At 42.4% G+C, this 144,179-nt stretch overlaps 1 protein-coding gene across 2 annotated transcripts; it reads left to right on the top strand.

Annotated features, from left to right (window-relative positions):
- The first annotated feature begins 86,034 nt into the window (after positions 1-86,034).
- On the top strand, positions 86,035-88,172 carry LOC148019129 (UDP-glycosyltransferase 85A7-like). 2 transcript variants are annotated; one of them, XM_087660650.1, is made up of 3 exons: positions 86,035-86,689; positions 86,803-86,896; positions 87,072-87,340. In XM_087660650.1, exons 1-3 carry the CDS (start codon positions 86,170-86,172, stop codon positions 87,187-87,189), a joined length of 732 nt encoding a protein of 243 aa, XP_087516776.1. In that variant the 5' UTR covers positions 86,035-86,169; the 3' UTR covers positions 87,190-87,340. The 2 variants fall into 2 exon arrangements, with proteins under 2 accessions (XP_087516776.1, XP_087516775.1); XM_087660649.1 differs by lacking the exon at positions 86,803-86,896 and having other exon boundaries at positions 86,043-86,689; positions 87,072-88,172.
- The last annotated feature ends 56,007 nt before the right edge of the window (positions 88,173-144,179 follow it).

Below are 144,179 nucleotides of genomic sequence, written 5' to 3'. Positions count from 1 at the left end.
AACCTAGCCACCATGCAGGCCGTAAACCCTCCTACGAACGGAAATCATTATTAACTCTAGCCGCAGACCTAACCAAAGACACATGGGATGACGTTATTGCTTGTCTTAGATGCTTAGATGCCATGTTCATGTCGTTGGCTCTAAGTTATGACCGCTTGGACTTAGGCCTATTGCAAGAGCCTTTAGCAACTGAAGTTCGCATGATGCCTTGTTCCTGGGAAACATTCGAATTTGCATTTGTCAAAACACCCCACTCAGCTTCTGGGCCGAGTTGCTATGCACTGAGATATCAAGAGAACAAGCCATCAAACAGTGCCTCATGACGTCCTACGATAAGCATATGACTTCTTCCATCTCATGACAAAGAAGCTGAGGAGTTGAAAGCATTAGCTGACACCGATTCTCCATTTTTACGAAAGTAGTACACTCTGCGATTGCAGTGGGAACTTGAAGGGTGTCAAATCATGACTAATATTGAGCAATGCCACGAAATCAAGACAACGGAGTATGACCCAACCTATGTTGCACCCACCTCATATAGAGTCTTAACCACTCTTTGTGGCCGACCCATGGAAGAGCACATCAAAGGACACCCATATCTTGATCATCTCCTGACCGAAGAGGAGCTGCACATCGCTAGCCATGTTGATTCCGGTGATTTCCTAACGGATGTCCCCACTTACATCACACATGTAAGTACTCGACCCTTCGATCTAGATGGCAAGGCTCAGCTGGAGTATAACCCATAATTCTATACTTGGCTCATGCGCAAGTAACCCTTATATCTGAATGTTGAATGCCCTTGACCTCCTAACCTTCAATCCTAGGAAGGATTCTTCTCAATCTAGAAGGGGAGGGGGTAAGGTGAATCAAATTAAAACCAATCAAGATAAAGCAAACGCATAAACACATAAGAAACTGGTGATGTAGGAGGAATGTCACAAAAGCTTTGAAATAAAAGGTAAAAAGTTTGAAGGGAAGAATCTATGTTGGATCTTAATGCTTTCATTCAACAAACATAAAGTATTTATTTTTAAAAAATTATTATTTTGAAAAGCACTAATGGGAATTACGGTTGATGACAAGAATGAAAAATGTCGCAACAAGACCATGCCCATTGATTCCCCTTCAGAAAAGAGGAGAGGACCCAGTATGACATCTCCTTGGAAAGCCATGCCTACAACCAACTAAAATTTCAAACCATCCATAACATCGAGGAAGTAGTGGTCAAGGAGGAAGCAGCCAAGAGGGTTGTAGAGTAGTGCAACCTTGCTAAGTACCTCGAGAAGTTTGCACAAAAGCCTGACCACACAAAGTGTGTGGAATTCCTCAGAACTTACAATCCAGATCAGGAATGTGGAACTGTAATAGTGGGAAGGGGGGGGAGGCCAAACAAGTATGAGTACCCTTGAACCTAGCCTTGGTGGAGAAGGCACTGGGTTTAGAGCCTAACGTGGAGAAGAAGCAGAAAAGAAACGTCTATGCCATGCTTAAGATGAAGAAGGAAGAGGTGCTGACCAACGATGGCATCAGCATCTAGGATATCCTTGATGCTGAAGCCGGCATGCAGGCAAAATTGGTGCACTCACTGTTCTCCATCCAATGCTACAATTCCCTCATGCACCGGATCAGCGTGCCTATGTTAGAGAACGTGGCAGATCGCACCCTGGATGAGGTTGACTGGAATGGCAATGTGTGCAAGACCATAGACCATGCAACAAAAGAACTAGCCTTGGGGAGCAAGCTAGCAGGTGGGGAGTCCCAGCCTCCAAAAGCACTGAGAGGAAGAAAGCCTCATCTAAAGCCTCTTTCATCTGCTATGGAAGTGTTTTGACTGTCGTAATCCCCATGAGGCGGTAAAAGAAGCACATGATGCAAAGGAAGGAGAAGGAGAAACACCCAACAGATTGCTCCCTCACTAGGATCAAGAGTTGTCTAGCGACAAGACCGAAAGTGATGAAGAAGGGGGAGGATAGAAGGAACAATCAACAAGCAAAGAAACCTAAGAAGAGGATGGCGCAAAAGAAGAAGGATGACAAAGGCCGCAAAAAGGAGGAGGACTTAGAGAGAGCAAAAAGGGAATCCCTCAAAGAAAGAGAGGGAGAAGAAGAAGAAACATGAAGTAGAAAAGTTGAAGGAAGAAACCAAGAAAGCCAAGAAGGTGTCAAAACAGGAGGCCGAAGAGAGGAAGAATAAAGAAAAAGAAGAAGCAGATAAATTGGAGGAAGAATATAGGAAAGCAGAAGAAGAGAGGGAGAGAAGGGATGCTGAGGAAGAGGAGCTGAGAAGAAAGGAGGAGGAAGACATGGCCAAAGCCACACGTCAGTCTATAGAGAAACAAAGTAGGGCAGATGATCTAGGAGCTCTGAGCCCACCTCAGGTGTCGGAGATCATACCACCAGCCAACCATCACTGAAGGCAAGGGTAAAGCCCCCATCCATCCTATCTCGACCCTCCTGGTGCCTACCACCGAAACAACCACCCTCACCCCAAGCATCCCCACTATTATCGACGTCTCAAAATTTGTGGCCTGGATGCAATATTTCATCAATAAAGAATTAGCCCAAGGGAAGAGTATGGAAACCATGGCCATGGGGGGGCAGAAGAGGCTGGCCGCCGCAGACGTCGAATCTAGACAAGATCCAAAACTCCAAAAAGTGGAGGCCTCAACCACTCCAATCCACATGACAATGACGTCATTAGCTAACTATGACGAATACATTGCTAAATTGCTCTCTCAACTAGAGAAAGTTAAAGAGGAGAGGAAGATAGTTGTGGCCGAGTTAGCTGTGAAAAAAGAGTCGATAGCTTCTTTTCAGCTTGAAAAGACCCAACAAATAGCCATGCAACAAAAGGAGATCTTTGATCTCAAATAGGAACTAAAGGCTAAGGACGACAGGGAGGAAAGTTGGAGGCAGCAGGAAGATGAGAATCAGAAGTTGGTAAAAATGCAAAGGGAGTATAAACTTTTGATCATGCAATATGAAGAGCTAACCACAAAGATTGATCAGATTGAACGAGGCATGGAGGATTTTTCTGCCAAAGGAGAGAAAAGGAAGCAAGGAGAAGAACAACATCACAAGGAGATGGAGACCATGATTGAGAAGCTGAACTTAGAAAGAAAAGAGCAGGAGAGAATGAGCAGAGAATTGAAAGACCAGGAGTAAATACTCATAGCTCTGGTGCAAAGATAGGGGAAGGCATGGAGGAAATGAAGAAGAGAGCCAAAGAATGGGCAGGATAGAATGAATGGAGGATGAAGACTTTGGCACGTCGCATAGCTCTCATGGAAAAAGAGAAAATCTTGGCAGAGAGCAGAGCAGAGGCCGCCCAAGTAGCCTTCAATACTCAACAAAAAGCCTTATTGAATACACTAATGGATACCACCCACTCTGAGGAATGGGAGTCCCTCAAGGTGGCAAAGAAGAAACTAAGCATAGCCTGCAGGGCCCTGCAAGAAGGACTACACATGCCACCTCAACCCAATGTTGTGGGGCTAAGCCTTGATGATCAACGGAAGTACTTATTGATGGCCAGCCTTACCCCCAGGAGGTCGATGCACTAGGCTTTGAAGAGGAACCACAGCAAGAAGACCGACAGAGGGATGAATCTGAACTCCAATTTGATATGGGAAGATTTAAAGAAGAGGTGATCCCACAACCCCCCTTGCCACTTTCCCAAGAGCAGCCATCAATTGACACATCTACGGAAAGACAAGCCACCCTCAAGGAAAGGAGGAAGAAACTAGTGAAAGAAACCAATAAACAAATGAGAGCCAAGCCAGTTGTGCAACCATCCGCACTCCTACCACCATGCCCAAATGACCTCCCAGCAGGTTTCCATGCTGAATGAATAGTTTGGGAGCGATAGGAAAGGGAAAAAAAGCCCTTCTCCTTTAGCTTCTTTCTATCCAACTACCTGAGGAGAGTCATGCCACTTAAAGTAGTGGAGGAAGTGATTGTGATTGGAAGCCGACTAGGCTAGCAATGGTGGCTGGAAGAGAGAGAAAATAATCCCACTCTCTAGGGGACTGAAGAGGTAGACTTTTGGCAGAATAAGATCTTTGAAGTGCCACATTCTGTATAGGGCTATAACTGCCAGCCTATGTGGAGGAGATAGGTGTGTGATATTGGGATGCTTTCCTGGATGGCCTTTTGCAACACCTTATCCTACGAGAGGAACAACCCTACACATAACTGTGCATCTTTTGAACAAGCTCTCACCTTCACCTTTGAAAGCCTAGATGTTTCCATGACCCGCTTCCTAGCCGACTTTTCCTCTTGCCCCAATCTATCCTTCATAACCACATGTAACTACCTTAGGCTTCTTAAACTCTTACTTAAGCAAGATGCTACCCCACAAAAACGTGGCCTCCCACCCCTCTTTTTTTATCCTAACGCCATTGATAACTGCACCATGACGACGTGCTTGATGATGAGAGTTAGCCTTCTTGAAGATATGAATGATAGCCACTTCATTCGATGTAATCACCCCTTCATCGCCATCACTTCACTCCATGTTTGCATGAATCTAAAGGGATACATGTAGAGCTGGCAGTTTTTGAGCAAATCTATCCAGCCCCCTTCTCCACCTCACTCTGATGATGAAAGTTAGAAACTGGCTATCATCCTGGCTTGATAAAAAAAATAATAAAAGAAAAATAAAAGAAATAAAGGAAGGCAAGAAAACACATCACAAAAAGAAAAAGACATGGAAAGAAAGACTCACATGAAGACATAACCATGACCACACAAGACACGATCACTACACCTAGGGGTCCTCAAGTTAGGCGTGTCTAGTGGCTTCGGTCGGCCTGCTCCACTCCTAACCCCCTAGCCCCTTTTCGACCCCCCACTTCATGCTCGGGCACATCAAGGGTAGCACATACCTAGGAAGGTAACACTCACCTATGGTTAGACTTGTCACCCTACGCTACGCACACCGCACCTCCCTACCGCACGAACGGGGGTCCTCAAGTGTGGGACATCACCCAAGCCTTCATGTTGTTAGACCCAACTCCCCGTTCCACCAGCATGAGCACAATGCACCACACAGTAAGGTAGACACTCCCCTTAGGTAGAGCACCACACCTTCTCCTTTTAGGTACTACAAAATGTGGCAAACCACCAACTTCGGAGGCCCCATCATCCACTTGACATCTGATTGGCTTCTCCGTCAATCAACCATCATTGCCAAAGCTTCCAAAGCATTTGAGTCCATATGTGGCCCTACCATCACCTGACCAACAACTTGCCAACCGCCTATCCTTTTCCAAAAAACAGCTAGAAGTGCCATGGGACTGGCACCCGTCTTAGAGGGGGGTAATGTTAACCCCAATTTGAGACGGGAAAAAATGAAGAAAAAAATAGAAAAATGATGGAAAAAGAGAAAAGGCGTAGAGAAACCCTCTAAAGCTAAGCTAAGGCAAAAAGCACAATTGTAAATGAAAGGTGCCTCAGAAAAACTCTAAAAACTCTTGTAAAAGAGCGCCAGGCTCCCCCCTGTGCCATTTGTAAAAGAATAGACGGGTATAGGCTTAGGGCATAAAGCAAGAAGAGGGAATTAGAAAAAGGGACCTTGCCACAATGGCCAGTCATGTAAAAAGTGATGGGTGCTCATAGGATTTTAGGGTTTTGTATATAAAGTTGAAAAGTGAATGAGAAGCTCATTCTTTGGTGTGTGGCTAACAAGTGTCCTCTCTTCTTCTCCTCTTCTCTTCACCTTGCTTGTGTGTGTGCTCTTGAGAGAGGGAGTGGGCATGTGCGAGAGAGGAGGCAACTCATTTCAGCATCAAGATAAGCTCACTACACCCCGAGAGGATCGACGGCGTGTCGGCTAGGTGAGAGATAGCCATGAGAGCTCGCTTGAAACGCTTGAAGCAATAAGTGGTCCGTGGGTCTTGGCAGTTGAGCGTGAGTTCCCACTACAATAATAGAGTTCTCATAGATTGTTATCTTGTTAAACTAATTTTTCTACCCTTGAAACTTAGAAACGTATCTAATCTTATGAATGTGGTAACTATCCACTCATAGGATGCCTTTTACATTGCAAGATAATTTTCCAAAATACATACAATGCTATTTGCGAAAGCTCAATGGTTTAGAGCAAAACATTTGGCCCAATAAAAATTCTAAATGCCTTAGTGCATCTCATAAAAATTTATAACTACCATCATGAACATGCTTTTCCAACAAAGATTTGCAAATTGGAAAGTTTGTTTTATTTTTTATGAGATTAAAGTACCTTAAATTACCTACTTTCTTCAAGCTATATGACCTACTTGTCTAAAAATAGGGTTTTTTAATGTTATTTTGAAAAACACATGACTTAAAAGAGTATGATTTTCAAACTAGATGGTGATTTTGGGCTAATTTTGAGATAATCTTTAAGATGATTGCAAATCTTTCCCCTAAGATGCAATATTACCCAAAAGGTTTGCAATTATGTTATGGGCTCTCATGAGCCAACACTTTGCATTTAGCATTAGAATCCTTGACTTGCAATCCATACAAGTGACAGATCGATTTGTGAAACCTGGTATGTGATCCATCTTATCACCATCCATGATTTAGGTCGGAGCTCCTGCCTTCATGCCTAGATGGAACCCACCTTAGTAGATGATAGAATTCAAGAATCCTCGAGGTCAGCTTTACCATCCTAGGGGGAGAGATAGCTACTTTTCCTATATTCCAATGAATCTCCACTAGGGAGTTGCACTAGCACGGCCTCCCTGGCCTCATTTTGATGCAGGGAATGTGTTGATGAATGCACTAATAATCAAGCAAGTGCTACTCAAGTTTTGTGAGAGAGATCATTGTTATATTTGGAGCTTGATTTGTGTCATCATTTGAGTTCTTTTATTGACAACTGTCAAGTTTGTGGGAGAGAAGGAAGGAGTCTCACTTGTAGCTTTCTTGCTTGCACAATGGGGGAATACACACAAAGGTGGAGGCTGAAAATAGTTTTTTTCTTCTTAGTTTGTGTAAGCCAAAAGAACTCAAGTACAAAGAAATAGAAGAACCCTATATATAGGTCTCAAACCAAACTCAACTAACTAAGGTGGCATACTAACTAAGCCACGAACTAGAGTAGATAAGGATAGCTGTCATGTAGCTATTATTCATGGGCGGTGTACCAATCACATCTGCAACTGACAAGTCGGTGACATAAATGCACAACGGTCACCCTGGCATATCACGAGTGGAGCTCGATATCTCAATACTCCCCCTCGAGCTCAATCCCAATTCCTGCACACCAAGCAGGTCTCTGAACTTGCGCAGCTTCTATGCGCCCAATGCCTTTGTGAATATGTCAGCTACCTGATCCTCTGTGCTGACATAAACTAGATCAATAAGACCTAGTAAAACCCTCTCCCGCACATAGTGATAATGACCTCAATGTGCTTTGTTCTAGCATGATAGACTAGGTTATTTGCCAAGTGTATACTACTCATGTTGTCACAATAAATGACAACTGGCCCATCTGTAGGCTGATGCATATCATAAAGTAGCTTATGCAACCAAGCTACCTCACATGCAGCCATGGCTGCGCCCCTATACTCAGCCTCTGTGCTGGATAAGGCAACTGTAGGCTGTTTCTTGCTGCTCCAAGTGACTGCATCACTCCCAAAAGAGAACACATATCCAGTGGTAGATCATCTATCAGAAATGCTACCAGCCCAATCAGCATCAGTGTATCCATGCAACTGTATCTGAACCCTAGTCTCATAAAATAGTCCATACTGCAATGTGGACTTCACATACCTGAGTATGCGTCTAGCCGCATCCAAATGCGGTTTCCTTGGAGCCTGCATAAACTGACTTACCAATCCAACAGTATAGCTCAAATCTGGCCTGGTAATAGTCATATAAATCAAGCTTCCTACTATGCGTCTGTACATAATAGGGTCTTCCAGAAGCTCACCTGCATCTGCGCTCAGCTTCACATTCTGCTCCAAAAGGAACTGAAATAGGCTTACAGCCTATCATCCCATATTTGGATAGCATGTCCAATCCATACTGCCTCTGCAAGAGCTGTATCCCACTTGGTGATCTAATCACCTCAATGCCCAAGAAATAATGCAGCTCTCCCAAATCCTTCATCTCAAACTTCTGCTTCAATAGCATTTTCACATGAAGGATATCTTCATCACTGTCACCTGTCATAATCAAATCATCAACATAAATGACAAGTAGCATAATACCTTTCTCTGTTTTTCTCACATAAAGTGAGAAATCTTCCTTGGAAATCTGAAAGCCAATAGTGACAAGATACTGTCCTATCTTGTCAGACCATGCTCTAGGTGCTTGCTTCAAGCCATACAAGGCTTTCTTCAACCTACAAACAAACTTAGGATGAACAGCATGCACATAACCTGGTGGCTGCTCCATATAGACCTCTTCTTGCAAATCACCATGCAAGAAGGCATTCTTTACATCCATCTGATGTAAAGACCATCCCTTTGATGCAGCCATAGCAATGACTACTCTTACAGTTGCCATCCTTGCAACCAGATTGAATGTTTCTTCATAGTCAATGCCATATGTTTGTGCATACCCCTTGACTACTAATCTTGCCTTGTATTTGTTCATATGTAATATCCCAAAGGGCCGCATGTACTGCCTCAATAAAAACGAAATTGGATAAATGGATTTTTTTTAAAAAAAATTCCCCTTATTCCCCCCAGTCGACTAACGAGCTGGAGGGGGAGGGGAATAGAAGTAGTGATTAAGCTCCTTGGTGGAGCTTGGAGTGAGGGAGAGGCATGCGTGATGCCACGCAGGGGAGGGAGGATCCCCCTCCCCTCCCCTATTTAAATCGAGGGGGACGAAGCTGAGGGAAGGACGGTCCACACGATGTGAAGGAGACGAACGGAGAGAGAAGAAGGACTCTGGTGCTGCCATTGCCGTGCTGAGGAGAGAGTGGAGATTCTGTGTATGGCCGTGTAGGAGGGTGGGAAAATAACTGTCGTGAGAAAGAAAGAGGAGGCTGACGGCATTGCAGAGATCGTCGTGAGGAGGAGAGGACCACCACTATGCCGCCTCACTGGCCAAAAGGGAGGGAAAAGTCGCCGTTGCCATTCGTCACGCCATCATTACTGCCAGCTCGCCGCCAGAAGTCTCCTCTTTTTCCTTCCACGTGGCTCCATAGTACCCCCCAGAAGCTTTGGAAGCTTCTTGGGGAAGCTTCTAAAGCCCTTAATAAGCCCCTTTTCACCTTTTCTTTTTCCTCCCGAGCTTAAAAATTTCCCCACAAAACCCCCTAAGCCCTCTTTCACCCCCCCATGTCAAAAACCCCCTTTCCATGGGTATTAGAACCCCCCTGCCGGGTTTTAAAAACCCCTTAAGTCCCCTTTCACCCTCATGCTAAAACCCATTTCCTTTCACTTTGGAGTCACTCCCCCCTAGAGCACGAAGGCCTTGAGGGTCTTATTACTTTTTCCCCCCCCGTGTATAATCCCTAAAAGCCCCTTTCCCCTAGTTCAAACCCACCTTACCCCCCCCCCCCCCGTGTCTTAAACAAAAAAACCCCCTAGGGCCCGTTCCTGTGGGATTGGAGATTTTCCCCCATAAAAGTATTTTTTAACCGTAAAGGTCTTATCTTCCCAGTTTTTATTTTCCCCTTAGGGCCCTTGCTCATTATAACCCTCGGACTACCCCCTTATATCTTCTCCTAAGGCCTCCTTAGGCCCCCTTTTCCAATAACCTTTAAAGCTACTTCCCCCCCCCCCCCCCCCCCCTTGGAGTTCCTCCCTTAGAATTTTATAAGGCCCTTTCCCCCCCAAGAGAATTTGTCCTTAGCCTTTCCTTCAAAATCGCAAAATACATTGGAGTTTTGTTCTTCTTCCCCCACTTGTAAAAGGGAAGAGAGTGCTGAGTGTTTTTTTTAAACACCTTCCTTTCCCGCTCTAAAGCCTCGAGGGAGCCTTCTAAAAACTACTTTCGACGAAAACGGTGCAAGGGAGCGACGGTGGAATTCTGAAAGAAGTGTAAAGCTGCTTCCACGTTCGACGGACTACAATTGCGATGCCTCCTAAGAAAGTCCAAGGTGTAGCCGCGGGAGGGTCATCTCCCGGTATCCATGTGGATATCTCACCCCAAAACCAGGTTTTTCTTATTGGCTTTAATTCGGTTTTAAGTCGATCATGCAAAGAGAAATTGTTAGGGATAGGATATATTTGTTCGAGTTATTTGTAATGAAGGAGTTTAGCTTATTTGAATGAATGATAATGTATAGAACTTAGTTTCCTTCGAATTGCATCAAGCATTATAAATTACGAGCAAGATTATCCATTTACTACAGTAGTATATTTTAGTTAAATCCTAAAGATATAGAAATTATATCTTGCACCATTAGTCTTATTCCTTTCGCAACGAATCATTGTAAATGATTAAATTCATGAAAGGTTTCTTCCGTTGCTCAAATTACTAGGAAGTTATCATTGCTAATTGCACATCGTAGCAAGGGAAATGTTTGTTATTTGGCATGATGGAGCCCCAAGAGGAACACCAAGGAAAAGGGAATTCTCTTGCAAGAAAATCTATCTTGTAACATCAACAAGCTTGTTTATCATGTTTCATATGATCACAATGAAGAAAAGAACACCAGGCACAACAAATCTTCATGCAGCATCATATAGACCTCCCACGGTTTTTAATAGAATCAACCATATTCTTCAATATCTTCACAAAATCCATCAATAGAACAAAGAAAGCAAAGAAGTACACCATCTTTGAATGGAAATACATCACATAGTATTCATCTTCAATATCTTCATAGTCTTCTCTCTCAATCTCTCATATACAATCACTCTGTTTGAGTAGAATTGGCTATCTCTGACTCTCTCTCTCTCTCCATCAATAATACATCATATCCTCACTAAAATCTCTCAAAATCACTCTCAATCATCACTCTTAGGTCGTGGATACCCCTCCCAAGAGGTATGTCTGATATGAAGGGTCACCAGAGCCACTACAGTGTCTTTTCATAGCTCACTACTGTCACTTCACTCTAGTCTTCACTTGAGTCTTTGGCAGCTACTTCTTCCACTTCTTTCAGCTCTTTCGCACTTGTATTAACCTCTTTCCAAGGCTAGAAAACTTTCTCAAGCTACACTCTCATCCACCAGAACACATACAGAAGCATACAGAACAGTACCAGAACAGCTACAGTACAGAACAGAACAAAAGCAGAAGCTCTACAGAAGACCTACAGAAAGTTACAGAAGGTCATCAAAACCACATAACTCATTCTCAAACCATTCCAAATTCTCACAAACTATTCAATAAACTTTCACAAAATCTCAATCTTCATCAATCAATACTCCATCCCTCTTTACAGAAGACAATCAGAACAAAACAGACCAAAACAGAACAAAACAGAAGGTATACAGAACCAATCAGAACCTATCACAGAACCACCAACAAACATCATAATCTTCCAAAACACAATCATTACCATCCAAAATACTCTCAAACCACTTCCAAATCAATCAATCATCTCATAAAATCAACCATTCAGCTCTCAAAAACAACAAAAATTAGTCAAAAAACAAGTCATTTCAACACTCAACATATCCCCACACTTAATAAGGAAGCGTCCTCGCGACCCAGGAAAAAGGGAATACAAGTGCATTTAAAATCTCAACTTTGATCTTCAATATCTTCATAAAAAGAATCCATCCACCACGACCCCAACTTATAACTTGTTTCTGATATAAAAATACAAAGAAAGGAAAACCCTTTATACATTAACACCTCTTATCAAACTAAAAATCACAACAAATTTATAAAGGATATAAAAGTTTTCTTCTTCTTCATCAGCATCAGCTTCAATTCTCCAACCACGAACCCATCACCACAAATCTCCAAAACGTAGCTCGTACACGAAATCCAATAGGAAACCACCACGTTCGTTTGACATAAATGAACTCACAACACAAACACTAATACACAACACAACCATCTGAATGACTCCATCAAAAAAGAGAGTTTTTCATTAAAAAGCTTTCACCATACATTGGAAAGGTATCAATGAAGATGATCCCTCTTAAAAGATTGATGTTGTCGGAAATGATCCATAGATAAGGATTCATCTACAAAGTTTTTGGGAGGATTTTGAAAAAATTGGAGACAGCACATCCTTTCCAACAGGACCAGGTATCTACTAGGCAAACAGAGGGCATGAAAATACAATATCTCCAACTGTTGGGAATCAATGCTAACATTGACATTCATGCACAACTTTGGAATAGGCTTGGAATCATTATGAGAGTGCCTATGCATATACGCCAGGTACCAAGCAAAGTGAGCAGTTAATCTCACTGAGGGATCGGCAGACTGTGAATACTGCTGGGCAAAATGAACATAGTTCTGATAAGCTTGACTGGAAGCTGTCCACTCTCCTCGAAATTACTGGCCAATTAATCTGCGGTCCTGTAAGGCAATCATCCGAACTCCATCCCCTTCTTCTGGAAATCTGATTATCAAACCCGTCACAGTCACTAACAACCTGAGGTGGTTGAGATATGGAAGTGTTAGGAGAGGGTAGTGGAATAAGGGAAAGTGGATGTATGGAGGGATAGGAAAAATCATAAAAGGAAGAAAAGGTTAAAGAAGGAGTGGCAGAAATTTGTAGGGAATCACTAAGGAACGGTGTTAACTGATAAATAGGAAATGTAGAGGGTACATTAATGGAGGGAGAAGGACAGGGCGGAGAAGGGGAAAATACCCTATCCTCAATAAAGGAACAATAAGTGAAAATAGGAATTTGAGGGAAAGATGAAGGTTGGAAAAGAAGGGGTAAAATAATGGTGGAATTAGACTGACAAAGGGAAAGATATATATCATAGCGGTGAGCCATTTGTTGGTAATAGAGGAGGGTAGGAACAGAAGGTCCCAGAAGAGATCGTCTATGATAGGCATCAAAGAAGGTAGCATCAAACGGATTATGTTTGGAAAGATAGGTTAAGAGATCCATCCTCAGTTGATTAGTACTCTGGGAAAAGGTAGGAGCTGTGTTTTGTCTTTGATTTAGGACCACCGAATCAATCATGGGATGCCACGAATTATCATGACAATCAGCCACTTTGGAGGAATAACTCTGGAACATGTCAGCTATGCGCAACTCCAAATGATTGACATACAAAATAGCCTGTAAGACCACAACATACCATGCCATATCTACCTCATCTGGAATTAACAAATCTCCTCGGAGATACATGTATGACATCAACATGGTATCTGGTGTGACAGAATCTTCAAACACCATTCTGACTACCTCTGTCAACAACTCAGCAGACCAAGCCCCACTCCAGCCATCCTCTGGAAAAGTAAATCCATCGTGGAAAGCTTCATGTAGAAGACCAACTTCTGTAAGTGGTAGTGGACAAAGAAAGAATGGTCTGGTAGAACATATTCCTGAAACTGCTCAAAGGTAGACCATAACAAGTCCATTCTGGACTGTAATCTTTCCACTTTATCTTGGAATAGAGGGCACAAAGTAGCCTGTCTCTGAAGAGCAGCCAAGTCCTGCTGTGAAAGAGAAGGAATCAATGGAACATGAGGGCTTGGAGTAGCAGAGCGGGACTTTGCAAGCTGATCTTGCAACTGCTGGATTTGGGAGGCTTGGTTGGCCACTGTGTCATTAGCAGTCTGTAAAGCTGAAAGTTTGTCATCTAAGATAGCTTGGAACTCCTTCGCTTCGCTGGACATCCTCTCCTTCTCCTCTGAAAGGCTAGTAACCTGGGATTGAACCTCTAGTAACTGGGTTTTCAATGAAGAAATCTCATCGCTTTGGGTGGCAACCAGTTGGGTTTGTTGTTCCATTTGCTTAAATAAATCTGCTAGGGTATCCTTAGCAGAAGCTAACTCAGATGTTGCCTTATGCAACTGGTCCTTAGACTGCATGAGCTCTTCATAAAAGGACGCGTACAGCTGTTGAACACAGGCTGTCACTGACAATTCAATGGAACTTTGAATATCCTTGCAGAGGAAAGGAATGGCATCTCCTAAGACGAGACTGTTCAGGGAAGGAACTGAGATCTCCAATGATCCTTCTCGATGTGCGTTGAACAGGTTAGTACAAGTGAGATACCCAGGGAGTTCACTGCCAGAAGTAGCAGGAATGGGCACTGAAGGAAGTACAGAAGGAGCTTTATCCGCTACCCTCTTCAAGCGTTTGCGCTGTATGACCAGGGGAGGCGGAGAATCATCATCCTCTATGTCAATGGGTTCTGACTCTTCTGAAGGTGGAGAAGGAGGTACTGGATCTGATGGAGGAGGTGGAGGCACAGTCTTCTGTAAACCTGAATAGGTCAAGAAGGCAGACAAATATGATCCGTATGTAACATTGGTAACATTACCCCTGGTGACTTTAACAAAATGCTGATCCATTTTAGTGAGGAGGTAAGTGCTCCAATCAATAGCAACTCCTTTGAGCACCATCCGGGAAGCTGTGAAAAGCTCTTTGGACAAATAGTGGAATGGCGTTTTGGCAGGCATAAACCTGTCCTGAAGGAACTGACAGATCGTCTTCCATACGGGATCAGTGATCATAGAAAAGGAAACTCCGGAAGAGTTTATCACCTTCTTAACGTCGAGGATTTCCCTTGTCTGCTTTTGCAACAGCTTGAGAATCTCTTCATTAGAGAAGAGCTGACGAGTGGTCACAAAAGGTTCTCCTTTGAAGGGTAGAGATAGAGCCTTCCCTAAGCCTCGAGGCGTCAAAGTCATAGAAATTCCTTGGACTAGTCCTGTCTTCTTACTGTAAGAGGCCAGGAACTCATCACATAACGACGGATCCTCTGGAAGCAATGGAAAAGGAGTGGCCACAAAAGCAGCAAGTCCCGCCTTCGTGAGAGGCTCAAAAGTAAGTAGGGAAGAGTAATCCCTACTAACTAATGGGACGTACTGGATAGGGGGAGGAGCATGAGAAGGCGCCATTCAGATGGTTACACACACACCACAAACACAGACAATCAAGGAGAATGCCTGCAAAGCAACAGACAAAATCCAAGGATAAGAGAATAACCAATAAAACGTGACACGACCAACTAACCCCAAGCAAACCACATCCTAGAAAAAATTGGACATGACCTGGAGACAAATGCGACCGAAAGCTTCATGTGATGCATCAGACAAATACCCAGAACCCCGTATCAAGCAATAAAAGAAAAAAAAACTGCATACCGTACCCGTAACCGTAACAAAAACAGGAAACCAAAACAATACCGTATTCGACACATATCAATACTACATCGGTGATATAACTCTAAGAACTGCGCATACCCATCCCACGAAACGGTTCATTAAAAAGGGGAATTAAGTGCAGTGAGGGGGGAATTAATTTAATGAAGGGTTGATTTTAATAAATTATTAAAAATGGGTGAATTTTTATTAGGTGATAAACCTTAGCAAGAAAACGGCGGTTCCTTATTATAAATTTAATTACCAATTATTAGGTTAAAACGGTGCTTTAATTCGAATCCCGGACTTCGATTCCCGACTGGGTCTCTAAATGCAAGTTCATTGATTACAAATTAAGGTGATGTGGAGCGCTTTTTTGCCAGCGCGTGCTCATGTGACGGCTAGTTTATTTTAATTTAAAAATTAAAGTGCCTCTGTAGCGCACGTAGTGCGTGCTAAGTGAACGGCAGGTTTATTTTAATTAAAAAGTATGTGTGTTTTGAGCGCGAATGCGCGTGGAAACGGTGGGTGAATTAAAGAGTTCATTTTAACAATTAATTGGTGATTTCAGGGGGACATGAAAATAAATAAAGCACATAAAATAAATACCTGGAAGGGGTGTGTATGTAATGCAAAAATGCGCACGGAAGAGTCTCCCAAAAGAAGTGAATCCAGTAAAGGAAAAGTAAAGAGTACTGATAAAACAACAACAACAACACCTTAGCGGATGGGTTAATTTGGTTTGGGTTGGTTTTTTATTTTTATTTTTATTTTTTGTTTATTATTATTTTTTATTTATTTTTTGTTGTGTTAAGTTGTGATTAGTTATGGTTGAATAACTGAAAAATGATCAAGGGAGGTGAGGGGAATTTTTTAGAATTTTTTAGAATTTTTTTTAAGAATTTGTTATTATTTTTAAATGAAATTTCTACATTTATGGGCAATTTGGGGGATTAATTAGGAAATATTGAATTTTCAGAAATTGTAGGGTGGGTAAATTCCAGCGGACAAACTTCCAAAAATTGGCAAAAAGCAAAGGGAATTTTTAGAAATTTTTTTGAATTTTTTTAATGGAAAAATTAATTTAGAAATTAATTAAATCATATAAATCATGTTAATCAGATAAGTCAGTTAGAAATAAGTCGGTTAAGTCTGGTTAGTGTGGGTAAGTCATGTTAGTCACAGGAAGTCAAGTCAGGTTAGGTTAGTCAGGTTGGATAAGTTAGATAAGTCCAGTTAGTAGAAACTAACCTAAAGAGGGTTAGGAAACCTAATGTGGGTTAGGGTTAGGGTTAGGGATCCTAGTTAGGGCTAGGGTTAGGGTTAGGGTTAGGGTTAGTGGGATGGTAACTAGGGTCAGTAACAAACTAACTAGGGTTAGTAACCAACTAACTAGGGTTAGTAACCAACTAACTAGGGTTAGTTAGTTAACTGGAGTTAAGTTAGAGGTTAACTAATGTTAAGTCAATTGGGATTAACTAAGGTTAGTGATTAACTAAGCTTAGGTTAGTGACTAACCTGAGTATGGTTAGTGGAGGAGGAGGTAGTTAGAGGAGGAGGAGGTGGAGAGGTGGTGGAGGAGGAGGAAAGAGGAAGAGGGTGGCGGCGTCCGGCGGCAGGGCGGCGGCGACACTCAAACGGCAGTAGGCACTCCACACGGCGGCGACGATCCTGGGAGCGTGGCGGCGGTCCACACGGCGACAAAGGCAGGTCGGCGGCACTAGAGGGCAGGTCGGCGGCCACGAGGAGGTAGGTCGGCGGCGCAGTCCACGCAGGTCGGTAGGCTGCAGCGGCGGCCAGGGCAGGGGACGGGGGAGGGAGACAGGGCGCCCGAATCCGGCGCAGACGCAGGCGTACAACGGGCCAGCGAGGCGGGCACAAGGAACCAGCACTAGCGGCAGATTTCTGGGCCGGGCAAGCGATAGGGAGACCAACGGCGGTTGCAAGGCCGGTAGGCGGCGCTCCAGCGGGCAGCGACGCGGGCTCCAGAGGGCGGCGACAGGCTCAGAGTGGGCAAGAGACGGAGGAGGGAGGAAAGAAGGAGAGGTGGAGGAGGCGTGGGGAAGAAGGAGGAGAAAGGAGACGGGGGAAGAAGAGAAGGGGAGAGGAGGAAGCAGCGGGGGGGGGGGGGGAGAAAATGGAGGAGGAGGAAAGGGAGGAAGAAGAGGAAGAAGAAGGGGAAGGAGGAGGAGGAGGAGGGGAAGGGGAGGAGGAAGAGGGAGGGGATTGGGGGAAGGGGTGGGCAGGCAGGGTGGGTGGGCAGGGTCAAGGGGGGTGGGAAAGGGTGGATGGGCAGGGGCCCAAGGGGAGTGGGGGGGAAAGGGTGGATGGGCAGGGGCCCAAGGGGAGTGGGGGGTGCCCAAGGAAAGGGTAGGGGTGGGAGAGGGTAGGGTAGGGTAAGGGGTGCCCAAAGAAAGGGACGCGTACCCCCGTCCCGCCCCGCACGTGCGTGGGGCGGGGGAAAAAAAAATTTGCCGTGACGGGATTGAAATGGCACCGGGATGACGATACGGGTCATGCGGACACGACCGGGGCGCGTGGAGACGCGTAAAATCAAAAAAGGGCGCGTTCACGCGCAAAACGGGCGCCCGAATACACGTAAAAATAAAAAAAAATTAATAACACAAAATTTGGACGTCAAAACGAAATAGCGTAAAAACAAAAAGTGGGCAGAACGACAGGGGAAAAACAAGGAAAATACGGGACGGAGGTTCCAGGGGGGAAAAGGGCGGTCACATGCAAAAAATCCAAAAAACGAACCAAAAAACGCAATTAAAAATTAATATCGAAAAATCCGTGCATCGGAATGAGGTGCAGAAAAAAGGAAAACTATGCAAAAAGATGTGCCCGACAATCCTATCTCATCAAAACATAATTCCGACTGAGATAAGACACGTTCACATGGGAAAAACCCAAAAAACAAACCCGAAAATGGAATCGGAAATTAATATCGGACGAACCGTTCACCGGAATGACATGCAGTAAGAAGGAAAAATGTCCGCAGGAAGGAGTGGCACAGGGTTATTACATTAAACCGCAATTCCGGTGGAAGTAGGAGGGGTTCACATGCAAAAAATCCAAAAATACGCCCGAAAACACATTGAAAAATTAATAATAATAAATCCAGAAGTCGAAAGAGGGTGGAGGAAAAAGGAAAAAGGTAGGGGAAGACACAGGGGACACGGCTGGTAGATCAAATTGGAATTCCGATGCAAACAGGGCAGGTTCACATGGAAAAATGTCAAAAATACGCATGAAAAAGTCTTAAAAAACCGGAAAATTAATAATGGACAAACCGTGTATCGGAATGATGCAGAATAAAAGGGAAAAATGTCAGGGAAAAAGTGGTGGTCAGGGCTAGGATGTCAAAGCAGGGTTCCGAAGCAAGAAAAGCGCGTGCACATGGGAAACCGGCTAAATTGCACAAAATGATGCAAAAATTAATAACTCAAAAATCGTGCACCGAAACAAGGGTAGGTAAAAAGGAAAAATGGTCAGTTCAACGGGAGGAACAGGGCTATAAGGTTGGATTTGGACTTTGGGGAACGTAGGGTGCATTCACATGGAAGGACCACAGAATCAAGGAATGAAGGAAAACTGTAAGGAAACAGCCCCAAGGGTGGGTGGAACATAACCGGGTGGGTGGGAAGGGACCCCATTAGGGTAAAAGCACGGCATGGCATACATGCATGAGCAGGTTGAGGCATATGCAGAAGGGTATGCAATGTAGACGCGTAGGGACGCGTCCCCACACTTAAGACCTTAACGGATAGGGTTAACCGAGCAACAGGGACCTAGGACCACGCCATAGACCATCCACTAACGTCCCCACACTTAAAACATGACCGTCACGAAGAAACAGAAGGTGTAGGGTTAGAAAAACTTGGCCCATTTCGTCAAGAATCAAGGTTGAGTGTCGATGGCACGTCCAGTGTGGTTGTCGGTGCTGGAGGGACCAAGGCATCTTCTCGGCACATGTTCGTCATGGCAGGGACCACGCGGCAGCACCCAAGGAGGTAGCTGGTTGAAGGAATCGCAGGAAATTCGTCGATGATGAGGGATACTACACTCAACTCACAGTCACTCAATTGGAATGAACAAACAGTCACTTGCCCCATGACTAATATCACTCGAGGAAAAAGGATTGAAACCCATATCTCATACCCGGTTGAGGAATCAACAAGGGGGGAATGGTGCAGAAGGAGTATGCCAAGGTGCACAGTTAATGGTGCATTAGTGCATCCAACCCGTCTGGCATAAGTGCAAGGAGGAAGGCAAGGGAGCCTTACAGTGCAGTGTACAGAACAGGGTGATGTGTCTTGTGATGATGGCAAAGACCCATCCCGTGGGTGCATAGGGAAATGGGAACATACCTGACTCCAAGTGTCGTAACGTCCCTCAATCTCACCTCTCGGTAATTGATTGAAGAAACTCGAGTCACACTCAGCCCACCCTCTGTTTCACTCTCTGATGATAAATACAGGAGGGCAGCCTTTTCCTGAAACCCATTGATGTAATCCTCACAGTCACTTGTGCAAAGATTGTATGCCTTGTGCACACTTGATGGTGCAACTGTGCATCCCGCCCTGTGCCGGCATACAGTGCGAGAAGGAAGGCCAGGGAGCCTTATAGTGCAGTGCACAGAAACAAATTGTGCTTTGTGCATTGAGAGGCCCATCCCGTGCGTGCAACACTTCATTCACACTTCTCACCTCTCATTTGATTTGAAGGGAAAAGACTGGTCTCTCGCCCCACCCTCTGTCTCACTCGTTGTTGATAGATACAGAGGGCAACCATACTCACTTCCCCATCCGGTTAGGATGAAAGCTCACGTCACTTGATTGTTTGTCGATGAAGATCGCGTCATCAGTTGTTGAAGAGGCGTATCCAGGGAGGTAGCCATCAAATCGAATATTGTATTGGATAAGAACATGTCGTCTGCTAGAGGACAGGTAGTCACTTTGCAGAGAGACCCAGGACACAGCGTACCAAGGGAGGTAGCTTCGGAATTGGATCCCAGGGATATCAATTAATGAATCCACTTTCTGGACTGGTGGGTGTTACCACCTTTTCCACAGCCAGCTTCTCGCCCAAGGGTGTTTACCACCTTTGCTTGGAACGAGGCCTGCTATGACAGGGAATTTCTTCCTTTTCTCTCATAACAGATTTGTTTTGTTTTTGTTTTTTTTCTTTTCTTTTCTTTTTCTTGTTTTCCCCTATTCCCGAGGGTGTTTCCACCTTTTCTCGAAGAATAGGTCGGCATGACAGGGACCTAAGTCCTTTTCTCCCATGACCGATATGTTTTTTTTCTTTTCTTTTCTTTTTTTCGAATTGAGCAAAGGAATGGTAGAACTGCCATTTGTTAGAACCAACCTCGCCACTGATACAGTGCCGCGCCAATGAGGGAAAGGATCAAGTGTCCGTAATTGTCAAGATCCCCAAGGAGGGAAGTACTTCTTCAGGCGATATCCATTGATCAGAAAGGGATCATCAGAGGCATCAACGGTCTGCACTTGGACAGAGCCATTAGGGTTGACGGCAAGTACCTTATAGGGGCCCATCCACCGCTGTTGGAGCTTGCCAGGAAACTTGCCAAAGCGTGAATCATAGGCTAGGACCAAATCACCTTCTTGGAACTCCTTGTGCTTGATGAAGCTATCATGATAAGCCTTGCGTCGAGCTTGCGTGGCTTCCATGCACTGTAGAGCCATCCTGCAAATTTCGTCCAAACATTCCAAGTGCAGGAGATGGCGTTGCAGTGAATCATCGTCCCCCAAACGCTCTTTGATAGCCACTCTCAAAGAGGGTAGTTCCAATTCAACAGGAAAAACAGCTTCTGTACCATACACTAGCTGGAAGGGTGTCTGTCCTGTTGCTGCTTTATGGGAGGTTCTATACGCCCAAAGGGCCTCTGTAAGTCGATCGTCCCAATCACGACGATGTGCGGCAATCGTTCTTGTCAGAATCGAGCAGAGGATGCGATTGGTGACTTCGACTTGGCCGTTGGCTCTGGGGTAATAGGGAGTGGACTTGTGATGGCGGATCTTATACAACTCTGTCAACTTTTCCATGACTTTGTTAAGGAAATGAGTACCTCTATCACTTACCAGCTCTAAGGGACTGCCAAAACGGGTGATGATATTCTCATACATGAACAGGGCCACGCTGTTACCATCGTCCCGCTTTAGGGCTTTAGCTTCACACCACTTTGTGACATAATCCGTACATACAAGGATGTATCGGTTCTGTTTCCTTCTGGTGGGAGGATCGATCGGACCTACGAAGTCGATGCTCCACTTCTCAAACGGCTTCAAAGGAAGGATAGGTTGCAGTGGCATGGCACTTGTCTTGGTGGGTTTCCCCATTCTCTGACAAGCATCACATCTTTTACAGTAATCATAGGCATCCTTATGAATGGTAGGCCACCAATAACCTGCTAGCAGAGCCTTCCTGGCTGTAGCTTCTCCTGCAAAGTGACCTCCACATGGCTCGTCATGGCAAGCCTTCAGAACAATCCCAATCTCTTCTCCTGCAACACATCTTCTGAGCACTTCATCTTTGCCTTTCTTGTACAGTGCACCGCCTAGCAGGGTGTAGGGGGCTGATTCTGGCATAAGCTTCTTCCTCTCCCGACTAGAAATACCAGGAGGATACTGTTGGGTTGCCAGCAGATTGGCAATGTCTGCATACCAGGGAGTTACAATTTCTACCAAGAATAGGGAAGCATCAGGGAGGTCTGGATCATCCTGCTCCTCGTCTGCAGTTTGTGGGATATGTGACAGATGATCAGCCAGAACATAGGAACGACTAGGCTTAGTAATCACCTCAAAGTCGAACTCCTGGAATAGAAGGAGCCATCTCATCATTCGTCCTTTCACATCTGCTTTGTTCATCAGGAAGGACAGGGCCTCATGATCCACATAAAATTTAAAGTGGGTAGATAGGAGGTAATGGTGAAACTTTTCCAGGGCAAACACCATTGCCAAGCACTCCAGCTCTGTCACTGTATAGTTTCGTTCCCTATCAGTGACTTTTCGGCTTGTGTAATAGATTGGTTGATCCAACTTCGAGGAGCCCTTTTGGCATAGGACTGCGCCTAAGCCTTCAATTGATGCATCAGTGTGTACATGGAACTCTTTCGTCCAATCAAGAGGTTGTAGAATGGGTGCCTCTATCAGACACTGCTTCAGAGTGTGGAAGGCTTTGTCACATTCTTCCGTCCAAGTAAACTCTGCATCTTTCCTCAGAAGCTTGTGCAAGGAAGTTGCCTTTGTCGCAAAATGGGCTATAAACCTTCTGTAGTAACCCACATGGCCTAGGAATCCCCTCAACTGTTTGAGGTTGGTGGGTGCTGTGAGAGCTGCGATCTTTTCAATCTTTGCCGGGTCTGTTGATATCCCTTGTGCAGAGACAATATGGCCCAACAGGACTCTAGAAGAGACCCCAAAGATGCATTTGTCGGGGTTGAGGGAAATCCCATACTCCCGGCAAAGCATTGTTCCAGGTGTTCCCAATGTTCACGGATCGAACTATAGACACAGAAGTCATCCAAATATACTTCAATGAAGTCGTGCAGGTGATTTTGAAATGCGGCCATCATGACTCGCTGGAAAGTAGCAGGGGCATTGCAGAGCCCAAATGGCATCACTCGATAAGCGTAGGTCCCCCATTCTGTGGTGAAGGTTGTTTTGGATTGGTCTTCTTCTACGATCTGCACTTGGTTGTATCCACTGAATCCATCCAGAAGAGAATAAAGCTCATGTCCTACCACTGTGTCGAATAGTTGGTCTGTGAAAGGAATAGGAAAGTGATCCTTCTTTGTTTTGGAATTAAGCTTTCGGAAATCCACACATATTCGCAATTTGCCATTCTTCTTGGGTACAACCACAATGGGTGAAACCCATTCACTATTTGCCACTGGATAGATGAACTCGGCTTCCAGAAGCTTCAACAGCTCCGCTTTCACCAATGTGGAATAATTCGGGTTCATTCGCCTCTGTCGTTGCCGTACTGGCTTGGCATCAGGCTCCAAGTCAATATGATGTTGACATATTGTGGGATCAATCCCCTTTAGGTCTTTGTAGGACCATGTAAACACGTCCAAATTTTCTTTCAACAAGTTGTACAAGGTTGACAACTCCTCTTCTGGGAGACTGCTACCCACCTTCAAGTGGCATTCAGTGCCTTCTGCATCCACAAAAGTTAACTGCCTTTCACCTTCTACTTCACGGATGAAGGTCCCACAGACTGCTTCTGGGTACAGATCTGACTCCTTCAAGGGAGTGGTGTCCTCTTCTGATGTCCCACTAGAACCAATTTCTTCTTTTGGTGGAGACTTAGGTTGCTCTTTAAGATGTTGGAATGGGATTAAAGCTGTTTCGGGTTTGGTTTCAAGAGTAATTACCTCTTGGCTTGAAGACTCATCTTCTGATGATGACCCATCCAAGAACGTCACATAACAGGGACTCTCGGATGCCTGTTGGGTTGGTGGGATTGGTGCTTGTTGGCATGGTGCATCATCATCATCTTTCTTTGGCAAGGATGGGTTAGGACGGCATGAGCCACTGCTGAACGACGGCTTGTTCTTCGTAATCCATTTCTTATAAAGGTTTTGCATATGAGAAGATCCATTTACTAGACCAAATGGTACCATCACCATTCTGTCCCATAGCATGAGCTCGTCTGTTTCTGATGCTTCTGGAACTTCTTCTTCAAATGTATCCTCTTCAGGTGGGATAGACTCTTCCATTTCACTTTCATAATCTTCTTCGTCCATATCATATCCATCCTCTTCTGTCTCTGTCTCTGCTTCTGCTTCTGTTTCTGTTTCTGCTTCTGCTTCTGCTTCTATTTCTGTTTCTGCTTCTGTAGGAGCTCTGTAACAGAAGAACAGATTCTCTGTTTCCTCTCCTGTCTCTGTCTCTGTTTCTGCTATGGCCATGTAACAGGGAGAGCAGTACATCCATGCTTCTATCTCACTATCAGAAGTGATTTCAGAAGTCATTCCCGGTTCAGGCAAGAAGTATTCACCCATTGATAATGGCTTTGCATCTTTTGGAAGTCGGCTTACAGTATCCACTGTTAAGGAATGTGCCACTGTTTTCTTGGGAAGGATCTGTTTGACAGCATCTTCGTCTGCTGATGTTCCATCTGTAGCCTCATTAAGGGAGTCAGAAGATAATTCCAAGGAGGTGGATCCATGTCCTTTTTGAGAACCATACAGTTTCAGCACCACTTTGTTGGGTCCTCTACCCAAGGTCAAAGTTCCTTTGAACCAATCCGTCCTTGCTCGGGCTTCAAAAAGCCATGGTCTGCCAAGTAACAGAGGATAGGATGTACCATAAGAGTTTGCTTCACCACCAGATAGGTTAGCCAATAATCTTTTCCAGCCACTGTAGTCTTCACATATGGGAGAATGCCCAAAGGCTTGATTCTACTCTGATCCGCCAATCTGATGAGCCATTGGGTGGGTTGCACACCTTGTAGGCCTAAATCCTTCATTGTAATATCCGTCATAATGTTTACTGATGAACCTCCATCAATCAATGCATTTGAAATGAAGCAGCCTTCTATCCACATGCCAGTCTCTGGAGTACCTGGATCTAGGAAAGCGTTAGCCACATCCACTTCTTTGACAGGCTCTGGAGCTTTGTTGGACTTTGTTGATGTTGAGGGAGCAATCCTTAAACCACGTCTTCTTGTTAGTATACTTTTGAACCTTTTCCGGCAACTGGGGGACAACATCAATAATTGTCGGAATGTGAGGTTTGGTTTAAAGGTATCTAGATCTCTAACCAGATCGTATTCCTTAATAGGATCCACTGGCTTCTCTAACCGATTAGGGAATGGGGCAACACCCATTTTCATTTTCCCTCTTTCTTCCAACAGAGGAATTACAGGAACTTCTTCTGCCACTTGTGGCACTTCCTCTTCTTCTGTATCCTGGACCTCTGGTCCTATCTCTGTAACTGTCTCTGTAACTCTCTGTGGCACTGTAGGGCTCTGTATGGCACTGTTAGGCTCTATTATGTTCTGTTCTTCTGGTGGAAGATTGAATTTCACTATTCTGGCTAAAGGGTTACTTTCTTTCTGGATAGGTGGTTCCTTCTGCTTTGCACGCGTGATGGCAGCAACTTCCAATTCCACTAAATTGGAGGTAGGCTCTTGGGCCTTGGCCGGACTATTAGGAGCACTGTTTTTCACTGGGGCTGGGCTTGGACAATCTTTTGCAGTGTGGCCTTCTCCTTTGCATCTACTGCATAAGGGCTTGTAATCCACTGACCTTCGAGGATTTGGACAATTTGGTGAGATGTGTCCCTTTTCTCCGCATCTGTAACATTCCACTTCTGATATCTGACCACCACCAAACTGTCTTCCTCTATAACTTTGAGAGGGAAATCTTCTGGGTCCGAAATTAGGACCAAACTCTCTAGGCTTGGGTCCAATATCTTGTGTTGTCATTTTGGATTCCAGCAGGTTGAATCTTGCGTCTTCTTCCTTCCTTCTCCTATCATGCATCTCCTTCAGAGAGCAAATGTCCTCTGTATGATTCTTCCGCAAACAGTAGGAACAGAAGGCTCCAGGAATGGTTGGTTTGCGTGTACATTCAGTGGCTAAATGGCCTGCTTGATGACACTTACCACACCAAGTATTTGACCGTATCACATCTCTTCCTGCTCCTGCAACGTTGGATATGCTCGCTGTGTTCACTTTCAACGTCTGTAGCTGCTCTGTGATCACATCCATCAACTCCTTTTTTATGTTTGCAACTGAGTTGGATAAATAATCCTTCAAGCTTTCTCCTCCGGACATACTGGCAGGAGGGTTTTGAGGAGTCTCTGTAATCACTGCATAAACGGGTTGGGCTAGTACAGAGGGGTCTCTGTTCTGGTTCTGATTCAGGGCTCCTATTTGAACTGTTGGCTGTTGGCTCCAGTTGGTAGGGTTCCATTGTTGCTGCTGATTTGATAATGAAGAAATTGGTTGGGACCATTGTTGTTGAGGTTGAACCACCATTTGAGGCATGGATTGTGGCCACTGTGGATTTGGTGCACTGTACTATGATACCGGGGGCATCAGTTGGTAAGGGTAGGGAACAGTCCCTGGAACTAAATTTGGTGGGTACATCATTCCTGGCATCAGAGGAGGTAGGACTCCTCTTCCTGCATTCATCGCTAATCGAGCTTCCACTTCATCGTACAGTCTTGCACCTTTTGTTGCAGCTTGCAGTGTGGCTGGTCTTTGCAGCTCCACAAACTTACGGACTTCTGGTTGTAATCCTCTGAGAAACACCCCCTTCTGAATGCCATCATCTAGATTACGGTTAGTCCATCTCTTCAGGATGGATTCCATTCGTGAGACATAGGCTTCTACTCTTTCTCCAGAAGACTGACTTAGGTTCATAAATTCCTCTCTCATCCGCTCTTCAAAACCTTCACGCCTGAATTTAGTGAGGAAGGCCAACTTCAGGTCGTCCCATGTGCCAAAAGCTCCTGCTGCTTGTCTCTCATACCACTGAAACGCCGCGCCCTTGAAAGTGGCGGGGAATATCGCTAACCAATGCTCAGGGGTTCTGGCATTGTTAGCCACACACGCTATCATAAACTCTGCTACATGAAGATCCGGGTCTTCATTGTACTCTCCCTTAAAAACTGGCAATGGGACTACATTCGCTGGCCTGTCATCAATATTTCCAGGACGGATCTGGCTTGGAAGTGGACCTCCAACCGGAGGAGGAAGGGCTTGATATGCCATTGGGACTTCTGTAAAGAGTTCCGCAAGGGCGTCAAAGGCGGCTTCTGCTGCGAGCTCGCTCTCGGCTCTGATTCTTGCTTTCTCTCTTCTCACGTACCTCTGGACTCGTTCTAACGCTTGCCGTTTTATTGCGTCATTCATCAGGGGGTTGGCTCCACTATGTTGTTAGTGCTCCACAGAGGGTTAACAGAAGGCTTCAGTCTCTGGAGGACTCTCTTGCCAACATTTCTTCTACTTCTTCCTTTTCAACGTCCCTGAATTCTGCTTTCATGCCACTGCATAGGGGAAGGTATTCGGTTCGGAAGGTGTCAAAATGCATACGTCTGAGCATTGTGGTGGTGCCATCATCATAGTAATGCCAACTTCTGATGGTTTCAACAGTGTATGTTGTGAAAAACACTCTGTCTACCAACTTCCAATGGGTTGCTAATTGAACAAACAGAAGATTATCAGTACACCAAGCATCCCATGTATCTTGCTGTTGAGCGTCCACGAACAAATTCCAACTCTTTTCCTTCTTGTCTTTGTGAACCTCTACAGACCAAGACTCCTGAAGCTTCTTCACAATCTCCCACTTGATGTTGTCTGAAAACTTCTCAATGAATGCCAAATCTTCCATAGATGGTCATTCTCTCTGTTTCTGCTCTTCAGTTTGTTCCCAAACAGTTTGCCACCAAGATGCAAGTTTCTGCTCTTCAACAGGAAGAGGAAACTGTCCACCACATAAAGCATGCATCATGATGGTGATGTGTTTCCGCCATTGTGGGATGAACTTCTTGTGGAAAGTGGCTTTGATTATGAGAAATTCCAACTCTTCAGTGGAAGAAGGAACTTTACGAACATCCATTGAATTCTTCTCTTCTTGGCAATGCCATTTCCTTCATTTTCAGCCTTCTCTAGTGCTTGTTGATGGCAAGTTTCCCCGGCTGCGCACCAAAAACATGGAGCCCCAAGAGGAACACCAAGGAAAAGGGAATTCTCTTGCAAGAAAATCTATCTTGTAACATCAACAAGCTTGTTTATCATGTTTCATATGATCACAATGAAGAAAAGAACACCAGGCACAACAAATCTTCATGCATCATCATATAGACCTCCCACGGTTTTTAATAGAATCAACCATATTCTTCAATATCTTCACAAAATCCATCAATAGAACAAAGAAAGCAAAGAAGTACACCATCTTTGAATGGAAATGCATCACATAGTATTCATCTTCAATATCTTCATAGTCTTCTCTCTCAATCTCTCATATACAATCACTCTGTTTCAGTAGAATTGGCTATCTCTGACTCTCTCTCTCTCTTTCTCCATCAATAATACATCATATCCTCACTACAATCTCTCAAAATCACTCTCAATAATCACTCTTAGGTCGTGGATACCCCTCCCAAGAGGTATGTCTGATATGAAGGGTCACCAGAGCCACTACAGTGTCTTTTCATAGCTCACTACTGTCACTTCACTCTAGTCTTCACTTGAGTCTTTGGCAGCTACTTCTTCCACTTCTTTCAGCTCTTTTGCACTTGTATTCACCTCTTTCCAAGGCTAGAAAACTTTCCCAAGCTACACTCTCATCCACCAGAACACATACAGAAGCATACAGAACAGTCTACAGAACAGTACCAGAACAGCTACAGTACAGAACATAACAGAACAGAACAGAAGCAGAAGCTCTACAGAAGACCTACAGAAGGTTACAGAAGGTCATCAAAACCACATAACTCATTCTCAAAACATTCCAAACTCTCACAAACTATTCAATAAACTTTCACAAAATCTCAATCTTCATCAATCAATACTCCATCCCTCTTTACAGAAGACAATCAGAACAAAACAGACCAAAACAGAACAAAACAGAAGGTATACAGAACCAATCAGAATCTATCACAGAACCACCAACAAACATCATAATCTTCCAAAACACAATCATTACCATCCAAAACACTCTCAAACTACTTCCAAATCAATCAATCATCTCATAAAATCAACCATTCAGCTCTCAAAAACAACAAAAATCAGCCAAAAAACAAGTCATTTCAACACTCAACACATGAGTTTATCTGCAAGGAAAAAGGAAGTTTAAATTGAACTGTATTGACTGAAAAGTAAATTGTCACAAGGTTAGCAAAACTGTGACAAGACGATTAATATTACCTTCCAAAAGTTATCCAAACCAATCTAAACATAGAAATATTCATACCCTAAGCACTTGACTACTTTCCTTATTGTAGGGTCAAAAAAATTCGTAAAGATAAAGAACTAGGGCTGTCCCCGAGATCCTTAAAAAAGAAACCCTAGGCCCGACATAAGTCATCTTAAAGGATCTAAAACAGATTATTCCATTGCAGGACTTGCGCAGCAAGTACGAAATCATTTATTCTTGTGATTGATTCACAAGGAGAAAGGGTAAAAAAACCCTCAACAAAGATGGCAGATCCCTACGTAAGTTATCTTGCAAAAGGACATATTTTTGGATATCCTTCTAAATAAGGAAAGTTGTAAACCGGAAACTAGCATATCTAAGGAACTTTAGGGTTGACCAAGTTGGGTTAATAAGGTACACCCTACATCGGAATGTAAAGGATCTTGCCAATCTACAAGACACCTTGAGAACGAGTGTTGATACACTCAAAAGGAAAGAACACTTCCTTAGCAGTTTGCCAAACTACACGGTTGATTAATAGAAATGTTTTTGCTTGCTAGAGATTTTAGGTCTCTGTTTGGATTATGAATTACAAATTAAATGAGTACCTATACTTCAGGTTAAAGGCTTAAAGGAAGAGGCAGGCAGTTTCAGTTACCCCCGACTACCTGCCTAACCCTAACCAAGGGGGTTGTTCACCACATCGGGAACGTGGACCGAACCCACCGCGAGAGGTCTCTATGTTGAGCTCTACTTAGAGTAGGAGGACGCTTGGGTGCCAGGGGGGGCTCTGGCCGTAAATCCCTCGCCTTCCGGGTCCTGCACAAGGGGCTAACGTGACTCGGGATTGGATCTCGAGGCCCGCATACTAGTTTATGGGCGGAAGCTTGGAATAGTGATCCTTGGGAATCACTAGATAGCCTTCACGCGGATTATGGACAAGCCTACGGGCAGAACTCCTTGTATTTCAAAGATAAAAATGATGAAATGTTAAAAAAGAACTTGCTTGATATTGTTTTTCTATGTCACGTGATAAGATTACGTGAAGGAACCAGTGCTTAACAGGATTAATTAAAGAAGCTGATTTTGTTATATGTCAAATTAATGTGTTAGATAATTACATAACTAAAACAAACCGAGGAAAGTGCGGGGGATGGGCCATGGGTCCGTCCTACGGTTGGGTGGTCCCGGTTAGCCAGGAACTTTTCTCAAAAATCTCAAAGAACAGCGGGATGATCATCATCATCAAAACGAATAACGAGAGCGATGACCTAGAGTTACGTCTTACCCGATTTATGCTGTTTTAGGGGAACAGAATGGGACTATGCCTTATGGCAGAGAGGTTGAGCCTTGCATCCCTCTCGTTTCCCATTCTCCTTGAACCAAGTGCAGCGTGAATCCGCTTCGGACCTGGCGTTTCTGCGTAAAGTAGTTCGCTCGGGTCTGACGCTAGTTGCTGTTAGCTAATGACCAATCAGGAAAATCCTAATTCTGATCGATCCTAAGTGGGAACGGCCAGGATACTTCCGCTACGTGGCAGACGCGGGAAGACCTAGATCGCAAAACCCGTAACATTCCATGGGAGTGCCGGGCGGAGTTTTCTAGACATCCTTTCCGATGGACTGCTAAGACGTGTCCCGGATGATACTAGTGGACACGTTACATCATAGAACCATCTGCATTGTGCTTCACCTTATAAACCCACTTATAGCCAATTGCATTCTTACCTTTAGGCAAAGGTACCAACTCCCATGTAGCATTTGCTTCCAAGGCATCCATTTCTTCATCCATGGATTTCTCCCATTTTTCTTTTCCCATGGCTTGCTCAAAAGAAGTGGGTTCTAGTTCCTATATCACTTTGACCATATATGCATAGTGAATGGTTGTAAATCCATCATATTTCAGTCTATCCACAGGATACCTAGCTCTGGTAGACCTGCGCAAAGTAGGTTCACTCCCAGGTGCTCTCAAAACATCCCTGGTCTTCCTTACTCCACGTGTAATAATAGAAGGAATACCCAACTCATCATCAATGCTCTGTTCTGAGCCACTGGATTCACCATCCACATAAGAGTGACCTGCATTCACATCAAACATGGGCTGATCTACCTTCTCTTTTCCTTTTCGTGAAACCTGCATACCATTATCTGCATTGTTTTGAGGAGATTCTCCTGATCTCAATCTGCCTATCCATGGCAAAGAATATGAACCACTGCTAGAGGACACTCCAGGTCCACTAATATTTTGTGACTGCTGCTGTGAATTCTGTGCAGCATTACCATTTTGTGCATCTACATCATCAATCACATTTACTGGTTTATACCAGCTACTCATCTCATCAAAAACAACATCTCTTCTCATTGTAAACTTACGAGTAGAAGGGTTATAGCATCTATACCCTTTCTGCTTGCAGAGAGTAACCAATAAAGATGCACTTCTCAGCTTTTGGATCCAACTTGGATCTCAACTCATCTGGCACATGAACATAGGCAATGCAACAAAAAATTTTCAAATGAGAAATATCTGGTTTCCTACCAGTATACCTCTCCTCTGGAGTCATCCCATGTATTGCTGCAGTGGGAGTCTTGTTCATTATGTAGACTGCTGTAGCAACTACCTCAGGCCAATAAAAATCTAGCAGGTCTTTTTCATTGAGCATGGCACGAGATACCTCTCCAATATGCATGTTTTTCCTTTCTACAATTCCATTTTGTTGTGGGGTATGACTGCATGAATATTGCTACTTTATGCCATGCTCCTGCAGGAACCTTGCAAACTCATTTGAGAGATACTCTCCACCTCCATCTGACCTTAGGCATTTTATTTACAGGCCTGTTTCTTTTTCAACCATAGCTTTAAGAGTTTTGAAATGCCCAAAAACTTCACTTTTCTTTTTCATAAAATGGACCCAAACTTTTCTGCTATAGTCATCAATAAAAGTGATAAAATAATGACAGCTTCCAAGAGATACAGCTTTAGTAGTCCACACATCAGAGTGGATTAATTCCAATGGCTTCTTACTCTCTTGAACATGTCTAGGAAATGGTTTCCTTGCCTGTTTTCCAAACTGACACGCTTCACATACGTTATGCATTTCTGCAACCTTGAATTTTGGCAATCCTATAACAATATTTTGGGCCTGCATTGATTTAAGTCGTTGTACATTAACATGACCAATGCATTTATGCCAGATATCAATATCTGCAACTACGCCGGTCCCATGTGCAAACATTGCTGCACTCAATTCAGACATGTCTGCATCCAACGTAAACATTCTGCCCTTCTTCTTTCCTTTTGCTATCAAGCGACCTTTATTTTTCATATCCTCAACAAAGCATCCATGAGGATTAAATCTGACCTGCAAGCCCTGCTCAACCATTTGACCAACAGAAACCAGATTCTTGGTGATATTGGGGACATGAAATACATCGGACAGGTATTTCTTTTTCCCATCCTGCATAGACAAAGGAATTTTTCCAATCTGCACAATAGGATGTGCAGTATCATCACCAATCTCCACAAATCCTGGTTTTTCCATTTTCCTTGCATCCTCCATCCATTTTGCATGACCTGTTATGTGGTTTGATGCACCTGAGTCAACATACCACACATCGTTGCTTTCTTCTGCACTTGTCACAGAATTGTTCATGTGCTGCACCATAAACAAATGCTCATTTCTGTCATCACCCTATCTACTAGAAGATGCATAATTCCTTTATTGCAATTTCCCATTCATGATGTCATTCTGCTTTTTATAGCAGTCTTTAGCCATATGACCCATTTTACCACAGTAGTAGCATTCAACATTGCTATTTGCATTTTGGCCTCTTTGCAATCCACGACGACCTCTTTGGCTCCCCTTGCCTCTAGAGTTACCACGTCCTCCTCCATAGGACTAGTTTTCTTGAGTTTGCTGCATATTCTGATTTCTACCACGGCCTCCAGATCGTCCTCCTCTACCTCTGCCTCTACCTCTTCCAGCATTTGAGTAGAAGATAGCTTCTTTTGAAGTTCCTCCTGAAGAAGATGCACCACCATTTCTCTGCTCCTCAGAAATTAGAAGAGCAATCAACTCCTCAAAATTAGGAAATCTTTCACGAACGGAAATGGATGTTCGGAACTGTGCATAATCCTTTCCTAGACCATTCAAGGTCACAGAAACTAAATCATCATCTTCCACTGGCGACCCAATGGAAGCAAATGCCTCTGCAATCTTCTTCACCTTCATGTGGTAGTCATTGATGCTCATATTTTCTCTTTGCACATTGTGCAACTCTTGCTTGAGCTGCATTTTCCTGGCTTGCGTATTTGTGCTATACATTTTTGACAAAGTATCCCATGCCTCCTTTGGCGTACTTGCATCTTGAATATGCACAATCATAGAGTCTGAAATGTTGATAGACACCCAGTACATAACTTTCCTGGCTCTCTCATGCCATGCTTTAAATGCCTGCATTTGCTGTTGATTGGGAACATCAGGAAGAACTGGTTCTTCTTCATTTCCTGCAACAAATTTCCAATATCCTTTTCCCATAAGGAAATTCGTCATTCTAAACTTCCATGCTTGGAAGTTGTTCTTGTCAAGCTTTTCAGTGACAATCTGTGAAAGAGAATCAGACGCCATTACAGAACACTGCAAAAAATTCTGTCACTGCAAAGAACACAGCTTTAGCCTCACAAGGGCAAATCTGCAAAACTGACGAAAGTGGTATTTGACCACACAGTCACTTCCTAGTGACGATTTTGCATCAATAGGCAACAAGGATGATTTTGTAACTCCCAATATCTCTGCGCACAGGCATACGATGCAATTTCTACAGTAACTTTTCACCGACTTGTAGAATAGTGGTTGCACAGCATAAAACTGGGCCTTTTCCTGAGTGCATGCAGAAAACTTCCGCCTCCAAAACAGGCCCCAAAATGGCCTCAAATAAGAAAATCAGGGTCATCAAGGGGCTAAAGCCCTCTCCCACAGCATATACTGCCCTCTTGCTTCACTGCGAAGGGCGTCTCAACCTGAGACAATGCACTCTTGCACTTTCTGGCTGTGCTACCTACAGAAACTTGCTTCCAAAACAGAAGAATGAAAGCAACACTGGTCCTCTTACCAGAACACTGCGAACTTGGCTTGCTTTCTTGAGCTCCTTACCACGAACAAGGCTCTAATACCATGTCAAGATTGTGGAAGAGAAGGAAGGAGTCTCACTTGTAGCTTTCTTGCTTGCACAATGAGGGAATACACACAAAGATGGAGGCTGAAAATAGTTTTTCTCTTCTTAGTTTGTGTAAGCCAAAAGAACTCAAGTACAAAGAAATAGAAGAACCCTATATATGGGTCTCAAACCAAACTCAACTAACTAAGGTGGCATACTAACTAAGCCACGAACTAGAGTAGATAAGGATAGCTGTCATGTAGCTATTATTCATGGGCGGTGTACCAACCACATCTGCAACTGACAAGTCGGTGACATAAATGCATAACTGTCACCCTGGCATATCATGAGTGGAGCTCGATATCTCAACAACAACATCATCAAAACATCTAGTTTTTGATGATTGAGCACCTTCTTCATCAAAGTTACTCAAGTTAACATGCATTGTTGAGATGAGGAAAATAGCATAGCCTTTGATAGATGGAAGGTGCTAGCTGAGGAACAAGTGACGATGACACAAATTATGAGGTTCTCTTTTCTTCTAGCATGCTCCATGACTCATTCGTATCCAATGACAAACATGCTATATATTTTCTTTTGTCATAGAGTCACAACTCACAAGGATCTTTTCACAAGTCACAACTCACAGAGGTATTTGGGAGAGTGACACTAAAAACCTTAATTGTGATACTTCCATCTTAAAGGTCATTATCTTGTTTGACTTATGATGGCAAAGAGTAGATGCTCTTGAAAGGATGCCATAATTTATAGCCTTCAAAATTGAAAAGGAGAGGTTTACATATCTCACATCCTTCAAAATAGCTCCTTCAAATTTTCTTCCTTTTGAGATATTTCACATGAATAGCACACTATGAACAAGGTGAAATGATCACAAAGCCTACCAAAATGCAATGATTTTTGGGGGGGGGGGGGAGAGGGGTTGAGAGGGAGAGGGAGAGGGAGAGGGAGAGGAAGAGAATGTGAATGGCCTAGGCATATGAGTAACCAAAAGGAAAAGGAATGTGAAAGTCCAATTCCTTTAAGCTCATTAAGTTCACACATACTATAATCCAAAAGAGTTATGAGTTTAAGGGGGAAAAAAAGGAAAATGAACTTTCAATTTTGAAACATTCAAATTCAAGATGTGTAACTTATCAAAATGGTTAAAAAGAATATAAGAAACTAACAAGGTGATAAAAATTACAAGGGTCTTCATAACCCAAATTTTTAGTGGAAATTTGCATGGCCTTCTTTTTTAAGGTTCACAACCTTGTGTGTCTGTGTGGTGTGTATTACAATAATATATTAACTAGAAAAGAAAATGATGGAAGTTGTTGCAAATTATCTACTTCTTATTCTAATCCCCCTTGACATTACCTCTTAGTTCTTGCTATCACAATGCTGAGGGCTTCTATGACCAATCTCTCTCTAAGATCTAGTTGTTTAGCCCAAGTAGCAAGACAAAAACAATAGTTTCATTTGCATCATGAAGCTCTCCATGAAGCATAGACACACCACATGATTCCCAAGATGGATCTCAATCCTTCTAACCCAAAAAAGGTTAATGTGCCATGTCATCAAGCCAAGTTGATATTGCATAAGCCTTTAGCAAAGTCCAATTTACCTTCAAAACACAATAGAGGATAGCAACTCAAGAACTTTCTACCAAAATAGGCCCTTAAATCATGTAGATAGTCCTTTCATGATAATTGGTCCTCTTTACATGCATCTCTTCCCTTCATAGATATTCATCGGCTTCCAAGGTGACAATTGCAACTCGATCTCATAGACATGCTCTAGCCCTCTTCAATCCTGCAAACCAAGAATCTTCCCATACATGTTGTAGCAGAAGACAACAGCTCTAGTTTTACAAACACCACAAGCATGCTTATAAGCAGGCTTAGCAATGCCTCCTTATCATTGTTCACCTTTGTGGCTATATTCCCAAGCATGTCGAATTCTCCACCTTCCAAATGTAATATTCCGCGTTACAAAAAAAATAATTTGAATTAGTTTAATGGAATTTTTTTTAATTCCCCCCCTTATCCCTCCAGCCGACTGACGAGCTGGAGGGGGGGAGGGGAATAGAAGGAGCTACTAAGCTCCTTGGTGGAGCCTTTGGAGGGAGGGAGGACATGCGTGTGGACACGCAAGGAGGGAAGATCCCCCTCCCTTCCACTATTTAAACGAGGTAGGGGGGGCCGCGATAGAAAAAGGGAGGCGGAGCCGTCAGAGAGAAGGCCGAAGGAGACAAGGAGAGCACTGCCATGAAGCCGTACGCCGTCATACTGCCGAGAAGGAGAGAGTGAGTCTCTGAGTGCGTCGTGAGGAGGAGTGGAGAGGAGGCACTGCAGAGGCTGCCGTCATTCATGTGCCGGCCCAGCAGCCTAATCTTAGCCGCCATCTGTCGACAGCCTCCAACTCCCACGTGCCTTTGTGAGGCTTCCAGAAGGCTTGGAAGCCTCCAAGGGGGCTTCCTAAGCCCCCTTTTCACACCTTTTTCCTTCCCCCCCCCTCCCGAGTTTTAATTCCCCCCTAAGCCCTTGTTCTTTTTCCCCTCTCTCAGCTCTTTAGACTATTCAAGTCACACCCATAGGCCTACTTTGTCCTTAGGCTACCTTGTGGACTTCCATTCTCTTGCATTAATTCCTTCACTCACTTTTTAGATCTTTTTGTGCAAGTGCTCTCTTAGTTGAGCTTTGTGTTCTTAGTTTTATCAAACAAGCCGGTGTCCACACACTCCCATGTCCTAAAAATCCAATTCATCATCATGGCCTCGTATGGTATCCCGTAAGGAAGAAATAGCCGTGAGATAAAAGATAGGGAGGGAAGTAGAGGGAGTGAAAAGAGGGAGTGAAGGAGGAAGAGTGGGAAAAAGGTAAAAGAAAAGGAAGGAGAAGACGGTGGAATTCCAAGAAGATAAAGGAAAAGGCTATCTCACATTCGAACTACGATGCCGCCGAAGAAAGTCCAAGGTGTAGCTGCGGGAGGGTCATCTCCCGGTATCCATGTGGATATCTCACCTCAAAGCCAGGTTTTTTCTTCTTGGTGTTAATTCGGTTTTAAGTCGATCATGCAAAGAAAAATTGTTAAGGATAGGATATATTTGTTCGAGTTATTTTTAAACGAAGGAGTTAGCTTATGAATGACAATGTATACAACTTATCTTTCTTCAAATTGCATCAAGCATTATAAAATTACAAGCAAGATTAACCATTTACTATAGTAATATATTCCTAAAGTGTAGAAATTATATCTTGCACCATTAGTCTTATTCCCATTCGCAACGATTCATGGTAAATAGCTAAATTCAAGAAAGGTTTCTTCAATGCTCAAATTACTAGGGAGTTATCTTTGCTAGTTGCACATCTTAGCAAGGAAATTGTTGTTATTTGGCATGAGTTCATCTTTAAAGGAGGCGGAAGTTAAATGTTAGGAATTAACAAGTATAAAAATTAGATATACGAATTCATTTGGAAAGAAAATGTATAAGGGGACTGCTGGATGACACTCTATTAACACTTTTTCCCTGCTATTTGAGGACTTGGGACTAATAAAGTGTGTATACATCAATTTCTCAGCTAGGTCTTTTTGTCCCAAGGAGTATTGTCGCTCTTTGTATCACCTTGGCATTATGCTATATGCCAAATTAAACTGTATTGATTGGGAAAGTAAATTGTCACAAGGATAGTAAAACCGTGACAAGACGATTAATATTACCTTCCAAAAGATAACTGAACCAATCTAAACATAGAAACATTCATACCCTAAACACTTGACTACTTTCCTTACCGTAGGGACAATAAATTCATAAAGATAAGAAACTAGGGTTTGTCCCTAAGCTTCTTAAATGAAGAAACCCTAGGCCTGACATACGTCAGCTTAAAGAATCTAAACAGATTATTCCATCGCAGGACTTACGCAACATGTATGGAATCATTTTGTGATTGATTCACAAGGAGAAAAGGGAAAAACCCTCATCAAGGACGGCAGATCCTTACGCAAGTTATCTTGCAAAAAGATGTATTTTTGGATATCCTTCTAAATAAGGAAAGTTGTAAACCAGAAACTAGCATATCTAAGGTACCTTAGGGTTAACCAAGTTGGGTATGCCCTACACCGGAATATAAGAGATCTTGCCAAGTTACAAGACACCTTGGGAACAATGCTGATACACTCAAAAAGGAAAGAACACTTCCTTAGCAGTTTGCCATACAACTGGGTTGATTAATGGAAATGTTTGTGCTTGCTAGAGATTTTAGGGCTCTATTTGAATTATGAATTACAAATTAAATAAGTACCTATACTTCAGGTTAAAGGTCTGAAGGGAGAGGCAGCTTTAGTTACCCCCGACTGCCTACCTGACCCTAACCAAGGGGGTTGTTGACCGCGCCGGGAACGTGGACCAAACCCGTCGCGAGAGGTCTTTCCGTTGATCCGGGTTTTTTACAACCCGGATTATTACCACAAAATTTTTGCCAAAGCCCCTATCAAGAGCTTACCATATCACTTTGGGTTTAGTCTTCAAGCACTAGGTATGCTACATTGCTTCTCGATTACAATAACTCTAGCAAATGGGGGGAACAAGTTCTTAGAAGGCATGTCAATGTAAAGGGTCAAAGGGATGGTTATCTTAGTGAATATGAAAATGGATTACACCTAGGAGTTGAGTGAATGCATAGATTTTTCAAAGGACTAGCCTCCAACTACACATGGGATCTGTCTGCATCACTAAGATTTGGAATCTATCATCATCATTAGAGGACACCTCACCCTAGCACACAAGTCAATATCCACATCATGGTGTCATTTGGATCTTGCACAAAAGCTTACAAGCATGGATCCCTTTTGTCACATGCTTATATGTATTTATATACATATGGGGAACTAAAGTCAAAGCAGCTTTTAGAAGCCGTTTTTTATAATCTCAATAACTCCCAAGAAAAAGCGAATTTCAAGAAAATTCTCACCAAAGCCGATCGGTTTTGACCTGGTCTACAAAGTTGCAGAAGAAACTTTTTTCAAATTCCTCACGGATTTGAAGTTACGAAGGCGCAGACTGCTGGCTACATCCAATTTTCTTCTCTCTTTCACCACACCAACTTTCCACTCTATCCTTCTTGTAAATATATTATAATAATGTGCTTTGGGCACCCACCTCTTGTAATCTAGCTCCATTTTTCTATGTTGTCTACCACCACCCTTGGCTTCTTGCATGATGACCAAGGTGGGGACTTGTCCCATTCACTATGCTCCATATTTTCAAAGATGCCATACATCATCTAGGATTATGTTAATAAAAAAGATTAGCTTAATCTAATCCCTCATGAAGGCTATATAAAGAGCCCATGGAGAATGAAGAAGGGGAAGAGGGAAGAGGGACAATGACAAGTCCATGAGAGCATTTTAGAATACCCTCATCTTTTTTAGGGAAGCTATGAGTGAGTTCTTTTATTATGTAGCATAATGGCAAGCTTCCTCTACCTCTTCTCCTATTATCTCCCTCTTTTCTCATCTTCTCATTCCATGTAGTAGAATGGCAAGCTTCTTCTACCTCTTCTCCTCTTGTCTCCCTCTCCTCTCATCTCTCTCTCTTATATTTCAATATGGTGTCTAGTACATATATTCTCTCTTGTAAATTTGTGTCTTGGTTCTCTTGATTCTCTTTGAGAAAATGGATGTCCTAGCCCATCCTCCCTTTGGCTAGGTGGTGCCCCTCTTTAGTTCTCTGAGTGAGGATTGGAGGTTGGATGGGTAAGAGGCAACCCGTTCATCATTTCAGCCCTCATTTTTTGTGCCTCCACTGAGGACATTCTCAACCACAATTCTCTACCTACTTATGTGGAATGATACAACACATGGTGGTGCATCCTCTACAACAAGTTCCCAAAGTGGCTCTTCCTCAACGCCTTCACCAACTATTTTTTAAGCTGGTCGAAGTCCATGACTCCCAGAATTCTCTCCTAAAGAAGCTCAAGAAAGAAAGTATGCCTATCGAATGACGGCACGCATGCGGGTAAAAGGTGTTCACTTTAGAAATTCCATTATCTCACAAGGGAAAAAAATATGTTGCCATCAATTGCTAGGTTCTCATAATTGTGGTGAGTGTTTTGCAAACAAAGTGAAAGCCCTTCCGAGAGGTCCTCGTCTCTAAATCATCAAATCCCTCTCTCTCTCTGGCCTAATCCACATCAAAGGAGGACAACTATGCATGAACGGTGTGGAGTTTTGTAGAAGTGCAAAGTATGGAGACTACCTTCAACTGTTGTTAGCTCGAAGGTTGGGTGTGGTTGAAAAGGTGGCCATCACACCTTATGAAATATATGTCGCCGAGGATGGACACACCAAGGCAAGAACAATCACTGGTGAGAAAATTCTCCGTATAGCAAAGTTGGTGGGTTCCAAAAAGAAACACTCTGGGAAAAATCCTTCATAATTCAAGAAAGTGCATTCCCTCTACTCCCTTAAGTAGTCTCCACTCATCATGAATAATAACAATGGCCCGAATTTCTACACCTTTCACTCTGTACAAAACATCCGAGTTAATGTATGTATAGGAAGATTTTCTTCCAATAGCGTCTTGTCATGTTCTTTGGGGCTGAAAGATTAAGGGAGATTCTTGTATCACCAGAACCTATAATCTTTCCAATGCTAGACTACAATGCATCCTTCAATGTACATGTATTTATCCTATTATAATAGTTTCTCATGAATGAGAACGAGTTGTATGGACCTATCCGTCCACTTGCTATGCAAACTGTGTATATTGTAGCTAGCACAAAACTTAGATTCCAAGGCATTATTAGAAGCATACTAGGGCCTAGACGTCTTGCTGAAATCAATGCATCTGTGAACCCATTCATCATTCCCCTTATAAAATACAACTTAAGTCTAGACGTTTTCATCTTCATACTCTACTAAGGCAACATGGCATTTCCAAGTTTTTTTGGGCACAAAGGGGAGAAAGCTCTAGAATTTTTGGATGACTTAGAAATGGCATTCCTAGTCACAGGCCGGGATGATGAAGCAACCAAAGTATGGGCCTTTCGTTTAGTTCTAAAGAACACAATATTAGTGAGTTTGGGAATCTCCCAATTCCCATTTTTTGAAGACTAAAAAGGTAGCACCCGGATAACATGCCCGTAAGTTTCTCAAAACCATATGATGTGACCTATCATTGGAAAGCGCTTGAAAAATGGAATCTATTGAGCTATAAAGCACTCAACTTGGAGTTATAGTGTTCAAGTTATGACAAATCCAAAGATTTGACCACGTGTCCCAAACTTATGGAAAATTCCCATATTCCCCAATAAGGTGTTAAAGGGTGATACTCGAGTGTGGTATCAAGCTCTCTCAGAGGCTACAAGGGGTAATTGGGAGGATCTCAAGACCGCATTCATGCACAAGTACCAAGATGCAGAGCCACCTGAAGATATTTGGAGACAACTCTTAGATCTTCGCCAAACCGTAGCAGGGGAATACCAAACCTATGAAGGCATGTTTATAAAATTGTGGGATAAATGGACAGCATCTTTAGCCGAGGGAGAAAGAGTACCTGATTGCCTTAAGAAAGATTGTTTTCTGGCCGGACTCCATCCTCTACTAAGGGATAAGGTCAAAGGAAAGTTTCCCACATCCTATGAAGAATCAGTCACTTATGCGAGAGAGAAAGATAGAAAATTGAAGTATCAAGCCCAGATGAAGAGGGGAGTTGAGCCCATGCAGGTTTTACCAACCATGCCAAGGCCTAGAGAAATAGCAGAGGCCCCACCTGAACCGGAGATACCACAACAAGAGCTCCTACAACGCATTACTAATCAACTTGAAAGCCTTTCATTAAATTTGGTACAAGGAGTACGACCCCCTCCCCTCATAAATGAAGGCAATCGAGGTCCAAGAAGACAAGAAAGAGAGTATGTTTGCTATAATTGTGGGGAGACTGGCCATGGTATGTACTTTTGCCCTCATCCCATGCATTTTCCAGGAAATGGGTTCCAACCAAGAAGGAGAGGACAACAAGTGACACCACCTAGGGAAAGGTTTGTTCCACTGAATCCAAGGCCTCCACCACCGGTTCAAGTTCTCCAGCATCCTCGACCACTTGCAGAGGTGCCGCCCTTGCCTGTTCAACTGCCAGAGAATCATGATGTTAGGCAATCTCTTTGAGTAAGAGATTAGGAACATTACTTAGGGTAGACACAAGGTTCTCATATGGTTCTTGATTTACACTTGCTAGTAGCACTATTATGGCTTCATCCTCATCTATGCTCTTCTTAAAGTTACAAGTTGAGTTTTTAGACTCTTAAACTTGTTAATGTGCATGGTCATAGAAGAACTATCCTTTACATCTAGCTTATAGCTTGAGTTCCAAAGATCATATCAAGCTCATCCCATGTCTTTTTTGCATCTTTGATGCCGGAGATATGGTGCAATACATCATCAGATAGTCCCCAGGCAATGATGCCTAGATCTTTATTGTTCATCCTTTTCCACTCTTTTGTCTTGAGTTGGACTTCTTCAACAAACCTGTCTTCATCATCTTCCTTCTTGCCATCTGCATCTCCTATATCATCCTCAAACAGATCCCAAAGGTCTTTTCTCATGAGATGGTACATTGTCTTTTCTTTCTACGAGTGAAAGCCTTCACCATCGAATTTGGCTATTTGCTCAAGTTCAGACATTTTGAAGGAGGTCTTATCTCGAGTACACTCGAGCAGTGTTTATCCTTTTACAATGAGATTGAGGCTTGCAAGGTACTTAATCAATTGCGCATTCCATATTAAAAATCTTCATGTTTTTCATTACAAGAACTGAGGTAAAACCAACAAATGAGTTGTTCTTGAATGTGCTAAGAATACAAGTGCCAAGAAGCACTAGGTTAGTATCAAGAGATACTAGCTTGATGTCAGGCTTTGTGATACCTGATTTTAGGTGGTCTTCTTGATCTTCAAGTGGACTGCTTGAGTTCAAGTGGGTTGCTCCGAATCTTCTTCCTGAGGTTTGACTTGTTGAAAATTTCAGATTTGAGTGACAGAACCTTCAGTGTGCTAGAACTAGTGAGAAAATGAAGCGGAAAAGAACTTGAAGAGTACTTGGCTATGGAGTCTCTATTTAGGGTTTTCTCAAGATTTGGTTTTTTACTTGTAGTAGGAGTTGTAGTACATCATTTGAAGAACCCTCTGGTGGGGAGAGAGCTCGTACAATGGGCTTCAAATGCCCTATACTCATAGGATGTATTGCGATGTGTAGAGGTAGATCAAGCCGTACAATAGTAAACATGTACGAATATGACAACGAAGATGAAATCGCGCAATGCTAGCTACTCGATGCATCGATCGGCTCAATTTTTGTGATGGGTTGAAGCGCCCTATACTAAAAAGTAATCTCTAGAAGAAATAGAGTTAAGATATGGCCTATAGAGAGAGTTATGAAAGCTCCAAATGATGCTGGTCCAGTTTGCCTATGGTAGACTAGAAGGTAAAGTGGAGATGGTGAGAAATGAAATCATGAGCTAACAATGAATTGACCAAAGTTAAAGAGAGACTGTATAATTAGTTTAGATGAGAGTGATGTCAAAGGGAAGGACAAAGTAGTAGAGGTTGAAGCAATGTCGGTGAAGAAAACCCGGAGAATTGAGAGAATGGAACCTACACCACCAAAGGAGGTTGAAAATATGGAAGAGGAGGCAGAGTCATCAATGGCTGCAAAGACACGCAACAGTAAAAAGAGGAGGGCTCACTCATGCCGACACATTGAGCCAGATGATTTTTCCCTGGGTAAAGGTACTAAAGCTTATGATTTGCTTGCTGATGTGAAGAATCAAGGGCCAAAAATTTCATGGCCACAATTACTACATCTATCTCCAACAGTGCGACGACAATGGTCAAAGATTGTAAGCATTAGACCCATGAAGAATAGACATGTGAATGCAATCAAGGCTAGAAAGATGAAAGATATTGTGCCTCTAGTGGAAGCCGAAATCAATGGGCAGAGAGTGTCAAAGACATATGTGGATGGAGGTGCAGAGATTTGTGTCATGACGGAAAAGTTGATGCATCGTTTGGGATTAGAGGTAAATGAAACTACTAAATTTGGGGCCAAAATGGCTAACAATGTAGTAGTAAATTGTTTGGGAGTTATAAAGAAAGTCAAGGTAAAGGTGTGTGGAGTGCAATTGGAGCTTGACATGTATGTGATGCCAGTGAAGGGGGACGGCTATCCGCTCATTCTTGGGCGACCATGGCTAATGGGAATGAAAGCCAGACAAGATTGGGAGACAGGGGCTTTAGAGCTAAGGCCACAAAAGGGGCTGCATAAAAAATGGAAGAGCACTATCTACAACATGAAGGAGGGCAGACAGGAGGATCTTGTGTTAGAGACCACCGCTGATGAATGGAGTTCTAGCGAGGGTTGGTCATCTATGACAGAGGGAGAGTCTTCTAATGAGGAGGAAGAAAACTCTCTAGAATTGATGGGGATTACATTAAAAGGGCCTTCTAGTAGTGCAATTCCAAAGCAGCTTCCAAAGGTCGAGAAGGAGGGGTTAGAAAAAATGTTGGCTAAGGATCTATCAGTTGAGGAGAAGGCAGCCTACATGGAAGTGGTGATAAAACACTCTGCACTTTTTATTTCTGATTATGAACGCATCACAGGTGTGACAGCAGTACAACATCACATTAATCTTAAAGCGGGAGCAAGGCCGGTGGTGCAGCGACTACGACGATTGGGAATAGTTCAACAAAACGCTCTACTCACTGAGGTGCAACGACTTTTAAAGGCAGGCTTCATCTATCCAATAGGGGATTCAGAGTGGGTTTCACCTGTGGTGGTGATACCCAAGAAGAATGGAAAATGGAGGATTTGTGTGGATTACAAGCCGCTAAATGCTGCAACTAAGAGAGATCACTTTCCTCTTCCCTTTCAGGATGAAATACTCAACAAGGTGGCCGGGCATGAGAGATACACTGTTTGTGATGGGTATTCAGGTTATTTCTAGATCCGAATAGCTGAGGAGGATCAACAGAAGACCACCTTCATTACACCTTGGGGTTGTTTTGCTTACAAAGTAATGCCATTTGGATTAAGAAATGCCCCAGCTACCTTCCAACGATTCATGAATTATGTCTTCCAGCCATATTTTGGGAAATCCATCAGGGTCTTTATTGATGATTTTTGTATTTATAGTTCTAAGGCTCTACATCTAGGGAAGGTGGACCGACTCGCACAATTGGGGGGGCAGTTAAACCATGAGAAGTGTCGAATTGGCGAAAGCAGTGTAACTTTGTTAGGGCATGTCGTAAGTGAGAGGGGCATTGAAGCAGATCCAAACAAAGTTAAGGCCCTATTGGCGGTGCCATCACCATCTTCTGTGAAGCAACTAACCTCTTTCATTCAGAAGGTGCGATATATGGGGCGGTTCATTCATCTCCTCTCCCAATTAATATTTCCACTGCAACAGTTAGCCCACTCTGAGGAGCTCCTGTGGAGTGACGAAAGTGAAAGGTGCTTTCACGAGGTGAAGAAGGCTCTTAGCACCCTTCCTATAATTTTACAGCCTTGTTGGGATCAGGAGTTTTTTGTCAATCCGAGTTTTGGGGAAGATGCTCTAGGGGCAGCACTAATACAAAAGGATGCTAAAACTGGCCTAATGAGACCGGTTTACTTTTCTAGTAGAGTAATGACAGCATCAGAACGAGGGTACAAGATGGTCGAGGTGATGGTTTTGTCTCTAATGTTTGCTATAAGAAAGTTTCGTCCTTATCTTCTCCCTAGGCCATTCACAGTGATCACGACAGAAGAGCATTTTCCCTATGCCTTACAGCACATGGATGTTTCAGCTAGAATCGCTAAGTGGGTGATACAACTCCAAGAGTTTGACTACACCTTCAAGGTGGAGGATTCTACTCGAGCTTGCCTAGCTGATTTTTTGACCCATAGATGCCATCAAAAGAAGGAAAAGGAGAAGGGAAAGGTAAAAGAGGAGACATCTCCTCTTGAGGAGCCGCCACGGGTGGAGAATGCCCATGCCCTCTACTTTGATGGAGCCTACAAGCGTGTTAAAGACAAAGCGGCAGCAGGAATAGTGGTGTTTTGTCCCGAAGGTGACAAACTTTATGGAGAAGGTATCAGCTTGGAGGATGTCCATTCTAACAATGAGGCAGAATATCAAGCCTTGCTTTTAGGTTTGAGGTGGTGTCTCTCACATGGTATCACTCGACTAGATGTTTTTGGGGATTCAATGCTAATTGTTAAGCAAATGAAAGGAATCTGGGCTTGTAAAAATGATAACTTAGCAGTGAAAATGAGGGAAGCTAAAGCTCTCATGAGAAAGCTACAGAAAGCCCAAATCTATTTTGTGCCAAGGCGCACAAATGGCGATGCAGATGATCTAGCAGCTGAAAAATTGAAAGAGGTAATGGTGGGCATCATTGCAGTAAAGCTTCCCTTGTTTCAGGGTAAGTTTCAACTACAAGATGTGCTTTATTTTCTTGAGCAAGGTGAAGCACCTACACATATGAGTAAAAGTGAGAAAAGGTGGCTAGCTACTAAGGCCACTAAATACCGCTTGATAAATGATGTGTTGTATTGCAAAGGAAAGGATGCAGTGCTTAGAAGGGTGCCAACAGCAAAGGAGATTATAGATGTGATTAAGAGCTGCCATGAAGGGGTTTGTGGCGGACATTTTGCTCAAGAAATAACCAGTAGGAAGATTCTCCAAGCCGGTTTTGTGTGGCCTAGTCTACATCGAGATGTGCAACATTGGTGCCGCACTTGTGACAATTGCCAAAAGGCCGGACCAAGGAAGCTAGTGCATGAGGAACAAAATCCCATAACTACATATGGCCCATTTGAGAAATGGGGGATTGATGCAATATGGCCACTCCCACGAACTCAATCTGGCAAGGAATACATCATAATGGGTGTAGACTACATGACGAGGTGGGCAGAGGCTTCAGCAACTAGTAGGATCACAGCCCAAGAAGTGGGAAAATTTGTGTTTGAAAATATTTGTTGCAGGTTTGGCACACCTTTGGAAATTATCTCTGATCGGGATCCTGGTTTTAGGGCAAACCTAGTAGGAGAGCTAATGGAAAGGCTAAAAATCAAGCACAGGCATTCTACTCCCTACTATCCACAGTGTAATGGTTTGGTCGAAAAAGTGAATGGGCTAATTTGTAAGATAATTACCAAGCAGGTACACATGCACCCCAAGCACTGGGATAAAAAATTGAATGCAGCTCTTTGGGCTTACAGGACTTCATTTAGAACCTCACTTGGCTATACTCCATTTCACCTCATCTATGGCCAAGAGGCTTTGCTTCCTATAGAGGTGGAACTGGCCAGTTTGCATGTTTTAGTAGCCAATCAAGAGAAGAATCAAGATAAGAAGTTAGAGGAAAGAGTATTCTGAGTGAGGAAGATAGTGGGTTTTCTCATGATCATTTTATTGATCTTGAATCTATCATGAGTAAGGTTTGGGGAACTCCCACAAGGCTTTTCAAATTTCCACAAGCCATCAAGCAGCACTTGGGTTTCAACAAAGGGCCTAGTTATTGCTTGTCATGCTTAGTCTCTTTAGTTGAACAGGTCATTGAAACACCGACATTGGCCAGTGGAATGGGGCTGGTGTCGAGAGCTGCAGGCATTTCTATGTCAAAGCTGAAACAGTCTGAACGAGAAAAATTACTTCCCCTTGATGAGGAAGTTCACAAGAGGGTTGTTGGACAAGATCAGGCAAGTAGTGAAAGCAGTAGCAGATGCAATTCAGAGGTCACGAGCTGGGCTATCACCAATTTTATGTTCATGGGACCCACTAGAGTGGGCAAAATAGAATTGGAAAAAGCTTTCTGCTGATATAGTGAGGGGCCACTTTTCTGGTCCAAAAGTGGCGTGTTGTAGGAATCCTAGGGGGGAGGACATTGTTGTGAAGAGAAGTCGAGAGGAAGAAAATCGGGCAGGATTACAGTCGAAGAGGGGGGAATATTGTTGCAGAGAAGATGACGACTAGTGTTAATAAGAAGAAGATCAATAGTCAGACTGGCAATCGAAATTCGTTTGGTACTAGGACCCGAATGTTTCTGGAGCCGAAGGATTAAATTAGCAGATGACGTAGATTTTTTTCAGTGGCTGTGAGTGCTATTGGACTTCTCAAACATCTTCTAAGACTTCAATTACTGGGAGCTCTTATTCCGTTGATATTTCCATGCATCTACAAGGGCCTCAGGAGAGAGTTGCTAAAGCTCATGTCCGATTTTGACTCCATGAGTAAGTGCAGTACTTTTCAGTGGTTCAAACGGAACTTCTTCAGGTGCAGCCCTGTAGAGCTTCCACCAGTTCTGCAGCCACCACATTGACACACCCCTAGAAACAAGAGATTGTTTTTTTTTAAAACAAACCTGGAAGCTGAACGCATGGTGCTACAGCTTCGTTTTTCACTGGGCAGTGATGGAAAAGATTGGAGATCTCATTTATGTGAAGCTCATCAATTATAAGCAAAAATGTCAGAAACCTCATCAAGTTGCTGTGCAAAGCTACAGAGGACGTATTGTTAATGTTGCAGAATCGAAGATGATATTTCATTTTTTTTGGATAAGCTGGAGACACGGGAGAGATACATAAATAAACAGTTTGAGCTACTGGCTGTTTGAATGCAGAGATTGGGATCTTTTCTTCCCTCATAGGTACCAACAAGATAATGCATTGAATAGTAATGTGGAATGCATATCCTGGGAATGCCCGTCCTCTTCGCATATCTGGTAATGCTGCCGACAACAATTATGGCTATATCTGTAGCTGATTGAATAGTGGATTTTGCACATTTTTCTGGCATAGTATTAGTGCTTTTGCTGCTCACAAATCCTCTCATCTTGATTATTCGTATGATTGATCTTCTATCCTGAAATTAGTCAAGGTCCTCTGTGGTCGCGACTTTGCTTTCGAAAACCGTTCGACACCGAATCACTAGTGGATATTATGCCTCTTATGTGAGATGCATTTGGAGCTGATTTAGCTCAGCCATTGACTATTTTGAACAATCCTAGATCTATCCAAAACAGGGTAGCCACCTGTTACTTCAATTTTATGCTTACAAGTCTTGCCATTTGATGCTCGATTATGCCCAATTGGTGCCTAAACATATGGGAATGTATGCCTATGGTTTGCCTATGGAATTGAGCTTGGATTGAGCACTGATTTTTTCAGTTTACAGAGGTTATATGCTGCTGGAAATTTCAGGACTGAAGCTATTTATACTACAGTTGGGTTATGCCTATTGGTCACGGGGTGCTCGTGGCTACTCGGTATGATGTCATGATGTATTTGGACTATGCCACATGTCTTGTTTATGCTCCAGAATGCTTTTGAGCTGTTGAGATTAGAGCTCGATTTGGCTTTGACTTTCACTTCTTTGCAATTGGCATTTTATCTATGACATGGTTTATGCCTAGGCTACCCAGTACGGGTTATGATGTCTTGGTGAATGCTTTATGCTTTGGCTGTGGATAGCAGTTGCTTGAGCTCATCTCGACATTCATTTGAGCATTCCCTTTAGCAGTTGGACATTGACTTGACTTTTTCCATTACGACTTGGCTTTTTCTGTTACGACCTTGGATACTATATGGGATTTGATGCTCCAATTATGGATCTTGGCTATTACTTGGATGCACTTACCGGTATTGAGCAGTGAACTGCTCCCTTGTTTTGGCAGTTGCCTATTGAGCATTGATTGCTCATTTGCATTTTATATGTGGGATACTTACTGATCAGTGGACTTGGATAGTGCTTGGGATTTACAGTTATGGCTTTCTTGCTCCTTTCTTGTCTAGCTTCTATGCCAGTTGGTCTCCTGTTGCCGTCCATGCTATAGAGAGCAGATGCTATGTATGCTTACTTGTCTATGCACATGGTCTATTATTGTACACCTTACAGAGCCACTTATTTGGATGTTGTTGTATAGATGTTTGGGCTTCACCTGGAGCTTGACTCTTGCAGGATGCTTTGCCACTTGTCGGTCTTTACTTGACTTAGATGTTCCTTGGTGACATGATGTACTGCAGAGCTATGCGTATGCATATGATTATGGGCTGATTTCATGGTTGAATATCATATACTCTTATGACAGATGTCTTAGGCTTTAGTATACTGTGGTTGGTTATGTCATGCAGTTGGCTACGACTCTTCTTCATGTGGGAGCTTTTGCATCCTTGATTGATGCCTTTATGTCCTCCCATCCATTGAGGTTTCATGAGCATTTGCAGCATGCTTCTACCACTAATGTACTAGTAGATGATTGTTTTTATGAGCAGGTTCCCTATGTTGGGACAGCCCTCGACTGCTTGAGCTCTGTGGATGCTATGGATAGCCCTATTCATGATGACTTGGATTTCTTGTCATCTTCTACAAGTTCTTCTACTTCAGATGTTGTTTGCTTCCATTGTGGGAAGCTTGGGCATGTTCAAAGAAAATGATTTAGACTTATTAGAGAGCAGCACAGATAGAGACGGACTTGACATGAGCAGAGAGTCAGCGATGCAGTAGGTATTACCACTCTTTCTAGTGGTGAAGTACATGCAGTTACCCATGATGATGCAATTGAGCATGTCCTCCTGTCTTCTAGTTTCCCTACAACTTACTTGCTCAATGATCAGGCCCATGCCTTTGATTGGCTTTTTGACTCTATGGCATCTTGTCATGTTACCCCTCATAGAGCATGGTTCTCTTCTTATAGGGAGGTTGATGGATGTATTGATGTGGGCCTTGAGCAAACTTATGCTATTGTTGGTACAAGGAACATACACCTAGCTTTGCCTAATGGAACTTCTCTTATGCTCAAGGATGTTCTACATGTTCCCATGCTTAGTAAGAGCCTGATTTCTATTAGTCAGTTGCATGATGCAGGTTCCTCTGTTTCTCTTCAGGATAGGTCATGGAAGATCTGTCACAGTTGCTTGGTTTTGGCTAGAGGTTCTCAAGTTGGTTCTCATTACCCAGTGCATGTCTCTCATGTGGGAGATTCTATGGTTGCAGTTATCCAGATACCACATGCATTGTTATGGCATTATCGCCTAGGCCATATGCACCACAGAGAGATGGAGATCTTGTCTCATTCAGACTCATTGTTGCCTCCTATGTCACTTACAAATCTTGATGCTTACCCTGATTGTACTCTTGGTCCTTGCAGAGCCCCCTTGGCTTATGGCGATCATATGAGGCATGCTCCTCTAGATCTTGTCATTTGTGCAGTAAGTGGACCTATGCCTTCCTAGTCACTTGGTGGAGTGTCGTACTTTGTGACCTTTGTTGATCGTGCTGCCCATCGTGTTTGGGCTTTTCCCTCGGTGAAAATTGAGGATGTTGCAGTTATGCTTGACAGGTTTATGGATTCTGCTGGTAGCAGGCCTAGGTGCTTGCAGATGGATTATGAGAGTCATGCTCTCTCTCCCAGCTTTTGGACCTCTTTTCAGCAGTATGGCATTGATTTCTTGTGCCCATAGTATTATGGGATTGCTCATGGCATGTGTCTAACCTAATAAGCAAAGGTTGCTTCTACGCTTACCACAATTGGGTTGTCTTATGGCTTTTGGACTAAGGCCCTTATGACAGCAGTCTATTTGGTGAACAGGACACCGTGCTTGACCTTGGATGGTATAACACCCCATGAGGCATGGAGTGGCATGCAACCATCCTATGATTACTTGAGGATGTTTGGCTGCCAAGCATCTGTATGTATGCCACATGAGCCTATGTCACGTAGATGTATCCTCCTTGGTTATGGAGATGGTGACTTTAAGGCCTACAGATTATGGGATTTGGATGCCCAGCAGGTCATAAGCAGCCGTCATGCTGTCTTCTATGAGACACAGACACCTTATAGCCCTCTTGATGAGTGTTCAATATGCTTTATGGCTGATTTTATAGCAACTACAATGCCATTATAGCAAGCTACTTATGCTGAAAATGAGGCACTTATTGGCCCAGATGACGTAGCTATGCATAGCAGTCAGGGTCAAGATGTTGGTGGTCAGTTGTTAGACCCCTTGCAAGCTGATGAGAGTTGTTTTCTTGTAGTTTTGCAGGCTAGACAGTCAACCATATGTCAGCTTTCTGCTTCGCTGAGGCCACATGTAGTCTTGAGACCCTATTGGACGAGTGTACGGGATATTGGCCCTCTTTCAGTGATTGACTCTAGAGAGTTTGACTGCTCTCCGCTGTTTTATATACACCACGCTGATGCTATGCGTGACTCTAATGCTTTACAACCGTGCACTGATGAGTTGTGCTTGCTTCATGAGAAGCATTCTTGGATTGCTCCATTGTATGGAGCTGCGGGATCTCTTATCTCCTGGATGTCATGGACTCGGGGATGCTTGACTTTTCTTCTACATAGGTTCCCAAAACTTCTTGCACAGCTCTCTTTCCGATTGGGCATTGGGTGAGATGTTATGATTCCTCACCTTGTCTTTTTTCTTTTCTTTTCTTTGTTTTCCCTCCCTAGCCACATTGGCCTTTTAGTGGGAGGTTGTTGGGGTAAAAGGCCTCTGGGCCTACCCGTATATACTGTGACCGCCCATTCTTTATTCATATATAATATGATAGTGCAATAAGGCTGTCAGCTCAGTTGGACAGCACCTACATTGTGTGTGCTCTTCTCTCCCGCATCTTCCTCTTCTCCTTCTCCACTGCCATTGCATCCCCTTCATAACCTTGGCTGGTCCCTCGATGGGTTCACTCGTTTGCCCTTGGCGTTTGGCACCCAACACGATTACTACCCTATTGCCCTTCTTAAATTTCATAAATCTCTTTGGGAGATCCTGTAGCTTTGTTTGCTCTTCTGTTTGCATGTCCCTAGGCTGTTTTGCCCTTTCTTCCTTCAACCGTCTGCGCCTTAGGTGGACAGGTAGGTCCCCCTTGGTGCGTCTGGTCTTGGATGGTCTAGGTATTTCTAGGTCGCTATCTGAGCTTACTTCTGACTCAAAATCACACTTTCCGTTTTCGCTAGAAGAGGTGGTTTCTCCTAGTAGTCACAGCTCAAAGGGTGACTCTATTCTAAGCACTTGTGTTGTATCTGTTTGGGTTAGGCCTGCTTGTTCGAAATCTATAGCTCCTATGTGTTCCAACCAAGGGCGGTCACAATCCATGCGTATGACCCCTCGCTCTATCTTAAAGACACTCTTTTTTTGTGGCTTCGAGTCTGCTCGTATCTGTTCTATTTCTTGTCCCCCAATGTCATATTCCACCTGTCTATCTCACCCTCACTTTCGTCACTAAAAGAAAGACAGTCATTGGAGTCATCTTCCTCCGACTGCTCATTGTCTCCTAGGTTTTGGTATATCTCTTGTCTTTGATCGGGGACTAGGGCCCAATTGTACATGAGGTTTAAGTCATGCACCCTAGTCCATTGCCACCTTGGTTTGTCTAACAGATCTTAGAGTGGCTTGAAGTTTGCTATTGGATTTTCAGCTAGCTTGCCAATCAAATACTCCAGAATCTCTTGGAGTTCCCTCTTGTTATTTGGCACTTGGAATGTGACAGGTTTAGGTCACCCACAAAGGGTTCCTGCCATCATATAGACTAGTACGGAGGGTGTGTCTTTTGACTTGCCAACTGTCTTGATGGCTTGCTTGTATGCCTCATGATCTGAGAATGGCAAGTCGATCATAACAAGGATATGCATCCAATCTGGCTCATCCTTTAGGCATGGGATATACTTGGTCAAGGGCCCATAGGACTTCTTAACTTGAGTGTTACCTTTAAGCATTGCGAAGATGGCATCCAAGTCGACTGATGAGGTCTTCCAAGTGTCCATCTCTACCCTCACTGCTTCCATTCTATTGCCAAGGAGAAGATTAAGCCATTACCCCAATCTTCGATGACTCTGGCATTGCGCATCCAAGGTCGGCCTAATAGGATATCGTAGTCCACTTCCTTCATGACTATAAAGTCAACTGAGAACTAGACGCTTGCGATTTTCACCAGTTAGTTTTTAAGTACCCCGAATGGTTTCACTCTCATACCATTTGCTAGTGTGACATTGAACCTAGCGGTCTCGACAGGTGGGTTTCCCCAAGTATGAAGCACTACATGGCTCAGTACACTAACCCCCGCTCCTATGGCTACAATTTCCTTTCTCGTTGTGTCGCCTAGGGCTAAGATAGGTAAGACCACATGCTTCTCGGTGCCTTCCTAGAAAGCATTAACGTGCAAGGACTTAGGCACAGAGTGCAGTGTTAGACTCAGTATTTGTATCTCTGCATCATGGTCATGCAGGTCTACAGCAGCTTCCTCTCGTGATCCTTCAACCCACTACTTCAGGTCTTGCCATAGGGTGGGATGTTGCCTAAGCAAGTATCCCAGGCTCAACGTCACAGGGGTGGTCACTAGCGTGGTAAGGATTATGCTAGAGAGATCTTCGATCTCATCCTCTAGGATTGGCTCAACATCTTTTAGGTGCTCTTGGGCCTCTTTTACCCATTCCTTCACTTTCTCGATAGCCTCTAGTTGGTGCTTTAGATGCAGGTATTCCCCCACCTTAGCACTTCTCTTTTTTGACTGTCTTAGGAGCTAAGGTTTCTACCTCTGCGTCAGTGACCTTCTTTCTAGCAGGCAGAGTTGTGGCACTCTCAGTTTTCAGTGTGATCTTAGCTTCAGGTTTCTTCTTTCTCCATCTACAGATCTTCTTCTCGATCGAGGCTGCATCGAGGTTGCTAGGACCTGGCAACAATATGCTGGCCTACTTTGTCTATGCTTGGGTCATGACATGCAATGGGATAGGTGTGGCCTCCCTATCAAGGTTCTCGACACGGAACAACCCCAATGGGACAAATGGCATGTTGGCTGAACTTGAGGATGGTTTTCACTTAGGGCAGTCAATGAAGAGATGAGTGATTCCACACTCAACGCACCTTAGGTCTGCATTGTCTCTATTTGGTTGCTCCCTTTTGGGACAATGTGATGAGACGTGCCCTGGATGACCGCGAGTCCAAAACATGATTGGATCCTGCATCTGCCATCCTAGGCCTCTACCTCGGCCTCTTCCTAATGCCATCACCCGTACTGGTCGATAGCCCATAAGAACTGTGCTTCCCTCATCATCGTGCGAGACATATGGGTATACGTAAGTCTCTTCCTCATTTGGCTCCTCCACATAGTGGACTAGAGCGTCACACTCGATCGATGGGTCATGTAGGGACCAAGCGGTCTAGATATGCCTGTAGGGTTTATGTCCATTCTAGGAATAGCTGGTTTAATGTCGTTAGGCACAGGAAGGGCCAATGGGGCTCCCCTTTCAAAGAATTGTTGGGGTCTACTTGTTGCTAGATATGGCTGGCCATATGGTTGTGACCAAATCTACCGCAATTAGTTTAAGGTTGTGACCTAGGGTCTTGACACTCGGCCGGCAAGTGGTTTATGCCATAGTACATGCATTGGATGTGTGGGCGTGTTGGCCTTCTCAACATATCTTGTAGTTTGGCTATCTCCATTTTTACCTCAGCCAAGTCTTGGTTTGTCTCAATGGCTTTCCCTTTGTCCTAGGTTGTTGGACCTGATCGTTCACTAGAGGTTGATGCTCTCTCTAAACTCCGCGAGTTGGTCTCTCCTGATTTTGCGATCTTGGAGAACCCACTCTTTCAACTGGTCGTCTACTCAAATGGCCTCTTCAAACACCCTAGCTAGTGAGTCTCACTGCAAGCTCAAGTTGCCTACCAAGGCCTTATACAGCTCCTCACTCCATATTCCACTGATAACCACGGTGGACACTGCTCTTTCGATAGGCTATGTTCACCCATGTGCATTCTCTTGAAGAGACTCCTCACGTGGGTGACATAGTTACGGATGTCCTCTTTCTCTTTCTACTTGACATTCATCAGTCTTACTAGCAAATTGTCAGAGTATCCAAGCTCGGAGAATTTCTTGATGAAGAGGTTTTTGAGGCCGTCAAAGTCCGCTCGTTCTCCGACATCTAGACTCCTGTACCAAGTCTTACCCTTGTCACCTAAGCAAAGCCCGAATGCTTGAGAGCGTTGAGTCAAGTCGGTGAGGCCGTTGGCCCCGCAAACTTGCTCGAATTGCTCTAAAAAGCTGTGTGGATCGTCGTGAGGTTGGTACTTGTCGAGTTGCTTTGCAATAATTGGGATTTTTAGACTGGCCCTTAGAGCCTTGGTTTGCTCCTAATCCTGCTAGTAATGATGTCGCTAATGCTGCAGCACTCTACTCTACTGCTGTGATGTCGAGTAGTCGCTTCATGAGAAGCTCACTCAATGTCAAGTCTCCTTCCAAGGCTCTCTCATGATCGGTCTGATTCCCACCTGCTAGGTTCAGCACTCAGTGTACCTCACACAATTCTATGTTCTGCCTTAAGCTTCTAGCATGCTAGTCTTGGTTGTATTTCATTATGCCTTGCAGCGCCTTGTGGACTAGCTTCCGTTCCTCTTCCAAGTGTGTCATGATGGCCTCTACCGTTCTGCTGCGGTGCTCATACCGAGCATGCGCATCGTAGCTACTCACTAGCTACTAAATTTCCTCTAGAAAAACTCCTAAGTCGAGTTCCTCGTTTGGCCTGTGGTCTGAGCTTTCCTCTATCATGATCACATTCTCATGCTCCACCAAGTTGTCGATCAAGTTGAGCAAGTTGGTGAGATCCACTTCTCTAATGCCACTTGCTTGGTCCTACTCTGTGCTTTGGTCGTCCGTCTATGTCTTGGGATCTTCTTCTATTGGTGGGTTCCTTGAGGTGTTTATCTGAGTGAGTTCCTTGACTTATTGCATCCAATCCTCAATTTATCTCTACTCAGTGTGTGTGTGTTCTTTCCCGTGCACTTGTGCTCAATTAGGCTTTCAGCTATCCTTAAGTGTACTTCAAGTGCGGAAATTTAAGGTGAGTGCAGAAAATAAATATCTAAGCGGCTTACGCACTCTCACTTCGTTTTAGGCCTGATAAGCTTATTGACCCACTTCTGGCCATCTTGTCAGGTTTTAGGGTCTCTCGCTGCATTGTCTTACCCATTTTAGGTTTGTCCAGGGTTTTTGGCTCAATTGGTTGTTGCTAGGACTGTGGGTCTCGCAATAGCCTACTCGAGCTACTAAGTGGTTGTGTCCTACAAATTTGCCTATTCCCTCCAGAATCGAGTTCTGCACATCAAGAGGACTCACAAAGGTTTATGTGGCCAAAAATCTAGCCGGGTCTGGTCTAATTTCTTGAAAATTTGGAAAAATCCTGACTCAGCCCAAGTCATCCAAATTGCAAGGGCCAAGTGATGGATTCGGATGGCGGGCCAAGGGCGGAATGGAAATTGTGGGTCGAGTGTGTTGCTCAGATGGGCTGAGGCATGCAGGCCGAGGGTTGAGTTATGATATGGCCTAGTGAACTTTTGGCTTAGTGGATTCGTTCAAATGGGCCAAATTGGCTAGTGGGCCAAGTTGATCAAGAGTAAGTGGGCCGAAGGCCGATTCTGGCACTCGGCCTAGGAACCAGCCACTCAGACGAGCCGAACGGTGCATGATGATGGCCGCGAAGACACTAATTTGCTCGAATATTGCAACACATGCAATCATATCACACAAGAGCTTCCATATCAATTACCAAGGCATAAGGGGAAGGGCTTGATATACCTGGAACGCGTGGTAGACTCCTTGGCAGCAAGATCGAATCGAATCACCAAGAGCTCTCTCTCTCTCTCTCTCTCTCTCTCTCTCTCTCAATGCCAGGGTATGAAATGAGCTCTTTCTTGACCTCTTGGCTCTTAAACCCCTTCCTGGGTAAGGTTTTGATGTCCCCAATCACTCACTTGCCAACATTTAAACATCTCAAGCACTCTTTTTTTCCATTTTTGCATGATTTCTGCCCTGTTTTACAATAACAAACCCTACACTTTTCCAATCCGATTTTTTAATCCTAACCTACGCTAAATGCAACAAAGATCGAAGGCAAAAATTTGAAATGATTTCTCCATCTTTTCCAATCATCAAACCAACAAAATAACCCAAAATACTTACTTGTTTTGAAGATCAAAAAACCCAAACTTCCTACCTATCTCAAGCTCCGTTTCGGGGATGAATCCCTTACTTCGACGGTCAACATGAGGCGCGCAAGTGCTGAAGCTTGAATCCGTTGGTCCCGGCAATGGAACCAAAATGTATGCGAGCTCACGCTCAACTGCCAAGACCCATGGGCTGCTTATTGCTTCAAGTGTTTCAAGTGAGCTCTCATGGCTATCTCTCACCTAGCCGACACGTCGTCGATCCTCTCGGGGTATAGTGAGCTTACCTTGATACCGAAATGAGTTGCCTCCTCTCTCGCACACGACGATAGCTCCACGATCCTAGATGCTAGCTCAAGAATCCTCAAGCCTCCTCCATCTCCAAGCTCCATCCACCATAGCCGCGCGCGTGAGAAAAGAGAAGAGAAGAGAAGAGAGAAGAAGAAAGAAGAGGAGATGGTGAAGAGCTTCACCCTCTTGATCCCTCACTCCCACACACTCACTCACTTCCTCACACTCTCACACTCCCTCTCTCAAGAGCACACACACAAGTTAGGTGAAGAGAAGAAGAGAAGAAGAGAAGAAGAGGACTCTTGTTAGCCACACACCAAAGAATGAGTTTCTCATTCACTTCTCAACTTTATATACAAAACCCTAAAATCCCATGAGCACCCATCCCTTTTTACATGACCGGCCATTGTGGCAAGGTTCCTTTTTCTAATTCCCTCTTCTTGCTTCATGCCCTAAGCCTATACCTATCTATTCTTTTACAAATGGCACAGGAGGGAGCCTGTTGCTCTTTTACAAGAGTTTTTAGAGTTTTTTGAGGCGCCTTTCATTTAAAATTGCACTTTTTGCCTCAGCTTAGCCTTAGGGGCTGCCTCTATGCCTTTGCTCTTTTTCCATCATTTTTCTAGTTTTTCCTTCATTTTTTCGCCATCTTGAATTGGGATTAACAATTATTGTGGTGGTTGTAAATCATGCTTGTTATTAACATGCCTTATTGCATTGTCCCTCTCTAGTTTATGTAGCATACATAAGCTAGGAATATGCTTTTCTACAACTATCAAAAAACCTTTGGAAAATTACCAAATAGCGTAAGGCTTTGCCAAATGCTAACCTTCATGGCTTTCTACAAAGAAACGACATCTCATCCTTAGCTTTCTCGTCCCAGGCCACTACAAAGTAAAAAATATGGATGTGTATCTTCGTCCATTGGTCAATGAGCTTAAGATTTTGTGGGAGGAGGGGGTCATTGTGAAAGATATGAGCAAGCGTGATGGTTGGCAGTCAGCCAATATTCGATCCATTCTCATGTGGATGATGCATGACTTTTTGGGATTGGGAGACTGCTCAGGTGAGCAGGCCTCCGTTCTCACTGGTAATATCTATATTTTATCTCATTCAATCAAGTATTCACTAGGTCGTGGTGTTGGAATAGGTCTGGTTACCTCAGGTTATCATGCATGTCCATTGTGCAGACTCCGGAAGGTCACGAACCATGAAGAAGATGGTATATCAAGGACACGCTGCTTTCTTGCCGAAGGATCATGAACTCAGGGAAGGTTTCCTTGGACGACCTCTAACACGTATGAACGCCGCAAGCTGGTACGAGCTGAAAATGGTCCACACGGAATCACATCCAAATGGAATGGGGCGGTTCTCAGTTTTCTACGAGTTGCCATATTGGACCCACTTATAGGTCAACCACTTGTTGGATCCCATGCATATTTTCAAGAATGTGGACAGCATGCTATGGGACTACATCACATGAAAGAGAGTCACTATGGGGGCACGAATGGATTTGAAGGAGATGGGTAAGATGGAGGCGCTTTGGCCGCAGTTGAGTGCTGATGGTCGCGTGCAGCTTTCTCGCGCTCCTTGGGTTTTGTCCACTAAAGAAGAGCGCATTGTGAAGCAAGTAATCAAGTCTATCCGCACTCCGACGGGTATGATGCATTCTCTCACTCTGTTGTACAAGCAAGGTAAAGAGACAAGATAGCACATCTAGGGTGGAATACTCTAATAGAGGATAAAAAATGGGAGTTGCTTCTCTCGAATCCTTGGTGAGTAAAGCCCAAAGTCTTGTTGACAGAGACAAGCTCATCACTAGTATTCTATCCCTGACATGATAGCTGTGTAACTTAGTTGTCACTAGCTCATGTGTGTGTGTGGATTCTAAATAAGTTGGGCAAGTAGACTCTGACTTGAGTTAGTCAATCATGGTTGAGTTGTATAACCTAGGTTGTCTCATTCAGAGATAGTGAAGAAAGACAAAATGGTTGAAGAATAATGAAGAGGAGGAGAGCATGTAGCTCCTGGCCTCTACTTGCTTCATCTGTCTTTCCCTACTTGAAGTTTGTTCATGATATCAGAACTTGATATACTCTGTGGCATTAGTCAAATGCAAATGTTGTAGAAGTCTTGTTAAGGCAACATGTGGAGGGGGTAGTGACGTGCGATGGAGCTTAGTTGGTGAGCTATGTGACTAAGTGTTGACTTATTTTTATCAGCTATAGTATGCAAAATTAGGAGCATTGATCGGAAGCATTAAAAACATGGTCTTCTTGCCCAACGTGGACAATGCTAAGACTACCACATCAGCATGCCAGTGAACAATCATCAAGTTGAGATACCTTGCTTCAAAGAGTAAAATGAACCCAAGTGCTAAGGGTGTATGAACCACAAATACTCAAAGTGTGTTGTTGTCAAATTAGATCACTGCGAATAGTAGGGCACATTCCTCAAAATATCAGCGTGGAGTTCTTGGGTGTTGAGTTGGAGCACGACAACAGCAACATTGTGGAGACATATAGAAATTATGCCATGTTTAGCATGAATAGCAAGGCGCAGATTCAAGCTGGTTATGTGGATGACCAGGGAGTGTATCACCTCTATAATAGTTTTGAGCATGAATGACTGAGTGTTTTTGAAGTGAACAACAAGGAAATATTGCACCACACCTTTTCATGGAGATCGTAGGTCATTTTGCAAGTCTTGTGAGCTTGGGACAATAGGGCCTGACCATTCAAGCAAGTCTGAAGATCACCTAGCTTAACATGGAGTGTACTCAATGCTTTTCTTTGCATTGGTAATGACTAAGGTAGCCCATTGACAATAAATGGTATACTTGTAGAGAGTATGATGAATGATTAAAGCACTCATGGTCATGTCAGCAATTCTGTGACAAAATATTAATGTATATGAGCATTTAGTTGAAGGAACTATGAGTACCTATTTCTTGCATGTATTGAACTTTGTGCAATCATATAAGCTAAAATATCTACAATTCTAAAATTGAATGTCTTTGTGGAGCTCAGGGTGTTGATTTACTGATGTTAACACAATATTAGTGAGTTTGGGAATCTCCCAATTCCCATTTTTTGAATACTAAAAAGGCACGCAGTGTCGGAGGGGTTTTTGTCGAAAGGTCGAATCCACCGGGGATCAGAGGTAAAAGGAAGTAGAGAATAGGAGATGGAAGAGAAGAAAGAGAATAGACAAGGGGTAAACACACGACAAAGACAAAGCACAATGAATTGAATCAATATGTATTGAAATAACTTGGAATCCTTGCACTACTCAGAAGCAATCTCCAAGCGTTAGATCTATTGAAGCTTCTTCATAGAACAAAACGTGCATCGAAATTACAGCTCCTTCTCTGTTGCTTGAAACCCAAATTTGATGGCTCCGTTGGCTCCCGAAGGGGGGTAAAACCCCAAGATGCATGCTCATGGGTCTCTCAGATTACTTTTTCTTCCTCTTCTAGTTCAAACTGCAGTTTTCAACCTGTCAACAGAGATCGCGACGCGCACAATTTTGCCAATCTATCTTTTTTATGAAAATCCCATAATTGACTGAAAAAGAAACTTGCTTTCTGCATGCTATGCTAATCTAGAAGCTTTTTTAACTTTTTCATAATTTTTTACAATAAATAATATAAAAAATAGGTTAAAATTATCCAAAAATCTAGTGTTTTTAGATAATCCATGCCACTCACACTAGTACTAATGACTCAGATCACATTGACTCTCTTTATCAATAAGAAAGTTGGATGATGATGCATTTCAAAGTTTTTCACACATTGTCCGCATAATGGCACGACAACAGATAACATGCCCATAAGTTTCTCAAAACCATATGATATGACCTATAATTGGAAAGTGCTTGAAAAATGGAACCTATTGAGCTATAGAGTGCTCGATTTGGAGTTATAGTATTCAAGTTATTACAAATCCAAAGATTTGACCATGTGTCCCAAACTTATGGGAAATTTCCATATTCCCCAATATGGTGTTTGTTGGTATGGTGTAAAATGGTCAATGATAAACCCATGCATGTTCAAGAGCATTCTATGCTAAAGCTTGACTTATATGAGGTTGGTTTGATAGAGTGATGACTATTTATGGTCTAATTGGAGATTGGAAAATGTATGAGCAGTGATACTTATACACCTATGTATTGAGGTTCAGTGAGGGTGACATATGTCCATGATATCATTGAGCTATTTGGATTATGTCACAGACTACTTGTCTGTTCACTCCTGAATATCTTGATGGTAGAATGATTATACAAAAGATATGATATCATTCCTGGATGTCATGTTATATGTTTAGGGATGCAAAGCAGGGTATTAACTTGATAAACTATAGTACAATAGAGATACTCATGCAGTTACTCAGAATTAGAACTATCTTAGTTGAGAGAAAGCATACTTATGTTATGCAACTGGGATTCTTAAATGTCCTTGATGAACTGATAGCTGCTTGATGACTAAAATGAGCTAAACTAGATTAAGTACATAATGTATCAGTATTACATGAGTGTTATGCAAATAGCGGCTCATTAAAAATAATATTGGTTGCGTGCAAGGAGTTAGGCATTAATACCTAGAAGATTGAATTGAGTAACTTCAACTATAGACATGGCAAATGCTGTGAGGGATGACAACATTACACACATAGTGGGTGAGAAGTTAGACAACAATAATTATGCTATTTGGAGATTTAGAATGGAGATTTTCTTATTGGAAAAGGCTACAGAGACTTAGTTATAGGTGTGAAAGTTGAACCTAAGCTTCCTAAAAAGAATACAACAACTGATCGGCTTAGGGCACATCGTGCATGGATGGAACGAGTTCAAAGAGTGTTGCATTGGCTATCTTTATGCATCTCTGATGCAATGGTCATGCAGAAAATGAATTGCAAGTCACAAGAGGATGCTTGGAATATTTCGATGAGGTATTATGGCATGACCACTAGTGTACGAAAAATCTAGTTAAAGCAAATCCATACATGATTATATGACTAAGATAAAGACCATTGCAGATTAGTTAGCTCTAGTGGGAGCTGATGTAGATGATGCGGATTCGGTAGCTATGACCTTAAATGGTTTGGGACTTGAATATAAATCTTTTGGCAACTCTATGTCAGTGAGATATAAGATGCTAAATTTTAATGAGCTTGTGTCTTTACTCATATATGAAGAGGTCAAATTGGGATTAGCTACTACTGGTTTGACTAGTTTGAAAGGTAGGGATATAGTACTTTATTCAAATCAAAGAGGTCGTGGTAGTCATGCAAGAGGGTTTGTTCTCATGGTAGAGAAACTCAACAGAATGCCAATAATCAATAGGGTCAAAATGCTAGAGGTGGTGGATACTTTTGAGAAAGGGGGAATCCAACTCTAGAGGTTGAGGATCATGGCACTCACAGATATTGTTGGAAAAAGAAAGATAATTAGAAAGGCAAACAATAGGGACATTATGCATCATTGAGTCATGTTGAGGATACTTCTATTGACAGGTTGTTTATTGTGATGTATGTTCAAAATTAGGCAGCTTAGGAAACTAAGACAAATGATGTTTGAAATATTGACTCTAGAGCATCTAATCATATGACACCACATGTGGTGAGTGGTTTACTAACATGGTTCCAAAAAAGCATGATTATTTTTGCACAGGAGATGATACTCAGCATAGCATTAAGAATAAAAAGCTTCACGCTCAAGGATTTCAGTCTCTTCATCTAACAAAGGTGGGTTTTCATAAACAGGGTGTACAAGTAATTGGCCTCTAAAGGGTCGTAATAAACTGATGTGAAAGGTGTTGTGGATTTTCCAATGTAGTGGTAGTTGTAGTTTAAATGCATTGTCATTAATTTTGTGAATGATCTTGAATGGTCCATAGAATCTAGGTGCTAATTTCACAACTGGGTGTTTATCTACACTTTGTAATCTATGTTTTTCTATTCGTAACCAAACATAGTCATCAACTTTAAAATTCATGGCATGTCTTTTCTTATTTGCTTGCTTTGTATATGATTGCTGGACTTTGGCAATCATATCTTTAACTTCATCAAAAATAGTAGCATGCATGTTAGCAATATCATCAGCAGTCGGAATCTTATTTGATAATGATGCAACAGGTGTAGGCAATCTATAACCATAAATAACTTCAAATGGTGCTTTCTTTGTAGTTGTGTGTGGTGTATTATTATATGCAAACTGAAGTAAATGTAAATGTGTATCCCATGTATGTGGTTTAGAAATAGTGTAAGCACGTAAAAGATCTAAAATAGTACTGTTAGTAGCTTTTGTTTGACCATTAGTTTCAGGATGAAATGCAAATGAAAAATCAATCTTTGTTCCTAAGTTAGCAAACAAAGTAATCCAAAAATTATTACAAAATCTAGAATCATGATCTGAAATAATAACCTTTGGTAAACTATGATTAGTAAACACAATTTTCAAAAACAATTGAGTTGCTTGAGATGCAGTTAGAGTTTTCTTACATGGAATGAAATATGCTTGTTTGCTAAACCTCTCTACAACAGTCCAAATCATATCATGATTAGCTTTAGTGTTAGGTAAACCAATAATAAAATCCATAAAAATCTATTCCCATGGTCATGATGGAATAGATAATGGCATTAGTAAACCATACTGTTTACCATGGTGTCTTTTAACTCTTTGACAAACTAAACATTCAGAAACAAAGTTAGATACATCAGTGTCCATATGTGGCCAATAAAAATCTTCAGTCAATGTACGCAAAGTAGATATGATACCTCTATGACCTTGATATGGAGGACAATGAATCTCATTCAAAACAAAAGACCGAAATGGAACTGTCACACATAATCTCTTTTCATAAAACATGAATCCATTATTGTAAGACAGTGAATCAATACGAATCCAATTATTTGCAACTAATTTATTCCAATCAGATTGAAAAGTAAGATCCTGATGATAAGTATCTTTCATAGGGTTAAGGGAATCAAATGATATTACAGAAATATTATGCGTCGGCTACAACATTCTCTTTTCCTGGTTGATATTGTATAAGGGGATGAAAACTTTGAATGAAAGCTGCCCATTTAATATGTCTATCAGATATTTGGGGTTGACTAAGGAGATGTCTAATACTTTGTTGGTCAGTTTTAATCATAAATTCGGAACCCATTAAATAATGTTTCCATTGACGTAAGGCTTGTACTACAGCTAGCAATTATTTATCATAGGTAGAATACTTAAGTTCAGATGGTTTCAGTTTACAGTTAGAATATACTATGGGATGATTATCTTGCATAAGTACGGCTCCTATTCTAGATCCACTAGCATCAGTAACTACTAAACAGAATGGTCTATTGAAATCAGGTAGTTGTAATACAGGAGCATGGGTTAATGCATGTTTCAATAAATCAAAAGATTTTTGCTGATTATCAGTCCAGTTATAAACAATACCCTTCTTTAAAAGTTTAGTCAAAGGCAAGGCAAATAATGAAAAATTTATTATAAACTTTCTGTAAAAGCTAGCAAGATCTAGAAAAGAATATAACTCATGCACATTTTTGGGTATGGACCAGTTTAAAATTGCTTCTATCTTTTTAGGGTCAATCTTAATACCTTCTGATGAAACAATGTGACCTAGATATTCAATTTCTGTTTGAAAGAATTCACTCTTTTCTGGATTGGCATGCAATTGATTATCTTTTAATAACTTAAAAACTAAAGATAGATGTTCATAATGCTCATTCTCATTTTTACTGAATACTAATATATCATCAAAGAATACTATAACACAATGCTGATATTTCAAAAATATGTGATTCATCATTCGACTAAATGTAGCAGGTGCATTAGTTAAACCAAAAGGCATCACTAGAAATTCACAGTGTCCAAATTGTGTTCTAAATGCAGTTTGAATAAATCAGAGTTATCCAATCTCACTTGATGATAACGAGATTTAAGATCTATCTTACTGAATATGGCAGAACCTTGTAGTTTATCCATAAGATTATCTATCCTAGGAATTGGATATCTATTCTTCACTGTAATTTTATTCAGGGCACGATAATCAATGCACATGCGATAAGTATTATTCTTCTTGTTTAATAATAAAACAGGTGTGCCAAATGGAGAACTACTAGGTCTAATTAATCCTCTGTTTAGCAAATTTTCTACTTGATTTTGAATTTATTTCTGTTCAATTTGATTATGCCTATATGGTGTTTTACATGGTGGCTGTGTACCAGGAATTAAATCTATTTTGTGATCTTCAGGTCGTGAAGGTGGTAGTCCAGGTGGTAAATCATCAGCAAAACAATCTTTAAATTGAGCAAGAAATTGTGTATACCTAGAATGCATATGTTTTTCTTTAGCTTGAAGTTCATTCACCTAAATTAAATAAGATTTACTACTTTTACGTAATGCACGTTTAGCTTGAGTATAAGTAAGCAATGAAAAATTATTAGATGTGTGCATACCATGCAATGTGATTGGTTTTCCTTGAAAATAAAGTTTAATTGAATGCGTGGAATAATCTATTTCAAGATTATACTGATGATGCCAAGGCATACCTAGGATAATGTCACTAGATTGCAAAGGTACAATTAGAAAATTCCTTCGTTCAGTGTACTCACCAATTTTAATTTCTAAGTTATGTGATCCGAGTTTTTTACAACCCGGATTACTACCACAAAATTTGGCCAAAACCCCTATCTAGAGCTTACCATCTCACTTTGGGTTTACTCTTCAAGCACTGGGTATGCTACATTGCTTCTCAATTATGATAACTCTAGCAAATGGGGGAACAAGTTCTTAGGAGGCATATCAATGTAAAGGGTAAAAGGGATGGTTATCTTAGTGAAGATAAAAATGGATTACACCTAGGAGTTGAGTGAGTGCATATATTTTTTCAAAGGACTAGCCTCCAACTACACATGGGCTCCGTCTGCATCACTAAGATTTGGAATCTATTACCATCATTAGAGAACACCTCACCCTAGCACACAAGTCAATATCCACATCATGGTGTCACTTGGATCTTGCACAAAAGCTTACAAGCATGGACCCCTTTTGTCACATGCTTATATGTATTTATATATATATGGGAGACTAAAGTCAAAGCAGCTTTTGGAAGCCGTTTTTTATAATCTCAATAACCCCCAAGAAAAAGTGAATTTCAAGAAAATTCTCGCTCTTCCCGATTGGTTTTGACATCGTCTACAAAGTTGCAGAAGAAACTTTTTTCAAATTCCTCATGGATTTGAAGTTACGAAGGCACAATTTGCTTCTCTCTTTCACCACACCAACTTTCCACTCTATCCTTCTTGTAAATATATTATAATAATGTGCTTTGGGCACCCACCTCTTGTAATCTAGCTCCATTTCTCTATTTTGTCTACCACCACCCTTGGCTTCTTGCATGATGACCAAGGTGGGGACTTGTCCCATCCACTATTCTCCATATTTTCAAAGATGTCATACATCATCTAGGATTATGTAAATCAAGAAGATTAGCTTAATCTAATCCCTCATGGAGGCTATATAAAGAGCCCATGGAGAATGAAGAGGGAAAGGAGGACAATGAAAAGCCCATGAGAGCACTCTAGAATACCTTCATCTCTTTGAGGTGAGCTATGAGTTGTTGAGAATCAGCAATCACACTCAAACAGCCTCTTTGTATGGAGTCTCAAGGTCAAGGACATGCAGGCTAACTTATCCCATATGCACAATGGTGTCTACTGCAGTTTCCTACTTTCCTATAAAGCATTGTACTTGCTTCCTTTCTTAATGCAATGATAGTACTCTTTTCATTTCAGTAAAGTGTCAATGTCATTGTCCACATACACAAGATTGTGTTTATGAGTCCAAGTCTCAATCTTGGAACCTAATTCACTTGTGTAACAAACAGTGTCCTTTCCATCATGAGTCTACACTTCTTTTTCCATCCTCCATAGCTTCCGGTTTTGCCATGCTCTAGATCCCGCATTTCTCACATGGTATCAGAGCCCAGTTGGGCATGGCATTGCTTGTCTAGCCTCTCTTGATTCCTTTCAACCTCAGTCTAGCTCAATGTCAGCTCATGACTTCATCTCCCAACTCTACTCTCACTGAAGCTTCCATGGCAGCCATAGCCAGCAGCATCCTGTCAGATTGAGCTGCTTATATCTCACTCGACAGGTCAAATCTCTTGGAGCTTCCTTCTGGAAAAGTATTCCCCAACTCACAAAGCTTCCCTGTATCACATCAATCCAGGACATTGGACCATCTGGAGCTCAGCATTGTGAAAATCCTCAATCTCTGCTCTGTGTCTGCCATAGCCAGACAGGACCTACCTCACTTGGAGCTTCCATAACTCTTCAACCAGGCCATTTCAGCCCATGATTTCTTCTAGGGAGTTGTTCCTCTGCTCAAGACGCTTCATCCTGGCACAACAAACAACCACATTGGCAAGCTACAGCTCTGGCATTGCACAAATTCGACGTCGCTGCCCCAGACTGCGCCGATTCTGTTCGCGCCCCCTGCGTGCTGCATACTGTCCATGATTTTGACGATTATGATAGGGCTTTTGTAGCCCATGAAATCAGCTTCCTAGGCATATAAAAATTTTTGAAAATGATCCACTATAGCTCCTGCAATCAGCAAAAAACCAGGCCCCTGTCTCAGAAACCCTAATTCCACCATAGCCAAAGCTTCAAAATCTTGACATTTTTCACTGTTTCTCTCATTGAAGTTATCAACAGTGATTTTAATCACTGAGCAATACTCTCTGAAGTTCATTAAAGTACTGTCACTCAGATCTGAAGGCATCAGCATCAAATCAAGAAGGGGAAGATCACTTGGATTTTAAAAGAGTAAAAGACTTTTGCAGATTTGGTATTCATTGACACTCAGTTAGTGTTTTTTAACACTTGTGTCTCTCAATCAATTCTTCTGTTGCTCAAATCTAATAAGTTTGAAGTTGATTTGCTACTGTTCCCGTAAATCTAACATGGGAAAAGACTCTCCAAATGCTCGATTCAAAGGAGTCGGGTTCCACACTTGGCAAACCCGCATCAAGCTCATCCTGATGAAGAAGGGTCTCTGGGCCATCACAAATGGCAAAGAGAAGAAACCTCGGGACGCGGACCTTGCAACTACTTGGCAAAAGAATGATGACAGAGCTCAGGCCATTATCAAACTGGAGCTAGACGACAGTTATATCCACCATGTGGATAACTGTGAGACCTCACAGGATACATGGAAAAGACTTGACACCCTGTTCGGTGCACAATCTAAATCATCAAAGTATGGTCTCCTGATTGAGTTCTTCAAGCTTGAAATGAAGTCCAGCACATCACTTGCCACACATCTCAATTACATGGAAGGACTCCTAACCCAACTTGCAGGAATCAACATTAAAATGGATGAAGATGTTTGCATCGGTGTTCTACTTAAGAGCTTGCCTCCTGAATATAATAATGTATCAACAACTTTAATCAACATGCCAAATCCTGAACTTGTTGATATCCAAGCATCACTGTTAGAAGAAGAAAAGAAGCTAAAAACTAAAGAAGAACCAAGTACCTCTAGAGATGAGCATGCATTATATGTTGGCAACAGGTACAAAGGCAAGAAGGATCAGCTCTTTTGTGACTTCTGCAAAAGGACCGGACACACCGAGAAGTTCTGCCACGCAAGAAAGAGATCCCAAAAGGCCTATCTAGTCGCAGTCAAAGAAGAAGAAGAAAATGGAGCAAAGGAAGAAGAAGATGAAGATGAAGACCACCAGGATCGGAAGGACAAGACTCATCAGTCCTTGTACTCTCATAATTCTGATAGACTGTTTTAATAGCCTTGTATTTTCCTTGCCCTAATGCTTCCTGCCATAAGCTTTGTAAACTCCTTATGTAACTTGGCATTACAGTCCCTGTACACTTTGTGAGGCCCCTACAGCCTCTGGATGTCCACCATGTTTATGGTACCCACACTTAGCTTTTTCTGCGACAGCCTCTGGTGTTTTTCCATGTCTGTGGTATGCCCACACTTTGCAGGTGGTTCTCATTACAGCCTCTACACACTTTGTGCCTTTTCTAGTTGTGATTGAGGAGGGGTGTTGAGAATCAGCAATCACACTCAAACAGCCTCTTTGTATGGAGTCTCAGGGTCAAGGACATGCAGGCTAACTTATCCCATATGCACAATGGTGCCTACTGCAGTTTCCTACTTTCCTATAAAGCATTGTACTTGCTTCCTTTCTTAATGCAATGATAGTACTCTTTTCATTTCAGTAAAGTGTCAATGTCATTGTCCACATACACAAGATTGTGTTTATGAGTCCAAGTCTCAATCTTGGAACCTAATTCACTTATGTAACAAACAGTGTCCTTTCCATCATGAGTCTACACTTCTTTTTCCATCCTCCATAGCTTCCGGTTTTGCCATGCTCTAGATCCCACATTTCTCACATGAGTGAGTTCTTTTATTATGTAGCATAATGGCAAGCTTCCTCTACCTCTTCTCCTATTATCTCCCTCTCTTCTCATCTTCTCATTCCATGTAGCATAATGGCAAGCTTCCTCTATCTCTTCTCCTATTATCTCACTCTCCTCTCATCTCTCTCTCATATTCTAATATGGTGTCTAGTACATATATTCTCTCTTGTAAATTTGTGTCTTGGTTCTCTTGATTCTCTTTGAGAAAAAGGATGTCCTAGCCCATCCTCCCTTTGGCTAGGTGGTGCCCCTCTTCAGTTCTCTTAGTGAGGATTGGAGGTTGGATGGGTAAGAGGCAACCCGTTCATTATTTCAGCCCTCATTTTTTGTGCCCCCACTGAGGACATTCTCAACCACAACTCTCTACCTCCTTATGTGGCACCATACAACACATCGTGGTGCATCCTCTACAACAAGTTCCCCAAGTGGCTCTTCCTCAACGCCTTCACCAACTATTTTTGAAGCTGGTCGAAGTCCATGACTCCCACAATGGTCTCCCAAGGAAGCCCAAGAAAGGAAGTATGCCTATCGGATGATGGCACATATGCGGGTAAAAGGTGTTCACCTTAGAAATTCCATTCTCTCACAACGGAAAAAATCATGTTGCCATTAATTACTAGGTTCTCATAATTGTGGTGAGTGTTTTGCAAACAAAGTGAAGGTCCTTCCGAGAGGTCCTCATCTCCAAATCATCAAATCCCTCTCTCTATGTGGCCTAATCCACATCAAAGGAGGACAAATATGTATGAACGGTGTGGAGTTTTATAGAAGTGCAAAGTATGAAGACTACCTTCAACTGTTGTTAGCTCGAAGGTTGGGTGTGGTTGAAAAGGTGGCCATCACACCTTATGAAATATATGTCACCGAGGTTGGACACACTAAGGCAAGAACAATCACTGGTGAGCAAATTCTCTGTATAGCAAAGTTAGTGGGTTCCAGAAAGAAACACTCTAGGGAAAATCCTTCATAATTCAAGAAAGTGCATTTCCTCTACTCCCTTAAGTAGTCTCCACTCATGAATAATAATAATGGCCCGAATTTCTACACCTTCCACTCTGTACAAAACATCCGAGTTAATGTATGCATTAGTAGGAAGATTTTCTTTCAGCAGCGTCTTGTCATGTACTTTGGGGCTGAAAGATTAAGGAAGATTCTTGTATCACCACAACCTATAATCTTCCCAATGCTAGACTACAATGCATCCTTCAATGTACATGTCCTTATCTTATTATAATAGTTTCTCATGAATCACCACGAGTTGTATGGACCTATCCGTCCACTTGCTATCCAAACTGTGCATATTGTAGCCAACACAAAGCTTAGATTCCAAGGCATTATTAGAAGCATACTGGGGCCTAGACGTCTTGCTGAAATCAATGCATCTATGAACCCATTCATCCTTCCCCTCATAAAATACAACTTAAGTCTAGACGTGTTCATCTTCGTACTCTACTAAGGCAACATGGCATTTCCAAGTTTTTTTGGGCACAAAGAGGAGAAAGCTCTAGACTTTTTGGATGACTTAGAAATGGCCTTCCTAGTCACAGGCCGGGATGATGAAGCAACCAAAGTACGGGCCTTCTTTTTAGTTCTAAAGGGTGATGCTCGAGTGTGGTATCAAGCTCTCCCAGAGGGTACAAGGGGGTAATTGGGATGATCTCAATACCGCATTCATGCACAAGTACCAAGATATAGAGCCACCTGAAGATATTTGGAGACAACTCTTAGATCTTCGCCAAACCGTAACAGGGGAGTACCAAGCCTATGAAGGCATGTTTATAAAATTGTGGGATAAATGGACAACCTCCTTAGCCGAGGGAGAAAGAGTACCTGATTGCCTTAAGAAATATTGTTTTCTAGCCGGACTTCATCCTCTACTAAGGGAGAAGGTCAAAGGAAAGTTTTCCACATCCTATGAAGAATCAGTCACTTATGCCAGGGAGAAAGATAGAAAATTGAATTATCAAGCCCAGTTGAAGGGGGGAGTTGAGCCCATGCAGGTTTTACCAACCATGCCAAGGCCTAGAGAAATAGCAGAGGCCCCACCTGAACAAGAGATGCCATAGCAAGAGCTCCTACAATGCATTAGTAATCAACTTGAAAGCCTTTCTTTAAATTTGGTGCTACACCATACGGCCCCCTCCCCTCATAAATGAAGGCAATTGAGGTCCAAGGAGGCAAGAAAGAGAGTATGTTTGCTATAATTGTGGGGAGACTGGCCATGGTATGTACTTTTGCCCTCATCCTAGGCGTTTTCCAAGAAATGGGTTCCAACCAAGGAGGGGACAACAAGTGACACCACCTAGGGAAAGGTTTGTTCCACCAAATCCAGGGCCTCCACCAGCGGTTCAAGTTCTCCAGCATCCTCGACCACTTGCAGAGGTGCCGCCCTTGCCTGTCCAGCCGCCAGAGAATCATGATGTCAGGATAATTAGTTTAGATGAGAGTGATGTCAAAGGGAAGGCCAAAGTAGTAGAGGTTGAAGCAATGCCGGTGAAGAAAGCCCGTAGAATTGAGAGAATGGAGCCTACACCATCAAAGGAGGTTGAAAATATGGAAGAGGAGGCAGAGTCATCAATGGCTGCAAAGACATGCAACAGTAAAAAGAGGAGGGCTCTCTCACGCCGACACATTGAGCCAGATGATTTTTCCTTGGGTAAAGGTACTAGAGTTTATGATTTGCTTGCTGATGTGAGGAATCAAGGGCCAAAAATTTCATGGCCATAATTACTACATCTATCTCCAACAGTGCGGTGACAATGGTCCAAGATGGTAAGCATTAGATCCATGAAGAATAGACATGTGAATGCAAGGCGCACAAATGGCGACACAAATGCTCTAGCAGAGCTGAAAAATTGAAAGAGGTAATGGTGGGCATCATTACAGTAAAGCTTCCCTTGTTTCAGGGTAAGTTTCAACTACAAGATGTGCTTTATTTTCTTGAGCATGGTGAGGCACCTACACATATGAGTAAGAGTGAGAAAAGGTGGCTGGCTACTAAGGCCACTAAGTACCGCTTGATAAATGATGTGTTGTATTGCAAAGGAAAGGATATAGTGCTTAGAAGGGTGCCAACAGCAAATGAGATTGTGGATGTGATTAAGAGCTGCCATGAGGAGATTTGTGGCGGACATTTTGCTCAAGAAATAACCAGCAGGAAGATTCTCCAAGCCGGTTTTGTGTAGCCTAGTCTACATCGAGATGTGCAACATTAGTGCTGCACTTGTGACGATTGTCAAAAGGCCCGACCAAGGAAGCTAGTGCATGAGGAACAAAATCCCATAACTACATATGGTCCATTTGAGAAATGGGGGATTGATGCAATAGGGCCACTCCCACGAACCTAGTCTGGCAAGGAATACACCATAATGGGTGTGGACTATATGACGAGGTGGGCAGAGACTTTAGCAACTAGTAGGATCACAGCCCAAGAAGTGGAAAAATTTGTGTTTGAAAATATTTGTTGCAGGTTTGGCACACCTTTTGAAATTATCTCTGATCAGGGTCCTGGTTTTAGGGCGAATCTAGTAGGGGAGCTAATGGAAAGGCTAAAAATCAAGCACAAGCATTCTACTCCCTACTACCCACAGTGTAATGGTTTGGTCGAAAAAGTGAATGGGCTGATTTGTAAGATAATTACCAAGCAAGTACACATGCACCCCAAGCACTGGGATAAAAAATTTAGTGCAGCTCTTTGGGCCTATAGGACTTCATTTAGAACCTCACTTGGCTATACTCCATTTCACCTCGTCTATGGCCAAGAGGCCTTGCTTCCTATAGAGGTGGAACTAGCCAATTTGTGTGTTTTAGTAGCCAATCAAGAGAAGAATCAAGATAAGAAGTTAGAGGAAAGGATCTTGGATCTAGAGAGGTTGGAGTTAGACAGAGAAGTAGCAGTCCAACACTATTCCATGCAGGCTGAAGAGAGGAGAAAGACATTTAATAAGAAGTTGGCTAGCAAACACATAAGGGAAGGATCACTTGTGCTACGCTATGATAACCGCTTTGATAACAGAAAGGATGCTAAACTTGTGTTCAAGTGGGAAGAGCCATTCATGGTCATAAGGAGATATCCAAATGGTAGCTATAAGCTAGGTGACATGGATGGGAAGGTTCACAAGACAAGGGTAAATGGATGGCGACTGAAGCCTTATTTTCAAAGAAATATGAACATTTTGGAGCAGTCATTCAATGAAGAGCCACCAATGAAGGGGTGCAGTCCTCCTTGCTCTATTGGACCATCATTATCAAGCTAGAGGCATGAATACCTCTAGCCTAAGGGGAGGGCTAATGATCCGGGTTTTTTACAACCCGGATTACTACCACAAAATTTGGCCAAAACCCCTATCTAGAGCTTACCATCTCACTTTGGGTTTACTCTTCAAGCACTAGGTATGCTACATTGCTTCTCGATTATGATAACTCTAGCAAATGGGGGAACAAGTTCTTAGGAGGCATGTCAATGTAAAGGGTAAAAGGGATGGTTATCTTAGTGAAGATAAAAATGGATTACACCTAGGAGTTGAGTGAGTGCATATATTTTTTCAAAGGACTCGCCTCCAACTACACATGGGCTCCGTCTGCATCACTAAGATTTGGAATCTATCACCATCATTAGAGGACACCTCACCCTAGCACACAAGTCAATATCCACATCATGGTGTCACTTGGATCTTGCACAAAAGCTTACAAGCATGGACCCCTTTTGTCACATGCTTATATGTATTTATATATATATGGGGGACTAAAGTTAAAGCAGCTTTTGGAATCCGTTTTTTATAATCTCAATAACCCCCAAGAAAAAGTGAATTTCAAAAAAATTCTCACGTTATCCGATCGGTTTTGACCTAGTCTACAAAGTTACAGAATAAACTTTTTACAAATTCCTCACGAATTTGAAGTTACAAAGGCACAGACTGCTGGCTACATGCAATTTGATTCTCTCTTTCACCACACCAACTTTCCACTCTATCCTTCTTGTAAATATATTATAATAATGTGCTTTGGGCACCCACCTCTTGTAATCTAGCTCCATTTCTCTATTTTGTCTACCACCACCCTTGGCTTCTTGCATGATGACCAAGGTGGGGACTTGTCCCATCCACTATTCTCCATATTTTCAAAGATGTCATACATCATCTAGGATTATGTTAATCAAGAAGATTAGCTTAATCTAATCCTTCATAGAGGCTATATAAAGAGCCCATGGAGAATGAAGAGGGAAAGGAGGACAATGACAAGCCCATGAGAGCACTCTAGAATACCTTCATCTCTTTGAGATGAGCTATGAGTGAGTTCTTTTATTATATAGCATAATGGCAAGCTTCCTCTACCTTTTCTCCTATTATCTCCCTCTCTTCTCATCTTCTCATTCCATGTAGCATAATGGCAAGCTTCCTCTATCTCTTCTCCTATTATCTCCCTCTCCTCTCATCTCTCTCTCATATTCTAATATGGTGTCTAGTACATATATTCTCTCTTGTAAATTTGTGTCTTGGTTCTCTTGATTCTCTTTAAGAAAAAGGATGTCCTAGCCCATCCTCCCTTTTGCTAGGTGGTGCCCCTCTTTAGTTCTCTTAGTGAGGATTGAAGGTTGGATGGGTAAGAGGCAACCCGTTCATTATTTCAGCCCTCATTATGTACCTCTTATGTTCCATTATATCTTGTGCATAAGAATGTTGCTTTAATGCGATAATGTGTAGAAACAGTTTGTAAATTCAATTCTTTCACTAACTTTTCAGAAATAAAGTCATGTGTGCTACCATCATCATGCAAAAAAATCTTTTCTTTACCATGCACTAAACATTTCATTGTCAACAAAGAATGTGGAGTTGGCATACCTGGCAAAGTATTTGAAGTAGTACCAATGTCGTCATCATCTTCTGTAACAAACTATGGGTTTGGCAAACTATGGGTTTGGCTTTAGATACATTGTTGGCAATGGCAGGAAGTCTAGGAATATTGGGATTTGGCTGTGAGGATGGCTTAGGGTTTGGATTGGTATTTGATGGCAAAGAAGGTGGTCTTGTCCAAGACTTACGGAATGCAGATGGGAAAAAATGACTTTGATTGAATCTTCTAACATTTGAATTGAATTGTTTGGAGCCATAGTTACCATTTGCTTGAAATTGTTGTGGACACTTTTCTCTCCCTCGAATCTTGTCTTCAGTGTCACGAGCCAAAAAAATCGCATCTTCAAGGGTTGTTGGCTAGAACATATTGACTTCAGTATAGTAATGTCCAAGTTGAAAAATGCAAGTACAGTCTTTCCATCTCGAGATCCATTGAAAATACGAAATTTGAAATTTCTTTTACTTATCTTTGTTTCTTTGCAGATGGATTGGGCTTTGAGTGTCGCATCGATGGTACGTCATATAAGATCTTCGGGTTGCGGTCTATCTTTGTCAGTGGTAGGTCATTGCAAATTGGCCAATTGAGTTTGTAAAGCTTGTCGGGCTCTTCATTCTTCATCAAGCTGTATCATAATTAAATCCAACTTTTGTTCGATCGTAGGTTCGGGTAAATCACCTTCACCATTAAATCGTCCATGTTTTGTTCTGTCATCCTGTAAAATCCAAAAGACCTCACACTCTTAAAATCTCATTAGCGGGATGAGCGTAGCTTAAAGTTGGGTATACAAGGCTTATATATTTTGTTTGGATTTTATTGTCTTTGTCTTTTGCAGTTGCAGTTTTCGTTGATTGCGTACAATCTTCGTATAACCTGCGTATGACCTTCTGTGGACTTGCAGGACTTGCAAAAGTAAAAGAACTTGCAGAACTTGAGTGACTTAGAAGACTTGGAAATTTTAAAGCTTTTGTGATTAAGCTTATGAAATATGGCTGCCGTCGATTCGATTTTAGGGGGGGCCGTTTTTTCGAACCGTCGTTTGAAGCATTAGGATGCCGCATTCACGGACGTCAAATTTTGTGGGGCTTTAGCTTTCTAATAAGCTTTTTAAGCTTTTAAGATAAAGCTTTTAGACTTTTGAGATATGGAACTTATCTGTTCTCTGTTTGAAAAACGTCTTGAAGAAGGAGATGTAGAAGTGATCCTCTACCTCCTCAAGCCGGTCCTTCGCACGATCAGAGGATGTAGATAGGGGTTCTTGACTGCCAGGAAGCCACCGGTATCGACCATTCGTGATGAAACTGACTATAGAGCTCAATCGTTCTAGGAGCTCCGCCTTCGCGCAAGATGGTAAGCGATTGGAAGCTCTCGATCTCACCTTCGCTCTGATACCACTGATGCACAGATCGGATGCCGTAAGAGTGCATAGTGAGCGTCAGAAGGTCCCCAAGAACAAAAGAACTCTACTTTTTGCACACAAATCAATGTAGAAGACTTGCACGACATGAACAAGAGACCAATTGGGTGCTATCTCCCCCCATGCCTTGTGTGAGCACTCCACAAAGCATGTATTTTATGTATTAATCATCTTCAAGCTCAAATAATAGCCCAAATTACAAAATAGCACGCTTTAGCTTGTGAGTTTGCTTTTGTGCCAAATAGAAATAAAGTTAATGGGTAGGCGCCCAAGAAGTCAAGCATACCAAAATACAATGTCCAAATACAAATATCTAAATCGTCCGCCCATGCGCATACAAAAATAATAAATAAATATCAAACGCCTTGATAAATAGGCGTGACAAAATATAGGCGCCATACCTAAGGTATACGCCCATCAAAATATAGATGATAACTTGAATACACGCTATCCTCCAATGCTTTCCACCGACACTACTGCTATCTCTACACATCAACTGAAGCATTCACAATCGTTAGTAAAATAATACAATTAAACCGACAAAAGTGAATACCTAGCAGTCTTCAGCTAAATAAATCAATTGATTAGAAATCAATCCTAACCTTAATTTATCACGAGTGCGCACTCTAAACTCATAAACGTTTATTAATTTAAATATGTATTTTGCAGAATCACCCGCTATATGGAATCACCCATGTACACACTAAATTAACAAAACACCCGAAAAGGATAGGCATCCCCATCGACTTCTCGCACAAAGAATCCCCCGGTAATAAAAGTTGGGAGGTTGGGAGGCATGATGATGGAGATAGCCAAATGTCTTGATATGCTTCTTGCAAAGGGTGATTTCGGTGGTGGTAAATTTCTAGCATCAAATCATCACAAATGTGTGTTTTGCTTTGCATCCAAATTGCTCCTTCTCTAGTTAGTCACTTTCCCCATTGGATTGTAGAATAAACCCCTAATTTCAACACAAACTACCTCATTCTTTTTCTTAATAATGCACCTTATATTGATTTTGTAAAGATGTAGATAGCTATAGCATCACAATGATGCAACATGGCATTATGCCATTGGTCTCAACTTTTTCAAAAATAGTTTGAAAATCTAGTGCCTTTTCTTACGTACACCAAGCATAGCGAGAATCTCATTTTTCAGTTTTCCATCTATCATGTAGCTCACCAACCTCTCTCCTAAAAGCCACAATGTTCCTTTGGAACCATAATAACTTCAAGACAATGCAGACCAAACTAAGGAGCCTCTAGGTGTTATCATCCAAACCTATATGGTTAACAAACAAAGCATTGGTCATACCAAAGTTGCTCTTTAGGTTGGATATTGCAGCCATCTTCTCATTGCCTTCCACACTGGGACTAGATGGCCAAAACATATGCTTCTCTATTTCTTCAACACGCCCACACAACTGTGACACACAGGACACTCTTATTCTTTTGGTAAGCCAAATGCAAAGCGGAGGGACCTTCAGCATGATCCTCCATCTTAGGACATTAATTCTATAAGATGGTGTTGCTTTCCAAACATTGGAGGTTCTTCTTTTCTTTCATCATTGGGCAGATTTTGTTTCACTCATGGTGTAAGCTCATGATAATAGCTTACGAGGGCACCTTATACCCTCTCATTGACTTACAACATGCCATTTTCTTTCCAACTTGGCTCCTAAGATCCTACAATATCATGCCATCCTCTTGGACTACAATTGTGGGCCAATCATCCCTAAGATCAGTTATCATCCCTATTATAATGTTGCTTTTCTAGTGAGATAAATTGAACTTCCTTTTTATCTCCTTTGATTGTAGCCAAGTCTTATGCTAGGTGTCTCATATGTCAGCCCAAATTGCTATGCCTTTCTTATACATGGTAGTTGCTAACTTTGGATTCCTAGGCACTTTGGAGCATATGAAGACTGGTCATAAGCTAGAGGAAATAGCCACATGTTCTTGCTCAGAGAGGTATCACCTCTAAATGCACCTTTTGCACCCCAATTAGAATTGGTTATAATACCCTACCATTGCTTTACCACTCCCTTAGCCACTTTTGAGCATGGGATCTTAATTGACATGTAGGGGCAAGCTAGAATGTCTTGCCAATCTACATTAGACCAAGATTTCCCTTTAACTTTGGTTGCCTTAATCCAACGTTTTATTAGCACCATCCAAGGCTGCACTTCATCAATCCTCCTATAAAGAGCCATACTGAGACTTGAACAAACTTCAAGTAGGGAAATATAAAGATGGAGCAAGCAGAGGTCAAGAGCTACATGCTCTCCTACTCTTCATTATTATTCAACCATTTTCTCTTTCTTCACTATCTCTCTATAACACTAATGAGACAACATAGGTTATACAACTAAACCATGATTAACTAAATCAAGTCAGTCTACTTGCCCAACTTATTTAGAATCCACACACACACACATTCTAGTGACAACTAACCTACACAGTTGTCATGTCGAGGATAGAATACTAGTGATGAGCTTGTCTCTCTCAACACTCGCCCTCAAGCTCAAGGAGGATAGTGTACTCCAAGTAGTTGTTTGAAGACTAAACTTATCTTTACCTAGTGACTTGGTAAAGATATTAGCTACTTGATCATCTGTCTTAACATGCAAAAGATCAACCTTTCTTGAAAGTACCATCTTATGTATGAAGTGATAGTGTACCTCTATATGTTTTGTTCTACCATGATAAACATGGTTTGTAGTAAGAAGTATAGTCCTCATAGTACAATATCACTAGAGCGGGTTTTCCTGATTGGTCATTACCTAACAGTAACTAGTGTCGGACCCAAGTGAACTACTTTACGCAGAAACGCCAAGTCCAAAGCGGATTCACGTTGCACTTGGTTCAAGGAGAATGGGAAACGAGAGGGATGCAAAGCTTAACCTCTCTGGCATAAGGCATAGTCCCATTCCGTTCCCCTAAAACAACATAAATCGGGGTAAGACATAACTCTAGGTCATCGCTTTCGTTGTTCGTGTCCTTTGACGATCATCCCACTGTTCTTCGAGATTTGAGAAAAGTTCCCGACCAACCGGGACCACCCAACCGTAGGACGGACCCATGGCCCATCCTCCGCACTTTCCTCGGTTTGTTTTAGTTATGTAATTATCTAACACATTAATTAGACATGTAACAATCAGCTTCTTTAATTAATCTGTTAAGCACTGGTTCCTTCACGTAATCTTATCACGTGACATAGAAAAACAATATCAAACAAGTTCTTTATTAACATATCATCATATTTATCTTTGAAATACAAGGAGTTCTGCCCGTAGGCTTGTCCATAATCCGCCCGAAGGCTATCCAGTAATCCACAAGGATCACTATTCCAAGCTTCCGCCCGTAGACTAGTATGCCGGCCTTGAGATCCAATCCCGAGTCACGTTAGCCTCTTGTGCAAGACCCGGAAGGCGAGGGATTTACGGCCAGAACCCCCCTGGCACCCAAGCGTCCTCCTACTCCAAGTAGAGCTCAATGGAGAGACCTCTCGCGGCGGGTTCGGTCCACGTTCCCGGCACGGTCAACAACCCCCTTGGTTAGGGTCAGGCAGACAGTCGGGGGTAACTGAAGCTGCCTCTCCCTTCAGGCCTTCAACCTGAAGTATAGATATTCATTTAAATTGGTAATTCATAAATCAAACAGTGCTCTAAAATCTCTAGCAAGCACAAACATTTCCATTAACCGATCTTATTGTTGGCAAACTGCTAAGGAAGGAATTTTTCCTTTTGAATGCATCTAGCACTTGATCCGGGGTGCCTTGCAACTTGGCAAGATCCTTTATATTCTGGGTTAGGGCGTACCCTATTAACCCAACTTGGTCAACCCTAAAGCTCATTGGATACTTTAGTTTCTGGTTTTTAACCTTCCTTATTTAGAAGGATATCAAAGAATACATCCTTTTGCAAGATAACTTGCGTAAGGATCCGCCATCCTTTTTTAGGGTATTCAACCTTTCTTCTTGTGAATCAATCACAAGACCATATGACTTTGTACTTGCCGCGCAAGTCCTACATCGTACTATGCGATAATGGAGTTACAAAAACAATCCGTTTCAGTTTCTTTATGTCAGTCCTAGGGTTTCCTAGCTTTTGTTATTTTCTTTAAGAACCTCAGGGACAAACCCTACTTCTTTTACATTTACGATTTATTGACCCTACAATCAGGGAAGGTGGGCAAGTATTTAAGGTATAAACGTTTCTTTGGATTCTAAATCATTCCCAATGCATATTTCGCAGCATAGGTATTTCTAAGTTTATATTAATTCGGTTAACTTTTAGAAGGTAATATCGAGATCACCTCGGCACTTTTTGTTATCTATGTGACAATTGATTTTTCAGTCCTAAACTTTATTGCTTTGAGGTTAGGTAAATTCAATTAATCTTCCTTTTTTCTTGCAAACAAAACTCATGCCAAATAAACAATCTTTTCCTTGCTAAGATATGCAGGTAGCAATGATAACTTCCTAGAGTTTAAGCAACGTAAGAACCCTTTCATGAATTTCACCTTCTATGATGATTCATTGTAAAAGAATAGGGGTTAATGGTGCAAGATGCAGTTTTTTTATACCTTCAAGATTTAATCGAAATATACTACTATAGTGGGTAGATAATCTTGCTCGTAATTCATTTCAATGCATGATGCTATTTGAAGGAAAACTATGTTTTATACATTATCCATTTTGCATGTTCAATTAAACTAAACTCCTTCATCGTAAATAACTAGGACAAAATATATCTTATCCCTAACAATTCATCTTGCATGATTGAATTAAAACCGATATAAAACCAAGAAGGAAAAACCTGGTTTTGGGGTGAGATATCCACATGGATACCGGGAGATGACCCTCCCGCAGCTACTCCTTGGACTTTCTTAGGCGGCATAGCAATTGTAATCCTTCGAACGTGAAGGCAGCTTTACACTCCTTTTCGGAATTCCACCGTCGCTTCAATACTCTTCTTCTTCTTTTCAAGGCAAGGAATTATTAAGGGATTAACCACGAAAAAGGGGTAACAAGACCTTTAAGGTCTTAGCTTCTTCGGAGAGGAAAAGGTTTACAAAGCCTAAAAGAAAAGGCCCTATAGGGATTTATACGCGGTGAAAAGGGGTGTGTGTGAATGTGGTTTCAAAAAAACATATGAAGGGGCCTAGGGAGATCTTTGGGCTTGGGAGTAAAAGTTATAGGAATGGGATTCTTGGATATGTTTCAGGACACGGAGTAGTAAAGGCTTAGGGATTTAAACCCCGGGTGAAAGGGAAAAGGTGAAGGGTGGAGGGCATATAGCACGGGGGGAAAAGGGTAATAAGGCTTTTCAAGCCTTAGTTCATTTTGGGAATTCCATTCATGGGAAGGGTTTTATGGGGGCTCCACGGAAAGGCTTAATGGTTCCACGGAAAGGGTTAAGGGCTCCACGGGAAGGTGCTTAAGGGAGAAAAGGGCTTAAGGGTTTAAAAACCGGGGGGGGGGGGGGGGGTAATAAAAAGGGATATAAGGGGGTGAAAGGGGGCTTAATTAGCCCCCCCCTTAAGAAGCTTCTTCAAGGAAGCTTCCATACTCCATGTGGCAGGACAGGGGGTAGCCAGCCATTCGAGGGCTACAAAGGCGGCAGGGGCGGCTCAACAGCATCAGGCAATCATTCTCCTCCCTTCTCCAGACTTCTCCACCACAACCTCTCCACGACCGTCCAAAACTCACACCCTCCTCCCTCTCTCCTCTATGGCAGTTCAGACGTAGCCTTTAAACCTCCCTCTCTCGTTCTCTCCTGGCGGCGTCACGGCTCCTTCTTTCCCTCCCCCAGCTAGCTCTCATGGCGAAGGTTTTATAGGGGGAGGGAGGGGATTCCTCCCTCACGGCGTATCGCCCTGCATGCCCGTGGAGCCGAGCAAGCTCCAGCGAGGAGCTTGCTGGCTCCTCTATCCCCTTCCCTCCTTCCAGCACGACGCGCTGCTGAGAAAGGGAAAAAATAATAATATCTGAAATATTACAACATGATCCTTATTATTACATCCAAATCAAGTTTACTGGGCTTATGCATAAACCAATTGATAAGGCCAACTGCATAACTAAGATTAGCGGCCTAGTGATAGTTAAGTATATCAAACTTCCCACCATTTGCATATATATGGCAACCTTTGTAATTTTAGCTCCAATGTTTGCATCCAATTTTATATTCTAATCCAATGGAGTCTCGAGTGGCTTACAATCTATAATGCCATACTTCTTTAGCATTTCTAATGCATATTGTCTCTGCATCAACCAAATTCCATTGGCTGAATTTACTACTTTAATGCCCAAGAAGAACTTCAACTCACCCAAATCTTTCATGTTAATTTTAGTTTTCAGCATAGTCATCACATCTTGTATTCCAATGTCATCATCACCTATAATAATGAGATCATCTACATAGATGACTAGCACAACCAAGCCTACATCTATCTTTTTGGTAAATAAATTGTAATTAGCTCTGCCAACTGTAAAGCCAAGATTCTATAAGTAACTAGTAATGTGTGCATGCAAGGCTCTTGGAGCTTGTTTCAACCCATGGAGAGCCTTTTTCAGCTTATAGACACAATCTTGATATTGTGGGTGTACATTCCCATCGGGATGATCCATCAATACCTCTTCTTCAAGCTCACCATTCAAGAATGCATTCTTCATGTCCATATGCTGTAATTTCTAGCTCTTTGCTATAGCCAAAGCAATTACAGTTTTGATGGTTGCCATCTTGGCAACTAGGCTAAATGTTTTCTCATAGTCTAAACCATATTGCTAAGAATACCCTTTTGCTACTAACCTGGCCTTGTATCTTTCAATGTTGCCATTAGACTTGCATTTAACTTTATACACCCATTACATCTAATAGTACTTTTGCCTTCAGGCAATGCAACCAATTCGCAAGCCTGATTTTCAGTCAATGTAATCATTTCCTAATCCATTGCATAATGACTTTGGTCATGTATGCATAATGACTTGTAGAATATCCATTGTCTGTGAATCTATCAAGTGGGTATCTCACCCTCTGCAAACGTCTCAATTGTGGTACATTGATTGATTCCCCTCTTTCATGAGGCGAAACATATTTTCTCTACTTAACACTAGGAGTACACATAGACGAAATTCCAAGCTCATAGTCTAGGATTTTAGCTAACTCGGATCCAAAAGTCATCATCCGAGGAGTGATCATGCCAAACGCATCATCAAAAACTTTTTCTTATCTCTTCCTCTGCTTTCTACATCATGTCTCCCCCTCATTGACGCAGTGCTGTTAGTGACACCCTTCAAGCGAGCCTCCAAGGTTATGTGCCACTACCAAAGAAAGAGGTGGGCTTGGATGGGATTTGATCAGACACGTCAAATTTCTAGCGTTGACCATTCGCACTAATGTGAAAGCATAACTCTAACGTGCCATAAATTGATTGTCTGCTTCTGTACCACTCAAATTTTGTCTCCCCTAATGTGAATCCCCCCTTAGTTTGTCAGCGTTTCGATAGACAGTTTGCACATGATGTAACCACCTTGAGCTCCAGCGGCCCATCCCGACCTTCCCGAGTGTTCTTAAGGCAAGTTGCAACTTGCAACTTCAAGTGGATGGCTCATCAGGGCGCAAACTTAAGAGCGCAGGCCCCGAAGTATTTGGCTGATGGAGGAGGTGACGTAAGTAGGCAAACGACGTAAGCAGCATTTTTTCTTTTTTGGGAAAGGAAAAAAGGTTCTTATAAGTTACAGGATTCCGGATTGGCCGCCTACAAGTCCATATATTGGCGCGCGATCGCTTCCGGAATCCGCACAGTAGCTCGCTCGACGCTCACTCTCTCACACTCACTCTCTTTTTCTCTCTCTCACTCTCACACACACACACATACTCTCTCTCTCTCTTCCCCTCTTCCCGCCCGGTGCCCGTATTGCAATCCCAATGGCGAGACGCCCTCGTGCACTAGTAGTCCCTGGGCCAGGGCAAGGCCACATCAATGGCTGCATGAGGCTAGCGGAGGCCCTCTCGGGGATAGGCTTCTCCATCTCCTTTGTCTTGTTCTCCGCCTCCTATGGCGAGCTGAAGGAGCAGGGGCGCCTGCCCGGCAAGCTGCTGCAAGCCGCTCAGGCCGACGGATTAAACCATATCCGCGTCCATGTCTTGGAGGACGGCATTGGTAAGCTGGTCGAGGAGGAGGATGCCGCCGGTGGCCGCCGCAAGCCGCCGACGTTTGCCGCCACGGACGCCATGCGAGACAACCTCGCCAGCCTCATCTCGAGCCTCTCAGAGCAGGGCAGTCCGGTCACCTGCCTCGTCTCCGATTCCTTCGCCCCCTGGACCCAACACGTCGCCGACCACCTCGCCCTCCCGCGAGTTGATTACTGGACCTCCACCGCCCTTGCCTACCTCCTCATTGCCAACATCCCTCTCTTGCACGAGAAAGGCCTCTTACCTGAGAAGAGTAAGAACACGTTGCCGACATTCATATATCAGAGAAAAAGCCCTTTTACAATCTTTATATGTGCATTCTGATAGGAATGTTTTTCCATTGCTCTCCACAAATTTTCTTAGCAGATTTTCTCGAATATTCCCATGTTGGAAAAGGATATATTTTCCCCTCGTATAGTGTTCAACTTCCCTACAGTGGGCCTACACTGTTCAACATCAGGTCGACATAGCCAGCTTCTTTATGTTGGGAAATTGTCCAGAACTTCTTGTGTAAACGTCCATTATGTTAGGGTGGTATGTGTAAATGTCTATCATGTGATGGTGCCATGGTGGAATTGCGAGGAGAACATGTGTTTTCTGGGCTGTTTCTTTATATATCAATTGTTGCGTCTCAGGAACCGAACCGCTGCGTTGGAAGAGCGAGAACCCAGCGATGGTGGACATCATACCAGGCCTGCCTCCATTCCCAACGGAGCACTATCCGCAAGAGATGAGATTCGCAGAGTTTACTAGTCCATTTGTACAGTTTTTCATGGAAGTAGGCCTCCAATCGAGACGAGCCGAGAGGCTTCTCATCCACACCTTGGCAGAGTTAGAGCCCGTGGCTCTGGAATCCCACAGAAAGGCAGGAATCTCTGCCTATGCCATAGGCCCTTTGCTCTCCTTCCCCACAGACACAGTCAAGCAAATTAGAGATGGAGAAGAAGAAAAGGAGGAAAGTCTCAAATGGTTGCGCACGCAAGCCCCCTCATCAGTCATTTACATCGCGTTCGGTAGCTTTGCCACCCTCTCCTCGAATGACCTCTTCGAGCTTGCTTCCGGCTTAGAGGCGAGTCACCAACCATTCCTTTGGGCCATTAGACCGAAATCGTATGAAGGCGAGTTGTCTCAATTGTTGCCCCAAGGCTTTTTGTCTAGAACCAAGGACAGAGGACTTGTCACCGGTTGGGCACCCCAAGAGGCTGTTCTTGCCCATCCCTCTATTGGTGGCTTCCTCTCGCATTGTGGGTGGAACTCTACCTTGGAGAGTCTTTGTGCCGGTGTCCCCATACTTGGGTGCCCAAGAGGAGCCGAACAACGATCTAATGCACACTACATCGCAGAAGTTTGGAAGGTGGGATTCGAGATAGAGAGGACTCTAGAAGGAGGGTTGGACAGAAATCATGTGGAAAAGGGTGTACTTACACTCATGGAGGAGAATGAGGGCAAGAAGGCAAGGGAAAAGGCCAAAGAGATCATGGAAATTGCCAAACTAACTTCCCATGAGGGGGGCCAATCTAGAAACAATTTGCATAAGTTTTATGAAGATATGAAGGAGCGATGTCATGTTTATTGAGTTCAAGCATCAAAATTTGCATTCATTGCACCCCAATCTAGACTTGCAATTTTCAAGTAGTTGAGATGTGACTCATGCTCTCATGGAAGACATTCATCTATTGTATTTATTTTGGGTAGGCATATTGCAAGCGTCTATACAAGTGTGATAATGTTTTCAAGTATATGTCTAATAATTAAGTGTATGCAATTGCCATTTTTGTCTTATTCATACTTTACAATGTCTGTGCATGTGTGCCAACACTCATTAATCTTAGTCAAATTTGTAACTTTCTAGGTCTTCAAAAGATAAATAGTAAAAAATACATTTAACCATCCATCCATGGGCATTGAAGAAACCAACATTAATTTCCCATATCCACTTCTCCGTTCATTACATTTTTTATTTAAATCACAAATTTACCATATTTAGTTTCTACTAGTGTCAACCAAGCATATTATTATATTCAATGATTTGCTTTCTTTCCAATATTTTTTCATTAGTGTACTTAAAAGATAGCTTTAAGTCATATACAAGAAGATCTTCCACTCTCAATGAGTGGTCCATAATGAGATTTTTGAGCCATGTGGTCATTCCCTCTTATAGTGGCTCATAACTTGCTTCCTTTGAGAGTGCCTTTTGTATCTCATATTGATCTTAACCCCAGTGCAAGATAGAGAAAAAATAAGTAAAAGAAAATTTAAGAAAATTCAAAAATGCACAGTAAAGTGGAAAATAATGGCATTCCCCCAATCCTGCTTCAATTTAGCCAACTTAAACCACGGTCTTCCCAATAGCATCTTGTAAGAATCTCCAATCTTCGACATTCTTAACACCACAAAGCTTACCCTGAACTTCAGACCAGCAACTTGAATGTCTTGCTTCTTGAGAATTCCCAAAGGTTGTAACCTCCTCTGGTCTGCCATCCTGACCTGAAATGGGGCTGGTAGCAACTCTTCTTGCTTAGTTGCTAAATATGTATGTTCAGAAAGGATATTAACTCTAGAACCCCCATCCAATAGGACATCATCAAACTTCTTCCCATGATATTCAGCTTGAATAGTAGGCACTTGATAATCTACCACCTCCTTTTGAGTTGGTATAACTGCTTGACAGTCAGGAAGTACCTGATCCTAAACTGATGTACTTTCAATAACCTCCTACTGCTTTTCCCCGATCTTCAGGAGCAACTTCTCCTTGAACCCTAGGATCAAATCCTGTTGAGAATCAGCAATCACACTCAAACAGCCTCTTTGTATGGAATCTCAGGGTCAAGGATATGCAGGGTAACTTATCCCATATGCACAATAGTGCCTACTGCAGTTTCCTACTTTCCTATAAAGCATTGTACTTGCTTCCTTTCTTAATGCAATGATAGTACTCTTTTCATTTCAGTAGAGTGTCAATGTCATTGTCCACATACACAAGATTGTGTTTATGAGTCCAAGTCTCAATCTTGGAACCTAATTCACTTGTGTAACAAACAGTGTCCATTCCATCATGAGTCTACACTTCTCCTTCCATCCTCCATAGCTTCCGGTTATGTCATGCTCTAGATCCCGCATTTCTAACATGGTATCAGAGCCCAGTTGGGCATGGCATTGCTTGTCTAGCCTCTCTTGATTCTTCCGAACCTCCATCCAGCTCAGTGTCAGTGTATGACTTCTTTTCTCAACTCTACTCTCACTGAAGCTTCCATGGCAGCCATAGCCAGCAGCACCCTGTCAGATTGAACTGCTTATATCTCACTCCACAGGTCAAATCTCTTGGAGCTTCCTTCTGGAAAAGTATTCCCCAACTCATAAAGCTTCCCTGTATCACATCAATCCAGGACATTGGACCATCTGGAGCTCAGCATTGTGAAAATCCCCAATCTCTGTTCTGTGTCTGCCATAGCCAGACAGGACCTACCTTGCTTGGAGCTTTCATAACTCTTCAACCAGGCCATTTCAGCCCACAATTTCTTCTGGAGAGTTGTTCCTCTGCTCAAGGCGTTTCATCTTGGCACAACAATCAATGACATTGATGCTCCCTGGCTCCAGCATTGCAGAAATTCGACCACGCTGTCCAGATCTGCGCCGAATCTGTTCGCGGCACCTGCGCGCCTCATACTGACCACGATCTGCACAATCTCCATGGGGCTTTGGTAGCCCATGACATAAGCTTCCTAGATATGTAAAAAGTTTTGAAAATGATGCACTGTAGTTCCTGCAATAAGCAAAAAACCAGGCCCCTGTCTCAGAAACCCTAATTCCACCATAGCCAAAAGCTTCAAAATCTTGACATTTTTCACTGTTTCTCTCACTGAAGTTATCAACAGTGATTTTAATCACTGAGCAATACTCTCTGAAGTTCGTTAAAGTACTGTCACTCAGATCTGAAGACATCAGCATCAAATCAAGAAGGGGAAGATCACTTGGAGAAAAAGACTTTTGCAGATTTGGTATTCATTGACACTCAGTTAGTGCTTTTTAGCACTTGTGTCTCTCAATCAATTCTTCTGTTGCTCAAATCTAATAAAGTCTGAAGTTGATTTGCTACTGTTCCCGTAAATCTAACATGGGCAAAGACTCGCCAAATGCTCGATTCAAAGGAGTCGGATTCCACACTTAGCAAACCCGCATCAAGCTCATCCTGATGAAGAAGGGTCTCTGGGCCATCACAAATGGCAAAGAGAAGAAACCGCGGGACGTGGACCTTGCAACTACTTGGCAAAAGAATGATGACAGAGCTCAGGCCATTATCAAATTGGAGCTAGATGACAGTTATATCCATCACGTGGATAACTGTGAGACCTCACAGGATACATGGAAAAGACTTGACACCCTGTTCGGTGCACAATCTAAATCATCAAAGTATGGTCTCCTAATTGAATTCTTCAGGCTTGAAATGAAGTCCAGCACATCACTTGCCACACATCTTAATTACATGGAAGGACTCCTAACCCAACTTGCAGGAATCAACATTAAAATGGATGAAGATGTTTGCATCGGTGTTCTACTTAAGAGCTTGCCTCCTGAATATAATAACGTATCAACAACTTTAATCAACATGCCAAATCCTGAACTTGTTGATATCCAGGCATCACTGTTAGAAGAAGAAAAGAAGCTAAAAACTAAAGAAGAACCAAGTACCTCTAGAGATGAGCATGCATTATATGTTGGCAACAGGTACAAAGGCAAGAAAGATCAGCTCTTTTGTGACTTCTGCAAAAGGACCGGACACACCGAGAAGTTCTGCCACGCAAGAAAGAGATCCCAAAAGGCCTATCTAGTCGCAGTCAAAGAAGAAGAAGAAAATGAAGCAAAGGAAGAAGAAGATGAAGATCACCAGGATCGGAAGGACAAGACTCATCAGTCCTTGTACTCTCATAATTCTGATAGATTGTTTTAATAGCCTTGTATTTTCCTTACCCTAATGCTTCCTGCCATAAGCTTTGTAAACTCCTTATGTAACTTGGCATTACAGTCCCTGTACACTTTGTGAGGCCCCTGTTACAGCCTCTGGATGTCCACCATGTTTATGGTACCCACACTTAGCTTTTTCTGCAACAGCCTCTGGTGTTTTGCCATGTCTGTGGTATACCCACACTTTGCAGGTGGTTCTCATTACAGCCTCTACACACTTTGTGCCTTTCCTAGTTGTGATTGAGGAGGGGTGTTGAGAATCAGCAATCACACTCAAACAGCCTCTTTGTATGGAATCTCAGGGTCAAGGATATGCAGGGTAACTTATCCCATATGCACAATAGTGCCTACTGCAGTTTCCTACTTTCCTATAAAGCATTGTACTTGCTTCCTTTCTTAATGCAATGATAGTACTCTTTTCATTTCAGTAGAGTGTCAATGTCATTGTCCACATACACAAGATTGTGTTTATGAGTCCAAGTCTCAATCTTGGAACCTAATTCACTTGTGTAACAAACAGTGTCCATTCCATCATGAGTCTACACTTCTCCTTCCATCCTCCATAGCTTCCGGTTATGTCATGCTCTAGATCCCGCATTTCTAACATGGTATCAGAGCCCAGTTGGGCATGGCATTGCTTGTCTAGCCTCTCTTGATTCTTCCGAACCTCCATCCAGCTCAGTGTCAGTGTATGACTTCTTTTCTCAACTCTACTCTCACTGAAGCTTCCATGGCAGCCATAGCCAGCAGCACCCTGTCAGATTGAACTGCTTATATCTCACTCCACAGGTCAAATCTCTTGGAGCTTCCTTCTGGAAAAGTATTCCCCAACTCATAAAGCTTCCCTGTATCACATCAATCCAGGACATTGGACCATCTGGAGCTCAGCATTGTGAAAATCCCCAATCTCTGTTCTGTGTCTGCCATAGCCAGACAGGACCTACCTTGCTTGGAGCTTTCATAACTCTTCAACCAGGCCATTTCAGCCCACAATTTCTTCTGGAGAGTTGTTCCTCTGCTCAAGGCGTTTCATCTTGGCACAACAATCAATGACATTGATGCTCCCTGGCTCCAGCATTGCAGAAATTCGACCACGCTGTCCAGATCTGCGCCGAATCTGTTCGCGGCACCTGCGCGCCTCATACTGACCACGATCTGCACAATCTCCATGGGGCTTTGGTAGCCCATGACATAAGCTTCCTAGATATGTAAAAAGTTTTGAAAATGATGCACTGTAGTTCCTGCAATAAGCAAAAAACCAGGCCCCTGTCTCAGAAACCCTAATTCCACCATAGCCAAAAGCTTCAAAATCTTGACATTTTTCACTGTTTCTCTCACTGAAGTTATCAACAGTGATTTTAATCACTGAGCAATACTCTCTGAAGTTCGTTAAAGTACTGTCACTCAGATCTGAAGACATCAGCATCAAATCAAGAAGGGGAAGATCACTTGGAGAAAAAGACTTTTGCAGATTTGGTATTCATTGACACTCAGTTAGTGCTTTTTAGCACTTGTGTCTCTCAATCAATTCTTCTGTTGCTCAAATCTAATAAAGTCTGAAGTTGATTTGCTACTGTTCCCGTAAATCTAACATGGGCAAAGACTCGCCAAATGCTCGATTCAAAGGAGTCGGATTCCACACTTAGCAAACCCGCATCAAGCTCATCCTGATGAAGAAGGGTCTCTGGGCCATCACAAATGGCAAAGAGAAGAAACCGCGGGACGTGGACCTTGCAACTACTTGGCAAAAGAATGATGACAGAGCTCAGGCCATTATCAAATTGGAGCTAGATGACAGTTATATCCATCACGTGGATAACTGTGAGACCTCACAGGATACATGGAAAAGACTTGACACCCTGTTCGGTGCACAATCTAAATCATCAAAGTATGGTCTCCTAATTGAATTCTTCAGGCTTGAAATGAAGTCCAGCACATCACTTGCCACACATCTTAATTACATGGAAGGACTCCTAACCCAACTTGCAGGAATCAACATTAAAATGGATGAAGATGTTTGCATCGGTGTTCTACTTAAGAGCTTGCCTCCTGAATATAATAACGTATCAACAACTTTAATCAACATGCCAAATCCTGAACTTGTTGATATCCAGGCATCACTGTTAGAAGAAGAAAAGAAGCTAAAAACTAAAGAAGAACCAAGTACCTCTAGAGATGAGCATGCATTATATGTTGGCAACAGGTACAAAGGCAAGAAAGATCAGCTCTTTTGTGACTTCTGCAAAAGGACCGGACACACCGAGAAGTTCTGCCACGCAAGAAAGAGATCCCAAAAGGCCTATCTAGTCGCAGTCAAAGAAGAAGAAGAAAATGAAGCAAAGGAAGAAGAAGATGAAGATCACCAGGATCGGAAGGACAAGACTCATCAGTCCTTGTACTCTCATAATTCTGATAGATTGTTTTAATAGCCTTGTATTTTCCTTACCCTAATGCTTCCTGCCATAAGCTTTGTAAACTCCTTATGTAACTTGGCATTACAGTCCCTGTACACTTTGTGAGGCCCCTGTTACAGCCTCTGGATGTCCACCATGTTTATGGTACCCACACTTAGCTTTTTCTGCAACAGCCTCTGGTGTTTTGCCATGTCTGTGGTATACCCACACTTTGCAGGTGGTTCTCATTACAGCCTCTACACACTTTGTGCCTTTCCTAGTTGTGATTGAGGAGGGGTGTTGAGAATCAGCAATCACACTCAAACAGCCTCTTTGTATGGAATCTCAGGGTCAAGGATATGCAGGGTAACTTATCCCATATGCACAATAGTGCCTACTGCAGTTTCCTACTTTCCTATAAAGCATTGTACTTGCTTCCTTTCTTAATGCAATGATAGTACTCTTTTCATTTCAGTAGAGTGTCAATGTCATTGTCCACATACACAAGATTGTGTTTATGAGTCCAAGTCTCAATCTTGGAACCTAATTCACTTGTGTAACAAACAGTGTCCATTCCATCATGAGTCTACACTTCTCCTTCCATCCTCCATAGCTTCCGGTTATGTCATGCTCTAGATCCCGCATTTCTAACAAATCCAAGATCTGCTCCAATGTTAATTGCAAGGAACACTTTGCTAGAGCCTGAAATAGTTCTTTTGAACCTCCCTCCTGAAATTTTCCTAATTCTTTATCTTCAGAAAACTGATCCTGATCATCAGGAAACAATGTTCTTGACTCTGCTTGATCCTCAGGCTCTTCAAATCTATCTTTCTCTGAAATTTTCTACAATCTTTTGACCTGCTTTGTCACCTTTCTCCTGGCTTCCTCTTGTTCATGCCAATCAAGCTTCCAGCCTGCTTGGCTTCTAATAACCGCTAATACCATAGCTTCATCAGGACAATCCTCAACTTTAATACAATTAAAACAATCACACTGAATATGCATACTTACAGCATTTAAGTTACCTGACCCCCTCTCCTGACCTTCTTGAACCTCTTCTTGCTATACTTCCCTTCCACTAATAGCTCCTGTATCAGCAGGGACTTGCCATTCCTCATCGTGCTCAAGTAACTCTATTAGGACTACTGCAACTGGGGCAGGTGGATGCTGTAGATGAGATGCTCCTGTAGGTCTCCCGTCATTGCGGTGCCTTGCTACTGGCATTCCTCTCTCAGTCCTATGCCTTGCCCAAAGTTCACAGTTTGGTCCCACAAAGTGTCCTTGACCTCCACAATAATGGCATGCTCCCATTTGAGTAGTTTGCTGCTGTGTTCTTAAATTTCCCCAAGGCTGTCTTGCCTGTATTCTTCCAGATCCCCTGAAAGGTCTTTGAGGTACTGTGTCAGTCATAACCTGATTTACTACAACTGGCTGCAAAGCCCTCAGCCTAGGCTGCCCCATTGGCATCTGCTGTGGCATCTTAACATTAGGATTGTACTAGCATGTCCTTGTTTCATGGCCATTTCTTTGGCATATCTCACAATACTTTTCTTTCCTCTTAATGTCTGAAAGAGCTAAATCCTTCAGCTTATGCTTGATCTTTCTATCTAGTTTAATCTCCTCTGCTTTTCTTTCATTCCTGTCTTTGGTTTTCTTCCTTCTGGACTTGATTGATCCTAACTTTTCCTTTCTCTTCTTGTGTTTCTTCCTACGAGAAGTCTCACTATCAGAATCGCTGACATCATTTTTTGAATCTGAACTATTTTCACTATCATCATCACTCGTATCACTTTCAGATTCTGAATCTGAATCTGTATCAGACTCTGATCTTGAAGAATCATCCTCTTTATGTCTTTTTGAATAAGAAGTACCCAGCCTTCTCTCCACTCTTATAGCAGCCCTAATCATGGTATCCAGTGTACCATTCTATCCCAATTCGACATTAGCAATTGGATTCCTGATCTTACTTTGCAAACCCTTAATAAAATAAGTAATTTGCATTTCCACTGATGGTGCATCAGCATTATTCAACCTATTCAAGAGGTTCCTGAACTTTTGAGCATAATCTTCCACCAACATCCTCTTTTGCTTAATTCTCTTTATCTTCCTCAAAATATCTCCTGGTGTTTTGTCTTTCCTGAACCTGCCCAAAAATGCATTCTTCAATTCATCATAGGTGTTAAATGCTACCATGCCATAACTGGAAAACCAGTCCATGGCTTTTCCCTGCAAAGTGACTGCGAACTACTGCTTTTTAACCTGATCGCCAAACAATTGATTAAATCCACTTGCTGTCCACCTTGTTTCAAACTGAGCTTTATGACAATCTGGATCTTCCTTCTTCCTGCCTGAAAATTTAGATGCCCTCACCTTGAGGTTGAACAATTGATTTTGATTCATATTGTGTTTCTTCTTAGGTTTCCTTTGAGGTGGTAAAGGATTAAAATTCAAAGATTTATTAACTAAAACCCCTGCATTCCTTAACAGGAATGTTCTCCCTAGAACTGCATGCTATAGTCTTTCAAGTGCCTGTTTTGTTGAGAATCAGCAATCACACTCACTAAACAGCCTCTTTGTATGGAGCTTCAGGGTCAAGGATATGCAGGCTAACCTATCCCATATGCACAATGGTGCCTACTGAAGTTTCCTACTTTCCTATAAAGCATTGTACTTGCTTCCTTTTCTTAATGCAATGATAGTACTCTTTTCATTTTAGTGAAGTGTCAATGTCATTTTCCACATACACAAGATTGTGTTTATGAGTCCAAGTCTCAATCTTGGAACCTAATTCACTTGTGTAACAAACAGTGTCTTTATCTTCTTCATCATGAGTCCACACTTCTTCTTTCATCCACCATAACTCACTGCCATGCTCTAGATCCCGCATTTCTCACATGGTATCAGAGCCCAGTTGGGCATGGCATTGCTTCTCTAGCCTCTCTTGATTCCTCTCAACCTCAGTCTAGCTCAATGTCAGCTCATGACTTCATCTCCCAACTCTACTCTCACTGAAGCTTCCATGGCAGCCATAGCTAGCAGCACCCTGTCAGATTGAGCTGCTTATATCTCACTCCACATGTCAAATCTCTTGGAGCTTCCTTCTGGAAAAGTATTCCCCAACTCACAAAGCTTCCCTGTATCACATCAATCCATGACATTTGGCTATCTGAAGCTCAGCATTGTGAAAATTCTCAATCTCTGCTCTGTGTCTGCCATAGCCAGACAGGACCTACCTCACTTGGAGCTTCAATAACTTCTCAAACAGGCCACTTCAGCTCTTGATTTCTTCTAGGGAATTGTTCTTCTACTCAAGGCGCTTCATCCTGGCATGTAAATCGACCACATTGCTGCGCCCTGACCCTGGCATTACAGAAATCGCGGAAACCTGTCCTGAACTGCGCCGAATCTGATCGAGGGCCCTGCGTGCTTCATATAGCCAGCGATCTTGACGATTTTCATAGGATTTTGATAGCCCATGAAGTCAGCTTCCTAGGCATGCAAATTTTTTTGAAAATGATCTAGTATAGCTCCTGCAATGTTGAAAAAACCAGGCCCTTGTCTCAGAAACCCTAATTCCACCATAGCCAAAATTTCTCAAGCTTTTTTTTCCTCAGTTTTTTCTCTCTCCTGACACTCAACCCAAGCCTCTGTCACTCTAATCCATTGACCCAACATCAAATCAAGGAGGGGAAGGACCTGAGAAGATTGAAGAATGACCGAACGATCCCGAACAAGAAGAATCAAGCTCAACATCAACAATGACATAGTGTGTTTTCACACTATCACTAACTGTGTCTCTTGACACTGCATTCTGCTCTTCTACTGATAAAATCTCAGAATTCTGGTGTTGATTTGCTGCTGATCTTGAAACCTCAACATGGGAAAAGACTCTCCAAATGCTCGATTCAAAGGAGTCGGGTTTCACACTTGGCAAACCCGCATCAAGCTCATCTTGATGAAAAAGGGTCTCTGGGCCATCACAAATGGCAAAGAGAAGAAACCTCGGGACGCGGACCTTGCAACTACTTGGCAAAAGAATGATGACAGAGCCCAGGCCATTATCAAACTGGAGCTAGACGACAGTTATATCCACCATGTGGATAACTGTGAAACCTCACAGGATACATGGAAAAGACTTGACACCCTGTTCGGTGCACAATCTAAATCATCAAAGTATGGTCTCCTGATTGAGTTCTTCAGGCTTGAAATGAAGTCCAGCACATCACTTGCCACACATCTCAATTACATGGAAGGACTCCTAACCCAACTTGCAGGAATCAACATTAAAATGGATGAAGATGTTTGCATCGGTGTTCTACTTAAGAGTTTGCCTCTTGAATATAATAATGTATCAACAACTTTAATCAACATGCCAAATCCTGAACTTGTTGATATCCAGGCATCACTGTTAGAAGAAGAAAAGAAACTAAAAACTAAGGAAGAACCAAGTACCTCTAGAGATGAGCATGCATTATATGTTGACAACAGGTACAAAGGCAAGAAGAATCAGCTCTTCTGTGACTTCTGCAAAAGGACCGGACACACCGAGAAGTTCTGCCACGCAAGAAAGAGATCCCAAAAGGCCTATCTAGTAGCAGTCAAAGAAGAAGAAAAAAATGGAGCAAAGGAAGAAGAAGATGAAGATGAAGACCACCAGGATCGGAAGGACAAGACTCATCAGTCCTTCTACTCTCATAATTTTGATAGACTGTTTTAAAAGCCTTGTATTTCCTTGCCCTAATGCTTCCTGCCATAAGCTTTGTAAACTCCTCATGTAACTTGGCATTACAGTCCCTGTACACTTTGTGAGGCCCCTGTTACAGCCTCTGGATGTCCATCATGTTTTGGTGCCCACACTTAGCCTTTTCTGCAACAGCCTCTGGTGTCTACCATGTTTGTGGTGTGCCCACACTTTGCAGGTGGTTCTCATTACAGCCTCTACACACTTTGTGCCTTTTTTAGTTGTGATTGAGGAGGGATGTTGAGAATCAGCAATCACACTCACTAAACAGCCTCTTTGTATGGAGCTTCAGGGTCAAGGATTTGCAAGCTAACCTATCCCATATGCACAATGGTGCCTACTGCAGTTTCCTACTTTCCTATAAAGCATTGTACTTGCTTCCTTTTCTTAATGCAATGATAGTACTCTTTTCATTTTAGTGAAGTGTCAATGTCATTGTCCACATACACAAAATTGTGTTTATGAGTCCAAGTCTCAATCTTGGAACCTAATTCACTTGTGTAACAAACAGTGTCTTTATCTTCTTCATCATGAGTCCACACTTCTTCTTTCATCTACCATAACTCACTGCCATGCTCCAGATCCCGCATTTCTCACATGTTTTGGGGGAGTACCCTGATAGTTAGGAAGTAATACTGGTTCTTCATTATCTGATACATCTGGTATGCCGGAAGGGGTTGGAGGTGTAGGGATGGACTCTGTAGAGGTGGCAGGAGAATGATATACTGTGGAAATGCCCTCAACATAACCCACCCCCAAAAGATTATGTCCAACATCTGTGAACTCCTCTTCATCCAGCCTACCTAATTGCACCACTTCATCTATGTCATCAGACCTCACAGATTGATGTTGCTGTCTTGACAATACCTCCCTCAATGCTCGAGATCTACTCCTGGTGAAAATAAGATTGGAGGAATGAGGATAATTTTCTGACATAAAGACTCCCCATGCAAGGCATCCTAAATTCCTGCAGCCAAATTGTGTAAGTATTTCTTCCAAGCCGTATACCTAAATCATGAAAAATATTCTCATGAAACTGGGCAGGATCGCCAAAGTGTAATGGCCCCTCAGGACCATAACAGAAAATGTAGGAAATTAGCACTGCAGGGAACTTCCTGACACAGTTTACAGCCATTTCGTACATTTAATCTTCAGGAACAATATGCAAACACGAACTACATATTATATTCATCAATGCTGAACCACTGTCCTGAAAATGATCACACAGTTTATCATCATCATATTCACTCCTGATCAAATAACGTGCAGTAGACAGCGCAAATATTCAGGACACAGATACACATTATTAGAACCAAACATAAGCAACCAGAATCTGGTGTTGTCCTGAAGAAGACATCAGTTCTCATCATGCAGGAATACAAAAGTCACAAACTCCTGATTGTCAGGAAGGCGCCTGCATGTCAGGTAAAAACCTGAATGCTTCATATGACATCTTAGGTCACTTTCCATATGCTGGTTCTACATGTATGCTAGTACTAAGGTATAAAAGTACTAATATAGTGCAATTCGAGCCTCAACAATCCCATTATTGAGAAGCTCGACAAGAACAACTACCTCTCATGGAAGTTTTGTGTGACAAACTTTCTAATCGGAAAGGGCCTTTATGAGTTTGTTTCAGGTGCAAAAAAGGAGCTAGAGATGGGTATCCCTCTGACTGCAGATGAACTAAAGGCATGGAAAGAATGGAATGCAAAAGACAAAAGGGTGATGTACTAGCTATGTGCAGTCATTAATAATACTATGTTGGGACATATCGAAAATGCAGAAACTTCACATGTAGCTTGGACAATGTTTGAGAACATGTTTTGAGTAAACACAAAGGTACGAAAGATTCAACTCAAGTAAGAGTTAAATACCTTGAAGAAAGGAAAAATGTTTGTCAATGAGTATGTTTTGAAGGTGAGAAGCATTGTAGATGCTTTAGCAGTGATTGATACAATGCCTGATAATGATGATTTTGTTTCATACTTTGAGAGGCCTTAATAATGAGAAGGCATGGAAATCATTTGTTACTTCAGTATACGTATGGAAGCCATTTTCAAATTTTGATGAGCTGGTCTCTCTCATGATTATGATTACTGAATGAAGAGATCAATATGCAGGGTGACTCGTCTGAAAGAAATGGTGAATAGGTCCAAGCATTTTACTCAAGTTCAGGAAGGGGACGTGATAGATCCTCTTCGAGAGGCCATGGTATGGGACATGCTAGCAATATCCAACAAAACAAGTCTACTCAATAATTTGGTGAAATGTAGGTATTAGGAGGTCGAGGAAACTTTAGAGGCAGGGGAAGCTCTAGAGGAAGAGGTGGATGGCTGAACAGAGGTTCTGGAAATTCTGCTATTGTTTTCCATTATTGTGGCAAAACAGGTCATATTGCAACCCATTGTTATGCTAAGAAGGATGATTTTCGTAGTGGTAAATTGTAGCAAGAAAACTATGCATCGTCTTCATGACAGAATGAAAACAAAAATGAGTGTTTATTTGTTATGCAGCATATGATGAATACAGTTACAGGAAATGAGGCACATGATGAGATATGGTATGTTGATTCAAGTGCATCTAATCATATGACCAGTCATGTTGAATGGTTTGGAGAGATGCTAAACAAACAAAATCCAAGTTATGTGCAGACGTATGATGATTCATGCCATCCAATTTCACACATTGGAAAGGTTTCCTTGTCCTTGCATGATGGTCAGACAAAGAGTCTGATAGATGTATTACATGTGTCATCAATCACAAAGAATCTAGTGTCCAGTTGGCCAAATGGTAGAGCAAGGGTTGCAGGTTGGATTCAATGTAAAAGGTTGTTTTGTAGAAGACTTTAATGATAAGTGCAAGGTGGTCGCAAAAGGAAGTAGAGTTGGCCACATGTGTACTTTAGATATTAGAATTCCTGCAATGGATGCCGCTATGTATGCTAAAGAAAAAATAGTGGTTGCAGACATCGAAATATGTCATAAACATATTGGACATGCAAATGTACAAAGGCTGAAACTAATGCAGTCCAGAGGATTAGTTACAAGGTTGTCTTCTTTTAGAGTTATAAAATTTCATAAAGTATATAAAGCATGCCAGTTTGGTAAGAATGCAAGACAACCCTTCTCACATGACGATAGAGAAGTGAGCAAAAATATACTTGATGTAGTGCATACAGATGTTTGGGGGCCTACACAGAATGCATCTCTTGGTGGCAGTAAATACTTTGTCACATTTATTGATGACTATTCAAGGAAGCTATGGGTATATTTCATGAAGGAAAAGAGTGATGTGTTTGAGCACTTTAAATCTTTCAAGGCAAATGTTGAAATAGAAACAAGCTTGAAAGTGAAGTGCTTGAGATCGGATGGAGGGGGAGAGTACCTCTTTAATGAGTTTAGTGGCTTCTTGAGGACTTATGGGATAAAGAGGCAATTTATTTGCAAGTATACCCCACAGCAAAATGGAGTTGCAGAAATGAAAAATAGGCATATTGCAAAAGTTACATGGGCATTAATGGCTGAAAAGAATATGCTAAATTTTTTTTGGTCTGAAGCTATCCATACTGCTGTCTATATTATGAACAAAACTCCCACAGTTGCAGTTCATGGGATGACTCCTAAAGAATACTTTACTGGCAAGAATCCTGATGTATCACACTTGAAGGTATTTGGTTGTGTTGCATATGTTCATGTGCCATATGAGCTACGGAAGAAGCTTGATCCAACGGTTGAAAAATATATTTTGATTGGATACTTTTTAGAATAGAAAGGGTACCATTGTTATAACCCTATCACAGGTGAGTTCAGAGTGAGCAGGGATGCTATTTTTTATGAGATGAGCAGTTGGTATGCACCTGCTGGTGATGTATTAGATGATGATAATGTCATGATAACTATATGTAGAAAGAAAAGCAAGAATCACGGAGTCTTAGTGGACTAGAAACATCATCCGATACTACACCTATAGTGAGCCCTTAGTTTGGGAGACTAATAAGGAGTAGCCCCACGCCTTCAGGTGGATCTATAAGTGTTGCATGGAAAGACAAAGAAAAGAAAAAAGTGTTGGATGGTAATGATGCATCTACTAGTCATTTCGGATTTGATGGAGATTCTAGTAGTCTAGAGAGTTTGGATGACGACCTTGGTATTCCTTTAGTCTGAACACCAGGTGTATAGAGAGCTCATAGTAATGTAAAGGCTCCATTGAGTAATCCAGTGGTACATAGGTCTAGCAGGGTCAAATAGCCTGTTAAAAGATTTGGTTTTGAAGGTTATGTAGTTCACCATTATGCTTATATGGTGAAACTAGTTGATGATGTTAAGCCCACTTGTTTTGAGGATGTTGTTGGTCATGCTCATTGGGATACAACAATGGATGAGGAGAGGGCTGCATTAGAAGCCAATAAGACTTGGGATTTGGTACCCTTGCCTAAAGGTAAGAAAGCTATTGGGTATACGTGGGTTTACAAAGTCAAGCATAATGTAGATGGTTCCATTAGCAGGTATAAGGCTAGACTGGTTGTAAAAGGCTACGCTCAAACATATGGCATAGATTATGAAGAGACATTCAATCCAGTTGCTAGGATGGCAATTGCTAGATGCATGATTGCCTCAGCAGCTGCCAAAGATTGGAGTTTATAGCAAATGGATGTTAAGAATGCCTTCTTGCATAGTGAATTGCAAGAAGAAGTGTATACGGAGTAGCCAGGAGGTTATGAGGATTTAGAGCATTCCACATATGTGTGCAAGTTAAAGAAGGCGCTCTATGGGCTAAAGCAAGCACCTAGAGCATGCTCTGACAAGATTGGAGAGTATCTTGTCAATATTGGATTTTGTGTTTTCAATGCTGATCACTTAACACTTTATGTGAGAACTTTATGTGAGAAGGGGAGATGCAGGTTTGGTCATCATAGTCATTTATGTGGATGACTTGATTATTACAGGTGACAGTGACAATGGGATTGTTGAAGTTAATGACTTCTTGAAGAAGAAATTTGAGATAAAGGATTTGGATAAACTGAGATACTTTCTTGGTATTGAGCTGATTAGATGTGATGATGGTATATGGCTATCCCAAAGGTAGTATGGCTTGGATATGTTATCCAAGTATGGTATGACAGCATGTAAGCCTCTTTTAGTACCATTGGAGAAAAATGTGAAGTTGACTGCTAACATTGGGGATGAGATAGAAGACCATACTATGTTTAGAAGGATAGTAGGGAGTTTGATTTACATGACTATCACAAGGCCAGACTTGAGCTGTGTTGTTGGCCTTGTCAGTTAGTTTATGCAGATGCCTAGAAAACTTCATTTGGATGTAGTTAGGTGTATATTGAGATATGTGAAGTCCACTTTACATTATGGAATTTTTTATGAGGCATGTAAGGATATACAGGTCTTTGCATACATAGATGTAGATTGGGTTGGTAGCATGTGAGACAAAAGATCTACTGGTGGATTCATGTTTTCCCTTGATAGTATAATAGTTACATGGAGTAGCAAAAAGCAACCTATAGTTGCTTTATCAAGTACAGAGACTGAGTATAGAGGTGTTGCTATGGCAACATGCGAGGTGGTATGGCTGCAAAAGTTATTAGGTGATTTTGGATGTGTAGGGAGATGGTCTAGTTGTCATTCATTGTGATAACATGAGCAGCATACAACTAGCTAGGAATCTAGTGTTCCATGCCAGAACAAAACACATTGAGCTACACTACCACTTTGTGTGTGAGAGAGAAGGTACTTGCATGAGAGATTGACTTGGTATATGTTTGCACACAAGATCAGATAGCTAACATTTTCACAAAGGCATTGGGTGTAGAGAAGCTTTGAAAGTTCTGAAGCTTACTTGGAGTTGCAGAGATAGAGTTGAGCTTGAGGGGGAGTGTTGACATGGCAAGCTCAATACGTGTGGACATTGATGATGGACCACCTGGCTAGATGGGTCCGCACATCTACACTTAGTGCGCTGGTGGTCATTATGATACTCACATGGCCACTGACTTATCACTTATTATATTTAGTTTGTTACACCTATCTACAACTGGCAAAGGTATAGCACCGATTGATTAGTGTAGTCTATTATACAGTGTTTGACTTAGTACGCCACTTTCCTTTATGTTGTATCTTATCTATATTTTGTGTACATTGTATAGTGTGTGGAAGAAGAAGAAGAAATTAGCAAGAAAACATTTTGGCCTCCATCTCTCTTCTTGTATTCTTGAGTGAGCTTCCTCTTGTGTATACAATGTGTGTTTGGTGCAACAGCTCAAGCAAGTCCCTCCACCACGTGATTCTTGACAACCATTAGCATTCGACTTGAAACACTTGAGTAATAAGTGGTCTGTGGGTCTTGGCAATTGAGTGAAAGCTCTCACATTTTGGTTCCGTTGTCGGGACCAACGGATTCAAGCCTTGAGTATTTGCACACTTCGAGTCGAGCATTGGAGGGTTTTCCCCAAACTAGTGCTTGATGTAAATAGGTAGGAAGAAAGGGCATATAATATTCATTGCAAGTAAGTGTTTAGGATTTTTGAAGTTTGGATAAGTTATTTGGATTAGTATTAGCATTTGCTTGTGATTTGTAGGTATTTGTAGGCATTTAGATAGGAAAAATAGGAGAAGAGGAAAAAAAATCACATTAGGGTTTTGTGCAACAGTAGGCCTAAATCGAAGGAAAATGGGGTTGAAATCCGACAAAGAGGAGGAAAAGGCATCAAAGGAGTGTTGGAGAGGGGGTTTAAAACCCTGTGAAATGGGAAAGAGAGCTCATTTTTAGTTTTAGGGCTTTGAAAGAGAGAGAGAGAGAGAAAGAGAGAGAGTTGGATTTCCAGGGCAAAGACAAGATCGAACGCACTGATTTGGAGATTTTCGACTATAGATACACACAAAGCTTCCCTAGTACTTAATTAGTGATTCTGGAACTGCCCATGGCCCATGGCTTAGTGTCACCTATAGGGACCAAATGAATTGAAATTTTACCTTATTGTATGTTTGTGCTGCCGCAATCGAATGCACGTGGCGGAGTTTGATTCCTAGAATCAGACCACTCGAACTTGGATAGTATGATTTGGCCACTCACACACCTATAGTTCACTGTCCGATCGGACGTCGTTAACCAATAGACTCGAACTCGAATAGTCAGACTCAGACAACTAGACTCAGGTAGCTAGACTTGCATTGTCTGATTTAGATAATTGACTTGGACACCAGACTCAGAATCAGATTATCCAATTTTCTCACTCGGACAAGCCTAGAATCAAGCAATTCCGATTCTAGGAATCTGATCTTTGATAATCGGACACACTAATCGAAACTTGAAAATTGACCAATCTAGCACATCCCAGGCCAGGTAGAGCTCAATCCAGAGCAAGGCAAGACCACTGTAGGCATCCACACACATCGGATGGCTCATAGAGTCTCCAAAATTCAATATCAAGACTCAACTACCTAAGAAGCGACCTCGAACAAGCCTCTGAGGCCACCCATCCGACATGTCTTAACAAAGGATCCAACCGAACCTGTTAGAATGACTATCACCTAAGGTAGTGGACTAGAAAAATATGTTACATCACATTGTTTTCGTCACAGCCACACGTTGCATGAATGATCACTTAAAGTGCACTGAGAAAGCAAAAAGCTTGAATTCGCACTACGCACGAAAAGAAGCACCTCACGAACAATTGAGTGCACTTAAATTTGAGGACTGGGTGAGCTAATAAGGAACTCACATGCAAGATAAGCGACCTGAATGAACCCTTTAATATGAGAAGACCCTTAAATCGCAAATGCATTGCCAAGGATACGAAGTATGAAAAGTGAGTCCCTTGGGGAGCAAGAAGACTGACACGATTAGGGACTCAACCTTACCTGAGTTGATTAGTTTGATCAACAACCTAGTGGAGCAAGAGGCCGACAAGATGTCAGGACCAAGCTCCAATCGAGAAAATGACTCAACTTAGGAGATTTTCTAATCAACATTCAATAGATGATCAATCGATACGATTTACAAACAAAGATAGAGCATCATGTTAGGCCGGCTGAGAATATCATAACTGACCTTGAGGAAGAGCGAAGATCGGCCAAGAAGGCACTGTAGGGTATAACTCCTTACAACCAGGAACAACGAGCTCAAAGGTTGAGGCACGAAATAGAAATGCAAGAGGTCTAACGAGTTTTAGTGCTTGCCAATCGAAACAAGACAAGACCCAATGGAGAGAGGGAAAGAGCGCCAAAGGCAAATCTCAGATTGAGTGAGATTCTGATGAAGAGACTCATAGACAATATGGCTACATAGCCATACCTATAGTTGCCAAGCAACTCAACAAGTACCAACCAATAACAACCCATATGGCTTTGTAGAGCAGTTCTAGTAGGTGTGCGAGGTGAATGGCCTAACAGACTCTACTCAACATGCGTAAGCTTTCAGTCTTTGTCTCGGAGAGATAAAGGATGGATGTGGTACACTAGTTTGTCAAGAATCGCGTGGTGGGGGGACTTGCTTGAGCTGCTGTGCCAAACACACAACACTGTATACACAAGAGGAAGCTTACTCAAGAACACAAGAAGAGAGATGGAGACCAAAACGTTTTCTTGCTGGTTTCTTCTTCTTCTTCTACACACTATACAATGTACACAAAGTATAGATAAGATACAACATAAAGGAAAGTGGCCTACTAAGTCAAATAGTGCATAACTGACTACACTAATCGACTGGCACTACATCTTTGCCAACTGTAGGTAGGTGTAACAAACTAAATATAATAAGTGATAAGTTAGTGGCCATGTGAGTATCATAATGATCACCAACATGCTAAGTGTAGATGTGCGGATCCATCTAGCCAGGCGGTCCATCATCAATGTTGCATGTGTTGAGCTTGCCATCTCAACACTCCCCCTCAAGCTCAACTCTATCTCTGCAACTCCAAGTAAGCTTCGGAACTTTTGAAGCTTCTCTGCACCCAATGCCTTTGTAAAAATATCAGCTATCTGATCTTTTGTGCTGACATATACCAAGTCAATCTCTTCCGCAAGTACCTTATCTCTCACAAAGTGGTAGTGCACCTCAATGTGTTTTGTCCTAGCATGGAACACTAGATTCCTAGCTAGCTGTATGCTACTCATGCTGTCACAATGAATGACAATTGGACCATCTCCTTGTGCATCCAAATCACCTAATAACTTTTGCAACCATACCACCTCACATGCTGCCATAGCAGCACCTCTGTACTCAACCTTTGTACTACTCGATAAAGAAACTACAGGTTGCTTTTTGCTGCTCCATGTAACTGCCTCACTACCAAGGGAAAACATGAATCCACTTGTAGATCTTCTGTCAGGCATGCTACCAGCCCAATCTGCATTTGTGTATCCAAAGACATGTACGTCCTTACCTGCCTCATAAAAAAGTCCATAATGTAAAGTGGACTTCACATACCTCAATATACGTCTAACTGCATCCAAATGAGGCTTTCTAGGCATTTGCATAAACTGACTAACAAGGCCAACAGTAAAGCTCAAGTCTGGCCTTGTGATAGTCATGTAAATCAAACTCCCTACTATCCTTCTGAACATAGTATGATCTTCTATCTCATTTCCAATGTCGACACTCAACTTCACATTTTTCTCCAATGGTACTGAAAGAGGCTTACATACTGTCATACCATATGATGCCAGGAGGTATATTTCACGGTGGATTCCGTGCCACGGTGGATTCCGTGAGGTTTTACGGTGGATTCCGTAAACTTTGATGACCGGGGCTCATACACAAAGTGGATTCTTTGTGCGAGAAGTTGATGGGGACGCCTGTCCTTTTCAGGCGTTTCATTAATTTAGTGTGTACATGGGTGATTTCATAGCGGGTGATTCCACAAAATGCATATTAAATTAATAAACGTTTATGAGTTTAGAGTGCGCACTCGTAATAAATTAAGGTTAGGATTGATTTCTAACTAGCTGATTTATTTATGTAGCTGAAGACTACTAGGTATTCACTTTTGTTGGTTTAATTGTATTATTTTACTAACGATTGTGAATGCTTCAGTTGATGTGTAGAGATAGCAGCAGTGGCGGAGGAAAGCATTGGAGGATAGCGAGTATTCGATTTATTACTTATATTTTGATGGGCGCATACCTTAGGCATGGCGCCTATATTTTGTCACGCCTATTTATTGAGGCGTTGGATATTTATTATTATTTTGTATGCGCATGGGCGCACGATTATGTTATTTGTACTTGGACATTGTATTGGGCATGCCAGACTCTTTGGGCACCGCCCGTTAGCTTTATTTCTATTTTGTGCTAAAGCAAACTCAAAAAGCTAAAAGCTTGCTATTTTGTAATTTGGGCTATTATTTGAGCTTGAAGATGATTAATACGTAAAATACATGCTTTGTGGAGTGCTCACATAAGGCATGGGGGGAGATTGCACCCAATTGGTCTCTTGTTCATGTCGTGAATGCGTTTTTACATTGAATTTTGTGCAAAAAGTAGAGTTCTATTGTTCTTGGGGACCTTCCGGCATTCACCACGCGAGCATACATCATCCGATCTGCGCACCAGTGGTATCAGAGCGAAGGTGAGATCAAGAGCTTCCAATCGCTACCCATCTTGAGCGAAGGTGGAGCTCCTGGAACGATCGAGCTCTACGGTCAATCTCATCGCGAACGGTCGATACGGGTGGATTCTTGGCGATCAAGAACCTCTGTTTCCATCATCAGACTGCGAAGGACTAGCTTGTAGAGGCGGAGGACCACGTGGATATCTCCTACATCAAGTCGTCTTCATACACAGAGATAAGACTCCATAGCCTAAAAGCATAAAAGCTTTTATGATTATTAAGCTTAGTAGTAAAGCTTTATAAGCTTAAAGAAGCTTAAAGCTTCAAAATTTTTCGTGAGGTATTTGAGGATGTCAGCGAAATTTTTCGCCGCGCTGAAAAATGGCCCCTCCCCCCCCCCCCCCCCCCCACGATTCGACGTTTTGTTGCTTTGCCTTTACTAAGGCTAATACACTAAGTCACCCAAGCTCCAATCACATTAGTTCTCCCAATCCTGCAAGTCACAGACAACCAATCAAATCCTACAAGTCTATCAAGTCGAAGTTCTGTAAGTTACATAAAGCAACGAAGTTCTGCAAGTCTACAAACTCTACAAGTCACATAAGTCTGGTACTCTGCAAGTCAGACAAGTCATCTAAAGTCAAAACTGACTTCTGTTCAAAACTCATAGAAGGGCTGTTCCTGCGCAGAAACTCCAAACTGCAAAGTTATTCATTTACGCATACACAGGTTTGCTGAAGCATTTTCAGCATAAGAAGAAGGATAAAATCTAGATTTTTCAAAGATTACAAATCTCACAATAGTCGAAGACGAAGATTGTGAAAGCCACACCCAAAAATATATAAGCCTTGTATACCCGAAATTGAGCTATGCTCATCCCGCTAACTTGATTTTGAGAGTGAGAGGTCTTTTGAGTTTTACAGGATGACGGAACCACATATGGATGATTTAAGCTGAAGGCGACCTACATGAACCTACGATGGAGCAAAAGTTGGACTTAATTATGATGCAATTGGATGAAGAATGATGAGCTAGGCAAGCATTGCAAGTTCAATTGACTAATTTACAAAGATCGACTACCGACAAAGAGGAACCTCAATCTGAAGATCTTATCCGATGTACCATCGACGTGACTCTCGAAGCTCAAACTATAGTAAAAGAAATTTCAAATTTTGTACTTTCAATGGCACTCGAGAGGGAAAAACTGTTCTTGCATTCATTAGTCAGTTTGACGACTACTTTCATGAGGAAACCTATGCAGAAAAAGATAAAATCAAGTGTGTCACTAATCATTTAGTGGATAGAGCATCTCTTTGGTGGATTGCGGTTCGTAAAAGTATAGATTGTCCCACTACCTGGGAGAATTTCAAGAAGAAGTCTATGCAAAATTTTATTCCTCCACAATTCCATGAAAAAGCCATAAAGCAATGGGACCTTCTTCAGCAATGGGATCGTGAGCCTATTCCTCAGTACACAGAGTGCTTTTGGAATGCATTACTCCAGTTACGCATGCTTGAAGACGTACCTGAAGCGACACACAAGTGCAAGTATATGTCTGGACTCCTTGGGCATTACTATGCTGAAGTTAATATGTTCAAGCCTGCTACTCTTGAAGACGCAATTTCATTAGCTCACGACACTGAAGACAAGCTGTGAGGTAGAGACAGACGTCCACAGCCATTCCAAGCCAATGGTAACTATGGATCTAAGCAATTCAACTCAAATTTTAGAAGATTTAATCAAGGTCGTTTTCCTTCATCATCTTTCCGTAAAAATTGGGCAAAACCACCTGCTTTACCATCCAATGTCAATCAAAACTCCAAGCCTATTCCACAGCCAAATCTTAATGTACCTAGACTTCCTACCATTGCAAACAATGTAACCAAAGCCAAGCCTATAGTATGTTATAAATGCCACCAGCTTGGACATCTAGCAGCAAATTGCCATTTGAAGAAGCCACCTGTCCATATCAACTACCTTGGAGCAATGGAAGATGACGAACATGAAGATATGCCTGATTTCACGGAAGATGAGGACGACACTACTACTCCTTCGGATACTTTACCAGGTATGCCAACTCCACATTCTTTATTGACTATGAAATGTTTAGTGCATGGAAAGGAAAATATTATTTTGCATGATGATGGTAGTACTCATGATTTTATTTCAGCAAAGCTAGTAAAGAATTGAAGTTACAGACTGTCCCTACACATTATCGCATTAAAGCAACATTCTTAGGCACTAGGTATAATGGTACACAGGAAGTGCATGACTTAGAAATTCAAATTGGTCAATACATTGAAAGAAGAAATTTTCTAGTTGTACCATTACAATCAAGTGATATTATCTTAGGTATGCCTTGGCGTCATCAGCATAATCTAGATATAGATTATTCCACACATTCAATTAATATTAACTTTCAAGGAAAACATATTACATTGTATGGTATGCATGCATCTAATGCTTTTCCACTGCTTTCGCATACTCAAGCTAAACGTGCATTATGCAAGAGTAGTAAATCTTATCTCATTTGGGTGAATGAACTGCAAGTTAAAGAAAATCATATGCACCCTAGGCATAAAGAATTTCTTGCACATTTTAAAGACTGTTTTGCCGAAGATCTACCACCTGGTTTACCTCCTTCACGTCCAGAAGACCATAAAATAGATTTGATTCCTGGTACATAACCACCTTGTACAACACCATATAGGCATAACCAGATAGAGCAAAAAGAAATTCAAAGTCAAGTTGAGGAATTACTAAATAGAGGATTGATTAGACCTAGTAGTTCTCCATTTGGTGCACCTGTTCTATTAGTCAAGAAAAAGAATAATACCTATCGTATGTGCATTGACTATCGAGCTTTAAATAAGATCACAGTAAAGAATAGGTATCCAATTCCTAGAGTCGATGACCTTATGGATAAACTGCAAGGTTCTGCCATATTTAGTAAAATAGACCTTAAATCTGGCTATCATCAGGTGAGACTAGATAACTTTGACATATTCAAGACTGCATTTAGGACACAGTTTGGTCATTATGAATTTTAAGTAATGCCTTTTGGATTGACTAATGCACCTGCTACATTTAGTAGAATGATGAATCGTATATTTTTAAAATATCAGTATTGTGTAATTGTATTCTTTGATGATATTTTGGTGTTTAGTCAAAATGAGAAAGAACATTATGAGCATTTGTCATTGGTTTTCCAGTTATTAAAAGATAATCAACTGTATGCAAATCCGGAAAAGAGTGAATTCTTTAAAACAAAAATTGAGTATTTAGGTCATATAGTATCATCTGATGGAATTAAAGTTGAACCTAAGAAAATAGATGCAATATTGAATTGGCCTGTACCTAAAAATGTCCATGAGTTACGATCATTCCTAGGTCTTGCTAGTTTCTATAGGAAGTTTGTGTGTAATTTTTCATTACTTGCTTTACCATTGACCAAACTTCTGAAGAAAGGAATTGTTTATCATTGGTCCGATAATCAACAGAAATCCTTTGACTTATTGAAACATGCATTAACCCATGCTCCTGTCTTACAGTTGCCTGATTTTAATAGACCATTCTTTTTAGTAGTGACCGATGCTAGTGGATTAGGAATAGGAGCCGTACTTATGCAGGACAATCATCCAATAGCCTATTCTAGTTGTAAGCTGAAACCCTCTGAATTGAAATATTCCACATATGACAAAGAATTATTAGTTGTTGTACAAGCCTTAAGACAATGGAAACACTACTTAATGGGTTCAGAATTTATGATTAAGACCGATCAGCAAAGTATTAGACATTTACTTAGCCAAAACCAAATATCTGACCGACATATCAAATGGGCATCCTTTATTCAGAGTTTTCATCCTATCATTCAATATCAACCCGGTAAAGAAAATGTAGTGGCTGATGCATTAAGTAGAAGACCTGCCATTCATAATATTTCTATTATATCTTTTGATTCTTTGATTGCTATGAAAGATACTTATTATCAGGACATTACTTTTCATGCTGATTGGAATAAATTAGTTCAAAATAACTTGATTCCCATTGATTCATTATCTTATAATGATGGATTTATGTTTTATAAAAAGAGATTGTGTGTTACAGTTCCATTCAGATATTTTGTTTTGAATGAGATTCATTGTCCTCCATATCAAGGTCATAGAGGTATCATATCTACTTTACGTACATTAACTGAAGATTTTTATTGGCCGCATATGGACACTGATGTATCTAACTTTGTTTCTGAATGTTTGATTTGTCAAAGAGTTAAGAGACATCATGCCTTTATCTATTCCATCTAGACCATGAGAACAAATTTCTATGGATTTTATTACTGGTTTATCTAATACTAAATCTAACCATGATATGATTTGGACAGTAGTAGATAGGTTTAGTAAACAAGCATATTTCATTCCATGTAAGAAAATTTTAACAGCATCACAGGCGTCACAATTGTTTTTGAAAACCTTTTTCACTAACCATGGATTACCAAAAGTTATTATTTCAAATCGTGATTCTAGATTTTGTAACAACTTTTGGATCACTTTGTTTGCTAACCTAGGCACAAAAATTGATTTCTCATCTGCATTTCATCCTGAAACTAATGGACAAACAGAAGCCACTAACAGTACTATACTAGATCTTTTACGTGCTTATACTATTTCTAAACCACAGACATGGGATACACATTTGCATTTATTACAGTTTGCATATAATAATACACCACACACATCTACAAAGAAAGCACCGTTTGAAGTGATTTATGGTTATAGATTATCTACACCTGTTGCATCTTTGTCAAATAGAATTCAGAGTGCTGATGATATTGCTAGTATACATAGTACTATTTTTGATGAGGTTAAAGTCATGATTGCCAAAGCCCAGCAATCATATACCAAACAAGCCAATAAGAAAAGACAAGCAATGAATTTCAAAGTTGATGACTATGTTTGGTTGAGAATAGAAAAACATAGACTAGAAAGTGTAGATAGACACCCAGTTGTGAAATTAGCCCCTAGATTCTATGGACCATTTAGGATCATTCATAAAATTAATGACAATGCATTCAAGTTAGAATTACCACCTCACTGGAAAATTCACAATACATTTCACATTAGTTTATTAAGACCCTTTAGAGGCCAATTACCTGTACACCCTGTTTATGAAAACCCACCTTTGTTAGAGGAAGAGACTGAAATACTTGAACCTGAAGCTATCATAGATACTGATTTTATGATCACTAGAACTGGTCGAAGATATTCTAGATATCTGGTTAAATTTAAGAACCATCTTGTAGAGGAAGCACAATGGATGCACGTTAGAGACTTAAATGCTTTCCCCACTCTGTTAGCTCCACATTGAGCTAATAGCAATTGAGGTCAATTGCTATCCTACCTCGGGGGTATGATGCTAGGAGACATATTTCACGGTGGATTCCGTGCCATGGTGGATTACGTGCCACGGTGGATTTCGTGAGGTTTTACGGTGGATTCCGTAAACTTTGATGACCAGGGCTCATACACAAAGTGGATTCTTTGTGCGAGAAGTTGATGGGGACGCCTGTCCTTTTCGGGAGTTTCATTAATTTAGTGTGTACATGGGTGATTCCATAGCGGGTGATTCCGCAAAATGCATATTAAATTAATAAACGTTTATGAGTTTAGAGTGCGCACTCGTAATAAATTAAGGTTAGGATTGTTTTCTAACTAGTTGATTTATTTATGTAGCTGAAGACTGCTAGGTATTCACTTTTGTCGGTTTAATTATATTATTTTACTAACGATTGTGAATGCTTCAGTTGATGTGTAGAGATAGTAGCAGTGGCGGAGAAAAGCATTGGAGGATAGCGAGTATTCGATTTATTACTTATATTTTGATGGGCGCATACCTTAGGCATGGCGCCTATATTTTGTCACGCCTATTTATTGAGGTGTTGGATATTTATTATTATTTTGTATGCGCGTGGGCGCACGATTATGTTATTTGTACTTGGACATTGTATTGGGCATGCCAGACTCTTTAGGCACCGCCCGTTAGCTTTATTTCTATTTTGTGCTAAAGCAAACTCAAAAAGCTAAAAGCTTGCTATTTTGTAATTTGGGCTATTATTTGAGCTTGAAGATGATTAATACATAAAATACATGCTTTGTGGAGCGCTCACACAAGGCATGGGGGGAGATTGCACCCAATTGGTCTCTTGTTCATGTCGTGCATGCTTTTTTACATTGAATTTTGTGCAAAAAGTAGAGTTCTATTGTTCTTGGGGACCTTCCGGCATTCACTATGCGAGCGTACAGTATCGGATCTGCGCACCACCATACTTGGATAACATATCCAAGCCATAGTGCCTTTGGGATAGCCATATACCATCATCACATTTGATCACCTCAATACCAAGAAAGTATCTCAGCTCACCCAAATCTTTCATCTCAAACTTCTTCTTCAAGAAGTCCTTAACTTTAACAATCCCATTATCACTGTCACCTGTAATAATCAAGTCATCCACATAGATGACTATGATGACCAACCCTGCATCTCCCTTTCTCACATAAAGTGAGTGATCATCATCAGAAATACAAAATCCAATATTGACAAGATACTCTCCAATCTTGTCAGACCATGCTCTAGGTGCTTGCTTCAGCCCATAGAGCATCTTCTTTAACATGCACACATATGTGGGATGCTCTAAATCCTCATAACCTGCTGGCTGCTCCATATACACTTCTTCTTGAAATTCAGCATGCAAGAAGATATTATTAACATCCATTTGCTGTAAACTCCAACCTTTGGCTACTGCTAAGGCAATCACACATATGATATTTGCCATCCTAGCAACTGGAATGAATGTCTCTTCATAATCTATGCCATATGTTTGAGCATAGCGTCTTGCAACCAACCTAGCTTTATACCTGCTAATTGAACCATCTGCATTATGCTTGACTTTGTAAACTCACTTACAGCCAATAGCTTTTTACCCTTAGGTAAGGGTACAAAATCCCAAGTCTTATTGGCTTCTAATGCAGCCATCTTCTCATCCATTGCTGCATCCCAATGAGCATGATCAACAGCATCCTCAAAACAAGTAGACTCAATATCCTCAACTAGTTTCACCATATAAGCATAATGGTGAGCTCCATAACCTTCAAAACCAAATCTTTTAACAGGGTATCTGACCCTGCTAGATCTGCGTACCACTGGATCACTCAATGGAGCCTTTATATTATTATGAGCTCTCTATACACCTAGTGTCCTAACTGAAGGAATGCCAAGCTCATCATCCAAACTCTCCAAACCACTAGAATCTCCATCAAATCCCAAATGACTGGTAGATGCATCATTACCATCCAGCACTTTCTTCTTTCCTTTGTCCTTTCTTGCAACACTTATAGATCCACCTGAAGGTGTGGGGCTACTCCTTAGTCTCCTAGACCAAGGGCTCACTGTAGGTGTAGTACCAGATGATGTTTCTGGTCCACTAAGACAATTACCGTATTTTTCGCAGCACAGAGGAGCGGAAAATGGAAAAAATGAAAATAGCAAAAAAGGCGTAGGATAAAAGCAGAAAAAGGTGCCTTGACCGGTAACCAGCCCCTGAAAAATTTAAATGTTCGGGCACGACCCTCAGAAAGCCTCGATCTTGGCCCGAGACAACAAAAGAGAAAAAGGGCGTACCATTAAAATGTGGGAGCGCCCCCAAATCTTTGTAAAAGAGTGCCAGGCTCGCTCCTGTGCAAAGTGTACGCATTAGTTGGGAATAGGATAAATTAGAATGGTGGGAAATAGGAAAAAGGGCCTAGGCTACGACTGGCCATGTAAAAGAGAGAAAAGGGGATGACCGCCCAAAAAGGATTTAGGGATTTGTATATAAAGTTGAAAAGTGAATGAGAATCTCATTCTTTGGTATGTGGCAAAAAGAGTCTTCTTCTTCCTCTCTTCTTCTCTCCTTCTTGCTTGTGTGTGCTCTTGAGAGAGGGAGTGTGAGAGTGTGAGGGTGTGAGTGTGTGTGTGAGAGTGAGGGATCAAGAGGGTGAAGCTCTTCACCATCTCCTATTCTCTTCTTCTCTTCTCTTCTCTTCTCTTCTCTTGCGCGCGCGGCTATGGAGGATGGAACTTGGAGATGGAGGAGGCTTGAGGATGCTTGAGCTAGCATCAAGAATTGTGAAGCTATCGGAGTGCAAGGGAGAGGAGGGTACTCGATCAAGCATCAAGGTAAGCTCACTACACTCGTAGGATCAACCGCGCGTCGGCTAGGTGAGAGATAGCCATTAGAGCTCGCTTGGAACGCTTGAACAATAAGCATTCCGTGGGTCTTGGCGGTTGAGCGAAAGCTCCCACATTTTGGTTCCATTTCTGGGACCAATGGATTCAAGCTTGAGCACTTGTGCGCCTCATATCGAGCATCGAAGTAGGGTATTCATCCCCGAAACAGAGCTTGAGATAGGTAGGAAGTTGGGTGTTTTTGATCTTCAAAACAGGTAAGTATTTTGGGATATTCTGGTTGTTTGATGATTGGAAAACATGGAGAAATTAGTTCAATGTTTTGCTTTCGATTTGTGTTGTGTTTAGAGTAGGTTAACAGTAGGAAATCACACCCGAGAGGCATAGGGTTTGCTGCTGTAAAACAGGGAGAAAATCGAGAAAAACAGGGGGAAAATGGAGGAAATGCGCATTTAAATGTGTAGCAATTGCTAGGAGAGTGATCTGTAGCATCCGAGGAATGACCAATAGGGTTATAAGTTTTGGAAGGGCAAGGGAATCCTCATTTGCAACCAGCTGAGAGAGAGAGAGAGAGAGAGAGAGCTTGGGTGACCTTTCGATCGATCAGGGCACGGAGTGACTCTGCTATTGGTGATCCCCAGGTATATAGATCTCTCCCCCATCACTTCAACATCACTCCTGGTGAATTTGGTAGTCTATAATCATCGATGTCTTGAGATTTTGGACGAATTTGTGCTCGAAAGTGCGTCAGGCCGGCGGAATCAGATACCCGATTCAGTGTCCGATTTTCAGAATCGGACGCTCGGACAACCGTCCAATCGGACAAACCCGTCCGACTCGGACACTTGGACTCGGACAAACCCATCTGACTCGAATACTCGGACTCCGACACTCGGACACACCTGGTCCGATTCCTAGAATCGGAACACTGGTAAATCGGACGTCCGATTCCCAAATTCGGACACACCTTTATATAATTTTTTTAAAAAAAGGGAAAAACATCAAAACTTGACCCCACGAGCGACTGGAAGCGCAACCCGCTCCAGGACAACATGGCGAATGCCTTGTAGGCAGTTCCCGACGTAGGAGTCAAGACCAAGGGACAGGGGGATAGTGCTGGAGCACTCCCGAGCAACCTAACGCGTTGAGAACGGAAATCTAATCGGAGGACCCGTGATCGACCCCCTAGTGAACGGTAAGAAGCAACGCAGACCCTAGAACCCACTAGAACGGCCAAGACCTGAGCAATAAAGCCTATCAGGCCTGAAACGAGCGAGAGTGAGTGAGACGCCGAGGAATTGCTTTTGGCACTCACATTGAATTTTCGCACTTGAAGTACAGTTAAGAAAGCTAAAAGCCTGATTGGGCACAAGTGCACGAGAAACGACACACTCACCGAGTGACCATAAATTGAGATTTGTATTCAATAATCAAAGAAACTCACTCAGATAAATCACTCAAGGAACCCACCAATCGGAGAGGACCCAAGACATAGACAAACAATTGAAGCACAGGGTAGGACCAAGCAAGGAGCGCCAACAACGAGGATCTGTCAAGACTATTCAACCTAATCAACAGCGCAGCGGGGCGCAAGAATTCAACCATGATGGAAGAAAGCTCAGACCATCGTTCTAATGAGGAGCTCGATTTGAGTGTATTCCCAGATGCTATACAGAAGATGGTGAGCAGTTACGACGCGCACGCCCGGTACGAGCACCGCGGCAGGACAACAGACGCAATCATTGCAGACCTAGAGGAGGAGAGAAGGCTAGCCCGCAAGGCATTGCAGGGCATAGCTGATTATAATAGGGATCAACAAGCTAGGAGCCAAAGGCAAAGCATGGAGTTGCATAAGGTGCAGCGAGTGCTGAACTTGGCTGGCCGAAACTGAATAGACCATGAGAGAGTGCTAGAAGGAGACCTGACATTGAGCGAGCTCCTCATGAAAGGGCTGCTCGATAACACTGCAGTAGAGCAGAGTGCCATCGCACTAGCGACATCTCTGCTTGCAGGATTAGGGGCAAACCAGGGCTCAAAGAGCCAGGCCAAAATACCGATTGTTGCCAAGCAACTCGATAAGTACCAACCGCATGACGATCCATACAGCTTTGTTGAGCAGTTTGAGCAAGTCTGCGAAGCCAACGGCCTCAATGACCAAACTCAACGTTCGCAAGCATTCGGGCTTTGCTTAAGCGACAAGGGTAGGACGTGGTATACAAGCCTGGATGCCATGGAACGAGCCAACTACAATAATCTCAAGGATCTCTTCGTCAAGAGGTTCGCCTAGCCCGGATACTCCGATAACCTGCTCGTACGCTTGATGAATGTCAAGCAGAAAGAGAAGGAGGACATCTGCAACTACATGACCCATGTGAGAAGTCTCTTTAAGAGAATCCCTCTAGGCAAGTGACTGACTGAGAGAGCAGTTTCAACTGTATTCATCAGCGAAATTCGCGATGAGGAGTTATATAAGGCATTGGCAGGCAACTCAAGCTTGCAGCGGGACGTGGTGGCTAGAGTTTTTGAGGAAGCCATCAGAGTCGATGACCAGCTGAAAGAACAGAGCTCTAGGAGCTTAAATCTAGAAGAGACCAACCCACGAAGCTCAGAGAGAACGTCAGCATCTAGTGAGTGGTCAATCCCATCATCCCAAGATAAGGGGAAGGCCACCGAGACAGACCAAGGCCTGGCTGAGGTCAAGATGGAATTAGCCAAGATACAAGACATGTTGAGATGGCCAATGCGCCCGCACATCCAATGCGTGTAATGTGGCGGAAACCACTTGCTGGCCGAGTGTCAAGACCCTAGGTCAAGACCTTGCGCTAACTGCGGTAGGTTCGGCCACGATATTGCACATTGCAAACTACCAGAAGACTTCCATACTCGCAACCCTACGGCCATCGTTATCTAGCTAACAGGCCACAGCCATTCTTCGGAAGGGGAGCCCCATTGGCTCTACCCGCGCCTAACGATATGAAACCAGTCGTCCCTAGAATGGACATAAATCCTACATGCATTCCTAGACCGCCTGGTACTTATGTGACCCACCCACTGAGCGACGCTCCAGTACACTACGTGGAGGAGCGGAATGATGAAGAGACCTACATATACCCTTACGTCTCGCATGACGACGAGGGCAACACGGTCCTCATGGATTATCGACCCGTGTCGGTGATAGCGTTAGGACGAGGACATGGTATAGGCCTAGGAGGGCAGCCACAGGATCCAGTCACTTGTTGGACTTGCAGACACCCCAGTAATGTCTCATCACGTTGCCCTAAAAGAGAGCAGCAAAACAGGGACAAGGCTGACCAAAGGTGCGCAGAGTGCGAAATCACCCATCTTTTCATAGACTGCCTAACGCGGAAGCCGTCCTCTAGCTCAGCCAATTTGCCATCCGTCCCATTGGGGCTGTTTGGTGTTGAAAACCCCGATGGGGAGGCCACACCTATTCCCTTGCGAGTTATGACCTGAGCCCAAATGAAGCAGGCCGGCATCTCTCTGCTAGGACTTAGCAATCTTGACGCAACCTCGATAGAAAAGAAAAGCCGCAGGCGAAAAAAGAAGAGATCGGAAGCTAAGGTTGCACTGAAGACTGAGAGTGCTACGACTCTACCCACAGGGAAGAAAGTCTCAGATGCAGAGGCAGAGACTTCAGCCCCTAAGGCAGTCGAAAAGGGAAGCCCTAAGGTAGGAAAATACCTGCATCCGAAGCGACAATTAGAGGCCATAGAAAAGATGAAGGAATGGGTGCGGGAGGCTCAACAGCATCTCAAAGACGCTGAACCCATCATAGAGGATGAGATCGATGATCTCTCCAGCATAAGAATGCCAATATCACCACCTCAACCTAAGTCGGCCGAAGCAACTGTGCCACAAGCAGTGCCACTGAGACCAAGCCTAGACGCAACAAAGCCGCAGATCAGCCGCGGCCATTGGCCCGGATAGTTTAGGCTAAAGGAAGGACGAGTATCTAACGATCTCCTGACCATGCTAGTGACCACCCCTGTAACACTTAGCCTGGGAGATCTACTTAAGCAGCACCCTGCCCTATGGCAAGACCTTAAGCAGTGGGTCGAAGGATCACAAGAGCAGGTCACGGCAGACCCTCGAGACCAGGATGCAAAAACACAATTGCCAAGTTTGACGCTGCACTCCATGCCTAAATCTTTGCACATCAACGCCTTTTGGAAAGGCTCTGAGATGCACGCGGTCCTGCCAGTACTAGCCCTGGGTGACACGACAAGGAAGGGAATCGTAGACACGGGAGCTGGGATTAGTGTGCTTAGCCACGCAGTGCTTCAGACTTGGGGAAACCCACCTGTTGAAGCTGCTAGGTTTAGCGTCACGCTAGCAAACGGTATGAGAGTGAAGCCATTCGGGGTACTGAAGAATTGGCCAGTGAAGATCGCAGGTGTCTAGTTCTCTGTCAACTTTATAGTCATGAAGGGAGTGGACTACGATGTCCTATTAGGCCGACCCTGGATGCGCAATGCTAGAGTCATCGAAGATTGGGGTAACAGCTTGATCTTCCTTGGCAATAGAACGGACGCTGTAAAAATAGAGACGGACACTTGGAAGACCTCACTAGTCGACCTAGACGCCATCTCTACTATGCTCAAGGGGAATACTCAGGTCAAGAAGTCCTATGGGTCCTTGACCAAGTATATCCCGTGCCCAGAGTATGAGCGGGATTGGATGCACGTCCTCGCTACAATTGACCTGCCATTCTCAGACCATGAGGCATATGAGCAGGCCATCAAAACAATCGGCAAGACCAACTAAGCACTCTCTACACCAGTCTACATGATGGCAGCAAGCCTCCATGGAAAGCCTAAGCCTGTCACCTTCCAAGTGCCATCCAACAAAAGGGAACTACAGGGGGTACTGGAATACCTAACGGACCAGCTAGCTGGCAACCCAGCTGCCAACTTCAAACCACTCCAGGATCTCTTAGAGGATTCCAAGTGGCAATGGACCAGGGTGCACGAGTTGAACCTCATGTATAACTGGGCCCTGGTTCCTGACCAACAACACGAGGCATACCAAGCCCTAGGAGACGACGAGCAGTCGAATGATAAGGATTCCGGCGATGAATACGAGGACTGCCAATCCTTCAGTGATGAGAGCGAGGGTGAAGTGGAAACCATAGAATACGACACTAAAGGACGAGAAATTGAGCAGATACGAGCAGACGCCAAATCGTAGAAAAGGCAAGCCCTTAGAATGGAGCAAGGAGTCATGTGCATGAAATGTGATCGTGTGTGGTTGGAATGCATAGGAGCCATAGACCTTGAGCAAGCAGGCCTAGCCCAACCAGGAACGACATCAATACTTAGAACCGAATCACCATCGGAACTGCGGCCACCAGGGGAAACCACCTCTTCTAGCGAAGATGGAGGGTTTGACTCTGAATCGGAAGTTACTTCGAATAGTGACCCAGAGATCCCTAGGCCGCCCATGACTAGACGCACCAAGGGGGACTTACCCATCCACCTGAGGCGCAGACGGTTGAGGCAGGATAAGGCAAAGCACCCCAGGGATACATGATCAGAAGAACAGCGAAAGCCGCAAGACCTCCCTAAATGCTTCACTAAATTCAAAAAAGAGGATAGGGCAGTTGTTCTGTTAGGTGCCAAGCGTCAAGGGCAGATGAGCGAACCAATTGAAGGACTAGCCAAGGTCAAGGAGGTAGACCTAGCCCTGGAAGGGGAGACACCCCGACCAGTGTTCATTGCTGATGACTTGACTGGTAAAGAAGAGTTGAGTCTTGTTGCTCTCTTGCGGGAGTACATAGACGTATTTGCCTGGTCCTTAGAAGAGCTACGAGGGGTAGATCCGAGTGTTATGACTCACAACATACCCATGACGTCCGATGCAATGCCGGTCAACAAGCAGCGACCGTACCCCATGAATCCAAAACACGCTCATGCTATCAAAGAGGAAATTGACAAGCTAATGAGAGCTGGATTCATTTACAAAATTGAGCTCACAGGCTGGGTATCACCCATAGTCATTGTGATGAAGAAGAACGTCAAAATTTGAGTGTGCGTCAATTACAAGAAGGTGAACGCTGCTACAAAGAGAGACAACTATCCCTTGTCGTACACCGAGCACATGCTTGAGAGGGTGGCAGGCAAGGAAGCCTACAGTTTTCTCGATGGCTTCTCAAGGTACAACCAGGTGCAAGTGCATCCTGCAGACAGGCACAAGACCGCCTTTGCCACTGAGTGGGGCGTCTTTGCATACATAGTCATGCCCTTCGGGTTGACCAATGCGCCTGCCACTTTCCAATGCCTCATGTGCACCATCTTTAAGGACATGCTTCGCAAGGAGTTAGAGGTCTTTGTTGATGATCTGTGTGTCCATTCGGCCTGGATCGAACACTTAGACAAACTCCACGCAGTCTTTGAACAGTGCCGCTTATATCGTCTCTCCTTGAACCCCTTGAAGTGTTAGTTTTGGGTGAAGCACGGATGCATCTTAGGACATGTGGTGTCAAAGAACGGCATTGCCACTGATTTCTCGAAGGTCAGGGTTATTGTTGACCTTCCACCCCCAATTAATTACAAGGGAGTTCAATGCTTCTTAGGTCACACAGGATAATATCGGCGGTTTGTGCTGAACTACGCGCTGATCGCCAGGCCATTACACAAGCTGCTGATTGTCTTCGAGTGGACCGGGGCATGCCAACGGGCATATGAAGAATTGAAAAAGGCTCTGACAACATCACCAATTCTACGAGCCCTAGATTGGACCATTACCTTCCACGTACACATCGATGCTTCTAAGTTTTCCGTGGGGGCAATGTTGTGCCAACCTGGTGAGCATAACTTAGATTACCCAGTGAGCTTTGCTAGCAGACAACTCACTGAGACGGAAATGAATTATTCGACAACAGAAAGGGAGGGATTAGCCATGGTGTTCGCCGTGAAGAAATTCCGGCATTATCTATTGGCCACACCTTTCATCTTCTTCGTGGACCATCAAGCCCTGCTCTACTTAGTGAACAAACCATGTGCTATAGGGCGCATAGCTCGATGGCTCCTCCTGCTCCTAGAGTTCAATTTCTCCATGGTGGTAGGAAAGGGAAAAAAGGATTACATGGCTGATCACATGTCCCGTATACCCACAGGAGAAGCCGCTGGACAAGACATCATTGACGAGTTACCTGACGCCCACTTATTCCACCTGTCCAGCGAGAGAGATCTATTTAAGGCTGATCTAACACGATACTGGGCAGACGACATAGTCCAAGTGCTGGAGCATGGACTACCTGAACGACCAATAGAAAAGGCATGACTTAAGCGCTTGATCTTGAAGATTCAGCCCTACCAATTGATTGCAGGCCAACTCTATAGGCTAGGGCAAGACGGATTGCTGCGTAGGTGCGTGTACGAGCATGAGATGCACGATGTGCTCTCAGAGGCGCACATCGGCATTGTAGGAGGACACTTTAGTGGAGATACGAGAGCACGGAAGGTGCTGCAGTCTCAACTATGGTGGCCCATGCTTTTTCGCGACGCCACGCGATTCGTCAAGCACTATGACGAGTGCCAATGGACAAAAGTCCTGATTCATAAAGATCAAATGGAGTTGACCCCAATCATTGCTCGACAACCCTTCGAAAAATGGGGAATTGACTTCATAGGACCCATCAGTCCTGCGGCACAGTACTCACAAGCCAAGTACATCGTGGTGGCCACAGATTACCTCACGAAATGGGCAGAGGCAAGAGCCACACAAAAAAACGATGCTAGGACGATCGCCAAGTTCTTATGGGAGCAAGTGATCTCGTGCTTCGGTTGCCCCATCGAACTGGTTAGCGACCAAGGCACACACTTCATCAACGAAGTGATAGCACATCTCCTATCCACCTTTCTTATCATCCATTGCAAATCCTCACCATACTACCCTCAGGCTAATGGCCAGGTAGAATCAACTAACAAAATTCTTATCAATGTCCTGACTAAAGTAGTCTCAGCCTCACGAACCGACTGGGACAACAAGTTGATGGCAGCCTTGTGGGCCTACCGCACAGCTTATAAAATGGCCGTTGGCCAAACCCCCTTTAGGCTGACCTATGGGACTGAAGCAATTCTACCATCAGAATTCTTCGTCCCTAGCCTGAGAATAGCACTCCAAGAACGATGGGAAGGGAAGGAAGCATGGACTCAATGCCTGGTTGAGCTGGAACGCCTATCACAGACTCGTCTTCTAGCCATCCACGTGCTTATTTGCGAGAAAGCCCGACGCAAGAGCTAGTTTGACAAGCATGTCAAGCAGCACGAGTTTGAGCAGGGTGACTTAGTGCTCTTCTACTCAGTTAAAGGACATAAGCAAAAGATGAAATTCAGAGGTCTCGGACCCTTCAAGGTTCGGGCAATCAGCCGAACCGGCAATGTCGAGCTCGAGACCCTAGACGGTGAAGGACTCATCCTTTGCATCAGCCACCAATGCTAGAACCACCGGTCAAAATACGAGTAGCCACAATCACTGAAATCAACGATGATGATGAGGAAGCCGTAGAACCCGCCTACCTCCGTGTCACGGTCACTACCAAGCAAACATGTGCTTTCAACGCCTTGATTGATGAGGGAGCAGATTTCAATGTCAACGCACAAGCATTGGATCCAACTTGGTAAACCACTACTTCAATTCACAACTGCCAAATTAAGCCCATATGGGGCTCAATCTTACGCACTTCTCGGCAAGTGCAGAGTCGCCATTTCTATCGAGTCTGAGACTATTCCAATGATGTTTACGTGTTGCCCAGTGCTACAGACGCAAGCATGGAGTCACTGCTCAGATGAACCTTCAAAAACCAGACTCACTGCAATGTTGATTATGAGTCGCAACGCATCCACCTAGCAATTGGCAACATGCGCATTGTCACAGCTTTCACCAAGGGCTGCACGACACTATCACCGTCTGTAGGGCCACCGATAGAAACATCCATAGGCAAGATTAAGGAGGGGGTAGTGCGCGTCTGCCGCTCCCCGACTTCCATAAACCGCAGCCCGCAACAACCAAAGCAAGGACCCAACAGCCTCGCTTTCAATGGGTGCCTAAATAGCCGCAATAACCGCCTAGGAGTCGACGCACCTATCCGCATTAGACCCAGAACTCTAAACCTAGGAGGCCAAGATGCAATCACCGAAAGCGCCACGTGATTAAGAAAATATGGGTCCCTAAAACCCTCTTGCATACGCAAGGCTACTATGAGGGAAATGCCTCACTGTGGATCCCTAAGGCCCTCGCGGCCAAAGGCACTAGTCATACGCCACCCTCAAGCGTGATCAGCCCACGTCCCCCAACACCTCAAGACCATAGGCTGCAGTGCTTTCCAGAGCCCCAACCATCCGACTCATCTACGCTTCAGCCCAAGCACCAGCCACCGTCACAGGTGGCATCATCCGACCAAGTCAACCCGACTCTCCATAGCAAAGCGGACTGCAGCAGCCCAGCTACTGCTACGACTGACCCTAACCCCCCCACCTTACAAACAGCCATTGCAGGCTCAAGGAGACTCCCAACCGCAACTATGTACTGTCAAAGCCTCTAGTTCTAGCAAACCTCAACCACCCCCATCGGCCTTACGCCCTCCTATGAACGGAAGTCATTTCTAGTGCTAGAGCCGCTAATCTTGCGGAGGACACTGGAGATGATGTGGTGGACTGCATCAAACGGCTCGATGCCACCTTTGTGTCGCTAGCCCTCAGCTATGACTGCTTGGACTTGGGTCTATTAGCGGAACCCTTTACAATAGAAGTGCGCAATATGCCTTGCTCTTGGGAGACTTTTGAATTCGCCTTTGCACAGGCTTCTCGCTCTGCTGCTGAGTTGCTCAGTAGCGAGGTCTCCAAAGAGTAAGCCATTAAGCAACGCCTCATCACGTCATATGATCCACGGACCACTTTTGCTATCAATGACCAAGAGATCGCAAGGTTATCCCACCTTGCTGATACTAGATCACCCTTCTTGAGGCAATAGTACGCTCTTAGGTTGCAATGGGAGGTTGACGGATGTCGCATAATGACCAACGCTGAACAACGCCGAGCCATCAAAACGGCAAAGTATGATCCCACCTACGTCGCGCCCACCTCATATAGAGTGTTAACCACTCTTCGGGGCCGGGGCATCCCTATCTTGACCGCCTCTTAACAGAGGAAGAGCTCCACATCGCAAGTCGAGTCGACTTTGGTGACTTCCTCACAGATGTCCTCACATACATCACACACGTTGGAATTCGACCCTTTGATCTGGACCGCGCCACTCAACTGGAATATAACCCCAACTTCTACGCTTGGCTCCTGCACAAATAGAGCGACGCCCTTTATGCTGAAAGCCCTTAGCCTCGCAACCTCCAATCCTGGGACGGATTCTTCTTTTCCAAAGGGGGAAGGGGTAATAAGGGAATAAGGTGGAATGTAAAAAATAAACAAAATAGAATCTAAAAAGTAAACCAAGTATGAAACGTCAGTTAAAGTTGAAATCCAAGGGTAAGATGTAATGGTAAAAGTCTGGGAAGAAAAGTTAAGGCTATGTTCAATAAAATCTGCTACGCTTTTATTCTTCCAGCAAATTAGTTGTCAAAAGCACTAAAAGTGGAAATGGTTGAACTTTCAGGTGGTGATCATGGCAAGCCAGGACAAAGCGGGCAAGCTCCCCTTCTCGGAGGAGAAACAAGTAAAGTGCGGCCTCACGGTGGAGACGAGAGCCTTCAACCAGTTGAAGTTCCGTCACGTCTTCAACCTTGAAGACGTGGCCATCAAAGAGCTGGCAGTACGCCAAATCATAGAGCAGTGCCACCTGCAGAAGTACCTGGACAGTGGGCTGGAGGGTGGACTACACCCAGTGCACTGACTTCTTGCGCATCTTCAATAGGAATAGAGGCACCATCACGGTGCGCGACAATGAAGCCACCAGACAGGTGCAGATCGCGAGCTGACCCTCGAGTTGGCAGAAAGGGCACTAGGGCTGCCGAATAAGGTGGAAAGGAAGCCGAAAAGAGACATCTACGCCATGTTGGGAATGGACAAGGTGAAGGTCCATACCAATGATGGGATTAGCCTGGCGGACATCCCCAACCCAGAAATCCAGTTGCAGGAAAAAATGGTGCACGCCTTGTTCTCAAGCCAGAGGTACAATAGCATAATGAGCCGAATCAATGTACCTCTGCTCGACAGCATTGTGGCGCAATCGCTGGACGAGGTGAACCTGAATGGATTTGTGAGGAAAATAATAGAGGCTTCGGCTAAGGCCCTGGCAACAGGAGGAAGAGCCGTTGGAGGGGAGTCCCCGTCGTCCCGATCAACCCGCAAGGCATCATCCTCCAAAGCCTCCACCATAGGGTTTGGAGGTGTCATTACGGCAATCATCCATGAAGCACTAGGGCAAGGACGAGCAGGAGAAGATAAGAATGGAGGAAGTGACGAGTCACCCTCACAGTCCCCGCCTCACACAAAAGAGCAACAAAGGTCGTCAGATGAAATAGAGACTGACGCACACGAAGAGGGAGAATCCCAGGGCACCCCACAGAGGCATGCGGAACAACGAACCAAAGCCCTGCATGGAAAAAGAGAAGTGGAGCGAAAGAAGAAAGAGAAGGAAGATCTGGAAAGGGCTCGAAGGGAGTTAGTCAAGGATGAGGAGGAGAGAAAAAAGAAGACCGAGGAGGAGCTGAGATGGAAGGAAGAGGAAGAAATAGAGCTGGCCACCCGTCACTCCATCAAGGAGCAGCACAAAAGAGACGAGGAAGGCGTAGAGAGCCCGCACCGAACGGAGGCACCTGGTCCCAGTACCAGTGTGCCGAAAATCACACCCCTGACGATACCCACTGCCACCGCCACCCAAGGTTCCACCCCAAAAGTTGATGAGAGCAACGTGGTCACTTGGCTACAATTCTTGGTGGAACGGGAGCTAGCAAGAGAAGAGGCCGTGGCCACCCCAGCATCAGGAGTCAAAAGGGCAGCCACGACTGAACTGGAGCCAAGGCTGGAGCTGAAGAGGCAGAAAATAGAAGACGTTGTCACCACCACCACCATGCCCCACCCCCACCTCCAATAGGCCAATACGACGAATATGTTAAGGAGCTGCTCTCGCAGTTAGAACGGGCCAAGGAAGAAAGGAGGACAGCCGTGGAGGAGCTGGCAGTAGAACGAGAATCACGAGCTGCTCTCTAGCTGGAGAGAACAACTAGATAACAGAATACCAACGGGAGATTGCTGCGCTCAGGGAGGAAGCCAGTAATAAGGATGCAGAGGAATTAAAGGCCCTGAAGGAACGTGACGCTGCTTGGGAAGGAAGGAGAAAAATCTTGATGGAGCATCTCAACAGGGAGAGGGAAACCAATGCTCACCTACGACACAAGAATGATCAGCTATCTGCAGTCAACCTAGAAGCACAAAGCCAGCTTGACAAGATCAGACAGGAGGCTGTAGAGCTGGACTAGTTAAGGGAAGAGCATGTGCGAAGGATGAGGTGAAGTTGGACCAGCTCAATGTACAGATCGTCGATGAACGCCAGGAGTAGTCCCGCCTACACCGTGAGCTCAAGGCCCAGCAGCAACAACTCATGGCTATGACCCTCCATGAGGGGGAGAGCCTGGAAGATATGGAAAAAAGAGCAAAAGAATGGGCTGATCACAATGAGGGGAGAATACGGGACTTGGCACGCCGGCTAGCGAAAGCCGAAGGAGATAGGGTGCTGGCTGAGAATTAGGCAGAGGCAGCCCAGCTCTCCATGATAGCCCAGTAGCACACCTTCGTCAATACACTGCTCCACTCCACCAAACCGGAAGGAAACGAAGCCAATGATCAGTAGAAGAAGCTAACCATTGCACGCAGAGCTCTAACAGTAGGCTTGCACGTGCCACTGCAGCTAGGAGGCCCGCCGCAGAGCCTAGAGGAGCAAAGAAGATATCTTGCACAGGTAGGCCTGACGGCGCAGGAAATAGATGAACTCGGTTTCACATAGGCGAAGGCACAAGAAGATGTGCAAGCAGAAGGGGGTGAACTGGAGTTTGATCTGGGACCTCAGGAGGAGGAATACGTCCCACCACCCCCTCAGCCACAACAAGCAGAAGCGAAGCCCCCTGATACATCTGCCGAGAGAAGAGCAGCCCAAGCTAACCGCAGGAAAGAAATGGTAGAGAAGGCAAGAAAAAAGCTGAATGTTAGACCTATTCCAAGACAACCTGCCCCTCTCCTACCGCGCCATCAAGACCCCCCCTGCTGAATTCCATGCAGAATTGATTATTTGGGAACAACAAGAATATACCCGCGACCCCTTCCACTTGAGCTTTGAGTTTCCCGCTGCTTGAACAGGAGTACTGCCAATTCAACTTGTAAATGACATCATCGCTATGGGTGCAAGGCTCAAGGCCAAGTGGTTAGTAGAGCGAGAGGCCCACCCAATTGCTTGGGGAGCCGAGGACCGTGAATTTTGGCAGGATAAAGTCCTCCAGGTGCCTAGATCGGTGGAAAACTATAATTGCTAACCCACCTGGAGAAGACACATTTTTGACATCAACCTTGACGCGTGGATGGCATTTTGCAACACCCTCCCTTCTGAGAGAAATGACCCTACTTTTATGCCGTATCATCAAAGGGTAGGGGCTGACTTTAATCCGTCCATCCACGGTAGGTTCGACTTTCCCATTATCTATAACACCAATAGCACCTCCCATAGGGATGCCCTTCTCTTCACTCTCCCTGATTTGTACAACTCTATAGATAGATTTCTTAGCGAGTTCACCTCTTGTCCTGACCCCGCCTTCATAACCACTTGTAATTATCTTAGAATAATTAGGATCCTAGTCCACCAAGAGCCCGCACCCCAAGAACACCACCTCCCACCCCTCTACTTCGACCCCAATGCCATAGATAGCAGCACCATGACTCGCCTCATGATGCACGCTTCTCTTTTGCCAGCTTTTTGTATTGCACTGCTCGAAGATATGAGCGACATCAAATTCACCCAGTGCAACCACCCCTTCCTTTCTACCACCACTCTCAAAACCTGCCTCAACCTCAAGGGCTACTTGTTGAGTCGTAGATTCCTTAACAAGGCCCCCCGCCGTCCGACATCCCCTACCCGCCATTCGGATGACGAGGAGTAAACTCCCGTCATGCCCTTGTATCACATGTCTCCATGTATATGCCTCCTTATGTTGATTTATATTTTTAAAAAAAATTTAAAAGCACCACAATCACTGCACCTAGGGTTCTCCCTAGCCCCCTTCCCACTTCACACTTAGGGCACATCAAGGGCAGGACTTTCAAACCTGTCACCCTAAGACTTGCGCCACACCTCCAACAAAGCACGAACTGGGTCCTCAAGTGTGGGACGTTACCTAGGGCTTGCCCAAGGTTAGACCCATCTCCCAGTTCCACTGCCACAGGCACCACACACAACACGGCGAGACAGACACACCCCTTAGGGAGTGCACAACTTTTCTTGCAGGTTATGTTTGAGTTTCAAGAAATAGCTACCCGCAAAAGAGGATCACCCACGGCATCCTTTAATGACCAAAACTTCGTTTCATGTGCCGGCATCCATCCATCTGCTTGTGATGGCTACCATGATTGAAGCAAGTCAAGGTAGAATTGCCATTGGCATAGATCTTGGAACCTCATCGTCCAATGATCCATGCCCAATGCCTCAAGATCTATGGATCGCTTATTGATTCCACAAGCCTGAAGACCTTCAACTCAAAATTGAAGACCTTCAACTCAAAGACAAGGATCTTCAATCAAAGCCACGGATTTTCAAGGCAAATAGCGTTTGGGGGGTTTCTCCAGAATATTTCCATCCAATACCATCCTCCTAAGGGATTCCTTATTGCTTCAAGCGTTTCTGATACTCAAAAGATGATCGGCTACATAAGGGGCGCCACAACAGTGTGAAAGATGCCGAGTATCTTCATGGAGCCTAAAGCATGCCGGAATCTTTCCTGGTCATCGTCCTTAAACCCCATCACCTATCATTCACCCAACCACATTGGAAGCAGTGTCACCCGCCTACCTGTTCCACCTAGCAGCCGACCTAACTAGCCACTATGGCCCACCGCAGTGCCATGGGACTGGCACTTGGCTAGGAGGGGGGTAATGTTACCGTGTTTCCCGCAGCACAAAGGAGCGGAAAATGGAAAAAATAGAAATAACAAAAAAGGCACAGGATAAAAGCAGAAAAAGGCGCCTTGACCGGTAACCAGTCCCTAAAAAATTTAAATGTTCGGGCACGACCCTCAGAAAGCCTCAGTGTTGGCCCGAGACAACAAAAGAGAAAAAGGGTGCACCATTAAAATGTGGGAGCGCCCCCAAATCTTTGTAAAAGAGTGCCAGGCTCGCTCCTGTGCAAAGTGTACGCATTAGTTGGGAATAGGATAAATTAAAATGGTGGGAAATGGGAAAAAGGGCCTAGGCTACGGCCGGCCATGTAAAAGAGGGAAAAGGGGATGACTGCCCAAAAAGGATTTAGGGCTTTGTATATAAAGTTGAAAAATGAATGAGAAGCTCATTCTTTGGTTTGTGGCAAAAAGAGTCTTCTTCTTCCTCTCTTCTTCTCTCCTTCTTGCTTGTGTGTGCTCTTGAGAGAGGGAGTGTGAGAGTGTGAGGGAGTGAGTGTGTGTGTGAGAGTGAGGGATCAAGAGGGTGAAGCTCTTCACCATCTCCTCTTCTCTTCTTCTCTTCTCTTCTCTTCTCTTCTCTTGCGCGCGCGGCTATGGAGGATGGAGCTTGGAGATGGAGGAGGCTTGAGGATGCTTGAGCTAGCATCAAGAATCGTGGAGCTACTGGAGTGCAAGGGAGAGGAGGGTACTCGATCAAGCATCAAGGTAAGCTCACTACACTCGTAGGATCAACGGCACGTCGGCTAGGTGAGAGATAGCCATTAGAGCTCGCTTGGAACGCTTAAACAATAAGCGGTCCATGGGTCTTGGCGATTGAGCGAAAGCTCCCACAAAGACTCCGTGATTCTTGTTTATCTTTCTGCACATATCTGTCCTGATCATTATCATCATCCAAAACATCACCAGTAGGTGTATACCAACTTCCCATCTCATCAAAGATAACATCCCTGCTCACTCTAAACTCACCTATAATAGGGTTATACAGCGATACCCTTTCTGCTCTAAGGAGTATCTAATAAAAACACATTTTTCTACCTTTGGATCAAGCTTCTTCCGTAGCTCATCTGGCACATGAACGTATGTGACACAGCCAAATACCTTCAAGTGCGATACATCAAGCTTCTTGCCAGTAAAGCATTCTTTAGGAGTCATCCCATGAACTGTAGCTGTGGGAGTTTTGTTCATAATGTAAACAACAGTATGGACAGCCTCAGACCAAAAATGTTTGGGCATATTCTTTTCAGCCATTAATGCCTATGCAACTTCTGCAATATGCTTGTTTTTTATTTATGCAACACCATTTTGCTGTGGGGTATACCTGTAAGTAAATTGCCTCTTTATCCCAGGAGTCCTCAAGAAGCCACTGAACTCATTAGAGAGGTACTCTCCCCTTCCATCTGATCTCAAGCACTTTACTTTAAAGCATGTTTCTATTTTAACAGCTGCCTTAAGAGATTTAAAGTGCTCAAACACATCACTTTTTTTCTTCATGAAGTATACCCATAACTTCCTTGAACTGTCACCAATAAATGTGACAAAGTATTTGCTGCCACCAAGAGATACATTCTATGTAGGGCCCAAACATCTGTATGCACTACATCAAGTATTTTTCTACTCACTTCTCTATCATGCGAGAAGGGTTGTCTTGCCTACTTACCAAACTGGCATGCTTCATAGACTTTATGCAATTCTGCAACTCTAAAAGAAGGCAACCCTGTAACCAATTCTCTGGATTGCATTAATTTCAGCCTTTGCACATTTGCATGTCCAATACGTTTATGCCATATTTCAATACCTGCAACTACTCCTTTTTCTTTAGCATACATAGCAGCATCCATTGCAAGAATTACAACATCTAAAGTGAACATTCGGCCAACTCTACTTTCTTTTATGACCAACCTGCACTTATCATTAAAGTCTTCTACAAAACAACCTTTTGCATTGAATCTGAAATGCAACCCCTACTCTACCAATTGGCCAACAGATACTAGATTCTTTGTAATTGATGGCACATGTAATACATCTGTCAGACTCTTTGTCTGGCCATCATACAAGGACAAGGGAACCTTTCCAATGTGTGAAATTGGGTGGCATGAATCATCACCTGAATCATCACATGTCTGCATGTAACCTGGGTTTTGTAAGTCATGCATCTCTCCAAACCATTCAACATGACTGGTCATATGATTAGATGCACCTGAATCGACATACCATACATCATCATGTGTCCCTTTTACTGTAACTGCATTCATCATATGCTGCATAACAAATAGACACTCATTTTTGTCTTCATTTTGTCGTGAAGATGATGCATAGTTTTCTTATTGTAATTTACCACTGTGAATATCATCCTTCTTTGCATAGCAATGGGTTGCAATATGGCATGTTTTGCCACAATAATGGCAAACAATAGCAGAATTTCCAGAACTTCTATTCTGCCATCCACCTCTTTCTCTAGAGCTTCCCCTGCCTCTAAAGTTTTCTTTGCCTCTAGAAACCTGCATTTCACCAAACTGTTGATTGAACTTGTTTTGCTGCTTATCACCAGCACATCCCATACCACTGCCTCTCGAAGAGGATCTACCATGTCCCCTTCCTGAACTCCAGTAAAATGCTTAGACCTATTCACCATTTCTTTCAGAGAAATCACCCTGCATATTGATCTCTTCAGTAATCGTGAGAGAGATCAGCTCATCAAAATCTGGAAATGGCTTCCATATATATACTGAAGTAACAAATGATTTCCATGCCTTCTCATTGGTAAGGCCACTCAGAGTGGATGAAACCAAATCATCATCATCCGACATTGCATCAATCATTGCTAAAGCATCTGCAATGCTCCTCACCTTCAACACATACTTATTGACAGACATTTTTCCTTTCTTCAAGGCATTCAACTCTTGCTTGAGTTGAATCTTTCATGTCTTTGTATTTACTGAACACATGCTCTCAAAAATTGTCCAAGCTGCATGTGAAGTTTTTGCATTCCTGATATGTCCCAGCATAGTATTATTAATGACTGGAGATAGCCAGTACATCACTTTTTTGTCTTTCGCATTCCACTCTTCCCATGCTTTTAATTCATCTGCAGTTGGAGGGATACCAAGCTCTGGATCCTTTTCTTCACCTAAAATAAATTCATAAAGGCCCTTTCCAATGAGAAAGTTCGTCACACAGAACTTCCATGAAGGGTAGTTGTTCTTGTCGAGCTTCTCAATAATGGGATTTCCACTATTCTCTGCCATTATCACAAACAAGGATATAACACAGCAAGCTAGTCTTTTGCAATCTTTCACAACACGCGCACATCAATACACAAAGCAACTTTTTTCACAAATTGCTCAATAGTACATGTAATCTACAACCTGTTTGCAGATAAACCTTATGTTTGCTTTCTGCAAATACCTCAAAAATTACAGATTCGAAATCCGTAACCTGTGCACCCACTTTTGGTCAAAACAACCGAAATCACAGTGTATCCCGAAACTGTTGTCCACAACCTTGTGGCTCTAAAACAGGGCCTAAAGTGGTCTCAGATGGCCAAAATTGCAGAATATACAGTGCTCTGCTTACACACCAAATCTCACAGAAATCTGAGATTTTTTCTCAACCCTGCTTCCAATGCCTCCACAGGCACTATCCAAAAGAGAGAGTGGAAGAATGGGAGAGCTTATTACCCGTGCTTGCTTGCTTGAACCTTGCTTCTTCTCCTTCACTTCAGCCTTCGAAATCAGCCTCTCTTAGTGGCGCGGCTCTGATACCATGTCAAGAATCGCTTGGTGGGGGGACTTACTTGAGCTGTTGCGCCAAACACACACTGTATACACAAGAGGAAGCTCAGTCAAGAAGAGATGGAGACCAAAATGTTTTCTTGATGGTTTCTTCTTCTTCTTCCACACACTATACAATGTACACAAAGTATAGATAAGATACAACATAAAGGAAAGTGGCCTACTAAGTCAAACAGTGCATAATCGACTACACTAATCAACTAGTGCTATGTCTTTGCCAACTGTAGGTAGGTGTAACAAACTAAATATAATAAGTGATAAGTCAGTGGCCATGTGAGTATCATAATGATCACCAACGTGCTAAGTGTAGATGTGCAGATCCATCTAGCCAGGCGGTCCATCATCAATGTCCGCACGTGTTGAGCTTGCCATCTCAACATAGTCTACATAACACCAAATGCAATAACTTGAATTCTCTCAAGAGCCTCTTCATCAAGAGATTCTCTAAGGGTGGGGTACTCAGATAACCCCATGGTTCGATTGATGAATGTCAGACAAAAGGACAAGGGCGTTAGAGATTACGACACTCACATGCAAAGTGTCTTTAAGAGAATCCCAGTTGCGGAGCGACCTTGTGAGCAAGCGGTCTCCACTGTATTCATAAGCGGAATTAGGAGTGAAGATCTCTACAAGGCCTTGGTAGGCAACTCAAACCTACAAAGGGATGTACTAGCTAGGGTCTTTGAAGAATCCATACGTGTAGACGACCTGCTCAAGGAGAGAAGATCGAGAGCCATGAGCCGAGATAGTGCAACCTCTAGAGCCTCAGAGAGAGCTACCACTGCTAGTGAGATATCTAGTCAGGGTAACCAAGAGATAGGGAAGAGTGTTGGCCAAACTAATTTGAAAGAAGGATAGAACTTCTACATCATTCTCTACCCAAGGGTAAAATCCCTTGATGCGCCACACACACATGTGCAATTGGATCCTTGATTGTGGTTAAGCAAAAGCTTTATAGTGGTTGCTCATCTGCCATAGAGGCACATATATTGATTGATTTATGATGGTTGTCTTGCCTCAAGGGTAAAAAATAGACAAATGAGCTAAAGATGATGGTAGTAACTTTGATAAGATAATTCTCATAAATGAATGGGCTTTTGACACATGCAGTGTCCATGAGAGACTGAGGTTTAATGTAAAAGGAATTGCAAATTAAAACCTTCAAAATTTGAAGAATATGGTTTAAAACCTTGAACTTCACAAGATATTTAATTATAAAAATAGCACATACATAATATTTGATATGAAGGTCCCTTCGAAATTTTGTGTTAAAGGTTTTTGTATTTAGTTATACCAAAAAACTATTTTGGTGGATGTTGGATACATGGTGAGGGAGGATGTTTAAATAATATTTTCGTCGCTTATCTTTTAAAAATTAATATAGTGCCAATAAGGCATTTTTTGTTTTTTTGATGGTATGGGAAAGCCATGTAACTAATTGGTAGTGAAGTAGGAATACACGACACCATGGTAGGAAATGTTTGATGTGGTAAAAGGATGTTTGTTAGCTATGGCTTCTTTTGGTAAACCACCCACGTGTGAGCTACTAATCGAATACTAGTCCATAGTAGTTTTTCTTCGTCATAGTAGGCCATCACATGTGTGCGGAGGAAGCTCCATCCCGAGTTATTGTTTGGGAAACTTTTGTGTAATGCGCTCTCATCTATCTTACTTATTATCCTGGCTGGAGGTTCGGTTATTTCGCAAACCTCCATTTTTCTCCCGAGCCTCCAATTTGAATTGCATGAAAGACCAATTTCTCCCGAGCCTCCAATTTGAATTGCATGAAAGATTTGAATTGCATGAAAGCTTTAATGCTCCCCCACGTCTTCACGTCTTCCCTCTCTCATGATGAGGATGACGAGGATGATAGACATATCGAGGCCAGGAGCTTCATTCAATCGTTCGTGCAGGTGGAAGAGGAGCTTCAAGAGCGAGCGAACGATCGTGATTGCAGGTTGCAGAGGAGCTTCAAGAGCGACGATTGAGGCTGCAGGTGGAAGAGGTTGAGGGAGCGAGAGAACGATCGAGCTTCAGGAGAAGGTTCTCTCTCCTTCTCTCTCTTCTCCTCTCGGCACCTCTGTGCCCCGCCAAGTCGCTGCCCCCCAGCCTCCGAAAGTCGTTGCCCCTCTCCTCTCCCCTCCGCCCTCTCTCTCTCTCTCTCCTCCGCCTGCCCTTCCGCCTCTGCCCCCATCGCCTGCTCCTGCTCCGCCCCATCCGCCTGCCCTCCCCCTTCGCCCCCATCCGCCTGCCCTCCTGCCCTCTCTCTCCACCTGCCCTCCCGCCTCCGCCCCCATCCGCTCCGCCCGCACACCCCCCAAGCCTGCCCCCATCGGCTTCGCCCGCACCCCCCGCACCTGCCAAAATTCGCCTCCGCCTGCGCGCTCGAAATCCGTCCCCCCCCCGGGACGCGATGATGATTAGTTTATTAGTTTTATGTTAATAATGTTAATTAATGTTAAATCATTTAATCAGTTAATTGTTAATAATGTTAATGTTAAGTAAATGTTAAGTTAATGATTAATGATGTTATTTTATGTTAAGTCAATGTTAATGATGTTAATGATGTTAAATCAGTTAATGATGTTATGTTAATGTTAATGTTAATATTGTTAATGATGTTATTAATAATAATAACTATTAACAATTAACATTAACATTAACTAATTATTATTATTATTATTATAAGTAGATATAGATTATTTATTATTATTATTATTATTGTTATTGTTATGCTATTATTAGTATTGTTATTTATTATTATTATTATTATTATTATTATTATAGTTATAGTTGTTATTTTATTATTATTGTTGTTATTTTTATTATTTTTATTAATTATTTAAGTTATTGTTATATTATATTATATTGTTATTATTGTTAATTGTTAATATTGTTAAGTGAATGTTAATTAATAATTAATAATGTGAATGTTAAATGTTAATTAAATTAAATATTTGATTAATGTGAATGTGAAATGAAATTGTGAATGTTGATGTGAATGTGAATGTGAATAGTGAGATAGTGAATGTGAATGTTAGTTTATAGTTGATTTTATTGTTGTGGTATTATTTTATTTAGAGTTAGATATTATTTTATTTTATTTTGCTATTATTATTTTAGTTATGCTAATAGTTAATAGTTAGTAGTTAATGCTATAGCTAATAGTTATTAGTTAATAGTTATAATTTATTAGTAATTATGTTATGTTATGATTATGATGATATGATTTAATGTTATTATTTATCATTGTTGTTAGTTTAGATGATATGATTATGATGTTTTTTAGTTTGCTGTTAGTTTATAGATTATTTTATTGTTGTGGTATTATTTTATTTAGAGTTAGATATTATTTTATTTTATTATTTTAGTTATGTTAATAGTTAATAGTTAATAGTTAGTAGTTAATGTTATAGCTAATAGTTATTAGTTAATAGTTATAATTTATTAGTAATTATGTTATTTTATGATTATGATGATATGATTTGATGTTATTATTTATTATTGTTGTTAGTTTAGATGATATGATTATGATTTTTTTAGTTTTTTGTTAGTTTATAGATTATTTTATTGTTGTGGTATTATTTTATTTAGAGTTAGATATTGTTTTACTTATTATTTTTATTATATTATTATTATATTTTATTTTTATGAATGTGAATGTGAATGTTAAATAGTCAATGTGAATGTGAATAGTGAAATAGTGAATGTGAATGTTAGTTTATAGTTTATTTTATTGTTGTGGTATTATTATTATTATTATTATATGATGATGATGATGATGATGATTATGATTATGATTGTTATTGTTAGTTTATTGTTGTTGTATTATTTTATTTTATTTAGATTAGATTTAGATATTATTAGTTTATTATTGTTTAGATAGATATTATTAGTTTATATATATCTAAATAATAATATCTAATCTAAATAATAATATAATATAATATCTAATTAGTTTAGATGATGATGATGATGATGAACTATTTTATTGTGATTAAGATAAGATATAAGATTTAGAATTTAGATTTAGATAATTTAATTAATTAATAATTAATAATTAATAGTTATAATTAATAGTTATAGTTTAAGTTTAGTTATTATTATTATTTATGATTATGATTAGGATTAGTTTATTATTATTGTTGTTTTTTATTTGGATGTTATTAGTTATTAGTTTATCATTGTTTAGATGGATATTATTAGTTTATTATTATTTTATTTATGATGATGATGATTGTTGTTGTATTGTTTATTAGTTTATTGTTAGTTTATAATTATTGTTAGTTTATAATTGATTATTGTGGTATTGTTTTATTTTATTTAGATTAGATATATTAGATAGATAGATATATTAATATTTTAATATAAGATTTAGATAGACAAGATTTACATTTAGATTTAGATATTGTTTTATTTGTTTGCTGTTGGTTTATAGTTTATTGTGGTATTATTTTATAGTTTATAGTTTTTATAGTTTATAGTTTATAATAATAATAATAATAATGAATAATAATAATGATCATGATCATGATCATGATCATGATCATGATGATTGCTGTTGTATTGTTTATTAATTTATTAGTTTAATGTTATAGTTAAATTTAATTAATTAATTAATAGTTAATAGTTATAATTTAATTATGATGATTATTTTCTTAGTATTACTGTTTGTTGTTATTATTGTTTTTTATTTAGATATTATTAGTCTGTCTAATTAATAATAATAATATCTAAATAATAATATCTAACTAATTAGTATATATAATTATATAATAATATAATAATAATAATGATAATGATAATGATAATGATAATAATGATGATGATGATGATTACTGTTGTATTGTTTATTAGTTTATTTATTGTTAGATTATAATTTACAATTTATTGTGGTCTTATTTTATTTAGATTAGATTAAAATAAGATTTGGATTAGATATTATTTTATTAGTTTATTATTATCTAATTAGTTTATAGATATAGATATAGAAGATTAGATTAGATAGATATAGATATTAGTTTATTGTTTTTGTTATCTTATTTTATTGTTGTTATTATCTTACTGATAAACGTTTTAGGATATGTGGATAGAACTATCCTTTGCCTCATTGATTGCAATTCGTAGGGCATTATTCAACTTAGAAAGCTATTGTTAATTATATTACTATTTACTTATTCGTGGTCGTGACTTTCATTATTGAGATGTACAACTATCCTTCAGATCAACTCATTGTGATTTGTGGGGTTGGCATGGATGTGGTAACCCTTCATGGCATTAAAAATTTGTTATTGACGTTTTTAAACTTAGGAGATTGTTTAGTGTGTGAATTATAGTTTCATTGGTAGGGGTGGGGCATGATTTTCTAAGAAAGGATATTGTGTGGTGTGCACCATGCAATGTTAGGTACACCACCTAAAATACCAACTCACTGGTCATTGTGGCGTTGGCTTTGATCCTTGACTTTTCCCATTATGCAAGGGGGGTTTTGCATCATAAAATGGATACATCCATTGTGACAAAAAGCCTAATCTCTCAACTAGGGAGCCATGAGAATTTGCTTGAAATAATCCAAATGCATCTTGAAGACCCACTTGAGTCCTATGTGTGGGATAAACAAATTGAAACCTCACTTTAGATGCTGCTTACTATAGCAAATTCTATTATAGTCAATCATATGGTCTAATGCACGTATGTTTAAATTTAATGCATTGGAAGTTAATCTAATGTCATCTACGATCTTCCACTGTTTCTAATTTTTAAGATAAGATAAGAAAAGTTGATATGCACCTGGATGTTCACGCATGTGTTTTGCGCAGCATGGAGGAAAAAAATGTGTCTGTAGCAAATGTTGTGCAGTGCGCTCCCAGTGTGCAAATGAATGTGTGCAAAGGGAAAGAGGTTGTAAGGAAGAAGGCAGTTCGTCGTGCACTCAAGCATGTTGGAGGATATGAAAGTTCTGTTAGTTTTTTTAGAGTCATTCATCGCTTGGATGGGCTTGAGAAGCAAGTAAAGGCACTATTTCGACATCAAAGGGCTTCGATTTCTCTTGGTGAGAGCATTGATAGCCTTCTACAGAGGATTGAGAGAATTTTGGAGGAGAAATACGAAGGAAACCTTTGTGATGGGGTGAGGATACAGGATGAGTTGGAAGAAATCAAGGTTTACATAGGCGAGATATATGACCATGTCCGAAAGTATTGGCCACGTATTGGATCCTTGGATGATCATGATGAGAAGATGAAAGATCTTATTGACAGTGCTGGTCGTATAGAGGATGGCGTATGTGAGTTAATTGCTCACAAGAATGAAAATGTTTCCCTTGATGTGCAACTTACTTCTTTGAAAGTTTCCCTTAATAGGTTTTCGGCAATGTAAACCCAGATGAATCACCGTGTGGGTTCATTCCCTTTCACTCGAGAGCATTTCCCTTGATGTGCAATTTGCTTCTTTCAAAGTTTATCTAGATAGGTTTTTGGCAATGTTAACTTGGATGAGTCGCCGCTGCATAAGCACATCCTTGAAAATCTCCATTTTGATGATGATTGTCTATCTCTTCCAAATTGAAAATCGCCACATACTTGATATATATAACCTTTGCAAGACTTTTTAAATGAGTTGTGTAAAGACTTTTTAAATTGATGAAAATCTCCATTTTAATAAAAATTGTCTATCTCTTCCAAATTATTAAGATTTTTTTATTTTTGATCTCATTTTGATAGTTTATATTTCCATATTTTCACCTTGGTATTCATTCATCTTTGAGCATCGAACATCTTTGGATCTTTAACACATTCGAGCCTTTGCCAAGACCTATGTATGGATCTAGACGAATGAACATCCATTAGTAAGGCTTGCACACAAAGAGAGAGAGAGAGAGAGAGAGAGAGAGAGAGAGAGAGAGAGAGAGAGAGAGAGAGAGAGAGAGAGAGAGAGAGAGAGAGAGAGAGAGAGAGAGAGAGAGGAGGTAAGGCATGGCTATGTATTTGGTGAGTGTCATATGCACATGTGGATGAATAGACATCCATTGAAGAGGGGAATCATTAATTGGATTTTGGTGAGCACTGTGTCTTCAATGGCTTTGAGATTTCTCTATTGGGACTCTTATACTCTATGGAAAGTTTCGTGCAGTCATCATGGAACAAAGCAAAGCTATGGATGATGTTCCAGACATAGTGCATTCGACTCCATTGAATGCAATTGATTTGGTTGAATCAAAGAAAGCAGCGACAACATCATCTCTTCGACGCTTGCCTACTTGGAGCCGTTCGCATGGGTATGGGAGATAGTTATTATTCTAATAATTGTATTTTCACCAAGGTATTTTGTTTTTTTTTGGGAGATAGTCATTTGTGTATTTTGTTGCAGCCAAAATGTGGAGTTTAATAGAGTGAATAAAGTTAATGTGCAAAAGATGAAAGAAGTGGCGAGGCAACAGGGAGGGCATGTTAGTAAATCCACAAGGACATCAACGATCCGAAGAAACACAAAGGCTGCTTCAAGTTCTTTGGAGTTTAAACACCTTGAGACCAAGATGAATGAGTTGATGGAATTGCAGACAAGTTTATCCACACGTGTCGATTATGCACTTGCTATTTACTCTGCAGAGTTGCATGAACAAGCTAAGGGTTTGTATGGTGTTGTGTGCGAGACAAAGCACACCCAGAGTGTTCTTCAACAAGTCTCGAGTGGTTTGGGTGGTGATGTGAGGGAACTTTCAGCAATTGTCTCTGAGACAAGTAGGTTGATGAATTTGTTGTTGAATGATATGTGGGCATCGTTTTGGGGGCATGGAGATGACCGCGAGCCTATGATTTGCCAGAGGGGTTGTCGACTACCGTTTTTTGCAGTTCCAAATGAATGTTAATAGGTTCAATGCCTTGCTACAACAATTGAGTCGTCAAATGAACGGTCCCAATTGAGAAGGATTTGCTTGGCTA

The sequence above is a fragment of the Lygodium microphyllum genome, chromosome 20, assembly GCF_053477565.2.
Source record: "Lygodium microphyllum isolate KBCC chromosome 20, Lygodium_microphyllum_v1.1.10, whole genome shotgun sequence".
In the NCBI taxonomy this organism is placed as follows: Eukaryota; Viridiplantae; Streptophyta; class Polypodiopsida; order Schizaeales; family Lygodiaceae; genus Lygodium; species Lygodium microphyllum.
Note: the sequence above shows the minus strand (reverse complement) of the source record. Positions and strands in the feature narration are given on the sequence as shown.

Excerpts from the sequence above, each read along its gene's own strand:
- LOC148019129 (XM_087660649.1), top strand. The coding sequence starts at position 86,170 with ATGGCGAGACGCCCTCGTGCACTAGTAGTCCCTGGGCCAGGGCAAGGC. Across the intron at positions 86,690-87,071 it reads AGGCCTCTTACCTGAGAAGA|GAACCGAACCGCTGCGTTGG; the intron begins GTAAGAACACGT and ends GTTGCGTCTCAG.